The sequence below is a fragment of the Lathamus discolor genome, chromosome 1 (genome assembly GCF_037157495.1).
Source record: "Lathamus discolor isolate bLatDis1 chromosome 1, bLatDis1.hap1, whole genome shotgun sequence".
NCBI lineage: Eukaryota > Metazoa > Chordata > Aves > Psittaciformes > Psittacidae > Lathamus > Lathamus discolor.
The window spans coordinates 128,041,138-128,185,316 of NC_088884.1; the positions used below are offsets into that span (position 1 = coordinate 128,041,138).

Here is a 144,179-nt window from a genome sequence, read left to right on the forward strand (position 1 = left end):
TTGGTTTAGTTCTGTACCCAGCAAGGTTTTCACATTTTAACAAGTTCTAACTTCAAAAATATTTTAATTTTGAATAGATTGTTCTATGAAAATGGCTCTTCCCATACAACTTTAAAAAAAAATATAAAAAAATCTTACCTCTTTTTGGAGTTGTAGATGCTGATTTTGCATTCTTTTTAATAAAGAAAAGTGCTGACAATATTTTATGCAGAGATCATGTCAATCCATACCAGACTGGCAGACGTCCTTTCATGTCTCCACTAGAATATAAATTGTATTACTTTTATTCCCTCAAAGTATTTTTGAATACACATACATTATTGATCAAGATAACTGAATGACTATAGGAAAGAGTAAAGTGCATTATTTAATTATTAAGTTATTAATCATTATTTAGTTATTATAGGATAATATAAAATAATATAAATAGAAAATATTATATTTTATATTATTATTACTATCATTATTTAGTTTTATTATTAAAGTGAATTATTTAGTTTTAAATTATAAAATATAGCCTGTAATACTAAATAAAAAGCATAGTTGGTGTTTCCACTTTCATACTAATAACCTTCAGTGGACATTATTTTACATAATTATTTAAGAATACTAACAAGTAATAAAATAGAAGGTATGTTGGAGTGTGAGTTGTTGCTGTCCTTTAAACAAAGTCTTTATACTTGGGCAGTCACAGAATCATAGAATGATTACGATTGTGACCTCAAGGATCATCTAGTTCTAAAACCCCTGCCGCAGGCAGAGACACCTTCCACGAGACCAGGTTGTTCAAAGCCCCATGCAACCTAGTCTTGAATACTGCCAGCAATGGGGCAGCCATGGCTTCTCTGGGCAACCTGTTCCAGTACCTCACCACCCTAATAGTAAAGAACTTCTTCCTAATAGCTAATCTAAATCTACCCTCTTCTAGTTTAAAGCCATTCCTCGTTGTCCTGTCATGACCTGCCCTTGCAAAAAGTCACTCTCCAGAGTTCCTGTGGGCCCCCTTTAGGTACTGGAAGGGTGCTATAAGGTCTTCCCTGAGCCTTCTCTTCTCCAGGCTGAACACAGACCAACTCAGCCTGTTTCCATAGGACAGGTGCTCCAGCCCTCGAAGCATCTTTGTGGCCTCCTCAGGACTTGCTCCAATAGGTCCACATCCTTCTTTTGTTGGGGGTCCAAGCGCTGAATGCAGTCATGTACAGACTCTCCAAGGTTTTCATTAGTCTTTAATTGTACTTGCTTTGCTAGTTGCAGTCTAGAGACAGAAATATCACTGGGTCATGAAACACTAAGTATAACTCTGTAAAATGACATGTAAAACAGCTATGAGAAAATGCTGTAGTCTTCCTTTCATAAAAGTGCTTTCTCTTAATTGTCTTTCCCCCCTTTTAAGAACCCTGACAGTAAAGCTGCATTGCTGTTCCTTTCTTTAGGCAGAAGATTAAACATTCTCACAATTATATAATACAATTTCCATTTTATTTTAAACATACTTTGCAAGATATAAAAATATTGATCACAGTGAGCTTTAACAATTGTTACTGCTATAAACAGAAATGCTGCACAATGGTTTTAGTGGAAATAAATTATATAGTCATTATCTCTTAAAAAAAAAATCACGAGAAGAAGAACCTAGGCTGTTTGGTCATTGGCAGAAAATAAGTCCTTATTGAGTTCTTTACAAAACATGAACCCCAGTTATTTTCTACGTTTGCTTTCCACATCTTGAGAAAAGCATAATGAGTCTGTCTCTGAAAGTCCCACAGGGTCTCTGGTGCACATTTAATTCCAAATATTAGCAAAGTTTCTGTTGTTCTTTTGTTCTAGTGGAAAAATGTACACCAAAATAGCGAGTAGTGCTCTCTTCACTAATTCATAAGTGGTCTTTTCCAGTATGTGGGTACACAGCGGCACACTTCTTCACTAAAATAAAATCCAGCATCACAGCGTTTCGTTCGGACTGTACACGGTGGTCTGTAACAACTAAAGACATTAACAAAAAAAAAAAGTGGGCATTAATATAACATGATCATTTATATCAGCCTGGAGTAGAAATCTGTGTGCATTTAGATTGCAATTGATCAATGGGAGATTTAATTCCTACAAATACTTTTAACTTCTGTTTATGTTTTTGCAACTACTTTTAATTGGACTATTCACAAAATCAGTGTAAGAATACTGAATGCTATTGAAGAGAAATGCAACAGATACTCATGTCTATTTTTAACATATTGCCAGATTCTGGTCATGTTCTAGTCTTCAGTGGTTTTATTAATTTTGAAAATGCAGCAATAATTTTCTGTACTCAAAGTAGCTTGTTATGACCTATTGCATGCTGCCAGTCTGAGGTGGCAATCCAGAATCAGATAACTAAATCTACCATCTTCTTACCCAGGACTGTTTCTCATCGTATTCACTAATGCAATAAGCCTGAGAAAGCTTTGTCTACATATGTTATGCTGTGATTTGAGTCTTGAAAATGAGAACATCCTTTCAAGTTGCAAACTCCTATAGCCATTAAGTCCATTGAAAATATATCTACACTTCATACTGCATTTATGCGCACGCTGAAGTAAGATCAGAGTCTGAGTTTTTATGATAAATCTTAAAGGTAAGAACAGAAATAGTCACTCTTTGATTAAAATAAGTTTAACAGAAATAGAGTGTTAAACCACAAGTCACATCTACCTAAAAAGCAGCAGAATTTTTCTTTGCAGATTCCTTGATGGAAAAATAGAACTTACACAAAGAAAATATCTGTGGTTGTCCCTGAACTCTTCCTTTTCCTAGTTTATTTTTCTATTAAAACAAGAACTTGACCTAGAATAACCTTAAAATAACAATGCCTAAATACTTTCTGGTGCATAATGAAGACAAAGTACAAGTCTGGTGTGTTTTTTCAGATGCTGGCAATGAGTCAAAAGACAAAAGTATACGTTTTGAATTTCAACACAGTTATACTTACAACTCTGTGCCTGTTTGTGGAACCCTGATATTATGATCTATTACTTTAATTTATACTTACTTCAGTTCAAAGCACTACAGTATTACTATGTTAAGGCAATATCACTATCCTTTTAGGTAATTCTTGTTTCAGGCTTGTGGCTACTCCTATTATTGTTGCAGGTAAGTTAGTATGCTGTGTGCTTGTTTTGGATCCCAAGTTACTACTTTGCAATAATTTGTTTATGATATGAGGTCTGGATTAGAGTTATATTAATTCATGCCAGCTAGTTTCAACCAATAAAGCTGGCTATGAGAAAAACAATAAGGAATGAGGAAGACTGCAAACATGACATTTATTAACTAGTCACATCTTGCTCAGTGTTTTCAATGTCGTTAATCATAGATTAGTTAAACAGTCTGGTCTCTATAACTAAGGGAGTAACATTTTGTGCCACAATACAGATATCTGAGATCAGTGTAACAGCTCATTGGAATCTCTCACAGCCCCACTGATATTTTGGCCAATGAAGTTGGAAACAGTGGTAAAAAGCAACAGAAATGTTTGCAAAAGCATCTAATACTCTGAGCAAATGGGCAGCCAGCAGTAGGTCTGTTCTGGGATAAAGGTACTCCACAGAGATGCAATAGATGAAACTCACTTGCCTTTTTGCCTGCCTCTGCCATGAAAGTTAGACTATTTCATGTACTGAATGACTATAAAATTAAACAAGAAAAAATAAAAGAAAAAGGCAAAACCAAATTCTTCGATCCACCTGACATGTTGAACAAAATGAAAAGCAGTCACGGAATCATTAAATATTAGGAGTTCACTCTGCTTGGAATGTGACTCCTGGTGAACTGTGAACTTGAATTTAACTCAGTTGAGAGTGCTACAAAGCATCTCTCCCATGTGAGTTGGTGTCTGGCAGCAGTCAAGGTCGGGTTACTGCACTCTTATCCTTATTTGGGACATTTGAACAGAGCAAGAAAGCTCCTCTCCTCCCCTAAAATGCTTTGCAGCTGGGGTGCCTAGTTATCTGGCCCTGCCAAAACTGACCAAAATAAATTTTTGAGGTGATAGCACAGGGTGAATAGCAGCAGAGTCATTGTAACTACATAAATGTGGTTTCCTTAGGAAACTGCTGAACAATAGGCCAGGTCTTTCAAAAGATTTGGGCTCAATGTTGTTTACAGAGTGCTTTCATGTGAAAGATGTCTGTTTTGATGCGGATAATCTGAGCATGCTGGAACTAAGAGAGATAGATGCTCAGTCAATAGGTATAGTGCTGGGTGAGTCAGCAGCAACTTTGTGACCAGTATTAGGGATTTTTGCTACCAAATGCCTCAGTTTATCAGTTTGGTCAGTTTAACAACTCCACAGATGAAACTGAAGTAGAAATGCTACTTTTAGGGGTGATGACAGTCTGATCATCTTAAAAGCCAGTATGCTTTATGATGGGGCTTTTTGTTTGTGGGGATTTTTTTGGGGGTGGAGGGGACGTGTATGTTGTGTTGGGGTTTTTCTTCCTATCCTGTGTTTTATAAATGACTGTATTCCTTTCCTCTGGAGCAGGGTATAACATTAGAGGCACAGACATTTTAGGTACAGCATATAAATACTTCAAAACCATAGCGTATGATACTTCAAAACCAGGACCTACAAGAACTACTCTGCATGGCGAGCTGCCTGGCGTACGGATACAGGAATCTGCTCACGTCTGGGTCTCGGGCATCTTGCACAAAGTTACAGAGTGGTGCCTCCATTTACATGGTCTCTTAACAGTAAGAGATCTTTCTTACAATGGCAAACAGGATGTTGCTGGGGCTTTATTCCTTTTAGAGAAAGCTTGTGGTGGACAGAGCGAGAATGTGATAAACCTATGCTAAGAAGGAGTAAAGACTGCATCCTCTGTTTCGCTTTGCAGTACCAGCATCTATAGGGCTATTGGTTGTGGAGCTATGGAGTAACACCATATACAGATCTTTCTTTCTCCACACTAAGATGAAATGCTTGGAAAAGAGAAACAGCTAAAGGCATCCTATATCACACTGTCCTTGGAAGTAAGAAAGAAATTGAAACTCCTTATCATGTTCAACTACACCACCACAGAGAAAAGCTGGGCTCAATTCCCTCCTTCAAATACTAAGCCTTTAAATCAAGACAGGTGGTATAAGATATTTATTAAGATGTTTCTTAGCTTTTCTAAATGCCTGACTTTTCCTCATGTGAATGTTCTCTTAAAATGTGCGTAGCACTGCTGGAACTGCACAATAGAGCAGTGCTATAAGGCTATGCAACATCTAAAGCTCTTGTGATCAGGTAGTTTCCTTTTCCTCTACAAACAGAAAATCAAAATAAAAACTGAATGATAGAGAAGAAATTTCTTATGTTTCTAAGAACTATTCTATTTCACTCAAAAGGCCAAGCATAGCAGAACAGGTAATGACAGTTATTACTAATATATTTCCTATTTCCCCAGGTGTCATTCCTAATATTAGACATTTTTTCCTTATTCAGGATGAACTGATCTGTATATACATGACTATATATATTATTATATATTTATGCCATCTAATTACATATTATATTAAAAATACATAAGGTTTATTATCGATAAGCAACAAATTACCACAGACATTTAGATGTCCAAATTTGGTATTTTCCATTTCCAGTGCTTGAACATTTCTGAAATTATTTGCCATTAATTTAAATATATTTAATAATTCTCATATATTAAAAAATAAGTGATCTTTCTGTTCCAAATTGCCTTGTGTTTTAACAAATTCACTTTATAGGAAAATTTTCCTCTCAAAATATACAAATTATAAATAATGGTTTGTTTCTCAGAACCTAAAGACATTCACATTTTTATATAGACTGTTACTGCTATGGGTGTGCTCTGGTGACATATATAGAGTTTTCTTTCTGACCAAATCTCATTTTAAATGATGAATATGGGCAGCCTGTTTTATAGTCACGTATGTCTGTAAGACTGTTTATGCACTCTTAAATCTTTAGTATTAGTTTAATGAAATGATGCAAAAAATTTAGGAAGTGAAAATGAAGTAATCACTTGAATCCTAATTAGGAATATTTGATGCATTTGAATTGCAATATTCAATTCTTGATAAAAAACAGTGTGAGATTTTAAGTAGCATAAAAAAAACAGGGAGCTTGAACTCACAGTCGATTTTCATCAAAAGAAAAAACATAAAACACATGAAGTAGCAAGATTACAAGAAACTAAATGTTCTTTAAAATACTTACTCTGCCTAGTAGTTTCCTCTTAGAGATGATAAAAATCATAGAAGGTAAAACTGAATTGAAGAGAGGCTTACTGTTTACTTCAGACTAAAAATCAATTCAACAAGATGGCTAATAACACAAACCAAATTTTTATACCTTAAACACAGTGAAAGGGCTGAGACTTGAATTTTTACCTGCATGTCTGGTGATGGAACCTTTTTCCTTTTAAGAAGCATTTATTGGGAGATTCTATACATTCACAGATGCATTTTGCAGGATTTAGTGGCTGATGTTTAGGGCAGGTCTTTTTACATACACACTGACATTTATCTTCATCAAATTCCTTGTTGGGCCCACAGGAAGTGGGGAGAAGTTTGTTTTTGCACATGCATTGACAGGACGATCTATCTAATTCTTTGTGAGGTCCACAGCTTGAGGGTCGCACGCCTCCTTTGCAGACACATTGACAGGTTTCTTCATCCAGCTCTTTGTTTGGCCCACAAATATGGAATGCTTCGGATGGGTCTAGAAATACGGCAGAGAAGTTACAGAATTATCATAATTTTGTGTTTACCCATTCACCTATTCTAAGTGAAGAAATGACAGCAAATCCATAACTTTTAAGGTGTTTTAAGAACAGGTATACGTCAAAAGACAGGCAACTACAAATAATCGTATTGACAAAGATTCAACTCTTAATATTTTTAATTTCTTTTTTAAGTAAATCAAAACATGGAACTACATTTAAACACTGAAGCAAAACTGCTTACCAGAATCTCCAAGATGGGAAGAGAAACCAAAATCATGCTGTGCCAAACATCTGCAAACTTGATTATTCCAAATATGATTTTTTGGACAGGTCTTGTTTGCCACATGACACCTGTGGAATGAAATATACTTTTGCTTTACTACCATAAGAACTTGAGAAAAAAAAAAAATGGAACCCAAACAATTTTAGGTGTTGACTGCTTTTGTTTCCCTCCATTACAAAAATCTTTCTAAGAGCTTCAGCTCATTCATAATCTTATCTTTAACTCCTCTCAAATCTGTTACGAATTAATGTTTTCTCCATGACAGGAATCTTCAACTATGTGTTGAAGATACCTTCTCACATTTCAAGTTTTTGCTCTAACTTCTAGAAGCTGATATTTGTACTTTCCAAATATAGTTTGGAAACAGTAATGTAAGTCTTATATAGAAAATAGAGAAGTATAAAAAAATATTTGCATACCAATTTCTGTACAGGTGGAAACAGGCCTAATTTTCTATGTTGTTTTTTGAAGTACAAAAACATTTTCACCCATACAGATGTCAAAAGAAAACTGGTAATAGTTTCCGAATGAATGCTAAACTGATTTCTAAATCCTGGACAGCTTTCTTGAATCTAAAGATTTGGACTTCAGCAGTGATGCCTCTTCATATTTAACAGTCAGTGCTCTTTACCTGCTAGAGTTTTGAGTCCAACATAATGGTATCATAGAAAGCATAAAATCCTAGCAGCAGCTGGTGTCTTTTTAAAGGATGACTGAACTTAGCTGGTAGGTATACCACAGGTAGGATATTTATATGTATTATCTTCCTTTACTTGCAATTTCTTTATCGCCACAGGTCACATTATAACTTTTAACAAGTCAGGCCTAATGTCATGCATCCAGGCTGTGTTATTTTTTCGTTGTTTCTGTAGTATTCCAACAGTTTTCATCTGTTAAGGCAGCACATACGTTACACATTTGAAGCACTTTTCATTCCCCTGAGCACCATTACTCAAGCATTCAAAAATGCAGGTGCTGGGACATTCTTCCATACTCATCATTCAAACATACCGCTCCCCTTCATCATATTAAACTACTCTGCTTGTAAAGACTGCTGTAGTTTAACATCACCCTGCATCACCTCATGTTTTATCAAGCTGGTGTTCCCTGATTTCATTCCTCTAATGATCTCACTCTTGCTCCCTCACTTGGCACATGCCCTTTTGTCTGCCTCCTGATTCTGCTTGGAAAATAGGGATAATTTACAGACACATTATTGTATTCTCTTCTAGGAAACAACAAATCATTCACACCTGGAGCAGCCTGGCTCTAGCTGGAAGTACAAAAAAAACCCCAAACCACTAAGCACACATGAACCCATGAGAACACACTATTGATACAAACCCTAAGTTACCAAAACTTGAAGAGAATGATATGTATTCCAGCATCAGGGTTGGAGACATACAGCAAAAGAAAGTGCAAATGTTTGTTTACAAATTCTACTCTGGCTGCTAGTACAGAAAATGACTGGGGGATACGGCTGAAATGTTAAAATGACTTACTGTAACATTTCAGAAAGTTCATGAAGGCTAAAAAAAAAAAAAATCAGAAAAAATACAAGAGGCAAAACCACTTTACAGGTAATTTCACTACCTCTTCCCAAATCGTTGTCAACTCAACTAAAGCATGCTAACTTGTTACCCGTCAGTGTCAGCACAGACAATGTGTAAGAGCAGGAAACGTGTACAGTATACATCCAAACCACAACTAAAATATGCTTATTAGCTCTGTAAGCACCTACCTACAATCAATGGGGAAAAAAAATGTCATTATAGAAACTTGATCCTCTGCTCCCCCTGCCAAAATTGCTAAACTTCTAAAATAGTGACAATTTTCTCAGTTGCACATCTTGATGACATTGTATGTGAACAGAGAAGAGTACAATTTAAGACACCATTAATCCAGGAGGTATTCTGAAACACTGGTTAACATGACCTGACATGCCTCAGCTCTGCAAGCACGCAGAAGTAACTACTACTTTTTAGAAGGAAAAGAAAGAAAAAAGTGGGAGAATAGGCAAAGACTTAGACATAATTCGCAGGATAAAGTTGTGCAGAAAATATATTTTATACAAAAAATGATTGACTATTTGTTTTCTATCTTACATGTCATGTCACTCTTCTTTTTAACATGTGCCTGTGCATTGTGGCATAATCCAGCCATGAATTCTTATTAGATCTCAAGTGTTACAATGCTAAAAGCAGAGATTATACTCTTAGGCTTTTCTTCTCAGTAATACATAAGGAAGTCATTAATATATTTTGTTAAAAAGAGCACGTACATAAATACATGCACACATGCAGATCTGCCACTGTGACAAGAAAGTACATATCCAAGAACAGGCTTTACAACAGTTTCACCAGCATTCAAACTTATAAATAAAAATCTTAAGGAAAAATAAGAAGCTGAAAAGAAATTGAGAACTTTAGTACAAATTAAAAAACCCCGGTGGGGATTCTGAAAAGCATCCAGGCACCCACCAAGAACATGCAAGTATCTTTCCTATCTAGAAGCACTTAGTTTGGGGTTTTGGTGGGGCTTTTTTTGGTGGGTTTTTTGTTTTGTTTCATTGGTTTTTTGTTTGTTTGTTTGTTTTGTTGTTTTGGTTTTTTTTCTATTTTATTGTAGAGAGCCATAGATTTTAAACTTAAAGACAGTACTTAACAGTAGAGAAGGCCTATATATACTCTGATCTAGTACTACTTTGTCTTATCTTTGTTGGAGCATAATTCCTTACTTACAGGACAGTCGATTGTGAGTGCTGGTCAGAGTCTTTTACCTGTACTCTTACTTCCCTCTAACTACAGGTAGCTGTTTCCCATCTAGAATAAACTCTTGTACTGGTAATTACAATTGCTCTTAACCTGGAAGCATTTAGAAGCTGCCAGCAGTCAGCATAATTTAACTTTATTATTGACTCTTGAGTTTTGGTTGTATTTTTTTTTAAATAATCTGTTAATTATGCAATAATTAAACTATTACTAGATTTCTTTTCTAATATTTTTCTAATTTACTGTTTATGATCCACATTTTGACGAACAAATTCAGTAATTTGAATCCAAATAGAATATAATCTGTTTAGCTACAACATGTCAGAAAACATCCAGATCTTAACTGAATGAAAACAGGGAAAACAAGGTAGCTTACATCTGTGGGCATTTTGCACTATTCACTTACGTTATTAAAAATGTCTAAACTTAATTTCAGTTCAGCTTCTAGTCATTGATTCTTGCATAAAGCAGCTGTTTTTCTGTTAAATTTTTTTTTGCCTCCTAAATATTTGTGCATCATAAAATCATCACTCAGTCCTCTAAAATGAAGGGAAGGAGCTCTTCAAGTGTTTCAATAACACTTGCTTCATTGCCAGATTTCTTTTCAAATTCAAAATCACTAAAAAAATCAGTATGTTAATTGTGTGAAGTGTCAATTAACCCTTTATTTTCCCTTTCTATTCTGTTTTCACCTCTGGCATATAAAGATGTCCAAAAAGACTTGTAGATAAAGATTCTGTAAAAACAGGCCTTTTTTTTTTTTTTTTTTTTTTTACTTAACAGCATTTGAAATGGGAAAATACAGTGAAGAGAGAAATGTTTAAACCTCATTTGCAAAAGGAAGTATTTTTAGTTTTTCTTGATTATTTGTTTTTTTAAAGAAGTTGTTTTTATTCATGATTCCTTTAAGCCTCAATTGCGTTTTAGCTCTTTCTATGAAAAAACTCCCACAAACATTATTTTTCATTTTTAAATCACTTAGCCCAGTTTATCTACTGGGTAAAAAGGTAACGTTATTTTAGTACACTCTTCATGTAAAACAGTATTAGGTCCTTTGAAAAATGCATTCTGCTCCTACTAATGTGTAATTCACATAGAAAGTTCATCTATCTTAATTGTGAAAGCTTCCAGCAATATTTTATATCTAATTATATAGGCTTGCTCATAATATGAAAAGAAAGACAAGTCTCATACTTACTGAGTTTGTGTTGCTGGCAAGGAACGTCTTATGATGGAATGAACTTGTCTGTAAACATCCAACTTCGACATGCATCGGCAGGACGTGTGATTGGCAAAGCTGACGGTTACAGGTTTGGGGCCATGAGAAAGAGGCACTGTGATCTCAAATAACTACAAAAGGGAAAGAAAAGAACTTTTTTTTATACATCAGTAACAGTACAGCTAAAAATAACATAAGGACATACAGAAAAAGCTATAAGGAATTTAGGTTTAGGGTTTTGTTATCTACCATCATTCTGTGGCATATTCAGTTATGCCGCTAAATAATCATTATGTGTAAAATGAATACTCTAGCTATGGTATGGCAATTAACACTTTTAGGGTTAAAGCCTATTACGTATCTGCTATAGAATTGCCTACTATAACATTTAAGCTAAAAGAAGAAAATGTACTAAAATCTCATTTCTCTAGAGGAAATGCCTTCAAATTGGCAGTCTTTCCAAAAATCTAAAACTTAACATTTGGAAAGTGCTTCAAAAAGTTGGAAAACAAGAATAACTTTAAAAGGCGGTAAGCTAAAACCTAATACATCAGTTGCACAATCACAAAAGCTTGTGTAAAACAGCAATATATTGGACTTAGATCAAAATATTTTTGGATGAACAAGTTCTGAACTGCAGCATACTGTACTTCTGACTTACCGGTGTTTCTATCGATGCAAATTTTATGGTTACCCTAACAGAATTTATATTGAACTTTTTTTTTCCCCCAAGATATTAAGAAATATCCACTACTAATAAAATAATCATGTATATGAATGAATAAAATCCTAATTCTATGGTAAATGTAATTCGACTGGTGGAAGAGGACAACTTCAACAATATCTTGTAGAAAAACTGAACATGTGATAACAGACAAACAATGAGACTCATTTCAGTATTCAATTTGGGACATCTACTTTATCAAGTTAGGAAGGTTTCATTGTACGACTCAGTAGTCTCCTGAAAAGTTAGTTACAGGAAATAGTTTATGCCTTTTAGGTGTTTAGTCACTTCTCATATATATATTTGAGAATATTTCTGCATCCTCTGGTGACTTTACTACCTTTATAAACATGGCTATTAGATATTATTCCAGTTTCTAGGGAGCTATTATGAAAAGAGTTTTTCTCATTAGAGGGACTTCTAGCCAAACAGGAACACTGGGACTCTTGCACCAGCAGCAAAATAAGTAAATCTTCTTGAAATTTTGGTCTTGAGTCATTAATAAGGTAAGAGCACAAGTCCATATCTATTAGTACCAATAAATGAATGCTTAATTATCACCAGACATACCTCCAGGGTTTTCACTAAGTTCAACACGGACTTCAGGGGACTTTCTAATTGAGTTTTCATCATAACGCTTTTTGGCTTCAAACCTGATACTGGCTCCTTTACCCTTATCTATTATAAATATTCCTTTAAATTAATCACAAAATGCACTCATACCAAGATGCTTAATACAAGAAAAGCCATAATCATAACACAAAACTATCATTTTCATATTAAAGTTATATGAAAAAAGCTTTATGAACTTACTAATTGATTTGAAAATTATCCACCTATTTGAAGGCCATCATGGATTTTATTATAATGCACAAACTAGGAAATTGTAGAGGAGGATGGTGGTGGTGTAGATGAACACAGAAAGGACCATGTTTGTGAAAAAAAGGTCTCACTTCTGCATATAGCATATATTTGAAAAAATATATGCTGTGTTCTTTGGGTATCTTTAATCAGATGACAAAACTTACCTACATATACAAGGTTTGTATCTTGTTTAAACAAGTTGTGCTTTCAGGACAGTACAACTGTTGAGACCTCTGAAAATCTAGACAGCTAAGAATCTACAGATGCAACAGCCTTTACTATATTAAATATCTCATAAGAAAATGTATCCTTAAAAGACATGTATGAATTGTGGGATAGAACAGAGAGTATGGACTTAATTAGAATATTACACATGTAAAGTGAATTTTGTTTGCTCTCTTATGACAGTATGAACTTTCTTTTCAGAAGCTGAAGTAAAAACCCACTACAGGGAGAACTGATAAAACTTAGAAAGTGAATATAAGCATGATTCTTCAGCTCCCTGCCAGCCTAACTGTGCTCCTGTTTGGCTTTAGGAGCGCGCTGAGAGAAATTTCTATAACACACATACGAACTGCGAGTATAAATGACAGTGACCATGAATTACTTTAATCTACATTTATCCTTCAATTTAAACTGCAACAGGTATCAGTTTAGAGAGTAATATTACTAACAGCTATTCCCATGAGCACTTTAATGGTGCAATGCAAAACAAGCCTAGCTAAAGAGTGCAAAGGTAGACTAGCTTCCTTGACCTCATGGAATTACCTTGAGTTTGTTCAACTAAAGTCTCTTATTTTACATCACCCAATAGTAGCTACTATTTATATAAAGTAAAAAAACTTAAATCAGCCATTTACATTAGAGACTATAACATAATATAATTATATCAGGTATTACATTTCTAGTCCTCACTTTTGGAAAGTGCTTAAGTGATACATGAACTAGCATTTTGAAAAAATATATAAACCAGCCCTATCTTCATTACTAGAAATGTTGGAAGTGAAATAATAGGATTGGAATTGTTGATTTGTCCTTCCTACACTTTTGTCTGCACATGCTATTAGGATACTATATTCTGACACATACTGAAAAAGGAGATATTTATTCTTCTCTTCTGATACTGAAAATATATCAAGATGAGACTTCACAAGAAACTAATTCTTGAAAAGTAGTTTGTTACAGTAAATATATTTAATACTCAGAATAATTCAGTTTAAATAATCTATGGCATTTTAAAATAAGATCCATTCTACAGAAAATCTATATTATGCTCTCAGCTGTGTTGTGCTCCCTAAATCCAATGAAGCTATTTAAGTGTAAGTGAATCAACTCTCAAAATACATAAGCTGGGTTTGCATTATCACCTTAATAAATCATTTCAAATTAGGCAAGATTAGACCTTGTGTAATGCTTTCTGTTTTTGCCAATATCTTGAATTTATTTCTTGCTCATCTTTCTCATCCAACAGAACAATAAGCTCAACACCCGTTGTCACTACAGGGCATGTCTCGCAACATATAACAGCTAAATGTCAACATCTAGAAAGGATATTTCTATGAGAAGGGCACCATAACATTTATGTAGGAAAGGCTGGTTCTTGACTCCCTTCTTTTCTGGCATTATTGCTGGCTGTGGGTACCATTGTTTGTTGCCACACTACCCCATATGGGTTCCTCTTCTCGGACAGAAGATAGCTTGTATTTCTGCCTGATCCCTCATTCAGTAAAAGATTTGTTTCAACCGTATTCTTAGGGGACTGAATCTTATCTTCTCTCCCAACTTCAAATGATAGTAAAAATCTGACTAATTCATACTACAGGCAATGGAGAAAAGACATTTCATTCAGGTCTGTTCTTCAGAGACCAATGCCTGAAGACAGACATTCAGGAATAAAGACTGCAAAGAACGAGCTTCAGTTGCCAAAAGAACATGAGATCTGACAGGAGTAGGGATTAGGGCAGTTTTTTCAAAGGGGAGAGCTTTCATTGCTTGCAGTTTTCAGAAAAATGTTAGTAATTGTAGTACATTGTGAGTGTTGCCAGAGTTAGAAGCAAACTCAAAAGCTAGAAAAAAAAAAACTAGACTCAACTTGCTTACGCAGTCTTGTACGTTTGTGCTACCAACACTGCATTACCATGAATGCAGTGGGAATCAAGTGCTGAAGAAATGTGTAAGTAAAAGGTATCATATATAACAAATAAACCAAACTCCATAACCCAAGAAAACAAAACCGCAAAATCATAGTCAAAGCTCAATCCTAACCTTTTCCATAGAAGCTAATATCATACACACAAATCGGTAACATGCTGTTAATGCGTACCACATACTAATGGAAGCTCTATGTAACTGAAGAACAGTTGAAAGCCATACACAGTTAATGCATTTCAGAAGACCCTAACACATACCATTAAGCTAGTCTAAGGCTGTTTTGTCACAGAAAGCCAGATGGCAGGTCTTTTCTACAGTCTTTTCCACCATATCTAACATTTCTCTTCAATGTACTGTGTTCAACCCTCATCTCCTTAGGTCTTCACCCAATGATTCTCCATGCTAACCTCCCCTCATTTCATCCCAACCCAATTTTCCCTTTCAGCCAGCACATGAAACTTGACTTCCCTTTCCTCTTTCTGGGTTCCTTAGCATAATTTTTAGCATTCTTTCACACACACATCTTGTCCCAGCTACTTTTGGATGAACCAGATTCCTTCCTTCTCCAAAAGATAAAGGAGAGTGTATCAATGACATGCGCTCCATGGAAGATGGGATTTAGGTGCCTAGATCTGAAACTGCATCAGATTTTTGTTGAGCTCCAAGTTACAAAGTCTTCTACTTAAAAATAAACCTGACTCTCCCAACAATTCCATTTGCCTCCCTAAGTCTTTTAACGCTTAAAAGTATACAGATTGTCTGAAAGATAACAAAGTACACATTCCTCATAGAAAACCCTCAAGTATTATATTCTTTACCTAAAATGAGAAAACATCAAAGATTTTTAATATAAAAAAAAAAAATCACAATTTCTGTTTTACCAATAAAGCCATACACACTTCTTTCTCACTCTGGCCTAAGAAAATGCAGAACCACAAATTTTTCTGTAGTTGTAAAGAAAAAAAAAACACATCAAGCTGCATCTGGCAGTGAAAATTTCACTCCCTCTTGTTAATGAACAGCAAAATTAGGCTGAGAATGACAAGAGAGTTTATAATGGAGTATGTTGGATAACCTCAGTATTATGTTACTTAAACTAGAATTGTTTATCATGGAACAAGATTACCTGAGGCTATAGAATCATTTGGGTTGGAAGGAACTTTCAAAGCTCATCTAGTCCAACCCCCCTGCAATGAGCAGGGACATCTTCAACCAGATCAGGTTGCTCAGAACCACATCCAGATGGGCTCAGAATGCTTCCAGTTATGGCATATCCGCCACCTCTCTGCGCAACCTGTGCCAGTATTCTACCACCTTCATTGTAAAGAAATTTTTCCTCACATCCAGTTTGAATCTCCTCTCTGATATTGGTCATTATATTGATACGTCTCTGGTAAAGGAAACATGATGTTCTTGGTGTTAATAATTGAGCTTCCTTATAATAGTCCCCATCTTTATGTCATGAAAAAATGCAAGTCTTTCTTACAGTAAATGGCTTAAATATAAATTGTGTGCTAAACCCATGACAGTCATTGGTACTCTACGGATTTAAAAACAAAATCAAACAAAAGTTTTGGTTATAGGACAATATTTTAAATTATTTGTTAAGGATATATAATTCCCGTAGTTCCCACTGACTTTATATCTGTCTAGCCAAACTTGAAACGTTCATTTTCAAATATGCAGGAAGGTAATTTCTCTTCATGCACTTGGATTACATAATCTGCAATAAAATGTATTTTAGGCTTAATCCTTAACCTTTGTTCCACTGCACCAGCCAAAATTAAAAGGCAGCTTATCCTACAGACCTAAACATCAGCTTCTTGTACTTGTACTTTCTGCCCCCCAGTACAGACAGGTATGTTATTAAAGAACTTTTCTGACTAATACAAAGGTAAGTGAATAAGCACACCACTTTTACAACTATGCATGCAACTACAAGCAATTTTTTCCCTGGATTTTCATTCTTTTACCATCAGGTTTTTTAAATCCTTGAAGATCAGTACATATCAGGTAAGAAGCGCAGCAAGAGGATACTAGGCAAAGGTGAGTCCTAATTGCTCTACCCAACCAGACTTGGTCTTTGGCACTGCACAACCTGCAATTACTGTGATGCCATGTGTACCAGGGTCCCCCCTTTTTCCCAACTTTGTTATTTGTTCAGCCATCCTATCAGAAGTGTCCAGGCCAGAGATGTGTGGTCCCACAGACCACCCCTGTAGTAGGCTCTTTTCTGTTCTCGTGCTGTCAGCCAGTTACAGAGCTGGAGTGGAGAAAAGCAACAAGTGTGGGACCATAGCTGGGTCTACAATCTATAGCTCAGCATGATTTTAAGCTTAAAAAAACCCCAAGCCCCCAAAACACAAAAATAGCAAACAGCTTGACCAAAAGCACTATCAGAATTTCTTTTGAAAAAAAAAAAATTCCCATGCACTCCTCCACACTGATCCTTATAAAGGCATGTATTTTTGATTCACTGCACTGACAGCTCCTTCTTCAGACTAGAAGGACTACATGCCATACTTTCTAAAAAAAACCCCAAAAACCCACAACAAACCCCTGTTAATTTCTATATGAAGTATTTATTTGCTTCAGTGGCTAATTTTTCAACACTATCATCATAAGTGCCAATATCCATTGTATCAGCACACATAAATTTATTATGAACTCTGACTTCTGAAATACAAAACAATCAAAACTGTTATTTTCCATAGCAGGATAAGGAAAGCCTGTAATTCCAGATACTTTTCAAATACAGGATTTGTGTATTATTTTTTCCCAGATTTACATTAGCTACACTATATTCTTCTGATGGACTGTGGTTTAATTTGGTAAGTTTCCCTTAAACTGATTGACTCCCAGTTTCCATCACTTGTGATCTTTGCACTTCCTAAAGTGTCAGTAAGGCTGGCCAAACATGATGAGTGTAACAGAGCACAATGTGTCTAGAGAAGTTTTTAAGTTAAGGATGTAAGACTGTTCGATTTCAAAACTCTAAATATTTCTACACTGGAAAGAATGAAAATGAGCTATTTGAAAAATAGTAAATCATCATTTATTTTACCATCTAACTTCCTTGACAAAACAGTATTTCAAGGCTTATGTGTAACCTATTCAAGGCAACAGGTAACCTATTCGATACAATACATTTCATATCTGATTAATATGCTTAATTAGTATACTCACTTTACTCTTTTTATATTTGAACCACTTTTCAAAATATTTTTTTGCAAAAAAAAAAAATTTAACAAAAAGCATTTGGAAATTATACTGACGCATCTCCCACTATTAATAGTGCCTACTATATCAATCATTACAATCCTAAATCTAACATAGAAAAATGCATGCATAAATGGTAAAGTTCAGAACAACTGAAAATTCTTGTGACATATGCATCTCCAAATCATGTAAAGGAACTCCACATACATATCAAATGTATCATATGGAAAACCATTTCAAGCTGTTAACTTGTTTCCCGTGAGAAAAGCTCCTCTAAATCTATTTTCAAATTACTTTGAAACATGTTTTCCCTTAAGGAACTATTACTGTAAACACGAAAAAGGAAGATTTAGGGCCTTTATATCATATGATCTGAAAGAAGTCAAAAAACTGTCTATCCTGCCAGCCAAGAGGAAGAATGGAAGGAGACACCTCTCTGCCATCTGCTTACTGCTTCAATGTATAAGCAAGTACCTATATGCGTGGCATAAAAAAGTGCAACTGGATAGGATGTTGCTCCACCAGGCAGCTCCTATCTTTGTAACTGCTGTTGAATTGCTCATGTCATGGAAATGGAGAATAACTGTTTGATTAATAAGAGGAAAAACCAACACAATCACACCATGAAAACAAAATCCAAAAAAACACTTTCCCATCAGACCTTTACTAGAGAAGCCACCACTTACAAAGTTGGGCTACTGCAGTGTCACAGATAAAGGAAAAGTTCTACTGCATTTTATGCATTAGCCTAGGGGATCAAATGTTTTCATATTCCTCGTACCACATCTCTAATTAAGAAATTTTCTCATGTCTAAATCATAATTGTATAAACACCCCTTTGCAAATACAGAAACAGTTTTTTGTGGGAAAAATGGTATTAAAAGCAAAGCAGAACACTGTTCCATTTTTCTCTTAATAAAGTTAAGTAGCTAGAAAGGAGGAACAGAGCCTGAACTGGAGAACTACTGACCTCTCTCTGGACCACCACAGTGTTCCACAAGCCAATCTGGGAACATCTGACCTAGTCCATTCTCTTGGCAATCAATGATTTGCTTCCCATAAAAATAATTTCTATGCTTAGCTCTTTTCAATTATTTTTTATTAAAGCTGATATCAACTTCCTTTAGTTTTTAATGTCTGGAACCAATGCTAGAGCTTGCCCTCACAGTAACACCTCCAGCTGAAAAGTTAATTTCCCATTAAGTACTTTTCTGCTGGGTGAACAGTATGAAGTTATCTTAGGGAGTTTATGCACCGTTAATAAAGCTTCAAAAATGGTGACTTACAAAAAGGCAGAAGATGGCTGGTTACTAACCATAAGTTCTCATTTCATTCAGGAAATAAAAGGAAAACAGTAGTGAAAATAGGTATGTAGGGTACCTGAATTCCATAGAAGGGTCTTGAATCCAATAATTTTTTCTTCCTAATTCTCATCTGATATAGGGGTAAGCTGTGGTCACATAACTTTAAAAATATTTGAGATGATGACAGATGAAGAGATATAACTATAGCTCTCTTCCTTTATTAAGGGTTTTTTTAAAACTGCATTCTGTCAAGGACCAGATAAAACTGGAAAGCAGAAGCAAGATAGAAAACTCAGAGATTAAAGTGCTTGCTTTTACGGAATCAGTTAAGAAAACAAAACAATGCTATTGCCTCTTTCTTCTTTTGAGTAATTCCTTTATCATTTTCCTTTCCAGAGTCTCTCAAATCTTTAACTACTCCTATATCATATCATCACCAATGACATAAAGATCTTAAAAAAGAAACTTAGCACTAAACATTTTTAACTAGGACAGAAAATCTACTAAATGTTTTCTGTATATACCCTTTTTCTAATTCCCTCTCAAGAAGGCTCAGAGCACTAAGAAGTTTAATGATAAAGGAATGACATTTCTATGGGCTACAATTTTAAAGTTGGCTATGCAAGTTGTGTGTCTTCCTTATAAATATGTACTGCATCTTCAGCTAGTTGAAAAAGGAAGCAAGATTTACACTAAAATTAGTTTTCTTCAAAGTATCAGAAAGATGAGATAAAAAGCAAAGAGCCACACCAACAAAAACACTACCAAGTACTGTAACAAAAGCAAAATACTCTATAAATCGTTTTGAAGCATAGCTATTCTTACATGATTTTTGAGAGAAAAATTGCAAAATAATTGTAACAATTGTTACAGCTACTTACATACTACATATATGTTACAGCATGTATGCTTTTCTTTTAAAGGCAGCTCACAGGCTCAGTGTACAACCTCTGCACACTCCTACCTCATCACTAGCCTTGAACTTGAAGACTAAAACCCACACATATACCTGAAGGAGATGGATTAAAACAAAACAAATAAGTAAATTACACTAATATTTCTTAATACAGTAAAATTCAGTTCCTAAAAGGCCTTATTTGCAACAGGTATCCTGTCTGCACATGTCCTGAAACAGTCTTTTTCTTCACTGATAAAATTACAGGCTAGTTTTAAAGAGTGCTTGCCTCATACATTAGGCAAATGGTAGATTAGAAAAAAAAGGGGAACGTCATATTTTTTCCCCTAAAAATAATAAATAGATATATATTTAGGGGGAAAGAGTGTTAAACACTTTCTTCCAGGAAGTAGTCTCTTCAGCTGTTTTTTCTATGGATTCTGGAATTGATTTTTTTCTTTTCTCACAATGGCAATAAGAAGGTTTAAAAAATGCATGACCATAAATGGATTTGCAAGGTGCACACAAATTGTAGTAAAAGTGAGAACTTACTGTCTTGCTGATGTAACTTGTGCTGATATTCATACACTGGAGTCCTTCACTATTGCAGCAACCTCCACATCTGTAGATGGATACACATGGGGGTTTAAAGAAGGTGTTTGTAGTTGCTCCAAACTCTTTTCCCACATCCACACACACTTCACGTGGCATGCACTGAGTTTTTCTCCATTCAGTATCAATACCTGCCAAGTTATAGGGAATTTCATGTGTTATAAAGTAACTGTTTAAAAACAATACTCTCCTGCAGTAAATTAGTAGGATTTTTTTTTAAGTGTAGAACCAGAATATGCACTGCTAGAGTCAGACCCTTTATTCAGTGAAATATACAACTCTTAATTTCTAGCTAATTTTTTTCTCCATAGGGACGTGACATACTGTCATGGAGCAGAAGGAAAGTGACAGAAAAGGCAACACAACAGAGTTGGGGAGAGCTTATGACATAGAAACATAGAAAGGTTTGAGTTGGAAGGGACCTTTAAAGGTCATCTAGTCCAACCCTCCTGCAGTGAGCAGGGACATTTTCAACTAGACCAGGTTGCTCAGAGCCCCATCCAGCCTGACCTTGAATGTTTCCAAGGATGGCATCCACAACTTCTCTGGGCAACCTGTTCCAGTGTCTTACCACCCTCACTGTAAAATATTTCTTCCTTATATCTCATCTAAATCTACCCTCTTTTAGTTTAAACCATTACTCCTTGTCCAACTGCAACACATCCTACTAAAAAGTCTGTCACCATCTTTCTTAGAAGCCCCCTTTATGTATTGAAAGGCCATAATAAGGTCATCCCGGAGCCTTCTCCAGGATGAACAAGCCCAGCTCTCTCTGTCTGTCTTCACAGGAGAGGTGCTCCAGTCCTCTGAGGAACTTTGTGGCCCTCCTCTGGACCTGCTCCAACAGGTCCAAGTCTTTCCATTGTTGGGGGCCCCAGACCTGAACATAGTAGTCCAGGTGGGGTCTTGAAGAGAGAAGTAGAGCGGGAGAATCATCTCCCTCGACCTGCTGGCCAGCAGCTAAAGCTGTACATACCCTTTCTTGTGTGCCTGGGCTGTTTTACCTTGACTGAAGACTAAAGAAGCACTGCACAGCTCTGCAAAATAATTTTTAACCAATCCCACACAGTACTTCCCTTGGATACTATATATTAGAAACAATAAATTTGATGCCAACGCACTTAATGTGAAATTCATTTGAATACATTTACTTTGTTTACTACAAGAGTACAATTTAAAGCAAAAGGTTACTATTCGGTAATTATACACACCATAAAATTTAATCTGAAAGGTGATATTTGTGCCCAGATTATTTACGTAACTTTGGGCAAACATTTTATATCATGTTATACAGCCTTTTATCAAATACAATCTTACATGAAACACCCGTTAGACTTGCAGCTGTACAGATCCCTTTGTTCTCTCCTGGAGTTAGTTCTTGGTAGGCTATTCAGCTAAAAAGGAAATTTCACCTAACATATAGCTTAAAGTCTCATTTCCAGCATCATGTCAAAAAATATACCTCCTGCTATAAATCCTGGGTTTCTCTGCTTGCAACTGCTTGCTTAAACTGTAAGCTTTTTCTGTTTTTTTCCAGGCCATCAGAAACACTTCAGACATATTTGTTTGAAAGCTGTTTTTTTCTGGTTTGAGCATAACATGACAACTACCCTTTTGTAACAGGAAAAAACTACAAGTGCATTATTTGGTGTCCTAAAGCAATAACATGCAAGAGAAGAAAGCTTTACCAGCTGTGATGTAATCACAGAAAATGAGCAGAAACTGTTCAATGAATCCAATTATTAGTGCCCTCTTTGCTTTATGCAAAATTATTACAGCCTCTACAAAGCCAGATTCACCCTTCTTGCAATGGATATACCAAAAATATGTCTGCAGAGAAATTTGTTACATTTTGGAAAGCTGATTGTATATTACAAACATGACATCAAATCAAACTGCTGAGGTTGGTTTACTGACAATGCTTAGCTTTAAAAGTATTTCTGGCACAACTAAGAAGCCTTCAGATTTTAATTCGTTGTGTGTTAGAACAGAGTTTGTGTCCTGTACTTACTTTTCAGGATGTCTGCATTATAGTGTGCTGCGGCAAATTTCAGGGAATCATCTGATCTTGTGTCAAAGCTGGAGTGTTCCCTGTTGTGTTGCCAACCTCCTTTCCTCAACTGACATTTAAACATTTTCCAGTACTCTGGGTAAAGTACTGTCATGAGTTCATCCACACTGGACACAGACCGCAATTGCTCTTCCAGGTCTTTGCTTGCATGAGCCTGTCAAAGTAACATGCAAGATTAATTACTTTCTCTGTGACACAAGGTTTGTTGGAAACTAGCCTGAAAAACACCTCCTATATCGTAAAATAAAAATGTGCTCAAAGGGGTCCTCATTATAAAAACTGCTTTTGTCAGTCAATGCCAACAGTACTACATTAGCAAATACTGCAATGTTTTGCTTCTGCCACTAATTCTTTATCGCATTTGTAATTCAAAATACCTTTGTGAGAAAACAGCTGCAGCATTAATGCATTTTTATCTTGGAAAGAAAAATTTTCATACTAAAATTGTGAATGCTTAAACTCCAAAATATTTAGATTATGTTTGTCATTTAATACTACATACTCTTGAAATAACACCAACTTTTTTGCTCATTTTCCTCTAATCCAAGAAAATCGAAACACCTAGAAATGCAAAAACAATTTAAAAAAAGGGAAGAAAATAATTCATGCTATTTTGTGCCTTTTTAGGGAAAATCTTACTAAACAAATTCTATTATAGAGCACTAATCCTGAAATCAGTGGAAGTCAAAGACTTTGGTACCTTTCAGAATCTGAACAGCATACTTCCTAACTCTTTAGGACTCTAAGCACTACATTCCTTAACTTGTTTTAACAGTAGCCTCAAATCCTGTAATCTCGCTTTCTTACTTGCTGGCTTTTACACAAACACTGCAGTTGCATCTTCCTAAAATACTACAACTCATATTTACATTCTAATTTGTCACTTACCTGGGAGATCCCTCTATCCTCCTAGATGAAACAACATCCAGCATCAAAAGACTGCTGTTATTCCCTGCCCACTCTTCTCATCCATGAATTGCTGACTTTCCAAAAGAAAGGGCAGTACAGAAAGAAAAGTATTGAAGAACTTTTAGCCACCTTCTCAGCCTACGTGGCCCTTAGATGGCAGTATGAGACACAAAATCACAGTGAAACATGTCCAGCAGCTGGTTGCAGACATAGTACAAAACTATTGCTTTGGTCCAGGAAACATTAAGCTGTTATAGTGTAAAACACATGTCTAAACCCAGGAATATGTAACTACAGAAACTGAAATTTCAGATTCCTCAGTAAACTCCACTACTAATAAAAAGACATTCAATTCAGTGATTTTGAACATTACATGAGCAACACAATCCGTTCCGAACTAGCTCACCTGAATCAAAACTGCTCCTTTTCTCATAAACAACTGAAAAGGTCTAAAATGGCTCCTGCTGTCACATTCACTTCCTTATCAGGTGTCAAATACAGGAGAGAAACCTTGGGGTAAGGCAGATTCACGGAACTCATTTCCATAAATACAGTTAAACAGAGAAGCCAAAGCTAACACAGATTTCAAAGTCATTTTATGTGTCCAAGAGTTAACAAGTTTGAGAAAATTCTCTCACTAAAGCCTCCCTAACCACAGTGTCATGACAAACTACTCTGTCCAGAGAGATTTCAACAGTCAAGCTATCAGTCTTGGAAACATGCTCATTCAGGACTTCATCTCTTTCCCTGCCTCCATAAGAAGGGCCATCTCTGATCCAAGCCACCCAGCAAGCAGTATCTTGGGGCCTTGCCTTCCGATTCACTGGCAACACAGAGCATCTCACTTCCCACCAGCCCTGCTCTCCTCTAAGGATGCCACACAGGCTCCCTATCAATGGGCCACAGACAAAAATCCAAGCTGAACAAACTACTAATTCGGCCACTGTCTGCTTGCTTTCATTTCTCTTGAGAGCTGAGAAGAGCAGGGTTTGAGCAGCCTCATTCCTGACAGAGTTTCCTGAGGGTGCTGCAGCACATACCTCAGGTAATAAGAATGAGGTCACTGTGCCAGTACACTAAATGCCAGTGTTGCAGCTGCATGTCTGCACATGATGGGAATATGAGTGGCACGTGAGGTCATGGCATGGAGACAGCACGTATATGCTCTCACAAGGCTTGATGCCAGTCCATTACGTACGGATGAAACCTTTAAAAGTCATCTGATGAATCCTTTAAAAGCCTCTGCCACCCACTGTAGATAAATATTGGCTATTACTATTTCAGATATTCAAAGTACAGGCCTAGATCATCAGAAAAATAAGTAACAAAAGTTAAAATCACTTCATTGATAAGAATCCAGGGTACAGAGCAGGAAAGAGGTTATATTTATTAGAAGTAACGTGTTGGTGAAATCCTTTTTGGTCGGGAAATCAAGTCATGTCTTTCCAGCTGGACAGAAAATTCGGTATCCACATATAAAATATGTATGACTAAAAGTCAAAACACAAAAGAATTAGTGGCTTTAACAGAGTATTGTATCAAATTCAACCAAGTATTGTTTTCAACTGCATTTCTTCCCGGATATCGCATGGGCCCAAGCACCCCGTGTCTACAAGATGAAGTGCTCACTCAATGTGAACAAAGGAAAACAATTTCTGGAGCAGACATATAAAATTACTGGGTATTTGGGTTTTGGTGGTTTTTTGGGTTTTTTTTTTTAGATTAATCATCACTATTGCATTCGAATTATTTTGTGCTTGGTTTAATAAAGCCACTTGCTTGTAACCATGGCTTCAATTAAAACTTACTGTGAAAAACCAACTTGATCGCTAGAGGGCTTTTGTTCTCTCCCCTCTTCTGATTTAGCAAGAAAGGGAGAAGGAAATCCATACATGTATAATAAATACAAGTCCTGCAGTGACCAGAGCTAGAAAGAAAAAAACAAATAAATAAAAGTTGATGTTTTCAATGTTTCCAGTATTACCTTGACACACAGATCAGTGACCTCTTCCCGAAATGTTCATTGTAAGTCTATGTATTTTAACTGTAGCAAAATTGCTGTCACCTGTGTCAAAATGTTTCATGGGCCATAAGTAAAGACCTTGTGGAGTGATTTAATTTTGTCTAACAGTCAAACTTTGACACAAACATCAAATAACATCTTAAGTTCTGATTGATTAGAAGAGTGTGTCCTGCATACAGTAAAAAAATCAGATCATTAAGGATTGCTAAAAAGAGTTTCTAGATTTTTAGGAGATGAATGCAACTGCTTCTGTAAGTGTAACAGTTGTCTGGCAACATTTTCATTTTGTGCTAATTCTGGTTAATGTGAAAAAAATACACCGACTCAGTCCCTACCTTTTATCCCAAATTCTTTGCTCTTTCTTAACTGTGCACTGGCTTTTAGTATAGGACACTGAAAAAAATAATTAAAACCTCAAAATGTTTTCCAGTGGAAATCCTGACACCTCCATAAAATTTATGACGACACCCATAAGTATGTGCTAGAAATCAGAGCTCTAAATTTTCACTTATCTTATGCAAGTCCAGATTAGTGAAGTTCAGAAAGAAATACAGTCTGTAGATGCAAGTTAATATCACTCTAATAAGCTGGTTATTCCCAAACATAATCTTAAATTAAAAAAAAAAAAAATAATTGTTCTATCATCTGAACATACTATAATGTTAACAAAGGTTGTGATAAGAGAAATTCTGCAATTTTTAGGACCAAAGTAAGCTTTTTGATGATCGTAGAATGGCTTGGGTTGGAAGGGTCCTTAAAGATCATCTAGTTCCAACCCCCTCACCACAGGCAGCGACACATTCCATTAGACCAGGCTGATTTCGATATCATCAGTTGCACTGCACTCCACATAAAATCCTAGACCACCTGCTCAAGGTTTTACTGGCAAGACATTCTGGGATCTATACATTGAGAAGGAAGCAGGAAATAGTGGCATCAGTGCCTGTAGAGGAAAGAGTTTTCTCTCCCATGTTTTCTACTTTCTTTGCTCTTTTAAGTCACTTAAGGGGTTGGGTTTTGTGCCTCCCTCCTTTACCCCCCCCCCCCTTTTTTTTTTTAACCACCACTCCTTTTGTAAGTGCTTATATCTGTCCTTTGGTTGGCCATTCTGCGTTTTGTTTTGGGGTTTTTTTTGTGTCATTTTCACAGATTATCAATGTCTTGCATGACCACCTGAAAATGCTAGAAGCTATATTCTGGAGAAAGATGTTTACTAAACCTTTGACTAGCCAATCTCTACAAAATTATAGATGATACTGAGCAAAATAACAACTTGAAAAGACAAGAATGAATGGAGAATACTGTAAAGACAAGCTTGATCATTTCACTTCTTCCACATTATTTCCCAAGGAAGAGGGGAAAATGACAAATACACATATAAATCAGGCAGTAAAGCTTGATGACAAGCATTCTCTCAGTATTATTTATTTAACATATGCTTTTATAGAATAAAATGTTCCTAATTTTTACAATGTGGCTTTCCATCACATATTATGTCCAGTTTTTCATAGCTTGAAAGGGGAGGGGCAGGATATTAAATAGGCTCTATATCCATAAAAAAAATAAAATCAAATCTTTAATAGATTTTCCATGCATTATTTGTCTCTCACATGTCCCCGGTGTCTGCCCCTATTATTAATAACAAAGGTTAGAACACTTAATATTTGGCAGCATGCTTGACACATAATTAATGGTGCAATGTGCTATAACAGTACTTTACGCATCTGCTCCGAATAAAGTTGTCAGCTCAATTCATTTTCAAGGATTTTGTTGACAATGCTTAATAGGAAAATGCTGTCTATACTCCCCTCCATTTTAATATACTTATATTCTTTATTTATTGACTGACTGGTATGCAGTAAAAATCAAGTGGTTAAATCCAAATGTTGAAACAATAAGCAAATGAAAATATTGCAAAAGAAAAATATGTATAAACATTTCACTTGCATAATATTTCTTGTAATTTTCCTGTATTTCAGAGCTAGGCTTTTTGGAAGCAGACACCAGTAAAAGAAGAAAATATTTTAATTACATATCTTAGCCAAAGTTAAGTATTAAATTAACCTTTTTTGTTCACCTATACAATCATGCCAAATAGTCTTATTTTTATCTCTTATGCATCAATTTGTCACTAGTAAAATTGAATGACTGCCTGCAGTTGCAACATTTTAAGTTACCCTTCAATATAGTTACAAAACAGTGCCTAACAGAAGTGAAGTGGTAAGTGAACATAATTTTTTAGTTCACATTACCTTAAATAAGCAGCAAGATCACTGCACTTACTTTGAATTAAATCAAAACATCATGAGAACAGCAGAGATTAGAACTGGTCTCTGCTCCAAAGACCTTACAAACCACATCAGACAAACATAAAAAGTAAGGATGAAAGTATAAAATAAATAAACCAGTCTGAACTATATTATGATTTAAGTGACCTCTTTTCATTCTGGCATTTTATATACCACGAATAACACCAGGAGAAAAGCCTCAAATAAATGGGCAATGAGGGGACTGTATAAAGCATATAGAAAGGAAAAATAAACAAGTTTGAGAAGACACTTGAAAGAGAATTTGCTAAAAAAGAAGAAAAAGACACAGGCTATAAGAGTAAGCTTAAGACTACAGATGTTTCAGTTCTATATTACGCATTTTTTTTTCTTTTGTCCAGAACATTTTTTGAGAGGGTGATGCATAAACTGCTAGAAAAATCAGCCTAGGATTATCTTATTTAGTATTGCTCTCCTATTTGGAAGCACAAGTATTTAAGCTGAGGTACGAAGTCTAAAATTTCCATATGAAGGGAAATTTTTTATGCAAGTCAGCATTTTCCAGGTAAAATTTAATCTAGATATTCTTAGAAAATGCAGAAAGATGTATCTAAGATTACAGATTTGCACAGAGGCACTTCTGTTCAGTCCTTCAATCAAACATTTAGCTGCTACTGGTTTTCTGAAACATGCTTCTTGCCTAGTGTTTATTCCTCAAGTACGTACATTCTTGAATTGTTCTCAGCCTTCCCTAATAAAATGCTGGTACTGTCATGCATTCAATGGTAATTACTTGCAAAAATACCTTTTTTTGATCTGATTTCCCTGGGACGCAGAGAAAAAAATAATTCTAGTTGCTTTCTAAAGCAACTCCATGCTCTGCTCCCTGGTTAATTTAGAAGCTTGTCTTAAATGGCCACTTCTCTCAGGTTCCTATGAATTTGGGTAATTAAGACACTGCTGTAGGTATCACAGTATCTCATGCAATTAGAGATGGTAATACCATAGTGCCATGACAGAAATCCACGCAGTCCAGACGTGTGCACATGTGTACAGAAACAGGAAAAGAAAAGGTGTCAAATACCATTCCTGACCATGATGGAAAGGAGTGTTGAGAAAGAGGCTTGGTGGCACCTTATCCAGGCTCTGAATATCCATGGCCTTTTTTGAAGTAATTTCGTAACTAGATAACAGTAACAGAAATGGCTTTGTTCTCATGCACTTCAGCCCGATCTTTGAAATTTGCATTGTTCCACAGCAGTAGTCTTCAACTTGTATTCATAAATCCCACACAGACCATTTCTAAGAATATGGCAAGTCAAAACTGCAAAGTAAAATAAAAAAATCAAGCCCGTTATCAATGGACTTGATTCACTATTCAGGAACTTGCACTAGATGAGCCCCTCAAATTACAGGTCAAAGGCTGCACAGCAGCTGTGGAAAGTTGTGGGATAACCATTTGGTAAGTGCAGCTACACATGGATTATTTAATTGAGACGAAGACTCATGCCAAAGCTTCCAGCTAGCATTAAGAGTAGATTGGGATTCAACAAGGATTTGGATTATTGCTGCTGAAAGGCTTCCAACTGATTAAATCTTGGAGATATCAGGCAGTGCAATCCGTATGAGATCTGTGTTATTTTCTTGGTCATCCACAGCTATGGTGATCAGTTGGTGATGAATGCAAGGATCACCATGCATGACCAGAAGAAAGGGGAAGCCATTTGTAAATCAAAACCATTTATAAGTAAAACACATTTGCAAAGTGAAATTAAATGACAACACTGTGATGACTGCTGGGTTATCAAAGTGGCTAACAGACACAGCAATCCACTGGAAAGAAGACAGCCAGCAGCACGAGAACTCCAGTGCCCTCTGCAAAACAGCCACCGCAGCTGGTGAAGTTCTTGTGCCAATTGTGTACATCCCAACTGTGAGGCATCTGGGGTGACGCCATATGGCAGTTCTGGAGAATTTGACACATTATAAAAACAATACGTTTGCTTTGAATACTTTTAAGTAACTTTTGACTAACATTGAGGAAAGTGAATCACGCAACTCTGAAAACTGAAGTACTTCAAAACAGAACTCCAATTAAAAATTGTGGTTATGAGAACTTACTCTCTCAGAAGATAAAACACCCAGTCAAGCAAAATTTTGTAATGGTTTGGATATTATTTTGTTCTGGTTTTATACCCTGAAACTTTTTGTTTTCCTTCCAACAGTCAGATGTGTCTCATTAAAATCAGTACACAAGAATAAATTACAAGGCCTTTATAAGAAAGTTGTTTGTTTTCAGTCTGTACTGAGCTTTCACTGGTATTATCATTATTCTTATTAACAACTGCCATTATCTTTGTCAGTAAAAGCAAACAAATACGGAGACAGTTTTTGAAGAAAACTATTATCCTGGTAATGTTGCAATTACCTGTCATCAGGTCAGCAGCTGTACCACAGGCAATGAGTATTAAAAACCTTCTCAGTATCAAGCAGAGATTTACTAAGCTTCTAAGCATGAAGATAAGGGACAGCCCTTTCATTTAATTTGAATGCTAGACCATTCTAAGACCCCACTTGAGCACAGTATGTAAGCTATGCAGATACGTCCTAGACCCTAATAAGTGAAAAGTAAGAGTTCTGGCCATGTATCAAGTGATGGGCTTCAAAAAGGCAGCAGATACAGTTTTCATGTAACATTTTCTATTCTACAGGTCAAAAGTACATACAAAAAGGTTTCACTAAAAGCTGGAATAAGAAACTGCACATTCTTAAGAACATTCCTGAGTTACGCTGAACACACAGGCTACAGCACGTGGTGTGTTCTCACTGTGATGAGTGTGTGTAGTTTTCAATTCAACACTCTTGTTTAGTCTTGAATTTCTAACAATGTAGCCATTTGTAGGACAGAAAGATTATATGAACATGTCACCTCTTAGCATTGTTGTATTTCTCTCACTAAGTAACTTTCCTTTTAACCAAGTTTTTAAAATCACTGTCTGAAGCCCTGAACAAATGTAATTAATATGTGGTCTAAATATTTAGCAACAGGTAACAGGATTTCTTGAATTACTTATACTTTTAAAATGGTTCTTAAATGATTTCATAGGCCATGAAACAAGACCAAGTGAATTTCAAAGAAAAAGTTGAACTTTATTCCCAAACAAACAACTTAATCTAATAGGATATGATTTCTGTTTTGTTAAAACAAGCCTTGCACAGTTTACAGATCTGTACAGAAATATTAATTAGAAGACCACCTACCTTGTCACATTGCCTGTTTCAACAAATATTCCAGCTCTAAACACAATACATTACTTAACACAATATGCTACTTAAAACTCAACAGAAAACTAAAGAATAATGAGGATGCTATAACACAGAAAAATGTTGGTTTTAAATTATTACAAACAAGTTTTGCATATATGTAAAAAAAAATAAATCACATAAAGTCTCCTAGAAACCTGGGCATTTCATTCTATTTTAGATTTTCTAAGTGTACACCATTAAAATTAGATTATTATCTATTTTATTTAGCATCACATTTCTTCAAGTCATTTTACACAAGTCACTAAAAGGTCTATTTGGTAGCTCAAAGTAACACACCAGAATAATGCATCATACAGCTAAGCCTTTGGTAACTAAGGTATTAAATTGTGAGATTTCATTAATGAAGAAAAAATCAGAAGCAGCTTTTATTTTTGTTGTCAATGCACTATACAAATATTTTATGTAAAGATTCTTTAGCAATGTAAGCAAAAGAAAGAGATCATCTGACTTTCAGTAGTCTGAGGTAGATACAGAATGCAAAGGACCTGCTACCTTCTGCCCACTTGTGCCCAGCCTGATAACTTGGGTCTGAAATTTGTTCAATCCTAAATTCTATGTGGACCATGCTTTGGATCACTACCTGTTACAGAGAGGATACACAGAAACAAAAATGTTTGTTCAGACATTGACCCTATAATACCTTTTTCCTTTTTGCTTTCCCTGATGAGTTAACTTCATTACAAACTATGACATAAAAGATCAGTAGTTCTGTGGAGCTGTCACATCCCTTATGGGAAATAAAAATAAAAAACAAAGGGGTTTGATCACAAGAAGAGAAGTAATGCTTCTGTATCACTGAAGGAGAAAGCTTATTGTACCATGTAAAACCTGACAGGTATTAAGAGATTTGTCAGCAAGGCATGAGAGATGGAGAAAGGCAAACGAATCCTTGAGAACAGCAAATCCAAAAAATAGATTGAGACTTGGTCAGAATTCCCTTTCATGCAAACAAAGCAGGAGAAATGTATGTTGCCCATTATTTTTGGCTTAAATTATTCTGAATAGTGTATTGTACTGTAATGTTACTTAAAAAGGGTCAGGGAACATCAGCAGTATTAAATTAGATCCTAATTTATACTGACAGGACACAGAGTAATCCAATGCTGAACACAGTATGCTATCAGAAGACTTTTTGAATGAGACTCGACTGCAGAATGAGGTTTTTGCAATACAAGATTTACAAAGTATGACCTGAGCTATCATCTTCCTCTGGATTCCTCTGGATAATACTGCATTTTGAAACCCATTATAGTTGCCATTAGTTGAGACTTGCCCTATACCACCATGCTGCATTCTTCTCTAGACCCAGAAACTAATGAAAAAGAAAATATGTATAGATATATATTTATAATACAGATATATATTAAAAGGAGGCATACAGAGAGAAGAAGAAAAAGAGGCTCTAGTTATTCAGAGTCTCTAGAAAGACAAAACGAAGATGTTTAAAGTTAAGCTAAGCTTATGAATAAACCTTATTGTTATATTGAAAAAATTACTCATATTAAGCTCCTTATTTGTTCTTAGAAGTAAACAATTGTTTTATGGAAAAAAAAATGTTTTGTGTCACTGTATTTTGCATTCAACTGGTCACAGTTTTGAACAGAAGAACTTTAAGTAAACAAACCAGGTATCAGGTATGTGAGCTGAAAATGGAAGTGAGGGAAGAAAGAGACAAGGAAGTAAAAGTTAGTTAATAGCAAGATAGTACAACCTCACACTCACTCTCAGGCTGAGATTTTCTTCAGAAGCAAAGGTACACTTCTCAAGATAATAGATTCTAATACAAAAGGAAGAAACAATTAAAGGGCTCTAGACTTTCTGAATAAAACAGATCTTGTTGCATTAGTCAGTTTCCTCAAAATAAAAGGTTCTAGAGTTTTGTTGAGATTTTAGCAAAAGAAAGTGTCAAAGAAGGAAAGTTTATGCAGAAGAGGAATTTCAAATTCTATAGCACTACCAGCAACCCTTAAGGAAGCACTTTTTCAAGCATATTCAACCACTTCCCAAAGTCAATCTACAGTGACTGTTTGTAATGGTTTGCACAAAATTAATGCAATAGAAGGATTCCTTTGCCTTTTTTCCAGCAGCTAATTGTGTGCACCATGAAGGACACACATGTCTGCAGGACTGCAGTCCTGGAAATTGGAATTTTGGACACACACTTGTTAATACCAAGAGCCCATTGTAGTCACTGAGGTTACCATTTACAGGACCAGACCATGAAACAATTTCTGTCTGTTCTTTGCACACGTTTCTAGCATTTCTTTTACTGAGAACTGCAATTTCCTCAAGGCTTTGAGACAGCAGCTCTTTTCAAACAAAGTAGATTCAGACACAAGGAACACATGTCCCATTAGAGTAACTGGCAGTGAGAATGACATTTCTGGTATGCTGAATTAGATTTTGTTTCAAAAGAAAGTGTTTTGTTTATTTTCAATTTTATTTGAACTAGGATCGTAAAGGAGGGGAAAAATGTAAATGAATGATCTTTAAGAACATTTTGTTTCATACTGAAATAGTTTTAAGACAATTTGGAGAGCAATTATTAACATAGCTTAATAAACACATATGGCAGATACTGTTACATCTTTTTATTAATTTATCTGGATGTTATTTCTGACATCCTACACAACAATCTCCCATACTGTCTTAAGTCTTTGAAAAGTCACATAAGAGTCACTCTAAATTACTAGGGACAAAACTACAACAGTATCTATTAAATTCCTGTTTTCCCTGAGAAGGAAAGGAACAAAGAATGCAGAGTTCTACTGTTCCAAAAGACTCAGATTTTAAAAGTGTACCCTTAATATGTCTCTCTGCAGTTCTTTGCATTTGGATCAATTAGAACTTTAGCTATGGCATAACTGTTTGGGTTTTTTTGGTTTTTTTTTTTTTTGTTTTTTTTTTCAAAGATGTAATTAGAATTGACTGTGCCTTTAAATGAATGTGCCCAGATGCTATGGGTACAGCTAATCACAGGCACAAAGGCCCAGTCAAGGTCAGGCTGCAAGTTTGTCTCTAATTGCCCAGTTATACATTCCTTGTTCACCCAAATCTTTTGCCGACTTGAGTAGGATTTTTGTTTAGTAAGGATTACAGGATTTTGCCTCCTAGCTTAAGTATTCCATCTATACATCACTGTGTGCAGTATGATTCAGTCCCTACAGTCACAATGTCTGTAGTTTTACTAGCCTGAAATATCATGTTGTGCTTTTTAATCTTTCACCCTCACAAAGCCTTAAAACTCAAACTCAGTTTCCTTCTGTTATGCTCAACTTTCTTTAGCTCTTCTATGGTCAAGATTATTGGAACTGTCACCTGGCAGCCAATGCGTGTCTCACTGCTGCTTCATTTTTCATTTTAAACATGCTAATTTGCTTTCAAAACCTACTGACCGAACTACCTTATTAGTCATTCTGCTAAAATACAAAGACAGTATTTTTCCTACTCTAAAGTCTTTCTCCTAAATCCTTGCTTACATTTCAGCTCCTTATTAAAGCAGTCTGATAATTTTTAGACGATCTTACCGATGCTCGTAATAGCTTTTGTTGACTTCTCTGAACATTTTTGCCTGTCACAGCACGTTTGTACAATTAATTCTCAATTCCAATTTTCTTTTCAGATGTTTACATCAGGTCGCCTGCAGTCCGTCCAGAGTTTACCCCCCAACATGTGTTGATAAAACATCTTTTCACCATTAGGCAAACAGTACAGTCTAGACAAAGTGCATGCTATCATTTTTTATCAGACCAGCTGTACGACTCAAAGGCAAGGGTGTTTCTACGTTGTCAGTTCAGGCCTGTTAGGTCTCTTCCTCATCCAAACTGGATGCATGAGGAAACCAAGACACAGCTGATGGGAGAATTCACTCAAGGGCCTACTTCTAACAGTGCAAATACAAATTGCCACAAGTTCATCTCCAGAAAGCCAACCGTATCTTGGGCTACATCCAAAGGAGGGTGGCCAGCAGGTCGAGGGAGGTAATTCTCCTCTACTCCACTCTCATGAGACCCCACCTGCAGTGCTGCATTCAGCTTTGGGGCCCCCAACACTGAAAAGATAAGGACATGTTGGAAAGGGTCCAGAGAAGGGCCACAAAACTGATCAGAGGGATGAAGCACCTCTCACATAAGGAAAGGCGTTGGGGTTGTTCGGACTGTAAAAAGAGAAGACTTCAGGGAGACCTTGTTGAGTTGTGGCCATTCAGCTCTTAAAAGAGGCCTATAAGAAAGATGGGGAAAGACTTTTTAGCAGGGCCTGTTGTGATATGGTGAGGTCTGATGGTTTTAAAACTAAAAAAGGGGAGAATCAGGCTAGATGTGAGGGAGAATTTTTTTGCAATAAGGGTGGTAGAATACTGGCACAGGTTGCCCAGAGAGGTGGTGGATATGCCATCCCTGGAGACATTCAAGGTCAGGCTGGATATAGTTCTGGGCAACCTGATCCAGTTGAAGATGTCCCAGCTCATTGCAGGGGGGTTGGACTAGATGAGCTTTGAAGGTCCTTTCCAAACCAAACGATTCTATGATCCTGCGTCCCAGCTGGTGTGACACCAACAGAGCCCTTCTGCCTCCTCCCAGAGCATGCAACTGGCACCTGCAGCATTACACCCCACAAACACCTTTCCAGGTGGCTGAAACACACCCTTTGACTATTTAAAAAACAAGTCATACTCAAAACCAACAACAAAACAGCCTCTGAACAAAAGAACCCTCCAAAACAACAAAAAAGTATTTATGCCTCAGATGTTACATAGGAGATAAGGGGACTCATTTAAACTGCTGTGCTCAAGTGTGTGGTCAGCCTGCTCTGGGCAGCATCAACAGGGGCTGGACCCATACTCAAGCAGCCTAGGGCCTAGAGTTTGGTCTCTACTACAGTCCACAAAGACCGCCTGGATATAATCTTTGCTTCCTTAGGAAATACCATGTACATTCTACCAAGATCAGTGGTCTTCAGCTTATGCTGGTGTTTGGGCAACATCAAATTTTCTGTTGGCCTCAGTTTTAACTATTCATTTCCGATTTTTAAGCAATAGATTAACTGTGCACCACAGTTAAAGAGTACTCAACTGAGAAGCTGTGAGTTAACAGACTGATTTTTGTCTTATGAGAGGTGAACACACTAACAAGTTTTTACTAGCAAAGCCTCTTTTCTGCACAACTGTGAATTATGGCATTTTAAAAGTATGGGAAGAAATATCGTAAACATATAACTATAAATATTTTCCATCCTCTGGTGTACATGCATTTCAGTATAATTTTATTGTCATTTGAACAAGATTTTTGGAGCAGTAGATGAAAGATGAAGAATTGGTTACATGAGAATCAGAAGCATTAACTGAAGTGACACACCAAGTATATTCGTTTAGTTAAAAAGTCAACACTTTGTTGCAAGCAACAGAGGATGTATAACTGCTTCCTTTTTGTAGTTTCTCTGATACCCCTATGTGAGGGATCAGAATACTATTTAACAGGGTTTGCTGTCAAGGTTACATTACATTCCCAGTATGTGTGAAATAGTTACTGTCAATCGACATACACAGCTGTATTTTCCATGCTCGAAAAGCATGTGCTAGTCAGGAGATTTTATCAGCTATTTACTTTAAACACCAAAAAGCACTTAACTCTAACTGATAAACAAGGGACGCAAAGTCAGTGCCATGTCTGGGACACTGCTACAGCGCTATAGTCAATAGGCACTGTCAGGTCTGGATCACATGCAAAGACAATTTTCTTTTGGGGGCTCAAGCAACAGTGTGGTTATCATAATCTAGTTGCCCTTGGCATATACAGTAGCCGTAGAGTACATAGCTGATTGCCATATAATGTTGTAATCAGTAGATGCTTGCTGGTTTTGCACGAGAACTTGTAAGTCTCTTTCAGTATCATGGTATTCAGTCACAACAAGTAAAGGAGGTTGGATCAGCTTCAAAGGCTAGACTGCTGTAATTTAAGTGAAAGATGAGTTATCTTGCTATTCCATCTGTAAGCAACATAGAGCAAACCCATGGAGGGCATGAATCTGAACTGGACAATCTAATTTTTGGAAGGTAACTAGCCCTGCCAAGTAAGTGCACATCCTTAAACTGAACTTAAACCTGTAGCTTTTATGTGAATTGAAATTCTTGTGTGACTTATTCTGACCTTCTTTCAGTAAAGCCTGCACTAAGCCATGGTAGTTTGTAGCCTAGAGACAGGACAGAAAATACTTTCTCGCTGAAGTATCCAGATATATCTTTTCCATTCTCAGCCTTTTTCAGATTTTAACAAATACTTGTCATTTAAGGATGGATCCCTGTTCTCTGCAACCATATGTGGTTGGCTTCCTGAGCTTAATCCCAGCATTCTCTCAGAACATTCCTTACATGAAATGCCTAAAACTCCTCTCAAAAGTCTTAAAGACCAAATGACACATGAATTAAAATCTCTCTGCAGTGCCTGTCTATGCAACAGTATCTGCACCTACTAATTCTGCCCTCAGACTCCAGTGCTGTCTAAGTCCGCATCTTAGGGCTAAACACACTTGCAAGTAGTTTTGGAAAGCACATGGACATTGCTGACATGAGCAGCAACATTTCATGATACTCTAAATTTACAAAATTAGTATTCAAACAGTAGCTGCAGGAAATACATGGGAAAGGGAGCGGTACTATAAATCTTCTGTTCCTACAGCTATGCCCAGTGGCAATAAAAAAGACCACACACACTAAAGCCCCATCTCAATTGTTTGAGATAGCCATTTCAGGCAAACATCACTGGCAAAAAGAATTACACCTATATATTAGTATGTCCAAACTTGAAGCAACAGAATTGCTGAGGAAAACAAAGGAAAAGCACTCTGTAACTGACCACACCAATAATCTTGATAAATGGCTTTCCATCTCCTAATAAATGTAAGGTAGAAGGTACCCTTGTTATCAAATCCCGAATGAGGAAGTACAGCATATTACAAAGATGTTGATTTGCTGTTATATTTAAAGTGATTGCCTAGGATTTATACTTAATCTGGTCTTCAGAAAGCACAAGCTATCCTAGACAGAAATAAATGGCAGAAAGCCCACATCTAGACAGAAAATAAAGCACATTATTATGAATAAATAATTTGCTTATGATCTTTGTCAAAGGAATGTTAAATAGACAATGCAGTAGAGTCAAATCCAGCAATAACATAAATGGTACAAATATAGTTATGCGCTTGTTGATAATTTCAGATTTATCACAGATATATTAATGAATCACATTTACATGATTTCAGATATATTAGTAGATCATATGGAAACCTTTTTTGTGTGTAAGGAACAGACAATATGTGGGAAGAATTAAAGAACTGGGAAATATAATTTTCATTAAAAATCTCCCAAATGTAGCAAAAATAGGTAAATGTAGCCTAAACCTGAAATTTGAGTGGCTATCGCTTGTTTTTATTCATGTACCTGACTACCTTACAAAAGGACATATTTTAAGAAAAAAAAAATATATATATATTTAGCTCCTCTGGAAAAAAAGGTGGCACAAAGACATAGATCTAAAAGCCAAACTTTTATGACATTGACACTGTTTTTAGCTTATACTAAAAGTCCAGATTCTGCAACTCATGTGGTTACAAAAAAAAAAAAAAAGTCTTTAAAATATAGTTAACACCTCCTGCATTTGAAGAACAGGTGTTCAGAATAGATTGAGAAAGCTAATACATAGAAAATTTCATCCTATGAAGAAGGTACTTTGCATTGAGAGACAGGTGAACTTCAGCAGAGACACAATTTACATAGACAAATTATAATTTCTCAACAAATGAAAAAAGAACCCTGATTTACATTGCTGGGGAGAGACTCTTCATTAGGGAGTGTAGTGATAGGACAAGGGGTAATGGGTTAAAACTTAAAACAGGGGAAGTTTAGATTGGATATAAGGAAGTTCTTTACTGTGAGGTTGGTGAGGCACTGGAATGGGTTGCCCAGGGAAATTGTGAATGCTCCATCCCTGGCAGTGTTCAAGGCCAGGCTGGACAGAGCTTTGGGTGAGATGGTTTAGTGGAAGGTGTCCCTGCCCATGGCAGGGGGGTTGGAACTAGATGATCTTAAGGTCCCTTCCAACCCTAACTATTCTATGATTCTATGAAATGACAAAAACTGGAGAAGCCTCCCATTCTGTCTACCATTGTTCCTGAGTGTGTGTTACAGGCTTCCTTCCAAGAAATCCCTCCTCCTACTCCTCGCCACGCTTCCCCTGGATCCTCAATTTTAACATCTATTTCTTTGGGATTTCATCTTCTTTCCTTCAATATTGACTTAAGAGTAGTATTTCACCTTCTGATCTCATCTCCTTGGATATCATCAGGGAAACCAGAGCTCCTATAACAATACTGAAAGGATTAAAAGCAGTAGAATAGTAGTCTCCTTATCAAGCCTAAACACAAAAACTGGAAACTGAAGAACAATAACTCAATTTTACAGCAGCATTCCAGGTTTTGACATTTTTTTGACATTTCTGACATCTGCATATTCCCCACTGGAATGTGGGGAATTAACTTGATAATTTCTAAAAATGGGAATGCATTTCTATGTGCCTCCTGACTTTCATTGCCAAATAATAGCTTGTGTAAACTGGTAACTTGAGCAAAATATTTAAGTTGTAAAAGCAAGGTGTATTTGTATGCTATAAACATACAGCATATTCCACTAAACTATTTTTGAGTTACACAAAAAGAAAGCAGGTTTGGGGCTGGTTTTTCTTCTTTTTCTCTTGTTTTGTTTGTTTGTTTAATGCTGGCTGGCACTGGATACTTGCTGTTCCTCCCAGAATGAAAGAATTATTTGGGCTGGAAAGGTACTCCAACAGCCATTTAGTCCAACATAGATCAAAGACACACAAAAAAAAAAAAAAATCTACAACCTCTCTACAACCTCTCTGGGAACCTTGTCCTGATGCGTAATCATTTCCCCCTCCTCCCTTTTTTGGTTTTATTCCTTCTTTCTTTTGGAAGCCTCCCCTCTTTCTACTTAGGATCACTTTCTCTTGTTCTAAGCCTGTGCACCTCACTGAAGAGCCAAGCTCCATCTTCCTAGTAACCTCAAGTTTTGGAAGACCACTATTAGGTCCCATACTTTCAGACTCTTCTCATAGGGCACGTGTTTCAGCACATCTCAGTGGCCCGCTGCTAGATGCAAACAAGTTTATCAACATCTCTACTGCAGAAGACAGCGTCAAAAGCCTTGCTGAAGTCAAGGTAGTTGAAATCAACTTCTCTGCCCTTATCCACAGATCTGGTAATTTCATCATCAATGGTAATCAGATTACGCAATAATGTTTTAGCCTTAGCATAACCATGCTGTCTCCAAAGGATCCGATTTAGCAGTTCTCAGAATAAAACTAAGTTTGCTCTATCAAAGGCCAGGATGTACTCTGCTACTTGCCTTCCTTACTCCCTTCAGGATGTTTGCTCTAATAATTAATGACTGCTAAAAGCCAAGGCTGCTACTGATTACTACCTCCTTAGCAAGGTCTTTAATTGGAAGAACAGTATCACCTAGGTATATTGCATCTATGCTCCAGTCCCTTGACAGTCTCCAGAAACCTCCTGGCTTGCTCACATGTGTTGCTCTTCCAGCAGGTGTCAGGGAGGCTAAAGTCTCCCCTAAGAACGAGGGGCTCCAAGTTGCTTAAATATGACTTTGTCCTCTTCCTCATACTAACCAGATGATGTGTTACACATGCTCACCATAATGTCACCCATACCAGCCCCTCCTCTGCTATTAATCCACAAACAACCCATCCACTCAAACTGCTTCTTTATGTAAAAGGAAATCCTTTCTTCCCTGCCTGTTTTCCTATATACATCCATCACTGTTTGGAACAACAATGCCTTAGTGATGTGTCTGCATGCAGAGCTCTGTCTCCTAATTGATTCCTAGGCTGCGTGCATCAGTGTGCACACAATTCTTCCCTGACAGTCTATAAACCAGAAGATTTATGTTTTGCTTTAGAGTTCTTCCTCAGATTTGACCATCTGCTGATAGTACTTTTCTGTCTGTCATCCAAATTTTGTATTCTTTTATCCCAACAGATTTTTTTTCCTTCTCTTTAAAATCAGTTTCTATCCCTCTCCACCCCAGTAGAAAACATTAATTAAAAAGTGCCTACAATCTAACAAAGTAGCAGTCTGCTTGTCAGCTATCACACTCTCAAATTAGCATTGCTACTTCTGGGAAAGCTGTGCTGTGGTAAATTAAAATGATTAAAAGATGTAGAAGTCTGTGCATTAGCACATTCAGTCAGTATCATCTATTCAGGCAATGGAAGGAAAGGCTATTAGCCAGCGAGGTTAAAATCTCTTATAACACAATGATTTTTAAAGACTGAAACTGCAAACATTAAATAGTATGTTGGATTGAGAGAACAGCCATGTAAGTGCAGTTATCCTGCACTGGTACTCCAACTACCTCAGTTAAAAGTTACCCTAGGGACATCTATCAATTGCAGTAATGAGATTGCCTAACTTCATTGTTTTGCATGGGATACACTCCCATGGGACACTGGCTCCCTAGCTGGGAGGTGCTGCTGACACTGGACAGACAGGAGGCCTTGCAGAGGGATCCAGATAGATTGGAGCATTGGGCAATGGGATGAAATTTAACAAGTCCAAATGCTGGATTCTGCAGCTAGGATGGAGTAACTCCTAGTTACTAGTATGAACTAGGAGAGGAGTGCCTGGAGAGCAGCTCTGCAGAAAGGGATCTGGGGGTGCTGGTTGATAGCAGGCTCAACGTGAGTCAGCAATGTACCCTGGCAGCCCAGAGGGCAAATCACATCCTGGGGTGCATCAAACACAGTTTAACCAGCCTGATAAAAGAGGTGATTATCCTGCTGTATTCAGCATTGGTGTGGCCTCACCCCGTGTGCATTTCTGGCTGCCGCTATTCAAGAAATATGTGATGGTCCTTAAATGTGCCCAGAGGTGGACAACAAAGCTGGTGAAAGGGCTGTGAGGAATGCATTTCTGGCTGCCGCTATTCAAGAAATATGTGATGGTCCTTAAATGTGCCCAGAGGTGGACAACAAAGCTGGTGAAAGGGCTGTGAGGAATGCCCTATGAGGAGCAACTGAGGACTTTGGATTTGTCTAGTTTGGAGAAAAAGAGGGTGAGGGGCAACCTCATTGCCCTCTACAGCTTCTTGAAGAGGGAGGGCGTGCTGATCGTTTCTCCATGGGATCCAGTGATGGAACATATGGGAATGGTTCAAAACTGTGCCAGGGGAGGTTTAGACTGGACATTAGAAAGTATTTCTTTACTGAGAGGATGGTCAAATGCTGAAATAGGCTTCCTAGAGAGGTGGTTGATGCCCCAAGCCTGTCATGGTTTAAGAGAGATTTGGACAATTTAATTTAATAATTTGTTTTACCTTTTGGTCAGGTAGTTGGACGAGATGATCACTGTAGGTCCCTTCTAACTAAATATTCTATTCTATTCTAGCATCTGGAAGTGAACAGTGTTATCCCTTTGAAGCTGAACTGCATGTTGAATAGGAAGTCTAAAGCACATTACAAGGAAGACGTTTTCTCAGGAAAGCTGACTGTGCTGCATTGGCACAGAAAAGCAGAAAGAGCAGCTGTTTAAACTCTTAAAAAGAGGCACATAACTGCTTGCAACACTTATGCTACCATAGTTCAGGGCTTAAGATATAAAGAGCAAATAGCAATAGAACCCAAAATGTGTCCTAAGCCAGAAAAATCAGCAGGGCCTCAGTTCTGCTGGGGATACTGCCCAGCAAGACATAGAAACACTGAGCAACAGTGAGGATCACCAGCCTCACATCCTGAACCACAATTCCAGTCCCTTGGCCAAGCCTGCAGAAGAATTCTAGATAATGCTGAGAAGAGTCAAACTGTGAGCTAGCATTTAGAAGAAATGTATGCTGTTTCTCTTCCAGCAAGTCAATTGACTAATGATAATATTCGCTTAGTGAGTGGAGGTCACTAAAAATCCAAGATGTTATTGACCCCTACAGTTAGCTCAGAGAACCCCACAGTGTTAGTGCTGACTACTGAATTTAAAAACACAGCAGACAACTCCTACTGATTATTGTTATAATATTGTAAAAATTACAGATCACTCATGGCTCCTCATAAACACAATACTCTTAATCCAGATTTTCAGTTGTCCAGACTTAATACTTAACACTTTCTTTTTTTACAACTAAATCAAAGAGCTAATCCCCAAGATGAAAGGAAAATGATATACACATCACTAGGGATGGAGTACAGATTAGGCAGTATTTAATATCTGTTTTTGAAACAAAGCTATTGTGAAAGACAAACACTGTCTGGTGATAATATTTACAAACTCTTAAGCAGGACCTGAGCATAATTTCCTATATATTGCTTGGTTAGAGAAACTTTTATTAGAATCTAGATCATAGCACAGAAAAAACAAAGATGCAGGACCAGAATATGCTATGTTCCCTGTTAGTCCATGAAGCACTTTTTCAAAATTCAGACAAAAGCAGATTGTATAACATTGTAACAGCCCTGGACTAAAATCAGAATTATTTCTACAGATAAATTCTGCTTGGTTGTAAACTATGGAAAGAAAAGACAGCCTAATCCCTTTGATAGAAGTGACCATAAATTAAAAATCCCATTCAAAAATAAACTTGAAGGTGCAGTTCTGTCTTTACAGCTGTTGCAACTGCAGCTACACTGATTTTAGTGGAGTTCAGACTGCTTACAGCAGCTGAAGATCTGGTCTTCCAATTTAAATTCTGTCTTGACTTTGAGTAATTCTGTTGAGGTCACTAGAACAGGGTTACTCAGGACATAAATTTGCCCCAAGGGCTTTTGTTGCCCAAGCTATATTTATATTACATTAATGTATAAACAGAAAATGCCTAACAAGTTCCAGTAAAGCAATTCATGTAATTAGTTTGTAACTTGTGCTTAGGTCTCTCAGGGGTTACTGGGGGTCAAATTAAGGAAATGTATTTCTGAAAAGCACAAGTCCCGAAATAATAAGGCTTCGGCTTACATTTCAAAGCAGTAGCACCTCTATGACTTCTAATGATATTTTTTTGAAAGTAAATGGATTAAAATGATAGAATAAAATACATTTGAAATGGTGGAATAACATATTAAAAGGCAAATAGGAGGTTTGTGTGTTTTCACAAATTCAAAATGCTTTATTTAATTTCTGCTTAAGCTTCAGAACATGAGAAGAAGTAAAGCTTTTTCATATATTCTAAAATAGAAAAAACAATTCACATGCAAAGAAAAAAGCAAGTATTGTATGTTTTGTAAAATCTATAACCTATCCTAGTTTGGAGTTGAAAATTCAGTAAACTCGCATCATATGAAGTACATACAAATTAGCAGGATTGGGGCCTAGAAATGAAACACCACTGGAACACAGCAAGCTGGTTTAAGGGAACTGATGCCACTTGTCATACACATGAACAGAGTAGCCATGTCTTCTTTTACAAGTAACAGTACGGTTTCATTTTAAAAAGACGAAAATTATGTAAACTGACGGCTGAGAAACAGTGCAAGACATGACTTTTGAGAATGCTAGTGAGGAAAATTATCTATTATTAACTAAACCTGTCTGAGAACCCTAAAGAGCCACTAAAATATAATTAAAATAAATTACCAAAGGTCACCATGTACCAGTTGTTCATTTGGGTAACTATAAAGGCAGATAGCAGCCGCTGATAACTCATTTATTGAATTTATTAACAGGCTGCAGGAATGTGCTTGTTGCATTACCTGACTATGCATATTGAGCAAGTGTTTTATTTCAACTTCACTTCCTTCCATCTTATACAGTCCACAACCATTTGCACTGCGCAAACACATAACACGATTTTTTTTTTTGATCTTGTTACGTTACACATGACTTTCATCAACACACCTACCAGTTACAGAAACCTGAAAGGAAATAGTAAGGAAATGCAATCTCCTTAAGACCTAAATGGGACAGATAAGCCATAACTTTCAGACAACTACTTGCACCATTGTAGTTCACTATATTTATATGTTAGTACATCAATCCTCTGGATTTTTTTCATAATAAATATGTAAATCTCTTTTTTCACAGTTGCTGACAAAGGAGGAATTTTGAAAGTGGAGATCAAAAGGAATAAAAGTCAAATCTGTATGAGTACGGTTAACATTACAAAAACATGATGCTTCCATATATGGCTAGAATACCAACTGATATGGGCAACCACAAACACATCAACTTTAATGGAGAAAGACAGAAATATATTTCTGAAAAAGGGGCAGAAATGGAAAAGTGTTTTTTACATAGTTCATGAAGGATAGCAAACCCTGATAATACAAAGGTATTTGTGATGCTGTTTCCCAGTTGCATTATACTCTTATATCACAAGGTTTCTAATTTGTGTGGATATAGATCTAACATGTAACTAAATAAAAGGTCATTTGAATTAAAAAGGAATTCAAACAAGTCAGTTCACACTGAAATAAAAGGCGATATTACTGTTTCTGATTTATGGGGGAGGAACAGCTGGCACTTATTATGTCTATGTACTACATCAATCACCAGCAACACATAAATTCTGATAAGTCTACCTTATGTCCCTATAAATACAAAGCTGTTTTTCCTTTCCTAGAGCAGACTGTTAGCTTATGTAAAATGGCACAGCTCTAAATCCAGCCCTCTATCTTCTCATCTGTTCAAATGGTTTACCAGGCACAGATTTATCTCGTTTAGCTTTTACAGATGTTTCATGTTGTGGTGGTTTTTTCATTGTTTTTTGCTTGTTTGTCTTTTGTTTTGGTTTCGTTTGGTTTTGTTTGTTTGGGGTTTTTGTTTGTTTGCGTGTGTGTGTGTTTTGTTTTGAATCAGGTGATTGAGTTCTGCACAGAAACCTCTTACAGCACCGGTATCAGCAAGCCCTGCTGGTTTTGGTCAAAGTTATAATTACAGTAGATGCCAATTAGTGCATCATTATATATACTACAGCACATGCTGTATAAAGAGATAACTACTACTGCAACTGGAGAGTGACAAGAATGAAAAGAAGGTATGGACATTAACCACAGAAAGTTGAGTAGGATGTAGCCTCCCACAGTCCAACCCAATGTACAGGACATCAGTATTGGGAAACAAATGTGCTTTAACTTTCCAATCTGCTGAGGAAATAACAAAGCAGAACAGATTGTCCAGCAAATTTCTGTTACGTACTTATCACAATTTTCAGCACAGAAGATAGAGAAAACCACTGAAAAGCAAACATTTCTAAATTTGACTGAAACTACTTGGGAGAACTTAGCCAAGAATGCGAAGAAGGAAAAAGAATTTTCAATTTAATAGTCCATTGACCTTCAAAAGAAAGCTGATCTTCTACCTAATTGAGGAGCAGCTTATTGACAGATTGCACTGAGAAGACAGATTTATATTATTTAATCTTTACTTTTTTTCTGAAAGGTTAGTTGCAATCAGGCAGCTGACACGATCAACACAGTGACAAAGAGCTCCAACTAAAATGGGGAAACCATTCTTCTGTACGTTAGGAAAAGAAAATAAAATCAAATTACTTCATCTAGTTTTCCCTAAGATACTTTTAATTTTGACAGAAGGAACAACAGAACTATTAGTTGCTACCTTTGAGAAGGATAACCAATCTGGAAGACTGGTGGTTTCAGGAACTTGGAAAAGAAAACCAGAGCTCTTCTCCCAGGCTCAAATCCAACTGCACAAACACGAGCAAATGATAAACAAACAAGCTGTTTGCAAGTTCTTGGGGAGTGGAAAAAGAAGAATCCTTATCCCCTACCCTGCAAGAGACTGTAAACCTCTAATACAGCCACGTATAACGCACAAATCATGTCAGATGAGTCTCATTATATTTTCCTGTTACAACAGGGAAATGGTTTACTCTGGTAAGGAAGCAGCGATAGGGATCAGATGAGTTAGGATAAACCCTCTGCATGGTAATAAGCAGTATTCTTTTCACATGGGAAGAGCCACACTTTCTTCCTGCAAACCCACAGCCCAGCCCAACCCCAATGACCCCTGTACCCTTCTTCCCAAGTTTGTACCATCCCTGCATGCAAATACAGACACCAGTCAGACCCAAACAGCTTCTGCTGCTAGAAAGATCACACATACTTTTAAACATAATATTTCTGCAGCATAATAAAAAACCTGCTATAGCTGCACATCAAATATTTGTATAACAGTTTCCCTCCATCCATGTATGATTTTGTAAGGTCCTGTGGCCAAAGTGACCCACTAAAAGATACTGATAAACAAACTTGGCCCTTTCTCCAATGTGCTGCACTGATTAAAGACTACAAGAAACAGAAACAGTTGTCATGGAGCTGCACTTCCTCTTACAATTATTAGTAAGAAAAAACGTGTCATTTTTTTCTGTCAGTTCAGATGCCTGACCCCTGTTTTCTTGGAAAGCCTGTGGCCTCAGTGTTCATTACAAGCCTCATCTTGTCCACTCTGTAGTTTATTTTGACTTTGGTAAGACTTTTTCCTTGATATTCTAAGATGCAGGAAATATGATCTAGAGGAAGTTACTACAAAGAGGGAAGTAAAACTGTTGGAAAACTGTACCCTACAGTGTTTATCAATGGTTCACTGCCAAAGTGAACCCAGCTGTACTCTTGGTGCTGTGCTGTTTAACATATTTGCTCTGGATTTGGATGGCAGAAGAGGGAAATGCTTGCAAAATATGCAGCTGACTGCTGTGTGATATGTTGTAGAAACTTTGGAGGACATGATCAGAATTCACAATGAACATGGTTGATAATAGAAATAATCGAAAAAAAATCAAGACGAGATTTTGTCACGACACTTCTACTCTTCAGGATCTTTTAAGTTCTGTCGCTCAAGCAGGAATACTCAAGCGGAGAAACACAAATTGAAGAGGTTTCAACTTTGTAGCAGCTCTCCAGAAAAGCCATCTGAGTCACAAGCTAAACACAAGTTAACAACTACAAAGCACAAACTGAAGAGACCACTGTTTAGTCTGAAGAAGAGCTTGAGAAGAGTAAAGGGCTAAATTAAAGAAGGAGGAAATAAGCCACTTCCCATACCCACATTATCCAGGGCAAACAGTAATGGACTTAGATTTACAGCACACTGGATGTCAAGAAAAAGAGTTGTGTTGAATAATCTCTTTTTCTACAGATCTATACAAGTATATAAGCAAAGTCCCCTATTTATCTCATAACAGTTTTCTCTTTACTGCCCCATACAAAGACCTACCACGGGTTTTTTTTTTTGTTTGCTTTTAATCTAGACACTGTCTTACTCTTCTGCCAGTCTTATGGCAAAACTGTACCACTACAGATGAAGTCACAGAAAGCAATCAAGGCAAATTTCTCTAACGGATATAGATGAGTATAGCTTACTAAAAATTGTTATAAATATTCCAAAGTCTATGCAACAAAATAAGGACATGTTTATGCAAAATTTCTTTTATACTGAGGCTTCAGGTAGATTCACTGGACCAAATACTATTTCAAAATTCATGTGGACAGCTCTTTATGGGCTCTGCATGTGAGCTCATTTCCACGAAAAAGTGTCCTTGTGCATAATTAATTATATCTGTTACAAGAAAAGTAGAGTTGCTTTAAAAAAGCACAAGAAATAATCCAACAAACTGATTTTTCATTAAATGTGCTGGGATATAACCAGCCAACAAAATATCTTTCTGAAAATGTATAAAGTCGTTCCAAACAAAATGACTTTCCATTCTAGCTGCACTATGCAGACATTCAGCAGAAGCCAATTCTTTGTGTAAGAAACACTTGTATAGTTGGCTTGATTTATTGACCCACTACAAAACTATGAAGTTCTTTAGAAGGAGAAAAAAAAATGTAGTCCTGTAACAATAAATTCATAATATACGGACCTCAACACCAACACTTCTACCTAGGCTTCACAAACATAACACTGGCGAGCATTCTTAAATTAAAGCTTAGCATTTAGAATGATGACAGTTTACTCAGTAGCTAACAAGAAATTATGGCATCATTTTAATGATTATTTTGCCATTTTGTTTACTAGAATATTTTATGATCGGGTATCCTTACAGTGAAGTAACGGGGAAAAAAAAAAGTATTTCATTAGTAAAATACAAAGTAAATTGTAGTACAAATTAATATAAATTAATAACTTGCTTTAACATAAAGTGATATAGTTTAGGACACACAAAAACAGAAACCGCACCTCTTTCTCTTTAAAACAAACCCCCCAAAAGCTGGTATGTTACTCTAAACAATGCAGAGGTTCACAAACCACACTTGGACAAGGAAAGCTTCTAATTGAAAAGACACCATCATTCAAGAAAAAAAAAAAAAAAACACAACAAAACAAAACCAGACTATACAAATGCAGAATCTTGGTCCAACTGTCACTGAAATCAATGATGAAATATCCACCAGTTTCTGTGGATGATAAACCAAATGTATACACAAGTAATGCCCGCATCTATAGAACGAGATTTGAGACACAGTAAGCATGAGTACTGCTTTCATGACTTACCATCCTCCAAAATCCTTCCTATTAATTATACAGAAAGTGCTCTGAAGTGGAAGATGTAAGAAGAGGAAATAACATGAGAGGTATTAACCAAATTTATTCAGTTTTGCTGCCATTTGCAATAATTCATACAGCCAAGTCCACAGTCATCTCTTCAAGAAAGTTTACAGGAGCACTTAAAAGGAGTCTTTGCTACAGACCTTCTTTGTTTAAATAAGCCCATAATGTAGTGATAATTGGTATTTACATTTACCATTTGTGAGTGACTATAATCTGTTTCCTACATATCATCACTGTAAGGAAAAAAAACATAAGCAAAACCAAATTAACCACTTGGAGTAAGATGGATGAGAATTCTTAAAAATGAATTATTAGTAATCTGAAAACAGCCAGACTGCTAATTTTAGATTGCTCATAATCATGAGGACATCAGTGGGAACACTTTCGGAAGCAGTCCAATTGTATTTCAAGAGTTGAAAAGTGAATCAAACATGAAACTAAATGCTGCATTTAAATAAGATGCTTTTTTAAAGCTATGATTTTCTAATCAGCAAAAGTGTTCTAAAGTTATAATAAATTATATGGGTATGAATTAATCTAATCAAAACATACTCAGCATCACATTATGGCTTTAATTTGAAAGAGGAATCCTGAAATCAAGTCAGTCTATTTGAGTTGCATAACAATTTAAAGTAAGACTAAGAGTAAGCATCTTTCATAATAATTATGTCATAAAAACCTGTAATATTTGGCTTTCCAGAAAGAATTCTCCCCTATAATAGACACTAGCACTGCAGCTCTAGCTGAGGTTCCATTCATATAACTGAGCTCGAATGTTTTGCTGTTTTAAAATACTTAATTTTAGGGAGAATAAAACAGAAAATTACTATTGGTCCCACTTTTAATACAATTAAAGTTTAATTTAAAGCACTTGCTAAAAAATAATACACACTCTTAAGCACATAATTTTAAATGAACTCTGAAACAGCTCCATATTGAATCTTAACTCTAGCTAATTTCTAAATAAATTAAATCTCCAAAGACTAACCTTATTCTCTGCATGTGAGAAATTCCACTGCTGAAAGTGACCCCTCATGGCTTTGGTCTAGACAGAAAAATAAGTAAATTTTAAACCTACTGATCAATGACCATATTTTCATCTTGATGTTAGACCATAAATTTCTTGGGTAAATAAGGTTACAGTGAAGTGGATAGGGATACACACAGAACTGCTAAATGGGCATAAAAGCAAAACTGATCTCCTGTCTCTCTCTCTGTTTGAACTTTAATCCCTTTGAAGCAGGGTTCTGCCCTTGCCACTACACGATGTACAGTAACATAAGATGAATCACATTGAAAGGCCTAAGTAATGCCAAACAATGTTAATAATTATTGCTACATGAGCACTAATGCATACAACAAAAATCTCACTAACATGCACAGCTTTACAGCCATGCCAGACACAATGTGGTAAGAAGAAAAATACAAACAGAAGCCTTCAACAGTAACAAAGTTTCAATATTTGCCAGGACACAATGTTTACACATTCTAACTGTTCTCCCTTCAAGGTGTATACTCTAATAGCCGATCAACATGTATTTACCTTACTATTCACTGCACTCATAAAAACCTAACTCAGTAAGTTTTGACTGAGCAGAAAATAGAGCTTTGTTAATAAGTAAACAAATTTGAGTCAACTAAAATGTGTGACTTGTATCACTGGTTTGTGGACATTTGCTTGGCACACATACTAAGTTTTAAACTCCTTCCTGATATTACTGGTTTGATTTTGGAACAGCTGGAACTTGTCACATAACTCATGATATGGTATGACTGAGATTGCAGTGGTGATCAGCTCTCAGAAGACTTAAGCTTCCAAAGACGGGGTTGTTTTTTTTTTTTTTTTTCAAATAATGTAGATATCAAAATTTTTTAAGGACATAAAATGCAGTTGGATCAGAAAAGCCTATATCCAAAAAGAATAGTGATCAAAAGAGACATAAATCTGATACACTAAAACTGGCTTTACAAAACACTAAGGCTAAACAGAAGGTTGCATTGGATACAGTATGATAAGTCCATGCAGCTCTGTTGTATCCCTGTGTACCCAGTTCTCAGGATGTCATCTAGCTCTGTAGATGATATCTGTTTGGACTGCTGTTTGAAGAAACAACAGAAGAAACCACAAAGATTGCAAAGACAAATAGTTAATTTTCAGTGAGAGGTTGAAAACAGCTTGACAGTATTCATAAAGTAGCAAAGAAAATAAAGGATCATAGAAAGAGGTTTCAGGAGGGAATGAAATCTGGAACAATAGAGAAAAGGAACATGGCTTCATAGCAAAATAGTATTTTGGACTACTACAGCTCCAGCTGGGGAAGAACTTACATTTCAGCAATAATTTAGAAGAAGAGAAATCTTGGTTGCCCTCCAAAGCTCTCTAAACAGTAGTGGTGAAAAACTGAAGCAGAGAAATGCACGTATAATAGTGTCTGCAAGAAACTATACAGTTGGAGTTAGGCAAACAGATGCTTAAGGTAGTGGATGCCTAGGGTGTCTGAAAGTCCTGCTCTCAGAGATGAGAGGTACATCAAGGCAAGATACAGTGATCAGCCTATCTTGATTAAGAGAAGCCCATGCAGATTCACCATAATGAAATCCAAGCACAGCACACCCATGAGTACTGGATTCCTAAACAAACTCCAAAGCCCTGCAAACCCAAACAAAAAAACAGACCCAAGACATGAACCTAAAAGGCCAGTATTTTTAAAACTGCCTTGAATATAAAAAATAAAGGAAATAAACTTGACCTTCATTAACACAAAAGAGACTTTGTAACAAGTTGAAAAAACAAACAAATTAACAAACACACACACAAAAACCCCACCTCAAAAATGAAACAACAAACGAACCCCAACACATGCGTTCCATTTAACTTTAGGCACAAAGTAATCTCAGGTTTCTCAATTCCTCAGGCAATGCTGAGAGAAGAGAACCTCCAGGGGCTAATTTAGGATTTTCATGGATTAAATTGTTCTCTGAAGTTGCTCTGTCTCCCAGATCCCCCTCAGAACAACTCTGGGTGACTAAGTTTTTAATACCGCACTCATTTAAATGTCTATACATACTGAATGGTGTTCAAAACACAGCTCAGTTAACGAGAACAACTAAGTCCTCAGATAGTAATAATATTCCTTTGCTCAGAATTTTGCAAATCACTGATTTTGCAAAGATTCCTGCATTTCTTTAGGCCATGGATAAAAACTTGGTATCACTTTATGTCATTTTATACTGCCTTTTAGAACTAACAGATATCAAAAATAAATCAAGTAGCTTACCATATGTTCACATATCCCTATACAGTAGCCTAATAAAATTAATGAACTTCAACTGACTCTTAAAAGTCATGGCAAAAGATTTTTTTGGCAGCATTTTTTAATTTTTATATGATCTTGAAGTAGACACTTTAGTCCCACTATAATAACTATACACACACACTAAGACTAACGCAAAGCCTACTAAACCCATTGTTAGGTCTCTCACTAACTTCAGAAACTCTGAATTAGATCTTGAATTTCACTGCTACCAACAGAGAGCTCATGATCCTCATGTATAGGGTCATCAGGTCAAGAAAATTCAACTACAGAAGTATAACCAGTAAACTGAAAGCTGGGATACATATCTCGAAAGCCAGTAGCGAGACCCTTTAATTAAGAAAGCCTGGCATTGTCTTCACTGTACCTACATTGCATGATACATCGAATCACAACATTAATTTCCAATTCAAACAAAAAATGTAAAGGCATAGCTTCTGACGATGCATGAGTTAACAACAAATCGGCTACCTAGTGAACTAACACTGAAGTGACTGTTGCCACATGGAACTAAGCATAGATAAAATCCTTGCAAGAGATTTTATGCAGGCTTTCCCAGAGATCCACCCTAACCCAGCTACATGCCTAGAAATAGCCCATTATTATCTTAAACAGGAGGCCATAGAATCATAAAATAGTTAGGGTTGGAAAAGACCTAAAAGATCATCTAGTTCCAACCCCCCTGCCATGGGCAGGGACACCTCACAGTAAACCACGTCACCCAAGGCTCTGTCCAACCCAGCCTTGAACACAGCCAGGGATGGAGCATTCACAACTTCCTTGGGCAACTCATTCCAGTGCCTCACCATCCTTACAGTAAAGAACTTCTTCTTACAACCAACCTGAACTTCCCATGTTTAAGTTTGAACCCATTATCCCTTGTCCTGTCACCACAGTCCCTGATGAAGATAGGCTGAGGAAGTTGGGGCTGTTCAGCCTGGAGAAGAGAAGGCTGCATGGAGACCTCATAGCAGCCTTCCAGCACCTGAAGGGGGCCTATAGGGATGCTGGGGAGGGACTCTTCATTAGGGACTGTAGTGACAGGACAAGGGGTAACGGGTTAAAACTTAAAGAGGGGAAGTTTAAATTGGATATAAGGAGGAAAATTCTTTCCTGTTAGGGTGGTGAGGCACTGGAATGGGTTGCCCAGGGAGGTGGTGAGTGCTACATTCCTGGCGGTGTTCAAGGCCAGGTTGGATGAAGCCTTGTGTGGGATGGTTTAGTGTGAGGTGTCCCTGCCCATGGCAGGGGGGGTGGAACTAGATGATCTTGAGGTCCTTTCCAACCCTAACTATTCTCTGATTCTATGAAGAGTCCCTCCCCAGCATCCCTACAGGCCCCTTTCAGGTACTGGAAGGCTGCTATGAGGTCTCCACGCAGCCTTCTCTTCTCCGGGCTGAACAGCCACAATTTTCCCAGCCTGTCTTTATATGGGAGGTGCTCCAGTCCGCTGATCATCCTCGTGGCCCTCCTCTGGACTTGTTCCAACAGTTCCATGTCCTTTGTATGTTGAGGACACCAGAACTGCACACAATAGTCCAGGTGAGGTCTCACAAGAGCAGAGTAGAGGGGCAGGATCACCTCCTTCGACCTGCTGGTCACGCTCCTTTTGATGCAGCCCCGGATACGGTTGGCTTTCTGGGCTGAGAGTGCACACTGAAGCCGGCTCACGTTAAGTTTCTCATCGACCAGCACCCCCAAGTCCTTCTCCGCAGGGCTGCTCTGAATCTCTTCTTTGCCCAATCTGTAGCTGTGCCTGGGATTGCTCCGACCCAGGTCTAGGACCTTGCACTTGTCATGGTTGAACTTCATAAGGTTGGCATCAGCCCACCTCACAAGCGTGTCGAGGTTCCTCTGGATGGCATCTCTTCCCTCCAGAGTATCAACCAAACCACACAGCTTGGTGTCATTGGCAAACTCGCTGAGAGCACACTCAATCCCACTGTCCATGTCACCGACAAAGATGCTGAACAAGACCGGTCCCAACATCGACCCCTGAGGGGCATCACTCATTACTGGTCTCCATCTGGACACTGAGCCACTGACCATAATTCTTTGCACACAGCCATCCAGCCAGTTCTTTATCCAGAGTGGTCCATCTGTCAAACTGATGTCTTTCCAATTTAGAGATAAGAATGTCGTGTGGGACAGTGTGGGTCAAGCACAGACGTCTCGAGAAATTCAAAACTGCAACTGCTTTCTAATCCTCCCTTTCCCACTGTGATCCTTAACCAAACAGCTGGTTGTTGAAAATTACAGGTGCAAAATAAAGACAGTATCAGTGAGTCTTTACTTTTTGTAGCAATAATATGGATTTATATATAAACATAAACTCACACACTGAAAAATGCAGAATCAGTTTTGGGGTTTGTGGGGGATTTCTCCCCTGAAAAAGAAGATAATTACAGCAACCTTCACTACTGTGCCCATGTACTTCTCCTCCAAGACTAGCTTCTTATGTGGTTCAAGTCCCTGGCTGGTGACCACTGCTTCCCAAATAGGAATTAGTCTGACCTGGTGTGCCCTCTGTACATGACACTTCAGCCACATTCACAGGCTGGGAAGGGGACTCAATGGCTGAAAGAAGCATTTTCTTGAGCAGAAGTGTTTTATATGAAGCACTACAGGTTTTCCAAGTAGAGCCTTCAGTGAGGGAATGAAAGGAGGAGGACAAATGCCCAAAGAACTTCCATGTCATAGCTACTGCGGCCTGAAATTTCAAAGCACTTCTAATTTACTCGGCAGGCTGCTTCATGTTACAGGGGCTTAAAGCTGACCTTTTAAAGGTGACCCTGAGCCCATCTACACTTTATGCTTCTCAGAAGACAAAAAATAAAAATCCATTCTAATGGATTTTTTTCTGACCTACAATAGGAACCATCTGAGGCACACCAAAGATGCATCTAACACTTTTATCACACGCCATACAAACCAGCACATTTACCTGAGTGACAAAATAAGCTGGAGTTGTGTGTCCTAACCATGCTCAGTACCCTCAGCTACGACATTTCACCATACTTAACTATGCTTGCTTACCAATCTGAAAAAACAGCATGTCCCCACTGTTATTTGGGACTCACGAAGGAGGGTCACCAAGTCAAACCTCCCCATGCTCTGAAGGTATTTCACAGAGCCTAACAAGCTTGAGTTCTGTGCAAGGTGCAACAGGTGCTTCCATCTACACAATACACTTAGTGGAGGTGATAAATGACCACTTTTTATCTATGGGTTAGTGTCCTGAATGCTTGCCTAGGAAACAGGGATCCGCTACTCCACAAGTTGGAAATTAGCCAGCAAGTATTACCAAAGGGCCAGTTCAGCACACTGACTTGCTTTGCTCTAGGCTGCTACCCAGGGTGTCAGTGCCTCAAGGTTAGCTATGGATACCCCAGGTCTGGTCCTGCTAGCTCACAGCATCTTGCCCTTGGCGGCTTGTTGCTCTTTTTCTGCCTTTGCTGTGACTGAAAGATCAGACCCTTGGTCTTTTATCCAAAAGTATAACCAAGAGTAAAGGCTTAAGATTTGCGCTGGGGATGTCAGTTACATATTTTGTCTCTTTCCATATGTGGATCTGCACGTAAGTCAGCAAACTGGGACAAAAACGTGGATAGTGTTCTGTTTTCACATTAGTACAAGCCCAGAGACTTACATTTATCTGGGATATACAACTGAGTAAATAAAAGAACATAAGCCAAAATAACTCTTAGATTCAACTTCTTTAGTTTATGATTCTTAAACTCCTTAACAAATTAGAATAGTCACATATTTTTGATATGCAAAGTGAATTCCAGGTTGCTTAGCATGCTTAGTTCAGGAAAAGTGGTGTGTTTAATTCTAAAATAAACTATCTTTGTTGCCTGAGTACGCTGCTCAAAAGCTTATTTTTTCTTCTGTTAACAACACTGCCAAATCTTAATTTTCATCTTCAGAGTTTTTACTGTTTTACTTAAAACTCCTGGAGGCAATCAAAATTCAAACTTTTGCATATGCTTCTATAAAAAATACAGCAATGACAGAAAAACTTCTAAAAAAATGTAGTATTTCCTCCAAAGCCAGAAAGTTCATTTGGACTGAGGTCCCCAAAATTACTGGCTGGATTTGGCTCACTAGAATAATTCCTGCTGCATGTAGCTACGGCTTCCTCCCTCCTGTCCTCTTTTTCAGATACTTCTAGACACAGTTAAAGGCAAGCTGCAGCTGCATGAATTATTCGCACAGTTTATCCCCATCATAATGTTTACATAAAGATCACAGCTCTTCTCTCGTCACTTAAATAGAAATGGGCATGCCATGATGATATCTGCTCTGGTTTACCGATGTATGATGGATGAATGTCTGTTAACATAATAGCAAAATACTTGAGAGAACAAGTAAGGACATGAAGAACATGTAAGAGGCAGCATGCAATCTCTGATCATGTAATGGGATATACAGCCAATACAATGAAGAGACGTCTGTATGTTACTCACTGATGAGCTTGTCTTGGGATGAAGTAATGTTTGGATACGTAACATAGACTAGTATCAGCTGATTTGACAGGAAATAACTGCATTTTGTTCTTGTATCATTATACCTCATTAATTCCCCATGTTTTCTCATATCACGCACTAGCGAGATCACCCAACCTCAAAATGAAAAGAGGATCTGACAAGCAGACAGTCAAAGATGAAAAGTACAACCTACAATGCTAAACTTCCGTTTCTGTATGAGCTGTAAAACACATGTGAAATTATGAATGGCAATACCCAGATGACTATAACAGCATTTCTTACAAAAAAAAAGAACTGGCTGAAATAAAAAGAAACAATCAAATAACAGATTTAAATAAAGGGCGGTGAGGTGGTACATGAGGAGTTCCACCCCCCAAGACTCAACTACACAGTGCAACTCAAACTCATTGCTGTGGAAGACTGTGGAGCCAAGAGCTATAAACAGCCATAGCAAAGGAATTCGACAAAGCTGGAGTGGGTGAGTATATAACCAGATAATTACTTCAGCGGACTGGAGTTACCCTGGCTCAGTGCTAAGCTACTGCCTGACAGAAGCCAAAATATAAAACTGACAAAACCCATCTCTCCACTTCACACGCAGTCCTTCACTGTTCACAACACAACCAGATGAAATGCTAACCCAGACAGACTTCAGCATGGTACTTCTAATTCTTTTTTTGTACTTGTTGTCAGACTGAAGAGGATTTTGGCACACCATACTATATGCGCCTGTACAAAGGTATGCTGCTTGAAGAGTCAGGTACAGCAAAGGAAGATCATCTACTTCAGCCTCCTGCGTGGAATGGCCATTTTCATCTACGCATCCCAGCACTGAATTGAATGTCTTGGAAACAGCAAGGCTCTATCTGAGAACACCTAGATGACCAGAATGAATGCTAAAGTCATAATTTCTCTTGACAGTCTATTCATGTGCAATTCTTTAAGACTCTTTTTTGTTATACATTTTTCCCCCTACCCAATTTTTTTAGCACAGGTTTATCTGTACACATCAAAATTGGAGACAGTAGCTGTCTTAGTGCATACACACAGAAGAGGGGAGACAGGTACATATCTGCTATAACTCACTGTTGCTCCCATCTACACGTGCAAGGTTCTTTTGATCCTGCCTCAGTGACAACAGGCTAATGAAGAATCAAATAGAAATGTATTTGCTATGGTTCTTAAATCTTTTAGTTCTACTTTCCATTACCTAGTCTTTATATAACAAGCATATTCAATCTGAAATACTAGAAGACAAATCAGTTTTGTTTCAAGTATCATGAGTTTAAAGTCTCATGATTTTTCACATTTGAGACTGACAGTGTTTTACAGAGTGAAAAAAGTTTTTGCATGTGATGCAGCAGATAGCAGTGACATAGAAAGTACTTCTGCAACAGCAATATATGTTTATTTATAGCTCTCCCTATCTTTATAGGTTGTCATTTTATAGGCCATATAAACACTTGCAGTTTATTACTCCGACCGTTCAGACTGGTATAACTGTTGAACTGTTCTTCAAGTAAAGTTTGCAAACTTTCAAGAAGACATTCACTCTTTTGCTTTGTTTCTGCCAACGCTCATTGCCAGCCACAAACGTGAGGCCTGTCAAGGTCAGGATTATCATGCTGAAAAATTAAAGCACTCCACTGTAAGGGTTTGAAATAAGAAGTTTAATTGCTCAATTTCCATTTTCCTTTCTAATGAAATTAAACAGCATTTTGCCACAAAAAAATGCCATAGGCAATGGATTCATTAGCACTGCAACAGAGGTCGCTCAGTGTATCTACAGGTACCTTTGCGAACAGTCACATTTAGTTATGGAACAAGTTATAATCACATATGTACTTCAGTCCATGCAGATCAGAGAACAAAGACCTGAAAAACTACTTAAAGGTATCAAATTAACACAAGGAAGCTCAAGTCAATTAGTTCTGTCTCCTGTGTATCTTTATCTGATGTGGACAAACAGCAGGCTGAGTTGAGCTAACTTTGGTTCCTCCTGTTTAAAATACTGTATTGCACAGTGTACCACTTCATAGTATAGAAGTTGACAGAGTGGACACTGATTTTTGACCATTTAGTGAGTCAGGCTGCTAACAATTGGTAAAGTGTTTCTAAACAAAGACATGATTTTGGCTTTAAAATATGTTTCTTCTAAAGAAAAACAGTTCTCCTGATAACATGTATTTGCTGCAATCTACTATACTAGATTTCAATAGTATACTTACAAATGAGCATACAGACTTAAAACCTGATGTCTATGACATATTAATAAACATAGGAAGTGAATATCCTGGGGTCTTAACATATACCTAATCACGATATTCTCAAGACCGCACAAGTACAATAAACAGCTCCTGAGAAACAGCTTATCAGTCTCCAGTTAAGAGTCTCTCCTCCACATTTATCAGAATTGGTAAGAAAGTTTTAGGCACTGTGTAGAAATAGGCAGTTCACAAAAAAAAAAATAAAATAAAAAAAATAAAATTGAAAATAAATATCTATTTTTAAGACCATTTCCATTTTAATTTTTTTTCCCTTGTGAGTCTATGCTTTTTAACTGTAACTGACTTACTGGAAACCAAATGATAAAATTAGAAGAGATTATTTAACTGAAGAAAAATATTAGCAACTTTACATGAGCTACAGCAGAACTGTTAACTGACAATTTTAAGTACACATTAAATATCTGAAAAAAAAAATACATATTTAAAAGGATCTGTGTATATGTAGACACAGACACATTGTGTGTGTGCACGTTATACATACAAGGGTGGGAACAGTATCGTTATATTCTATAGTTAGACCTAAATTAAGCAACAGCATCCTGATACAGAACAATACATTAAAATAAAACTGTACGACCTCAGGAAATCCCATACTATAATTATCTCTCCTTTAATTCCACTATTCAGTACTGGCACTGAACGGGAATCAAGACAACAGCTGGTATTAGGCATCAGATACATTGATCTAATACACAATTAAAAAATACATATATATTTTAGACTCTCACTGTAGAATATGTTATATAGTGTTCCTATTAATCCCAGTTTCTTGCTACATATTGCTGAAGCTGTAGGAGTAATTGGGACAGTAGTTCCCATCGCTTCCCAGCTGCTGCCACATTTCCTTATCCCTTTCACCTTTTCCTTCAGCCACTTACTATTTATAACTCAGCACCAACAAAAAGGATTTAAACATTAAGCAAAGCTTCAGTACTTCAGCAACCTTTCAAGCTTGGTCTGAGGAGAACAGCTTCATATACTTAAGTAAAATCCTTCAGCAATTTCAGCAAAGAGAACATAGAAAACACTGAATGCAACTGAAAAGAGTTGCTGTAGCTATACAAGATAAATGTGCACATACACACTTATTTCATTTAATCCCCCCCCCACCCCCAACCAGAATATCCACTTAAAAGTGATAACTTCTTAAACGTGAAATTTCTTAAGAAACCATGAAAGCATGGATGATGAGGTCATGTCATGTATTCCTTGTAAGTGCCTGTCTCTGTCTTTTAGTTACAACAGGAGTCCAGGCAGCGTGACTCAGTTGCTTAACCTTCGAGAGTGAGATAAAGCCAATCAATAACCACAGGTGTCTTCCAAAGAATTACTGTCTCCTTCAAGGCATTTTCTGCTCTAAGGTTATTTTTCCATAGGACCTTGCAAACTGAGAGGCCAACACGCCCTCGAAGCTGACCTGACTGTGATTTGAAGTTACTGATCAGTAAGTGTTCCAGACTACTACCAAAAAAGCTCATCCACCTCTGCTCTTTCTACTCCCACCTGCTTATCCCTGCCCTCCCACAAGCCCTTGGTCTCCAGTGCAGATACAAGCATATTTGAAGCCAAGAGGTAAACCAGACTGAAAAAGTGGTCCAGCCAAGTACTCCTTAACCCACACACCTTCACCCCACCACAAGCTGCCATTCACATCACATTCCTGACTCAGTTCCCCCATACTCCTATTGGCACCCAGGAGGGGACAGTGCAGGGCACAAATAAGCAAGTGGGCAATGGGAACACTGTTTGGGCTAGTGCCACCAAACTACACAGGTATAAGCAGTTAACTTCAGCTGAAACTGCTCCATCTTTTCTACTTCTAAGACTAACTTTCTAACTGTATTTAAAAGTTTTGACAGACTTTATTTAACCTGAAGCTTGACTTTTCCACTGGGACACTGTCCTAATGCTGGTTTCTTGTCCACATTAAAAGAACTGACATCTTAAACTGACAGAAGTATGATCTGGAGTGGTAGAGAAAGGAAAAGCAGAGGGTGCCTCAGGGCCATCACATTGCTCAGAGAAGCTGTGGATGCCCCACCCCTGGCAGTGTTCAAAGGCCAGGCTGGAAGGGGCTTGGAGCAACCTGGTCTAGTGGAAGGAGTCCCTGCCCATTGCAGGGGGTTGGAACTGGATGAGCTTTAAGGTCCCTTTCAACCCAAACCATTCCATGAGTCTATGCTCCCTGCAGGGGCTCAATAATACTTGCTGTGCAGGTATAGGTCTGGTCTGCAGCAGGTCATGAAGTGACAGCCATAACATTTTTCCTTCATGGACTCTCAGTGATGCCAGAGCAGACAGCTAAAAAGGGTGAGTGGAAGGGAAAAGAAAGCAGAAAAGGGCTTAGTCCACCCCGAGAAGAAAAGAAAGGACACAGAGAGGGAACAGAGCCAGAGTCTGCAGCTGAAACCTGGATCTTGAAGAAGAGAGTGGGAGAAGCAGGAAAGGAAAGCTAGATCTGAAGCCAGAGAGGGACCTGGCCTGGCACAGTATTTGCTATGCAGAGACAAAGAGCCAAAGGAACCAGAGCTGTGACAGCCTGGTGCAGCCTCGTTGCCATTTATTCACATGAGAAAGGACAACTAACAGTTAGGATGATGGATAAGGTGAAGGTGGATACCAAATCTTTCCACAGTCTGATGAAGAGGAGAAGCAGGTAATAGAGAAAGCAGCAAGGAACTAGAGATGCATTCAAAACCCAGGAGCTGCTCAAGAACACAGGTGAGAGACACCTAAAGGCACAGCCTGCTACCCTGCTCAGGTACTTCAGTATTTACACAATGCTGCCTTGAATGGGAAATAACACCTAAAGGTCTTAAGACACAGGCACAGTTTTACCATCCAAGTCCGGAGGACAGTCTTTAGTGGGCGCAGGCCTGTGTGACCAGTTTCCCAAAGCATCAGGAGTGCTGCTTTTCCCCTTATCTGCTCCTCGCTGTCACCCCATGCTCCAGCTGGCCCTATCCTCCTTATTTAACCTGTTCTTCCCCCTGACTGAATAGGGTGTGGTATGGAGAGGTGGTAAGCAGCACCAGACTAAGTGCTTCCATGCTTAACCTATAAGAAAACTGATCCAGCTGAGGAGATGGAAGCCCATTCCAACACCTTTCAGTGTATTTTTTCTTTCAATTTCCTAGGCTTTGAAGCCAATATTGCAGTCCAGCCAAAGCATTTCCATTTCGGAGTATAAGGACACTGGTTGCAAAATGATTTTGACTTTATGAAAGGACATGGGAAAATAATTGGTAAACAGTGGATAAAAGTAGCTCACCTGAAATTCAACCACCTTAATGACTACCAAAATGAATGTTTATTAATTCCATTTTTCTTTTAAAATTGCTACTCAGCTATCAGTTCAAGTTTTAGAAGATAAACAACTAATTACATATCTCAGAATTTCCATTTACTTTAAATTCCTCAACTCTGTACTAACTCCTAAAGTGAAAGGGAAATTCCCATTCTAATGGAACCAGTTAGCTAACAAACAACCTGCTCTGGCTCAGAATAAGCTTACTTTTTAACAGCTTCCTCATTAGGCAGTTGAAAAGCTAAAATATATACATAGTTTGATTATAAAAACGTAAGGTTTTTCAGACTTTCACACATCTTCTTGTAAGGTAGGGACTGTATGAAAATGTATATAACAAGGATTTTGAAGAATTAATTGTGCATGTTATTTATGGAAGGAAATAATAAAATCAAAGCTATATACAGTTTTCACTGAATATGCAGAATAGCAGCAGAATTCAATACGTTAGTGCAAACATGGAATAAATATTTTGAGAAAAAAATTATGATTATCCAGAAGAACTTCAGTTTTATTCATTGTATCACTTGTAAGATAATATCTCTATGATAATAATAAGGATCTGAACATATATGCCTCAGTGGGACCCTTAGCAAGATGCACAAATTCCTCAGATCAGCACATGGTACTTCATTAGTAAGGCAGAGGAAGGACGCCCCAACACCACGCAGAAGGAACAATGAATGCAAGGAGATAAAAACCAAACCAAACCAAAGCCTATTCAAACCCCAGATGACTTTTTTTTTTTTTTTCAAGAGAAGATAGAAATTTCTCAGGAAGGAAACACAGAATATCTACCGAAGCTCAAATTATATAATCCTTATTTCAAGAGCTTCCCTTAATTCCATTGTCTTCTTCCTCCTCCTGAAGAGGAGAAAAAGAATTTAAGGGAAATATGTGACCCAACTGTTTAGGCCCCAACTCCACCACCTTCCTCTAAATATTCTGGCAACTCTTCCCATTTTCTATGAAGTAGGGCACTAAGAACAGTACCCTATACTTGGCACTGCACTTCACCAAGTGGCATTTGGAATATGGAATTCCTACAAACAGATCCATAATAAGGATTCCAGGTACCATAAGCATTTCAAAAGAGCTACAGATTTTGATTCTGACCTATAGGTAAAATACTGCCCAAAGCTGGCAAGGCCACACACAGACAGCTACTGAAATGACACCAAGCTTGTAATAAGGGTTTAAAGATGAAAATCAAATCAGCTTCTTAATGAAGGGAATGCAGAATATCTGACATTGGACCCAGTCCCTGTGTCTGGCCAAAACCCCACACATTCATATTTGATCGAAATATAGTATGAAAAAATTAAATGACACATTTATGTTTCTTCTTTAGTTTGGTCTTTGAAAATTTCAGGACGTATGTCTCATTTGCCAAAATAAACAACATATTTTATTTTCTGAGTGCTAAAAACAATCTTTTGTGCCTGAGTAACACAGAAGATACAAAGAGAGAAGTAGAGAATATTAACTATACAGGAAGTCTTTAGAGATACTGCAGGTTGCAAATTCAGGAAGCTCCACTGCGCCCAAACTGGCACTGTGTTAGTATGAAGTAGTTCAGTATCTCCTAACTGCTGGTGGTGTCTTCAGTATGAAACTAGACAAATCCACGTAACAAGATGTCCATAAACAAGATACTGAAGGGAATCGGCAGAGGCATGTCTTCTAATATACTCAGCCCACCAACTGTGGATGTTAGGAGAGTATGAGGGATTCAGAAAGCAATTAAGCCCAAATGTTCATCTTAAAAAGAATAGCATGTGCTGCTGAGACTGAGAAGGGCCAAACGCCTTTTCTTATATATTTCTTATATTCTTACATACTTTAGGTTAGGCTTGATGTGTACCTAAAAATTTGCAAGCATGGGTAGGTTCCTGATAAATTTGCTTAGTCATATGCACCTAGTTAGGGCATATAACCTCACAAATCTTGCCTGACAGTAACACATTACTGTTAACAGGTATCAACAGCCTTTGCAAGATCTCTGGCATATTTCACAATATACTTTGAAAGCACATCTCATTTCTTAAAAACCAAAAATCCTTAAGGACGTTAAACCAGGACAGCTCCTGGTTTATAACTCAGCTAGTCCCATTAAATCTCTCACTGTGCACATGTGGCAGGCAGAAAAACACATTCAAAGCATAACGAACACATAGGTTATATAATTATGCATAGTTTTGAAACACGCCCCTAAAAATACCTTTTATGTGAATTTTGAGGAAGCAGTAATAACTATGAAATGCCTCCCCCCATCCAGTTTTTTAGCATACACACACGCAGTTCTTTGAAAGAGGCATTTCTAATCATACTTCTGCCTGACATGTTACAAAATGCTCTCCAGTTGAGACACACTTTAAAACTAAATAAGTTTAATTATTAGGAAAGAGAACAAAACATTATACCCCTACACAGATCCTGTGTGCACTCCTGGCTCTCCCCTTTGCTCTGCAGGCTTAAAGAGAATTAAGAAAGGTATGAAGTCAGAAGATCAAAGGTAAGGAACAGCTTCATTACAAACACCAAGCTATGTAAGTGAAGGACCTTTAGCCTGAAAAGGAATAATGGAGAGCGGGACTGTCCTGGGTTTATGCGACAGGGACTTAATGAAATCAGAAGTGGCATGAACAGAACTGCTCTCTGTCTCGTCCAGCACAAGGACTGGGGAAGTTTCTTACATAGTTAACAGGTGTCAGGCTCAAGACAAGCAGAAGGAATGGTTCTTTGAGTTTTGTGGCTTGTTTTTAAAATTTACTATTATATATATATAAAACAGAAGATCCACTCAATGCCAAACTTCTTGATACAGAAAGGTGTTGATGTCAAAAGCTTCTGTGGGCTCAATAAGCACTTGGAGAGCACATAGGATACAAGTCAACTAAAGGAGATACAATAAAACAAAATAATCCCCCCCCTTCCCTCAATCATTTAAGGCAAGGAAGTCCACAAGCTGCCCTGCTGCCAACAGTCCGTAAGCATGTACTGATACTTTCCATTTCTTTGCTCAGAAGGAGGTTGTCAAGTAGGTCCTGTAATTTCGCAGCGCCTTGGCTAGTAAGGGCATAAATAAAAACAAAAGGCCAGCAAAAAAAAAAAAAACAAGAGGTACTGGAAGAGCCACAAGAGCGGCTGTAGCCAGGTGCATGTTGCCATGGTTGCCCTTTCACTATGAAAAACATGATGAGCCTGGGCACCCTGTAAACATTTGATGCCCGGTGTTGGGTTTTCCAGCCTAAGTCCCCAGCTGACCAAGGAAGGAGCAGCAGGTCCACGCTTCTACACCAGGGCTTCTCATGAACGTGGTCTGTGGGACGCAAAGGTGAAGAAACTACACAAGTGGCGTATGACTCTTCCACGCTGCTTCCGTGAAATGGTTTGGGGACAAATCAGCTGGATTTTGCACAAACAGCTCCCCACAGGGGGACCGAGCAGTGAGGCTTACAGGACAGAGGATAAAAAAAAGAAACTTTTGGTGGCCAGGATTCAGTGGGCATTGTCTTCTCATAAGAAGAGACATAGAATCATTGAATAGTTAGGGCTGGAAAGGACCTTAAAATCATCTAGTTCCAACCCCCCTGCCATGGGCAGGGACACCTCACACTAAACCATGTCACTCAAGGCTCTGTCCAGCCTGGCCTTGAACACTGCCAGGGATGGAGCATTCACAGCTTCCCTGGGCAACCCATTCCAGTGCCTCACCACCCTCACAGTAAAGGGCAGCCTTCACCTGGAAGGAACTAGGGAAAAGGGGGTGTGAGGCGGAAGGTGTGATAGATTGCTCCTCATGATGTGCCATGCATGAGGTTTCAAACATCACTTTCCAAGTCATCCATGGGCACATCAGTGGGGCCCACTGCACACATTTAGTAGCTGCACAGGAGGGGCTGTCCAACAAGACTGCCTGTGTTGAATACTGTTGGAAGCAGCATCTATGGCTATCCAGGCATCTTCTCTGACCAGGTACAGCCATTCTTCTATTCTTATATGACTTCAATACTTAAAAGAAATACCATAAGCAAACTAATCATGGAGTAAAGCAGCAATTTACAGGCTCAAAGGAAAAATATAGGTCATCCATCTGTCATAAGAAATGAGGATTTGAAAATTTCATTAGTTTTCTGAAACTGTTAAGATATTCTAAGAGTTTCATTAATACAAAGAGCCTTTTCATGTTATTAATCCAGATTAGCAATGACTGTTGAGTTTGCCTAATTCTTTAGTTCCACCCAATGCAATAGAACAGCCTATTTCTTCCTTCCTTTGAAGCATGGTCCTGCCCTCTGAAAATCTTCCACTGCTCCTTCCCCTACTTCCTGCTCCAAGACCACGACTCAGTGTACCTTTACTGCCTTATCAGCCTGTCCAGAGATATTTCAGAACAGAAAGGACTCAGAAGTCCTCTACAGCTCTTTACTCCTTTCATTAGTTTCTAGTGATCTGATCACCTGTTGGCCCAGCTGCCTGGAGTTAAAAAAAGAAGCAGGGTTTTCATTAATCTTAAAGATCCTCCTCATTTTCACAGTTGACTGAAAATAAAAGCTTTTTGTCCCCCACAAATCACTTCCCACACCTTTTAGTTGTATGAGTGCCTTTACTCTCACTTGAGCACTACGTTCTTGGAGGAAACTGCAGCTGCAGAGACAACCTTTTATCAGCCAATTTCACCACTCTAAGGCAGCCTGATCTCAGTCTGAGTCCAGACAGGTCGAACAACCTCCCTCTGCAGACATAGTGAATTACCTCCTAAGGGGAGCCCGGACAATCTCATATGCCCAATACTATGAACACTGCATCCCTAGCACGGAAAAGAAATTTCACTGAGGCAGCCAGGAGTTGCCCAGCTGCTGGGCTCTGCTGAGACACAAGAGGAGACCAGACCTTTCCAAACAGAGTGTTCAAAACCAGTATGCTCTCATGGTGCACCTGGGAACACAAGGCAGAAGGCACAAACTCAGCATCACTAGCACCCTAGCAAGTGAACCCGGAGGCCCTCAGAGAACTTGATTTTGCGCCTAACCTCTTGCCTTCTGCTGCCTGGTAGTTTAGATGAAGCTTCTGTGAAAGGGCACGAAACTGCAGAGGAGACAGGCCAATACCTACCATATTCAGTCATGTCAGAGGGATACTTAGCAATTGTTAATGTTCTCCTGAAAGCTGTGCTCTGTGGCCTGCACAACAGGGTTCTTGGTATTTTTAAATGAACCACCATTTTACTCTTCTCTAGCCAGCCAGAAACACACCCAACTAGAAAGACAAAATAATTATCCATCTCTATCTTCCCTTCTAGAAAAAACACTTCATGTTTACTGAATCTACCTACTGTGAATCAACAGTGCAAGCCAGCTGATTATTAACAGGATTGTCTCGCTTCCTCCAAATCCCAGAATATTTCAATATTAATTATATAAAGGAAATAAGATTTCAACATCCATTTGATGCAAGGATTTTTTAAATTTTAACATGCGTACCTTGACACACATGAATAAAATGAAAGGAAGTAAATGGCCACATTTGTGCCACTGTAGCCCTGTTACGCAAGATTTGCTGGGAGCAGGAGGGGTGAAGAGGAAGTCATAGGCTCTATTTTAATTTGGAAACATCTGTCCCTAGGCAAGCAACAAACGTCAACAAGGCACCACCTCACAAGTATATTTCTTAGTTTCCTTAGACAATTAATTACACTGCTAATATAACCATAAGTAGCAATCCTATAAAAAAAGACAGTCTCCATCAAGGGTCTTGGTACTATTACATGTACAGGCAAAGTATGTTTCTGTGTATCTGTGGCCAGTTACAAATACTTGTGACTGGAATGAGTGAATTTACATACTTTTCCTTTTCTACATCATTTTTAAGAAGAAATAGTAGGACCAGTATTCTCTGCGTAATGGTGAGCCTGCAAACAAGCAGAGAGTTTATCCTCAGCAGTACATCAAATAACAATCGGTTTAGAGGAACAAAACCCTAACGCGTTCTTTGACTTCCAGTGAAACCCACTGTCATTGTATCCTCCAAACAAAGACTACAATATAGCTAAAATATACCAACTACTACTGGTCTGGGGTATTTTCCTTTTTCCTTTAGTTATTAGAAGGTATTTTTCCTGTGTTTTCTCCTCCTCTGCCAAAGAATACTATTCCTCGGTTACTTCTATGTAGGATCAAAAACATCTTACAAAAACATTTGTTCACTCCACTGGCAATTGCAGTCTCTAAATAACTGTAAGGAGTTATAGCCATCTTAGACAAGCCAGGAAATATCAAAAGAAAAACCAAATTACTACACAGCTACAGGGACTGATTTACAGTTATTACAATGGGAGAAAAGAAGAATAAATAACCTACAGTTTAGCTGTTTCCTAGCTAAAGTCTGAAATGCAACAGAAGGGGGGAAAATACAGTAACATAAATACTAAGTCATCGGAAAAAACTTATGGTGACAGATAAACACAAAACAAGAAAAAGAAGCTAAGAAATTCATATACAATAGTAATTTAACAAAGAATTCCCATGGTCTGCCTAAGCTATCAATGTTTTAAATTAAAATTCTGTTGCAATTAATGCAGCCATCAGTGTCTTTGAAGCAGACACACATACATGGAGAGGCACTTGGTATTACATATTACTCAGGTTAGAAGCAAGGCAGAATTAGGAAAAAAGAAGTTACTGAATGCTTACAACAGATAATGAAAACGATCATACCTATCCTACCCACTAAACAAAATTTAATACCCTGCCAAACAGAACTGTTAAGGAGCAACTTGGACTTCGAAAGAGCCTACAACTTCCAAACAACAATCTGGCTTGGAATTTCTTATAATTCATTCTACAGAGAGCTGTACCATGTTTTTTTACATTAAACAGGATATTAAACTTGATAGGATACCAGTCTGACTTCAGTTGGATTCCCTTTGTCACCAGCATTTTGTTTTAATGAATCATTGACCACATTCAAAAAAGCAGCAGCTGAACACAAGGTTCTAGACAGGCTTACTATCCTGGATGCAGCATATCAATGGAGAGGATTACTGCCATCATCCTCAGCTACAACAGCTTAAAAAACAAGTCCTGGTTTGTTTTTACTAAAATAAATGGGAACACACACTTGAAGAACATGCAAGAGTTTAAACACATGCTGAACCTAAAAATAATATTTTTGATGGGATAGAATATTCAGAAACATTAATCCGGTCGGATGTTTCTGAATGTCTTCAAACAGCAGTTAGTTAAAGTGATCCCCACAGCTTTTTTAGAACCTTCAGAAGTGCAGTTGTTTGTCAGCAGCAATCCCATCAAGTCCCTCACAGGCACACAAATGTGCTTACACAAGATGCCCAGGAATGCACATAACTACACCAAGAACTAGGAAGTGCCATAAGCTCTTAGGGCAAGCCAAGTACAATACTAGCACACAAAGGCTAGGCCAAGGTTTAATAAATTATGTTTGCAGAAGTATTGCTTAATCTTCATAATAGATCCTATTATGATACTTTTGTTCATCCCATTGTAAGCGATACAAATCATGCTTCTAAAAAAAGACAGCATCTCTCTGTGTGTGCGTGTCTGAAAAAGAAAATGGCTATACACACATGAAAAGGAAAGCTGTAGCAGACAAAACAGCAACAGCAGAAAAAATAACATTCTCCCCTCCGCTCAATTTAGCACTGCTTGAGTACTGTGAGTGAGGTTTATGTTATGGTTTCAGAGCAGAAAATGTAGCCTCATCTCTCACCAGCACATGTAACATTACAACACAGAGTAAGGCACACTTCATAAACTTAAGAGATGGCCACAGAACTGATGGGTTTGAGATTACAACAGTGACAGAAAGGAGCCCAAAAGGACACTGCTTTTCCTCACACTCCCACACCAACAGCATTTAAATTCCATTAGCCATTAACAAGCGGCATTTTATGTTTAGGTCAGATATAAAGTAATTTTAAAATATTAATAATAAAAAGGTAGCTCACAGCTGAGGTAGCATCCAAGACAAATGGAGCTCAAGGCAATGCACCTATTTTCACTGCAAAAAGAAAATCATGGAATCGCACCACAGACTGTTCTGTACTTCCCTCCCATGTAGACAGTGTATACTCACCACACATTCCCAATTCAAAACTACCTAAATAACAACAGCCAGAGACTAAACACATTATAAGAGTTATTACAATATTCACAGACAGTACAAGAAACTAAAGCTACAAGTCATTGGTGTCATACTGCCGCTCACCCTCTCTTTGCTGCAGCCGCTTGGAGCATCCATGATGGGCAGATGGTCCCATCCAAACTGCAGGAACACTGGGGACAAGAGGGCTGATTTCCCTGGTCCCAGCTGAGACAGAAAGACACCTGAAGTACTCGGTTGTCTTCTGCAGTGGGCCACCCAGAGGGACAGAGGGATCAGGGCCACCCTGCCTCCTGCCCTGCTGGGGAGTGGCTGCAAAGGAGGGGTTCAGCTCATGTGGGCAAACCCCCATGCTGCAGGAAAACCCAAAGAAGTGGTTTGCAGGTAGGATCCATTCCCATCCCAGTGAGCAGACAGTTCAGCTGAAAAGTATTAGTCTGGACCCCATAAGCTTGTTAAATAATGAACTTTACCCCTAGGCTGAAAAAAAAAATAAGGGGGAGGCAGTGTTGCACAGGCTTAGCAGTGCCCACTTGCTGCAGAATATGCCCTTGCAAGAGGTGTATATGGGGAACTGCTACTATTTTTATCTGTAATGCTTCCAGGTTGCTCCAAATATCTAAGATAAGATTAATGCATAACATTTGCCTGCATAAAACCACAATACCCTTACTTTCTGCCCAGCTTTTACTCCTCTGTTGGAGGACCCTCAACTTCATTCACTTTTTAAAGTGTTTCTAAAGCTGAAGTTCTTAAAATAGGAGCAAAGAGAAATAAATAGAATGTGTGAAAAGTTGACCCAAAAGGCTGTATGACCTGCACTTAAGCATCAGTTTAATATGCAGCAGTATGCATATGGGTGGAAAGTAAAAATAGAGGAAGCATAACATCTACGAACACAAACTCAAGTGACTACACATTTCACACTTAAGTTAATAAAGTTCAAATGGATGACGATATAATCATATTTTCTTTGAAACAATTACTTACAGTTTACTTATTTAATCCTTTCATAATTACTTCAGACATTCATCACAGGAACAAATAATGTGCAGTACTCACTCACTCAAACAGTTCCAGCAAAAGCAACAGACTCATAACTAAAGGCTTCCAACATGACTAAGTCTGCTTGGATCCAAAGTCATTCCCCCCTCTCTCTACTACTCACCAGTAGTCAGGCACAAAAACATTTTTCTGTTAACGTAATCGCTTAACACATGCTATCCCACTCACTTCCCAGTCTCTTGACCTTTCCTCCTTCAGTTTGCTGACAGTTCCCCTTTTTCCAGGGAGCACTTACACTTCCACACAATGCACTACAGTAGCAACTCCCCAAAACCTTGAGGTTTCTTCAAGAAACAGAGTGACTGTCACAACACACACAGGGGAACATACAGCATCCCTAAGGAGAGCATCTTCAGTATCGCCTGTTTCACCTCAGCAATTTAGATGTACAAAATATGCACCACGCTGCAATTTGGATTCTTTCTACCTTTAAAACATAAGCTATTCTGAGGCTTTACAGTTCAAACACCTGTTTCACTCAGTAAATAACTGACTTGCAGTCATGGGCTGGCAAGAGTTGAGGTATTTTTACCCTTCACTAAGTTCTGCATTTTTTTTTAAAGTAGTCTAAGTGGTAAAAGCAACCAGATGAATTGATTTTGTATTCCTATTTTTAAGTACTTGATAAAGATTTAAGCAACATGATCACTGATACCATATTAGCATTCAGAATACTGCAATGGTAAGCATTCAACTGTAATTAAAAATTTTAAGAGACACTGCAGTATACTCAGTAACCTTTTCCACACAGAATACTGTTTGAAAAGCAGGAACTCCATGAGCAACATGAGGTCTGCAACAGTTCGAATACCTGAAATAGGCACAGGTAATGTACGCGATCAAAACTTGACTCCCTGCATAGTTACAGTAAAAATTCTATTCAGTAAAACAAACAGCACAGGGGTATGGTGGGGAAAAATCAGAATATCAGCTTAACTTTTAATTCACACACTTCCCTGCCCCATACTGAAATGAATAATGAATGAGCTGGGTCATGATCACTTTCAGTAACTATGTCAGAAATCTTCAAATCAACGAGATGAAGGCAAGAGCTGTTAAAAGCTCAGACATCAAAGATCTTCCTAGTAATGCCACATGCTTATACAACCGCATACCATGCATCATTTTTATGCATCAGCATACCGGGAATTGAAACCACAAGTACCAAAGGTACTTGACTGCCACATTACGAAATTTCCTATGCAAACAAAAATTAACACAGGATTTTAAGTATTTGTGCCTGAAATCTGAGAATTTAAGCCCAGCCTTCCGCTGCGCCTGGGCAAAACGAGAAGCTTCATACTCGAGTGTCACCTTACACCTCCCGTCACCTCTGTCATGCAGCAGCAACTCATCCGAAGTGTCAGTAACTTCAAGAGGCTTTTCAACAAACAGAAAGTCTCGGCTGTTCTGGCCACCGTCCCCCCACGCCTCCCTCGCCGCTTCGCCCCGTGCACAGCTGCTGCTTGGAGCGTTTCTCAGCCCTCCCGCCCGCTCTCCCAGGCTCTGCCCGGCCCAGCCCGCAGCAGGACCCCGCAGCGGGAACCCAGAGCCTCGCCCGTGCCGCGGCAGCCCGGGTGCACCCGCGGCCCGGCTGCTGGGACCAGCTGGAGCCGGCGGGCCGCTGCCCTGCCCGGGCTCCGCCACAGCCCGCTCCCCGCAGGCGGCTCCCCACGGCTGCAGGAGCGGAGCCTACGGGCTGCCTCTACCCATCAGGTGCTTCGCGTTTCTTTGTGAACGCGGCGGTTCCCCACGCAGCTTTCCTTCCAGCAACCCTGAAAATCTTGACAATATAGTATTTTTTCTCCTTAAATAAATCCTTCCCTCACTTCTAAAGGACCCTTTCCTTAAAAAGGCTTCTCCCAAATATTTTCGTCAGTGGCCTTTCCACGCCGTCCGTTCGAAGGCACATGTCCCGAGGGCATCTGTCGCTGGGGCACAGGCTTACCTTCGGCTCCCCGGCGTCGGGCTCCTCCTCGTAGTTCCCGTGGCCGGACTCGTAGGCGGCGGCAGCGGCGGGCTGCCGCGGCCCCAGCAGCACGGCGCCGGCAGCGAGGCAGCAGCCCAGGGAGAGAACCTCCAGCAAGTGCATTGTGCAAAGATGGCAGGGCGGGCGCGGAGCGGGGCTGCGGAGTACTTGGAGGAATGCAGGCGAAATTATGAGGCTCCTTCTCTTCCTCTCCCTCCCTCCCTCCCCTCGCAATATCCAAGGCAGTAAAATCCGTGGGATGGAGAAGATGCGGTAGCAGCAGCTCCTAGACGCCTGCAGGGGAGTTCCCAACTTTCCCAGCCGCTTTGCAAATTCTCACCAAAGTTATCCGGAGTTTGCCAGGTAAAAAACCCACCAGGAAACCGGACATCCGAGGCTGCGCTCACTCGGGAGCAGGGGAGGTGGAAAGAGCAGAGGGGAGGAGGAGGAGGAGGGAGGGAGAGACAGAGCGCGACCGAGGGGCAGCGCGGGACCGAACAGCCAGTCGCACCCAGCGAGTTCCCCTCGCTCTGGGCCGGGCCGGGGGTCTCGGAAAGGCTCCGCTCCGCTCCGCCCGCCGCGGAGGTCTGCCCGGACGGCTGTCAGCGGCAGCGCGCCCGGGGGGTGCGCGGCGCCTGGGGCTGCGCGGCGGCGGCGGCGGCCACGCATGGCGAAAGCGCCCTCTGCCTGCTCCTCTGCGCGGCGGGAGGGGGCCGGCGGCGGCCGCACTCCAACTCCTCCTCCTCCTCCTCCTCCTCCTGCTGCTGCTGCCGCCTGGCGCCCCGGGGAGCGGATCCCCCGCACCGCGGGCAAAAAGCTGCCCGGTGCGCGTCGCCGCGTCAAATAGAAAGGGAGGCGGGCAGGCCCTCAACGCCCCGCACGGCCCGGGCTCAGGCGGACACGCAGAGTCGGGCTGGTCATGCCCCGAGCCTTGGCCCCGCGAGGATGCATCCCGCTGTAGGTCCCAGCCCCGAGGGGAAAGCAAAGCGCCCGCTTGCTTCATTTCGGCAGATGCGGTTGGGTAAAATGCACACAGAGGAAGCATGCGAGAAAATCTCTGTTAATCCTAGTCAGGTACTTGTTAAGCAGTACTCCCCTTCACTTGAGGGAGTTTTGGCTGGGGAGAAAAAGATTTTGCCATGCTGGAAACAGAGTAACTCAAGAGTACCATATTTGTTTATAAACTTCCTACCAGTGCCATCTCGGAGCTATCTTTGAACAGAAGTTACACCCCATTCAGAGCCCTAAATAAAGCAGAGAGCAGACACCATGCTCCAGTTACACTGTGATTAAAAGGAAAAAAACAAAACCAACAAAAAGTCAAGCAGTAAACCCAAAAGGGATTGAACATTGCTGACAAAGTATCCCACTGCAGCCTGCTCAAATCTCAGCCACGCAAAAGGAAAATGTTATATTCCCTGTACTATTATTACTGCTCAATGTGATCAGGATTATTGAATCTTGGGTAAATATTTGGAAAGCTTTTCAAACTGTTCTGCATCACTTTTACATATCTTGTGGTACTGAGACTGTGTGGGAACAAATTGTGGGGGCAGACCCCTGACTGCCTTGGCTGGATGCTAGCAGTCTGCTCATGGTACACTGCTCTTATTCTTTGGGAATTCCATTACGTAACTGTTCAGGGAACAACATTCTGGGGGTTATGCATAAAGGTGTTTCTAGCAGGCCTCTGGGTACCTCCTGTTCTTTTTGATTTATCTCTTACCGTTTCCAAGATGGTATTTCACCTTGCTGCTACAATACATTATTTTGATGCTAGGAAGTAATCACCGCATTTGCAATCAGAATGAAATCTGAAGTTTTAGTAGAGATGCATTTTAAGTTTTTATAGTTGCTAGAAAGTTATGAAAGCGCTAACAGTTTTTTAACATCTTCACAACATAGTAAAGCCATGAAGCAAAGACAGTGGTAGAAGTTAAGCAGACCAGCTATGAAGATATGATAGTGTACATAAATTAAGAAGCCTATTGTTCTTCGGTGGACCCTTAGAGTGCTGTGGATCAAAACATAGGATTAAAGCCTAAAGAGAGCATAGGCCAGGATGCAAAACCCATCTAAATAGAAATACAGCATTACTGAGTTTAAACACGTTAAAACCTCTCAGTACATCACAGACTGTAAAAAGCAAATACTTTTGCAGCAGATTAATAAAATCTGCCTGACAAACCATGCACAGATAATAGCTCAATAACTGAGTGCCGTGCAAAGAGTGCCCCATAACTAAATCACAAACCAGGACGAAACATACCACTCCTGCTGTGCCATCATAATCAGCTGGCTTCGTTATTTATTTCCCTAGTTCCACAGCATTTGCATTCTGTCCCTTTCCTCCCTCGATCCATAGAACATCCATCACAGGATCAAAAGCTTTTATACAAGACAGCATTTCCACCAACTGCTCTGTATAGCAAGTTTAAAGTGTCATAACTGAAAGCTAGTAATCACAGTCATAGCACCTCAAGTCACAGTCTAACCATAAGGTTTTTAAAATAAATTGCTTAAAATCTATGATACTTTATATCTTCTGTTTGCAAACAAGTATTCCAATGGCTCTGGGACATTAAGGTTTTCCTCAATTCAGGCTGTATTTCTTTCCATCCTGTAAAGATGGATTATTTAAAGGCTTACTGATTTAAAATATTTTCTCCTTTCCTCACCTCCTAATAATTAATATTCCTCCTCTTGTTTTCAAATTAAGCAGAAATCTGTCTAGAGAATTAAAGTTCTAAGTGGCAGTCAGTACACTGACAGTGAACTGACCTTACAAGCACAAAAGGCACAAGAGATATCCCTTATAGTGAAGAAATACAGGTCTAGGTCTTACTCTGTTATGTTTCAATGGCAGTGACAGCTACTATTGAGAAACAAAGGAAGCTTTTTATAATCAGATGTAAGATTCATTCAAATAAATTCACTTGATGTTGTTATAAAATTGCATTAAAAAAATCCAGAGCCCATTCTGTTGTTCAAGTTGGTGTAATATACATCTGTCAAGCACATTCCTCTTCTAAGTTTAGACATACCAGGTATATTCCTTTCTGATAAATTCTCTGTATCCATTCTGAAATGTGGATGGGTTTCAACACCTGTTTCCTATCTCCATTCATCAGCAGTACAAAAAGTCAGAGAGGAATCAGTATAAGAAATGCGAACTGAGGCTGGGAAATAGAAGTGTCAACAGCAGCAAGAAGAGTCAGTAGGATGCTACCGTAATTTGATCTACTCGTTGATGGTACAATTAAATGATAATGCCAAATGTTTTCTTTACACAGCATGTTATTTACATTCTCCTTATATTCTGTGTGTTTGATTCAAATCAATCTCCTTTGCACTCTGCTCTTAAACAGACATATACAAGCATATATAGACATACGTAAGCAAGAGTTAAAATCAGTTAGCATGGTTTGCTAATTGCAAACAAGCCATGTTTGTTTCAGCACACATCCGCTTACTGGTGAGTTTCAATGGAATTTATATTTAATGTAAATGTCAAAGGTAGAAAACATTGTTCCCTAAGTGCAGCAACTCAAAAGACTATGGAAGTGCCATTCTGGAGTCATTCCAAAAGATGAAGGCACTATAGTAAGCTTCAGTCCTTAGTTCCTCTACAGATAGGACTCCCGTATATTTCCTCTCATGCTTAAAAGCATGGGAAAAAAAATCCGGATATTGATCAGTGTCTGAGATATCAAAGTCTTATGTAAATAGTGTAAACGAGCCTGATATGTATGGGGAAAAGAAACTGACAAGGCATTTCAGATTCACTGCCAAACTACTAGAACAGCTGTTCACTAAAACACTTTCTGCCAACTGAGTCTTTCAATCCCAAGTTTTATTACACATTTCTTATCATATTGCTTATGTACTTGGAGGAACCAGTTCTATGGAAGGGAAGACTTAGCTACTGAGAAAAAAAAGATAGTGCAGTGGATTTCAGGCTGTAGTCCACTTCCCAAACCCCTTTCTTTATATAAAACATATATGATTTAGTGGGAACATTTAGGAGTACCGCAGGTTTACTGATTACATGCATAATGGCCTTCCTCATTCCTCACAAGCAGATTTAAAAACATACCTTTTTTTTAATGGGCCCTCATGTAGTATTTCCTTATAAGATCCTAGAAAAGAATCAGCATTGTGGCTTGAAGATCATCAAAAGTAACTGAAATGTTTTCCTTGACTTTGATCAGACATCCTCACCGTAAAACTTAACCCATGGGAAATGGCTCTGCACCAAATCTCCAGCTAGGAATCCTGAAATTTAGCTTTACCCATTTATCTTCTCTAAAAATATTGTTAGGATGAATAACTTTAATGCAATGAGAAAGACATCGCTGCTGCAAAAACATTGTCTGCAATGCTTGACCTAGCAACCTGCACTTTATTACCTAGAAAATTCTTTTCCACTTGGTATAAAAGTTCATCCCTCTTGAAAATTAACTAACAAGAACCCTTAGTTTTCAGCCTTTAACACTGGTTGATATTTGGGGATTACAGGATTATTGGGGTTTCTTTGTTCTCAGGGCTTTTCTTTCTAAACTTAAAATCAAGACTACTTGCATCTAACATTAGAACTTGCTATAATAAGGGGTTAACATGATTCAAAAATGGACAACACAAGGCAGTATCTCCAGAAAAGTGTTTGAATTACTCAAAGCAAATTACAGATCTCTAAAGCTGCCCTAAATTTAGAATGGAGAAAGCTCTGGCACATATTTAATTCAGCTGTCTTACATTAGACTCTCTACTATCGTTTTTCTTCCATCTTGTGATGCAAAGTCTCAAACAAGAGAATACTGATGTAACATCCTGTAAATTAAGTAATTTCTCCACTTAGTGATGTTCATTGTTATAACCTCTGACTATAAACAATGACTGATTGTAAATTTATGCTGCCTCTTAACTGAAAGCTATGCACATCTAAACTGTGTATAACTGAAGCAATGTCACTATATAAACAAATTCAGATTTAACAAAACATACAAACACAAACCGCTATCATGGTATGTACCTTCAAACTATCATTTGAATGAACTTTGGTCGATTCAGGAGCGCTTTGAAAGGTGATGCCCAAAACTGAAAAAAAAAAAAAAAAAAAAGAAAAAATAAAAGAGTACTTCAAAACTGACCTGTGTTGTACAGAATGAAATGGAGCAGAACAAAACACCCCAACCCATTCTTCCGTATGTACCTTCCCATGCAATACTTGCCTTTTAGGCAGTCACATTTAGCTTGCAATCAGCTGTAACTCTTGGATGTTTCTTGAGGATTTTCTATCCAGCCAGCTATTCCCTTTCCTGCAGTTGTAGATCTGTAGATCTGTCTCCTCCTTTTTTCTAGTAATTTCTTGATTTTATGAAAATTACTTCCAATTTTAAGCCTACCTGTCTGTGCTGTCCTTGATAGCTCGATCTCATCTGTAAACGTAACAAAGTAAAGGTGTATTCAACCTATGCTGCCCTTGATTCCTTGTCAGAATTGTTAGTGACCTGTTGCAAGGTTTGGCTGAAGGTTGAAACTTTCCTCCTGAGATACTGGTTCAGACTGCAGGGTTTGCTGCAGCCCATCTTGCTGATTCAGAAACCAAAACTGCCAAAATGTGGGGACATTCAGATCTGAGGTTCTTGCTTAGGCCCATCTTTATTTTTCACATAGTTGAAAACAGGTGAAGATTAATCTAAAAATTATGGAATTGAGAGGTTTGTGGCTTGGGTTGCGTTTTGGTTTTGGTTGTTCTTTTCTTTTCTTGATACACCAGGTACTGAACTTCTGCAATTTGCTGTTATGAGAAGTTGGAAACAGAAAACTGCGAGGTTTAAAATGGATCAGGCAAATTAAAGAGGATCGGGGGAAAATTAAAAAAGGTAGGAGCAGAGGAGTACGAACTCTGCATGCCTAATTCAACTAATGCAGATGCTGCAAAAAGTGTGAAGGAAATGGACTGCAGGAGCAGACAGTCTTGTGTACTCTCCCATAAATAGCATGTTCAATTGCAACTGCTGAAGACAGAAAACTAGATAGACAGTCTAGACAGACGGTTTGTTGGAGCCAATACAGGTCCAAACCACAAAGTAAATGTGTTCTTGTCTTTTAGTCTCATGTTCAGACCATGTACACTTAGTCATAAAAACAATACTTATTTTTTACACATCATTATTGCACCAGAAGTCAGTCCGAACAGGTAGTGTTGGAAGAAAGTACACAGGAAATCCAATCTGTAAAATATTCTTTATAATCCACAATGAAATTAATAAAGAGTGCTATTCTATCACCATTCAAACTAGATTAAATCATTCCACCTTAGAAAAAACTTCATGTACCTGCTTTTTGGATGCACATGGTAAAGCAGCAGATTTTTAATTTTTTTAATTAATTTTTTTTCAAACCAAACGGTAAGACAAAGCAAAACAAAAAAACCTATGTACCAATTTTCGGTCAGGAAGTTATCATTGCTAATAGTTTTAATTGGCACCATGCTTAACTTGGTTACTAAGAAGAGTTTTGTTTTCTACTAAACAATTGCTTAATAAAACCCATAACATGTTCCCTTCAGAATTTGTATGTTTTGTGCAGAATCAAGAGTGTTATTGTTGCTATCATGCCTGAAGATACATCCTGGGCACAAAACTAGAAGGATGAGGACCTACCATCTGTAAGAATTCAAAATGCAATCCCCCCCCCAAAAAAAAAAAATGGGAGGGGGGAATGACCAATGACACAACAGCAAAGAATTAAAGAACAAAAAGGTGCATTGATATGCAGATTGCCCCAGAGCCCGCAAGCAACAACTTCCCTCAGTGTCTAGCCAGGAAATTTCATTTTCCTAAGCACTCAACACTGGGTGACACAGATCCTAGTTCCCTGTGGTACAGTGAAAGCCATACTAATTTCCTCCTTTATCATTAATGAAATTATGTAATAACAGACATTCTTAGAGCAGCTCTTGACTGTTTCTTCCTTTCAGCACAGCCTGTTAATCTTCCTCCTTTAGCCAGTCTCTTGACTTTCAACACTCCAGGCTAGACTAGGCAGCTGATACATGCAACATGGAACCAGCTCATCACTCGGCAAAGCAGCCTTCAGTACAGCACAGCCCATCAGTCGTCTTTCTGGTTGCTTATCTCTTTGTAACTTGAATTTAAGCAGCTACTACTGATCTAAAAAGCGGGTAGCATGCTGGGCCTAAGCTATTTTTAAAATTCCTATCCCATCACAAACCTACAGCTATACTCCACAGGGACACTTCAACTAATCTGTCCCAGCAAAAAACTCTTAAGTGCAAAGGCTAGAGCAACAGACCATTTTCAGTAGCAGGTTCCAGCTGTGGAACTCAACCTAATCTTTTCTATTGATAATGAATATAAGCCTGAGTGTATTCAAAACTAAAAACAACCCCAGCTTCTTAGTAAGACTCCCTGTAGTGATGGCATCTTCCCAGGGTAGCCAACTGATCCGGACAGAGAAGGAAGAGGTAGAGAAACAAGAATTTAAAATAAAAAAGCTAAAATTTGCAGACATTATATATATATATATATATATATATATATATATATATAAAAGGGGGGGGAAACAAAAAAAAAGAGGTAGTTTCAAAATATGGATTATAACATTAAAATAATTTTCCGAGGTGCACAGAATTCACCTTTGCTTATCTTTCCTACTTTATAATTATGAATGGTCAAAACCCCAGCTTTGTCATTAACATTTGTTGGAGCCAGATTTTCTTTTTCCTCCCTAGTAACCCTAGCAGTTTAGTCCCTGTATGACTACTCACAGCTCTTTCACCTGAAAAGGATAGAGAAAGACCTGATCATACTTCCATCTTATTTTTCTGGTCCTTTAAGATAGGACCAGTCAGGAGCAGCCCCTGTACTGCAGAAGGACTGAGTGATGAGGAGCACACTGGTGCTGGGTTCTGATCTCCCCACCTGCAGAGGTACAGAGGACATCGTACTGTTGGAGAATCTGGTGAAGCTCACTGTGCTCAAACTACACGATGCTGCTGCTGCATGCTACAAAGATAGCCACAGATGAGGTTTTAAAAACACGATTATGTTTTATGCTTACAAGGGATTGCAGATAGACAGCTGCACATCATACATTTTGCTCTTGGGTTACTCTTAGTAGGTCTCTAATCTCTTGTAATGAAAATAGATGTATAGTGCAGGATCTCTAGAGTTCTAGTATTCTAGCTGCTAAAATTAAAATAGTCCAAAGAAATGTGTTTCCACATAGTTGTGACGTGAGCATTACATTCACCTGATAGGACAATGTTTCTAGCCCACAGTTTTGCACTGAAATCTTCAAAGCATCCGGAGAGAATTAGGAACAATTATTAATTGTAGTAATACCCTTTTAAATTTTAATAGGCTTCTGCAATCACTCATAAAATCTGATTTTGTAAGTGAATTTTCATTTTCTTGCTCTTCTCCAACTGTGTCAATGATCTATAAAAAAAGAGAAGACTATTTCACTGAGATGGGGATATATTTATGTAGTGATATTAATAGCAAAGCTGTTAATATTCATCGGAGGTCTTGAAAAATCATTTGAGTTTTCAAACTACAGAGGGAAACTGTATTCCCTTTTTTCCAAACAGAGCTTCAAAGTCTAGATGTTTCAGTACAGTAGCTTCAAAGTTTTTTCTGCTTATTTATTGTGTGACAGATTGTTTAGTTAAAGAGTGTAACAGATGCCTTGTTAAATAATAATGCTGAGTGCCAGTAGGAATATACCAACTTCTTGAGTTCAGTCTACTCTCAGTCTAGGTCAAAAAGAGCTGGCTCTAAACTCAGTGAGTTTTCAGAAGCTTACTGTAAATATACAATATCAAAGTTCATAATTAAGAAGGCTCATTTCATCAGTCAGCTTCATGTTTGCACAGCAGTAGGAGTAATTATAACACTACTCATTCTTTCAGGTTGGCTTGAACACTTGACATTAAACTCTTCCCCCCCCCCCCCCCACCTCCGAAGATGCAAAGCCAAACCATTTGATTTTAACAAAACAGAGCAGTCCATTTGACATTTCAAAGCACATTTAACTACTTCCTTTCTTTAAGAGAGATAGTTTCTTAAAAATAGAAATTTATAGGCTACTTCTACTGATTTTTACCATGCAAGGATAAAAAAAATTCTGCTTGACATTTTCTTCACTTCATCAGTTGAGCTGTATTTGTTCCAGCCGTCACAATACACTGAAATCCCAAATTTCATGCAAATGCCACACTGCCTCAAGCTCACTGTTGCCTTTATATTGTTCTTACATCATGCCAGCATTCACCAATTCACATGGGACCAAAGAATGTGAAATCCAAACGGAGAATTACAATTGTTTTCAACAGCAGTCGTGTGGGCAGACATTCAGTAGAACTGCACCCAAAAAGAGTAAAACAAACAAGATGATCTTGTCTCCCTTTTGTCATCCCAGAATTACAGTTCTGTTCTAAAGCAAAGTATCTGGTTGTCCATTACAGTCAATTAATAGACCCCTTCTGAAGGGCAACTCATTCTCCATTTCTTGGGTACTTACTTTAGGATATCCACTCAAATATGTTTCCACTCTGTTAGTAATACTGAGAGACTACATGGTAACTTTGAGATCCCTAAAATTACAGAAGGCTCATGCCGAGAATCCACATTGGAAAATCTGTCCTTGGGGAGCCCCAGTGCCTTAACAGGCTGTCCAGGAAATACAGGAGGAAAGGGGGCCAGGAATTAAAGCAAGGTAAGTAATTAAATCCATTAAATTAGTCTCCAACTTGGCAATTGGACTGTCAAAACAGAGCAAAGGCAATAGTGGCATACTTGATAAAATGAGTGTTTGACTGCTGATTTTGCACTTTTATTTTAGATTTCTGTCTTACTCATTCTTTTCTGCTCTTTATTGAACAAAAAATGAAAGGTATAATAGATCTCAGTGTCAGGAAGATAAACTTGCAGGTGCAAATCAAAGTTTTGCATTTTTTTAGACATTTGTAATACTTACAAATTGTACTTTTATCAGCTATTTTTACTAAGTCTGTGAAGCTTAGAAACAAGTTCCGAGTATTCTACTTTTCGTAATCAGTCACTACAGAGACTGAGAATAAAGTATTATTTACAGCAGTAGAAGAAAGATTTGTTTTTTAAAAAATACTCAGGAAACAGTTTAAAACAAATTTATCTGAACAAAAATTACATTAGGAAAGCAAAATTTCACTGAATGTCAAATATACTATATAGTGCATAGTTTTTTTCCATCGCCATCTTTTGTAGTACACTGTGGTGCCTTGAGTTAGTATAAAGAATTATAGAGCCAGTCTAACTGTATGATTTCTTTTCTAGCTATACAATATTCACACTCTACTAGCAACCACAATATGCTCAATAATAAGACATTAAAATTATTACTGCACTTTTTGTGAATTTTGCATAGTTAGATCTCTTATAGTCAGGGACATTATCCACAGAGGGATCCAAGTCATGCATAGAAAGGGAACAAACAGACTGCAGTATCTGCAGTAACCTTCTTTTTCTTAAAATTTCCCATTTTCTGATGTTACCTTACTTAGTCTTTTTTAAAGACTAGTATGCAGTCGAAGGCAACCTCTCAAAGAACAGAAGGAACAGAACAGAGACATGATTCTTTTTTCTTGGATCTGGCCATTGGGTAAGTGCAGTTTGTCCTTTGCTTCACAGCTGGGGGAGTTCTGTACAAGTGTCCATGAAGGAGAAGGCAGCATCAAGTCCTATAGCTGTTGAGTTTAGAGCCAACCAGACTGGTTTTGGTGGCAGTTGGTTTATTTTTCCCCTCCAAAGACTATACATCAAAAGGTTCTAAATTTACACCCTTACTCCCCAAAAATTGAGATGCTACTGCCAACCCTTCACCCCCCAGCTCTTCTGCAGCCATTCCTGTAAACTCTGAAAACTAAAAAAAAATTGGTTATTTCTAGTTAAAGAACCTCTCTTATAAAAGACTACTTTGTGAGAAGAAATTACTAACAATGTTGGTGATGTGACTAATGCATTATATGTAGGTCCAGCTGACTCCCTCATGGCTCCTTTAGTGTTTCAGGAATAACACAGTAAAAATATTCTGGTTAGCAAAATGATCAGATACTGCTCAATAAATAAAGGTTACTGTTTTAGCAAGGAAGAAGAAACCATGTTTATAGGTTCTTTTTTTTCCCTTTTTGTCACAAGAGCATGTCATCTTTCTTTCCTTTTTCTTGCACCACAGCTACAAACCTTTAGTCATAACTTCATTAGGATTTTCATCTAATGTGGTAAACTGCCTTGCTGTATGGTAATAAATACCTAAGTAAGGTATTTATTTATTTTGTGATTTGGGAGAAATTTCTATAGACCTACCGTTTTATAGAGGACATTAACTCCTGGAATTGATTAAGACATAACATACACAAAACATATCCTAAGCCTGCCTAGGTAACAAAGTGGGCAGAAGTGTTTTACAAGCCTGATTTTACTGTAGGTAAAAATACATTTACCAAAACCTTACAGAAAACCTCTTAGATAATATCATGGATGAACAACACAGCTAATCTTAAGTGTTGAAAATCTAAGAAAATTTTATTTTTTCCTATTTCAGACAAAATTTAGAATACTGTTCTGCCCCCAACAAAAACGAGAGAAGGGAAAAAAAAGCATCTCAGATCAAAAACAAACAAACCAAACCCAACCAATCAGCCAACTAGGAGCTATGAAGCCATAGTTTGCTCCCTGAAACCACCACAGAACTGCTTGAGGAGGTGAGAAACAGGAAGCATTCTACCCACAAATATAAAGTCTTCTAAGTTGGAAATATAGATACTTGAGACAAAGTGCATTCCCATATATCTGTCTCATAGCAAAGGAATTCCTTTTATTCAAAAACCAGCTCTGATCACCACTGATTCTGGTCCAGTTGTACATGACTGAGTATATACCCAGATAAGCTTTTTGAAGCTGTGGAATGGTGTTTTCAATAAGAGTCTCAGAATTTCACAAACTAGTGGAGAAGTACACAATTTTGTTTCTCATATAGAGCTATGGTAGTTTCTTACACTCTGCATGTATTATGGGATGTTTTTTTCAGCAAAGCAGATATGAAAAACTCCCTACAAGTTGACCCCTGCCTTCTGTTGGAACTAAATTTATGGTTATGATTTAAACAGTGCTGTTTTTCCTTTGTATATCTCACAAGCATGAAATAAATGGAAAGAAGACATCTGTGTTCCAGGCATTCTTTCATGTACAGCTAAATATCAATTATTTTATATAAGTAGTCTGATTTTCAGAAGTATCAGATTGTATGAGAGCTACTAAGTTTAGTTTCTTTGAATGCAACACTTGTTTTCTCCAACATTTGAGACTCAGCTTAGAAAATTCTGGCCAATGTCACTATACGCATTCTCATTGCAAACAGTAAATGTCTACCTGTGGATGAGGAGATTTTATACTTGAACAATTTAACTTTCTTGTGCAATAAATGCAAACTGGTCAACTGAATTAGTAGCAGAGTTGAAAGAGAGCACCAACTGAGATACAACTTCCACGAGATCTATTCTTTGGAGGCCTTGTTTTTAAATCTCTGTTTAGAGCACTCATGGTGTCTTACAACGTAATGAACATGTAAGACATTACGGTGGAATTATTTCTTCTGAATTTTGCTGGTCTGCCACACAATAAATTTCACAGCTGTGGTGGTAGTATTTTTTTTTTTTTAATGATACCATATATGTAGCCTTCATCTTTGCATAATAAAGTAAAAAGTAGCACATAACCTTCTTTTTGCATTAACTACAGAGGCTTATGCTTGATTTTTATTAAAACAAGACAGAGAGAATTGTTATTTACCTTTTTTGCCATCTGACGTAGTAATCCTAGGAAGTTGCAGACTATACATTATGACATTCATTATGTATTCTTACTTCAAAGAAGAAAAATATTGCATGAAGTAACATATCCTATTAATCACAGAGATTTGAATCCATCTAATCTTTCTCTATAATTTTGTCTGGAAATCTATTATAATGTCAAATCCTATTAGTGAAGCCTTAACTACTCAATATATGCAACACAAATTCTTGCATGAGAATTGATTTAACAGAGCTATAAGACAATAAAAGGGCAGCAGAACCTGTGACCTCTGCTCTCCAATTCAGTAACATGAAGAAAAAGCGAATTCACTGGGAGCTGTCAACTCTGAAACATCTCAGTTCAACATGATTTCACCAAAAATCAAATGGAAAAGGCTAATCTTGTTTTCTAGACACTTAATTTTCCCAGGCAGATTTGCCCCTTGGTTTGTCCAAATGTGTCTTAAACGGAATGTCTTATTCTGAAGTGTCCTTTTTTTTTTTTTTTCCCTTCTAGTACAACAGGCACAATAGCTCTGAATACATCAGTGTCACAGTTTTTGTTTCCAAAGATTAGGCAGAAGGCCACAAGACATTCTCTGAAAAGTAGAAAGCATGTCGCTAACACTCTTACAGCACACTTATACTTTAAGAAAATATTTACTTATACTTGTATATAGGAAATTTTCAGCTTGTTATCTTCCCATACTTGTAATCATCCTGTACGGGTAGAAAGAAACAAACCTTTATTAGATCTGCTGCGGTCTATAAGATCTTTTTCCTTTTCTTAAATAAAAGATTGACAAGAGTGGAGTTTAACTAATATCTGGTGCTTTGTACATTAAAGGCATCCTGCTGTTCATTCATATGCATGCTAGCAGAATAGTTAAAATTAACAAAACGTGTAGCCATGTTACTTAAGATGGGCTACCTATAGAAAAAAAAAATGTAGCTACAAAGAGTCTACAAATATGGGATTAATAAGGTATTTTCCCCTTTAGGCATCTGATATTTAACTCTGAAAGCACTGTTTTGTTCTTCTCTAAAGATTTGCTTTATCCATTCCCATGATTTTTCCCATTTCTCTTCTGCAACATTTTATTTTCAATTCAAAGACCAACATGTTAAAGTAAGAATCTATGTTGTACTTAATTAGCAGAAAAATTTACCATGTTTTTAATCTATGAATTTGACTCAAGTAACAGTGTTATAAAAGTTCCACTTCAGACACAATTTAGAGCCTTGTGTTCATTACTTACTTAGGGAAAACAAACAAACAAATGAGAAAAAACACCAAACCTGGTATTCCAATGCTAGCGAAATCCAAAGTTTACTAAAAATCAATAACAAAATTTTTCACCTTCTGTAGTGAGAAAGTTTCAGCCCTAGTTTTTTGTATTTTAGGCAGAACAGTGCATGGTGAAGAAATCTATACTTTGTTTTCCAAATGCGTTGATCTTGGCAAAATTGATAGCAACATAGCTCCAGCATTTTGTGTTGCAAAACCAATCTCTAATTCTCCATTAAGTTCAGTTGTGTATTGAAAGTAAGGGGAAGTGGTCCTTTTCAACTTGGCATACTCAGTAACGTATCTTTCTATTTCTTCATTACATAAGAATGAAAATGTAATTTAAAGACAAGATGAGGCTTACAGTGATTTGATTCTGTCATTACAAAAATACTTGCTTTTCCAATTAAAAATTAGTACTTATTTTGAATAGAAGAAAGCAAGCCCAGAATCGAAGCATGTAATACTGTTTTAACAAACAGAAATACTCCTTTTTCAACTGTGGTAGCTTACAGGTGTGCACATTCAGAAAGAGAAGACAAGGCTTAAGTGGGGTTTTAGGTCTTATCTTGCAACACTGAAGATGAATAGTGATAACAAATACTATATAATAGGGAAAATTGGCTATAAACCCAGACTTTTTCTCTCCAGATACCCGGCACTTAATAGGCTAAGATTTTATTTTTTTCTCCCCTGTTAAAATAAATGTAATAATTCCTATTTGAGCCCAATACAATTACAAATTTGTAAAGTTGATTTAGCAGGGTTTTTAAGCCATAAAAGTTCATCTGAAGCAGGGAATTCATAGCAGCCTCTGTAAAAGCTCAAACAATACAGCTAGAGATGACTACCAGGAAACCTACAGCAAGCCACTACAGAGGATGATCCAAAAACCAAACCTACATATCACCAAGTTTCTTTTCTGTGGTATCGCATAAAATGTTATCTTTATCTGAAACATCAGTTCTTATATAATTGAGTTTAATCTTTCACGCATTTCTATCGGTAAGTTCTGTTACATGACAAAGCATGTAGTTAAGTACAAGCTGGGAAAGATGAGAGACTAATTTTCAGGGGTAACGAACAGCGCACCACCTTAGTCTGCAATCTTAAGGTCCAAAAGTTTGTAAGGTTGTATTTTTAGTTGTAAGACTGCATATTAAGTCATTTTAGTGCTTCTACCAGACAGAGAAAAACTGTGAAGTGTGTAATTTCGCATTGCCAAGAAAATGTAATCCTATCTGAGAATTGTTTTGTGTTGATTCTGAAACTGAATTCTCCAGAATTAATTTGGATTTGGGACAAAATCTTTCTGGCCATGAAAACAGGGAAAATGCAAGGAAGAAACAAACAAACAAAAGTATTAGGCAGAATAAAGTAAAAGAACTAGTAAACTAGTAAAAAATAAATGTTATATAATCAACTCATCTTGCTTTTTGCCACAGTATTTTAACGTAACTTACTAAGGAATGAGAACTAAGCAAGCAAGAGAGGAGAGGAGAACAACAGTAATTAACTCAGACAACATGTATCAAATTAGATGACATGTAGCAGACACTACTGGAATTTTCTTTCTATTTTCTTTTAATAAAAAGTGAATATGAAATACATTGTTGTGCAAACTAGGTAACTATGAAAACTACCTAAAATGTCAATGAAGGAAAACATTAAGGACCTCAAAGAACCCAAGCACATATTTTTAAAAGATGCAAAAGCGTGTTTGATGCAATGTGTTAGTAATTTAAAAAGTTGCTGATCAAATCGCTATATAATTGCCTTCATAGATAATATAGCCTGAATAGGCTAGGTAACAAATGCTTAAGTATTCTTGTTTCATTCATACCACCAAACAGTCACTGACTGCCATCCCAGCCTAACATCCAGAATACACAACAGGCTGCATCACTCACAAAGAGAGACTTTCTTTTGCAATAATAACCTGTTCGACCCAGAAGTGATTGAGAAGTAATAAACACCAAACCCATGCAACCTTTTTCAGACAGCTTTATCCTCAAAGTACTCTTTCTTTTTCAGAGGTAAGACATTCATTTCCAGAGGTAAATTCTGACATAATGTACAAATTTCCTACTTTCTGTTTTCCTATTAGGTTCCCTCAAGTATTTCAGAAATAGATGCGTCTTGTATGTTGAGTAAAAATACTGGGGAGAATGTGTCTAGTCTGCTGTCTTGACCCTGACAGCGATCAACAGCAAGTGCTTGAGGAAGATGAAGACAAGCCCATAGCTGTATTTCCCCAGAATATTTTCTAGACCTCAGCAAGATGCAGCTCAAAAGCTTCTTGAGCAGAAATGTTATCTTTTTTAATATAACAGTTCTTTAAATAATTTTTCTTTCCAGGAATCTGAACTGTCACCCTATGACATCATGTAAATGCTCACTATCCATAACACCATGTGGCAGCTTAGTAATATGTTGTGTGAAGAACCATCTTCCTTGGTTTGCTCTGAATATCACTGGTTTTATTTGATGCCTCTCATTTTTATGGTGGAACTGAAATAAATCCCTATCCACATTCTCCTCTACACTTTTGATTTTGTAAACCTCCTTTTGTACACCCTTTAGTTTTCTTTGTTTCCACCACACACTTCCAAGGGTTCCTAGCTAGTATGCTTCTTTTTATGCAGAAGACAGTCTTCTACATTCGGGTATCTTTGCCACCCTCCTCTAACCCCATTTTTATCTGCAACTGAAATGAAGAAAAAAGGATTACATACAGTTCTTGTGTGTTTGTTGTGGGTTTAAATCATCTTAGAGGTTTGTTTTTTTTTCAATTCGTAATCATTCATAACACTGATTTCTTTCTTTATTACTAATCATTAAGGAATATTCCTTATATGGTTACAAAATTTGCTTCCAAAATCTAAATAAACAAAACAAAATTCTTTCACATTGCATACAGCTTTTTATGCTAAGCCTATGGCTCAATGTAAATTACAGATGCTATACTTGACTTTAGAATTTAAAAGTAAAGATTCAGTGGTGTTTTAAGAAAAGTGCCCTCACTAAGAGGTAATTTTAGTGTTTTCAGGATGGCATTCTAATCCTGCAAAGACTCATTCTCCTCAAGTCCTATCTAACTCGTACAGACCATTCAGAAACTTGTTATGAACGCAAGCTTCTTAATAAAGACACACTAATATCTGAGGTCTCCGCTCTGGATAAGAAAAGATCCAAAACTGCACTGAAACACCTGAAGGGGCTATCAGTACCATTTCTGCTAGAATATGATCCAATGCTATTTTTCCTGTCTTTTTTTCCTGTTACCCCACTGGACTGAAACCATTTTGCTGTGTAATGGACAATAGTATTATATTAAATTCAAATTTTATATTATTTATATATAAATGTACAGTATTATATTCAACCCCTGTAAGAACCAAGGCAAGAAAAATACACTTGAAGCAGCAACTTCACCTTCTGTAAGGGCTGAAGGTGATGTACTTACTAGTCAGCCTGTCAGAGGCAGTTTTTCCTGATGAGCAACTGACAGTGACATCTGTCACAGTCATTTAACTGACGATCATTTCTGGAAAATTACATTCATGTACATGCAAGATAAAATATTCCGTTGGGTTTGTGGTTAACATGTCATTTGCTGCTGCCAGCTCTCATAAGATTTATGGTTTTCAGTTTACAGTCTCTATTATACCATAAAACCTTAACTGAAAATCTTAACTGACCAAGGAAGATGCAGTCTTGTTGCAAGCCTAATGTTGCCTTTATTTTAGGCATTTGCCTCAGAAAGTTTAAAACAAATGAAAAACTAATGGAAGTTAAAAAATTAGAATGCTTTAGCTAGCAGAAATGTAAAACAACCAACTAAAGCAAGTATGAATGAAAATAGATCATCTACTTGTAACTAGTGAGCGTGACACTCACTAAAACAAATCATCGCTGCAAGTCTTCTAGTTAAATTTATATGCTCTTTTTGAGGACAGTTCTAGGTTACAAATTTCAAGGTAACATATTCTTGCATACTGTGTTATGCTGGTCTGATCAGATTTAAATTTGGGAAAATACAACTTTCTTTTTATTCCTTCTCCCCTCCCACTCCTAACAAAGCTTACTAGAAAAACAGAGTATTTACTCAATAGTACTATTTGCCTTTTTCTTTTTTCCTCTTAATCAGACGACCTTGCTGTCATAGCTGACAAAGTACAAAACGTGTAGCAAGGATCTGAAAGGCATATTTCCTCTTTCTGAAGGTATAGTTATGAACATGCAATATTTACTAGTACTTTGTGGCATCAAAATACTCAACAAGAGAGGCTATAAAACAGAAAATATTTGTTACTGCTTAAGCCCGCACCACTCAAACTTGTAAGTAATATGTACTTAGGAATTTCAGTATACATTTAATTGCATTAATCTTAAAAATTCTGTTCATTTCAGATAAGAGCTCTATCTATATTAATTACCAAGCTGCCAGTTGCGACTTCCTGTGCTTGCCACCTTCCTGCTTCTTTTTCAGCTGCCTAGTACGGAATATATAATGGACATGCAGTTTAAATGACATAAATGGGTCTGTATGCACTGATGAACTAGTACGTTAATTTGTTCAAGTGAGTAGTAAACAACAAGCAGGTGATAAGCCTCATTTCTGCAACTTTACTTCTCGGTTATTATTTGAAGTACCTCTGAGCCCTACCTAACAAGAGGAGTTCTGAAGTAAATATTAAAACTGTGAACTTTCTAGAAGTGGAACATAATAAAAAACAACAGTCAAAAGCTTGTACTGCCTTTTTGGAATCCTAAAATTCACATTTACAGTCCTCTTTCTGCAAATGCAGAAAAAAACCCCAAACATTAATGTTTCTTCTAGCTGAACATCTCATGGTATTTTCCAGATTCTAATGGGAAAAAAAGTGTGAAGTGAAAGACTCCACTGTACTGAGGAGAGTGATAATTTGTCATTTGAATGAAGACAGGACAGAAAAGCTAAAAGAATCCACACTGTCAATGCAAGAAGTGCTAAATGAAGTATAAGAGCATAATGAGGAAAAACACAATTGATGAAGCACAGACTTCTCACCCCCTCTGGTATTTCTGTTTTCTAATTCTAAGAGTCTCTGGGATAACAGAGAGAGAACTGAAAATAGGAAAAAACATTTTCAAATCACTATCATGAGATGATTTATTATATATAAATCATTAGCAATTATTTTTAAAAGTGATGGTAATATCATTAAGGAGCAGGCAGTTAGCAAAAAAAAAAAAAAAGTTAGCTCGCAGTTAATGAAGTTCAGTGTACTAGAAGCCTCCAAAAGAAAAAGATGTTGTAAGGGTCTGTTGCACACAGTCTAACCCAAAGATTAGAGTGATTTATTGCTTAAGCATCTATGATATATAGGGTAAGGGAATTATCAGGACATTCAATTTAGGTTATATATGATAAAAACCTGTAGAGTAAATCATTAGGATTTCTACAAACCCTAGATAATTTCCAAATACAAACAGAATCAGGTCCAACATACAATCTTTTCAGGAGGCTGCAGATTAAACATTGAGTCAGAAACTGGTTACCTAGGGACCTGCAAATATGGCCTGTTTATATTATGGATGAACAGAGGACATTTCCAAGCAACACCCACTCACTCATTCTCATATATCACCTACACAGTACATCAAAAGGACCAAATGTTCAGTGATCTTGGTATAATGAGCCAAAGTTAGTGGCAGGCTAGTAGTACTGCTCCCAAGAGACACAAGTGTTTATTTGCTATGTGGGCCTGCGAACTCGGGTCATATTCCTAGTCTTAAAATGACAAATAGCATTACAACTATGGGTATCTTTCAAAGTGAAAAGAAGCCCACATGGTCAACAGACTACTTGACTTTCTTTAAAACTAAATGGTAATTTAAAGTCATCACTGACCTGTAAGTCCCCATCCCTTCAAGGAAAATTAATAGTGGGATCTAATCTATGAAGGAGTAAGAGCTATGTATAAAAGAGATAAAACATTTCCAGCTATAGCAATTAAAGTTAGGCTGTGACAATCAGTAAATGCAAGCATGCCACGTCTGCCTCAGAATTACAATTAACTGGGTTATCTTAAGTAACCTACATTTCATCTTACATTTTCCATGTAAGAGTACACTAATGTCTACAGTTAAAGTGTGCCAAGCTATGCAAAGAAGATGTGGTTAGAAAAGCACATTATGTTGCAGTTTATCAGTGGCTTTCTGTATCAACAGCAACATATGGATATAACTAAAACAAATAAAAAAGTAAAATGAATAATTTACCAACTGTTATATAGAAATGTATCCTAGTTTTTCCTTCTATCTAGGTTTCTTAGCTGTCATCCTACCTTTAGTCTTTAGTTAGCATATAACAAAAGCTTAAATGGGACAGAGACCTTTTAAAACACCATAAAAACATGTATTCAACATCACTGTTTGCAGCTGTTTAACCACATCAAAACCAAGAAGAGATATTTAGTTTAATGAGATTAATGAAAATATTTTTCTGAAGTTTACCTGAGGTAACTGGAGCAAAAGTAGAAACTGGGTTTGTTTAGTCTCAATAAGAGAACGCTCAGAGGGTGTGTGTGTGTGTGTACCTTATTGCTCTCTACAGCTACCTGAATGGAGGATGGAGTGAAGATGTGGCTGGTCTCTTCTCCCAAGTAATGAGTGATAGGATGAGAGGTAACTATCTAACCTGCTCCAAGCAAGGTTTTGACTGGATATTAGGAAAAAATTCTTCACTGAAAGGGTAAACAGGCACTGGAACAGGCTGCACAAAGGAAGTGGTGGAATCACCATCCCTGGAACTGTTCCAAAAATGTGCAGATAAGGCCCTTAGTGACATGGCTTAGGGGTGGACTTAGCAGTCCTGGGGTAACAGCTGGACTTGATGAACTTAAAGGTCTTTTCCAGCCTAGTTGATTCTATGATTAATAAAGAATTTACAACAAGGTACAGTCATGACTTACATGTATTTGCTTTATATTGACTACTGCTAATTCATTTACAGCCACATTCAATAACAATGCTTTTTCTTTCTACCCCAACCCAGCCCTTGAGAAGAAGATATAGAAGCTTTAATAGTCAAAACATGATTTTCTTTAGTCCCTCTTTCTATAAGAAAAGGCTGAAAAAAAAAAAAAAAAAAAGGAAGTGTTTGGAAAGTTTGACAAGGATGTAGCTCAGAGATTAAGTCCACATAAAAACTTAAATCAAAAAATCAAATCATTGGTGTATACGCTAAGTAAGCATGTAACTGGAGCAACGGAGACACTCCGTTTCTGCAGAATACCCATTAAACACCAAGTTTAGATGACTTTTTCTAGAATTGCTACACAATCACTGATGTAAACTCTTATCCTGATTACACTTCACCATGACTTGCCTACTGTATATCCTGATGTTTCAGCTGTACACAGTGAAAGAGACCAACACAGCTGCATATAGGAAGCTTTTTGGTGGGGTAGTGTTAAGGAGAGGTTTTCTGCTCAGAGTCAAAAATAAGTTTGTACCACAATCAACTGACAGATAAAGAGCCTTGTTCTCCCCATTAACCCACCATTTGCTAGCTCCACAACAAAATCTGTTTTTTACTTGTAAGACCCTATTTTGCTACCAGCCTCCGTTCATCAGTAGTGACAAGAACAAAGTACAAATTGGAGACCTAGGGAGATTTGACTGGCCATCTTCAGAATTATTTTGCCTAATACGGATTTAGGCTATATTTTTCTAACAGGACTCTTAGTAGCATAACAGTATTCTACCAAAAAAGAAAAAAAGGAATGTTATGAGAACTAATGGAGCCCCGAGGCAAAGGAGAGATTCAACTCACTGTAAAAATCTTATTTCCAAGAACCTTGAGAAGCCATCATACGTTGGTTAGCACACTTTAGAGTTAAAATGTTGCTTAGATCACACTCAAGGTTGTGAAGGAGACTGCACTGAAATCCGTTTGTGTTCAAATTTTTAGCATATTTTTGGATTAATTTTCCTTATCAACTGATCCAGCAGCTGCAGTGACATATTCCAGATCATTTGTCAAAATCCTGTCTTGCATCTGAGAGATACCTGAAGTTAACTAAACTAAGTTCTTTTCTAAGGTGACATATGCAAGTTATTTATATATTCTTCATTATTGTAAACAGAGATTTTATGGAATGTAGGAAAAAGTAGCAAGGCTAATTACCAAAAGTTGCACAAGTCATTTAAACCGTGAGGGTAAATATTATCTGTAAAATCACAATTTAGGCTACTGCTTACACAGTAACCTAAAGCAACAAATTATTAGGCAAGTGTATCATTCACTCCCGAGAGCTTGATTGTGACAGTGAATGTATTTTTCATTCACACTCTGGGAGGCCAAGCAGTCCCTGCAAGGGACATTTTTGAAGGAATTTTAAAAACAATTACCGTTAGGAGAAGAGTCACATAAAGCTGCAGGGGCACCGCTCAGGCATATTCAAAAGGTTTTGAAGTGGCTAAACTTTATGTACACACAGGGATAAACATTTCTTGCTTCTGGGTCACAGGCGATCAAGACCTTTGACCTTCAAGCTATAGATCTCTTATGCAGGCAAATTACTTACACTGCAATACTTCATAAACAACAGAAGCCCTAAGTGTCCCACCAGGCATTACAAATAGGGTGGGGTTACCATTTGCGACAGATTTGATTTGGATGGAAATGAGCCTACCTGGGAAGTCTGCTTAATCCTTTTAAATAAAGCCTGATCAATGACATGATGATTTAGCTTTAGAATTTGAGATAATGATGCTGCTTTGTTGTTTTAGAGACTTAGCTGGTATAAGTCAGAAGAAACATTCAATTTTATTTTTTTTATTGAGATATTGCACAGCAGATGAAAAGGGAATGACATCAGCTCTCCATCTGTAAGTTGACAGTGATTCTTCTTTTAGCTGAATTCAGTATTTCACACCTTTCCCCTTATATGGCCATAAATATATGCTTAAAATCTGATGTGAAACAGAAGAAAAATGCAAATTAGAATAGCAGCTTCTCTAGGTATGACCAATTTGCATTGCCACCAAGTTCTGTAGCATCTTAGTTCTACATATGCAGTAGCCTAAAATAAGAAAACTTAAAATTTAAGCGGCAACTAGAAGCCTGCCCTTTCATCAGAAGAAAGGAATAGTTGCTCTAATTATTTGACTTTTCTACAGCTAATAACATATTTCAGTAGATGATAAAGTGAGAAATGGGATGGCTCTTGTTGGAATCATTCCCTCTCATCTTTTAAGTTGCATTCTCTCTCATTTATTTCTCATTCAATTTAGCGTCCTTAGGAACCACCCTAAATCATAAATAATAGATCTGTCAATATCCAGGACTTCACATTCAGAGGGATAAATAGAAAGAAGTGTCAGTACAACTGCCTGTGATTCAGTAGCACTTCACTCAGAGTGAGCTAGGGTTTTCTTTAAGAAGAAAAAAATAATCTCCCTTTTCTCCTGCTATTTTAATGTTCAGGATGTGTTTCAGGCTGTTAGAACACTAACAATAAACAAACATTAAAGTATGCTCCAGCCATATTAAGCACAAATACATATGTAGAGCTGTGGTCATTTACTCCAGATGCAAAAGTCACAAGATTTCTCTTTCCCCCTTAGGAAAGTAACCAGTTACCAAATACAGCCTATATTTTGAAGTGTTTTTCTGGAGCTGAAGAAGCTCATAAAACAGTGATGAAAATTTTAGTGGGAGAAAAACAAGGGAGCAGAATTAAAAAATAAAATTAAAAAAAAAAAAAAAAAAAGAATCTGAAAAAGAATCTGGTGAATGGGGAACTCATTTGGGAGTTGGGAGACTTTCCCCCCTGCCAAGGTTTAGGCAACAGTAACCATGTTTCTTCATCAGGTGGGTAATAAAGTTAGACACTTCATATTTTACTCAATTTTACTCAAAGTTTAGCACTGATACTTTGAAAAGACCACTCTAAATATCTTAATATCATAATAGCATTAACAAGATGGTCTTTAATGCATAGGTTTCATAAACAAGTTTTTCCTGTCAATTTAGAATAAAGGGTTTTTTCTCTCTATGTCAGGTGCTTAGAGTTGTTTATTTAAAAACTGGCAATTTGTAAAAGGAGAAAAAAAGGAAGAGCCTATTGAATAGGTACAGGTAATTGAATTCTAGCAGCAGAGTGGCAGACCTTGTTTATATTAGTCTTTCTAAATCTGAATTGTCATTGAAAATCATTAGGTAACTTTTACAGCTCTGTCTAATGTAGCAGTTTTGAGTGCCCGGTACTGTTTGGTTCATATTCTAGTATACAGTTCAGCTATTAAGATGTTCTATAATTTGGTTACTTATCTTCTCTTAAAGGAAATCCACATTGCTGCTTGAATTGTGACTTAATATTCATTCCATATGCCTAAGTAAGAGAGGAAGAACTTGTTCATGCATTTGATGACATTTATAAAGCTCTTTGAAAATAGTACCACATTTATCCTCAGCCTTTTAGGTAAAAAATCTTCCCACCTTATTTCACATAAAACCTTTTCACCTCCAAGATCTTATGGCGATAACCTTTAGGACCTGAACAGTACATACAAACATAGCCGTGTCTGTAGGCATGGAAATTAATAGCTTTTTCATTGGTATCTTTTTTTTTTTTTTTTTTAACTTAAAGATGGAGCACTTTTGAAACAATGTGAGCTACTAATACGAAGTAAGACATGATCACTACCTAGCAGGAGCCTACTAACTCAGCTAGCATACCAGGCTTCAGCAATATTTTGAGCTTTAAAGTTCTTAACTTTTTTGAACACTAATTTAACTTTGTGACATTCAGAGCCATTAGTTCCCACGCTATTAGATTTCTTAGTGTGAAGTGATATCTGCTTTCTGAGTATGTCCTTTCATTTCATGCACGTTACATTAAGGTCAACAGCATTTTGCTAAAAATGAAATTTATACAGATGTAGCAAAATTAGACACTGCAATAAGTATCGTAGTCCTAAAGAGTATTGCTCCTTTAGATAAATGTAGGTTGTAGAAAGAGTTATTTAGTGTATTTTGTAGTTCATTTTTAGAGCCTAAATACTTGTAAGCTCCTATATTATGTCAAGGAAATGTCACTGTAAAAATTGTGTTAATAACATCTCTGAAATAAACTATTCCAACAGAAATACAATACTTATGAGCAAGAAATATCTTGAAGAGTATGAACTTCCCACTCCCCAAAACTGTCTCTCAGTTTTTGGTTTTCCTGACGTATAAGGAAAAATTCTTCACTGTGAGGGTGGTGAGGCACTGGAACAGGTTTCCCAGAGAGGCTGTGGCTGCCCCATCCCTGGAAGTGTTCAAAGCCAGGCTGGATGGGTTTTGAGAAACCTGGTCTAGTGGAAGGTGTCCCTCCCTGTGACTGGTGAGTTTGGAGCTAGATGATCTCCAAGGTCCCTTCCAACCCAAAGCATTCTATGATTAAACACTTTAAGTGATTCCAAGCTCTTTTAAGAGATATGAGTTTTCAAATGCATTTCCTAACCCATTTACTTCAGTTGTCTATTCACTAGCCACATTATATTCTACATCTGTTATCCATGTTGTCCAAATTTATCTTTCTGTGGTTTGCCTCTTTATTAAATACTGAAGGGAGATGTGTGCTTATCTAAAGCATTTGGTCTTCAGTCTCCCTCCCTGGTGAAGGGACTCCCTTTTCCTTGCTGACTGCCTTGCAGTCGCAGACCACAGAATTGGGAAGACAACTGGGTTTAGACAAAGTAAATGATGCTTGCACATTGACATCCTGCTGCAAAGACCATAAAAATTTAGCATAGTGTCAATTTTTATGTACATCTGGATCTGCTAAAGACTTATGGCACACATGATGCTTCTGCACAAGAACAGGATAGCCACCGTGGCCTTCTGACCGCTAGGCAATTTATTACACTACTGAATATGAAACACAAAACCTTACACACTGGCAAATCTTACACTCTTCTTGCAAGTAAGACTTTTGATAGGTCTAAACTCTATACAATTTCACAGTGTTATTATCTTCGTTACTAAGACTTAAACAGACTTTGACATTTTAATACATGACTTAAACACAGGTGTGCTTTACATGATGTACTAGCACATTGTGGTATGTAAGGATGGCACACATGAGTACCAACAGAGTATCAGATAAATAGAACCCGAATCTTAAGTCTTTTGCTTCTAGATGAACATCCTCTGAAGTATTTTTAAATAAATAAAATGAGCACCTATAAGGACAACACACAAGTAACAATTAAAGAGGAACAGTGTATTCCAAAATGAACTGAAACAGAGCTATCTCCTTCACCAAGAAGTCCGATCAATTAAGGAGTATCAATTTTCCTTGCTAGCTCTCAAGTTTCCCACACATTCACCCAGCTATATTGTCTATGTATAACTTTTGCAGAAGTTTCAGTACAAGAGTTACTATCAATTCTTACTAAAGTGTTTGGCTTTTTTAGCATATTGGACTTCCTTAAAGAGATATTTTTTTAAGATTCAGAAACAAGATTCCTTTAACACTAAGTCTACCCCTCCTTAGTGTAAATGCAAATACATTTGGACTGTTTTGGTGTCTTTTTTTGTTTAGTGGTTTGGCCAAGCTTTTGCGTGCACATAATCACCTCAGACTGTTAGGCTGCATAGGTTTAATAATTAATAGCAGAGTGTCTGACAAAATAAGAGATTACATTTTGTTATTTTGTGATCTCTTCCACTGAGCTTTTCCAGAAACCAGGAATAGCTACTTATAAGAAATTTGGCTGCACAAAAGAAAATTAAATAAATAAATAAATAAAAATCACACATCAAAGACAAAAAAGCCAAACAATTAGCTGCTTAACAACCATAGCACTGTTTGTTAATTAGATACTAACCAGCCAGATCCGCAGATGGGTGTGGGGAGAGGTAAATCAAACTGCTACTTTCAGTGTATCCTTTCCCTATGTTTAAACCTTAGTTGCTTGCCATTAAGGAGAAAAAAAGTGAAATTACAAATTATAAACTAGTGCATTTTACACATTTAAAGTTGTATTTTTCATAGTATGGTTTGCATTAATTTGTCCAAATCCACTGAGCAGGGAACAATGCAATAATTACTCAGGCATTCAGGGCCCACATTTCTAATAAGAGTAGAAAACATGGTAACAAACTAAAAATAGTTATCAACAATCTCAAAGAAAAAAAACCCAAACACCTTCCTAATGACTGCTTTTCCACTCTGAGAAGAAAAAAGGGACACTTTTCACAGGAAGATCTTATTTCATTTAATTTTTTCTCTTCACTTACTCCATTAGTTTTCCTCCAGTTACTGACTGTTAACTGAGGCATAGTTTCTTTCATTTGTTCACCCAGCTTCTGCCACTTAAAAAAAACCCAACCCACTAACTAAAACTAATTGGAGTACTTAAATTGCATTAGAAAACATCTGCTACACCTATTCAAAATTCTCTTAAAAGGAAAGTACTATCAAAGTACTACGATTGCCTGCTTTTTTGACCCAATCACTGACTCCCAAAAGTTTAACACGGCTTTTCACAGTTCCAGAAATTGCCCCAGATCTCATCCTATCTGCCTCCTAATTCCAGAAATATACTCACTAATTAAAGAGCTATCACAAAGAAGGGAAAAATTGCTTTGAAAGTCTCTAGATGGCACATGTTTAAAACAGTATTCCAAATTAAAAATCATATTTCTGTAGGAACAACCACTGTTAGTAAATTATGATGTAGTGGTGGACATCAGAAAAATAGGAACTTGCATTCACTGAGGTGATTTCAGTGACAGCTGACTAGCTAAAACATTATTATATGTAGTATATAATATATAATGAAATAAACATATATATGTAATAAACTTAAGAAGAGAAAATACAGGACAAACTAAAATGGTGCATTTGTCTTAACATCAAGAGCTATACTAATTTTGATTGCAAATTGTCAGTGTATAATTTATATGTTCACTCTTGTTTCTGTAATGTAAAACTAGATCAACATTACTTCTTCAGTAACTCATATAATTCTTTTTCGTGTAAGTGTATAATTTCACATAATATTCCTTGTTCATGACCTTAACTTTACTTTTTCATCCATTTCTCTATTTCATGTAGTTCCCCTACTCCCACACCTAAAGGTTCTAAGAAGTAAACAAAGCACTTATGTAAGAAAAACAAATACTTATCAAAGTACCAAACACCACAAAACTTACTCCTACCCTTTACCAATGGGTATAATAAAATCAGGGCCTAAAAGCACATGCATACATGAGGAAGTGCTTCATCAAAATCCTATGGACCAATTCCTTTTAACCTTTTCTAAACTCCTTTCCCCATTAAATACAGCAGTTTTGTTCATTAGAAGAAATATTATCAACATTAATTTATCACATTAACTCATATTACCCTTATAATTAAACCTCAGCTTTTTTAAGTTTAGAAGAATCTAAACCACATTAAGAACATTTTGATATTCATCCAATTACTAGATCAAACACCTTTTGGAAAAGGAAAAAAAAAAAATAAAACAACTGTCCAAAATTCTTTTTTATTCCAAAGTTGAATCCATATTTTCTGGCAAAATTTTAATTGAAAAATTATACAAATATAAACCATTTCTGGCACCAAAATTCTTTCTACAAAGTGTTGACTCACTCTTCACATTAGCTTTCACCACATTATTTTTCTAGAATACCAAAACACTGAAGCCTTAAAAATAAAAATTAATAAATAGATCCATAAGCCCAATTCCTCTGCAACTACTATAAAGAAATAAGAGCTATGATTCCAAAGCACATTTAAAGAGAAACACCTACTAAAATTTACAAGCACCTCTTTACTTCACTCCCACCTATTCCCTACAGTTTGTTATGTAGCTGCACCTTCACAGTAATGCAAAAGGCAGTAAATTTTAGCTAAATACTGACATAAGGCCCTGTTAAACGACACTGTTTTTCAGGAAATATATATCCACCTATGTGACTACTGTGTTAGAGATAAACCAACAACAGCTTTTATGCAAAGTAACCCTTTAATCTAGGCCTAGAAGAATATTATTAAATCCTAACACAGAAGCAGACTGTAAGAAACAAAAAGAATCCACAACATACCCATCAAAGCTTCTGTAGAAGAGATCTCTAGACAAGTAACTAATAAATGGATATCAGAACCAACCAAAATAGTCAAGACTCTAGAAGCATGCTGATCACACTACACAGCAGTACTTCATCAGCACACAAGAATTAAGTGTCAATACCTGAATCTTCTCCCAGCTGCTGAGGATAAACCCTGATTGACTGAGAGAGGAGATCAGATTAAGGACAGCTGGTTCTTAGAGTCCTACTAGAATAGAGTGAAGCTGATGATCTTGCATTGAAATAGGAGGTTGGCTTGTATTGCTTACTAAGGCTACTGTTTCTTTTTATTAATCTAAAGGAGTATAAGGACTTTTTGCACTGTTTGATGATGGGGATTTTCCTAACAGAAATATCTGCGAAAAAATTGTGAGAGAAAAGAGGATTAAGATATTATTCTGTAGCTATTGCTTTGATTCATTTTATCTTTTTAATTTTTTTTTTCATAATAGCAATGCTGTCCAGTTTAATTAATTTACTTCAAGCATATGAAGGATGCTACAGCTCTAATGGACCCACTCTTGACAACTGTGGAAAGAAAAGTAGGTAGAATATTTACATAGGTATGAATAGCCATTTCTACAAGAGCCACCTCACAAATCAGTATGGGGCTCAGAGATGAGCCCTCTTTGTTTACTGAGGCCATGCAGAATCCAGTTTCCACTGAGATTAAATACCTTATATCAATGTTTATGTGGTTTCACTGGGTCTCTTATTTCTCAAATGGTACAAATGGCTTTGCAAGGCAGACAGCAAATGCTTTACAACCTCCTCCTCCCCTGAAACTGAGCAAAGTATTCTTTTTTTATTTTGCTGAGTTCAACTATTTCTGAATTGCCGATTTAGTTTTTAATAGCAGTTTCAAAGCATTGCACTTAATTGCAAAAACAAAAACATCCCACTTCCAATTTCCATAATGCGGTAGAAGTGCTTCTCATGCTGTGTTTACCTCTCAAACGCATTTCAGGATGATGGCAGCTGTAATACCTAGTGGGCCACAAGCACTATTGCACTGGGTTTTGCTTAAAAAGACATTTAAGCACATACATAGCTTTACAAATGTTCTAGTTTATTTGTCTTACTGGGTATGTTTCTGAGCTTACAAATGCACTCACACCTAGGAACTTTGTTGGACTGGAGCCTGGCTGTTGCTAAATATGGCTGTCCTACAGTAACACTAATATTTCCAGCTCAAAACTATATGCTTGCATATCTTGACTGTCAGCTTTTCATTGTTAAATAAAAATAATGTACTTTGCAGTGCTTCTTTCCTATATTATCCTCAGGTTCAGAGACTTGTCATATTATCAAAAAATACCTATAGAAGCTTTTTGTAAATTATTAGTACATTTCAAAGACATTAAAAATTCACTTTGTCATCTAGTTAAATCACTTACGAGAGGGCTACAGAACTGTTTCATCACTCTTGCAATAAAGCCCAGGATGTTTTATTTAAAGAAAGAAAGAGAATGGAGAAATTCTATTTGCCAATGGTCACCAATACTAATTTTTAATGAGTTTCCTTTAGCAACACTTGTATCTGCAGGTATGTAGACATGATAAGTGCATATATAAAGAGACTGTGAATCTCCTTCACTCTTGACAGAGAAGTGTATGTTTATTTATTATATTTATTTATTGTGTATGTGTGTGTATATATATATATATAATTACACGCATCAACCAACCATCCAAAATAAATGAGACTGACACCTATAGATAAGTTTTGCTTTACCTTCACCTTTTGTATATGACTCATGGATGGCAATGTTTTTAATTATAAAGCCAGATTTCCCAAAGAGTGGTTAAGTCAAAAAAAAAAAAAAGAGAGAGAGATGCATAAAACAACTGTAATAATCTATTTAAAGATGCGTGCAGCCTGAGCAAGCTGATCAAGATTTATACTGAAAAACAGCAATTCTAGGTGCCCCATCATTTTTCAGAAGTTCACTTATTATCTGTTTAGTGTTACAATGGGGTAGGAAATTACACTGTCTAATGACCTTAACTGTCTTAATTTGGAAAGTAAGCTTAAAGTTTTCAGCCAGGCAGACACGAATATGCTGTACAACATTTAAAAAACCCAGGAGCTCAATCTTATGACTTCAAGGCAGAGTTAAAGTTTCACAATAATGTCATTGTTATTGTGAAACACCACCAAAAAGAGAAAAAAAGACTTTGAGGTTCTTATAGGAAATACTTGGGCTAACTCTGTAGGAATTGATGTGGTGCAAATTAGAGATGTGAGGCCAAGTAATGAAGGGAGCAGAGTCACTGTCTTTGCCCCAGTCGTTACGTCCCCTGTTAATTAGCTGCTCAGTTTTGAGTAGCACAAAAGTTTCTGCACAGCTTTCCTTCCTGCAAAGTTAACACAGATTTAAGACACAGGACAATTAAAAGCTTGGTCAATACTTTATACATCTTATTTTACATAAGTGACATCCGCAGAACTTTTATGGAATATATATTTTGGGGTTTCTTATTTTGATTTTTCCACCTGTTCTTTTTTTTTTTTTTTCTTGAAACTGTGGTCCTTTTTAAGCACTGTTTTTTCTGATGGTTATTTTTCACTTTTCATTAGAAGAAAATAAAAATTATTCAGAGTACACCACCTTTCTTCTTCCATGGAAAGAACTTCAGCCTTGTGCAGCCAACAAGAAAACTGGGAACTTATTGAAGAATCAAGACAAAAATCAGCTGACTTAAACTCATCAGTAACATATAAATATTTTGAGGTTATCTTTCTCAGGGTAGTTACCTTGTGCTGTTATGTGTCTGTTAGTAATGAATATATCATACTGGTATTTTTCTTTTAACCTTTACGTATCCAATATATAAACATTGATATTTTCCCTTATCTGTTTCCTTATCTGTGCAGAGTAATTGCAGATTATTCTGCAATTAATTATAAAATTCTAATAAGAAATATTCCTTGTTTGCCTTTATCTGTTAAAGAGAGTCAGGCGGTGATAATGAAGACATATTTAATAATATTTCTGTAAGATATGTCCAAATGATATTAAAGTGAAAAGCACTCAAAATTGTCTTTCCTGTGTAATCCTGTATTTTCATATATTACTATGTTAAAACTACAATGCGACCTCTTTTGTTTTTATTTCTTATAGGAAAGTCATACCAGGGAATTAAGACCAGTCTACAAAGGGCATTTAGGCATATTTATGTTAGCACCAATAAAAAAAATCTGTCATTGCTTTTTACTTAATCGGACTCTTACTTGATTGGACTTCTATCTTTAGCATGCCTGGCAAGCATCAGTGGTCTCCTCAGTACCAATCTTTAGTTAAGATCACTAAGTGTGTACTTTTTCAGCCCCTAAGAAATCTTGGTTTATAATTTTTCATGTATATTTCAACATATTCTTGAGATCTTTTGACAAATAACATAATACAAATTGTACCTCTTTCACTTGAGAAAGGACCTCAGTGGCACCTCTTATTTTTAGTGTTTCATTCTGAAAGTAGTGATTTTGTATTATTATATACCTCTTAGGACTATAGAAATAACTTAAGGTTCCAAAAGGGAGAATATGCTGACAGTCACTTGTACCAATAATCTCCTTACTTTCTCTGTGATTTTAGTTCTTACAAAGGAGCTGAAAACCACTTTTTATTTGGAAAAGTTTTTTAGTAAATAAATTGCTGCGTGTCTACGTTTAGATATCACTGCATTTTCCTTAGTTGAATGAGAGTTAGAATAAAAACCTCAGGAACTTCTGTCTGTTTCAGTTTGCAAATGATCCTGATGCAGGTTAAAAACAACCACAAAAATGCCCCAAACAAAAAGCAAATAGATGAACCCTAAACTCGTGTAAATATTTGCCAGTTTCTTTGGGAAATGTGAATTTTACCTAAATTTCAGTTAGATGAAGAGATCTGATATTTGATCTGTAGGAAAGATAAAATCATAGAATCCTAGAATAGTTAGGGCTGGAAAGGACCTTAACACCATCTAGGTCCAACCCCCCTGACATGGGTAGGGACACATCACACTAAACCATGTTACCCAAGGCTCTGTCCAGCCTGGCCTTGAAGGTCTCAAATACCTTGTTATAAAATCTCTGAACTGTACCTACAACTACTGCTTTGGGCACCTAAGAAATCAATTTCTCTATGGAAGTTTACTGTTCAAATACATTTTATTTCTTGTTTGCTGGGGCAGGCATACTAGCAATATCATAGACCTTACAGGGATTTACCTTCTGTACTGGCATAACTAGGAAAAGAGACATCTCAGCTGTACAGGACAGATATTCATCTCCTCCCCTTTTCTCAGCATAAACCCAGGTATCATAGCTGTTTCCAAAGCTGTTCAGAGTCTCCCTTGTTAAATGTTACCATCTTATGCAAACATAAAAAATCTATGGTATTTTTATCCCTGTGAAGCATCATATGTGCTGAATGCAGCCCAAATGACAGTGTGAGGAAAGAGTGCCTCCAGGGGGGTGCTGAATGTGTGTAAACACATACTCGATTTTCCTCATAGCACCTGCCCAAATCCTGTTGCTGATATGTCAAAGTGGTGAAAAACATTTGACAACGTAGCTCTCCAGTAAGTCTCACTTCTTAATCTTAAGTAGTAGGAAAAGTTCTCTTTCTTTTCATAAATGATTCTGGACTCAAGAGAAATGTTCTTCATGCTTCTTTAAAGTGACCAGCAAACGTATCTGGTTTTCAGGTTCTTCTATCCAATCTATAATTCAAAGGATAATAAAAATATTCAGTGTCTGCCATAGGTCAAAATCAGCTTTCCTGGGGACACAGACTCCTTCAGCTCTCTTCAGAACCTTGTTATAAATGTTTCCTGTCTTCTACCCACACAGCAAGTGCAGCTCCTAATGAAGCTATGAAATGGATGTGGTTTTAATGTAAAATTTGCACTTCTAACCACTTACCCTACCCCCCAGAAAGAGTTTCTATTTTATAAGGGTATTTGGTAGTAACTTCTAGGGAAAAACAAATTCTTCTTTATTTTCTTCTTCTTCTAATAGCTGTTTGAAAATGTGATGGCTCAATTTTATTTTAATGTGAGCAGTGCTTTCTGTATATAGCTCTTTTATGTATATCTCTGTATATAGCTCTTGTTGCACCAGGAGTCTATCAGATATCTTGGAAACATGACTTGCAAGGACTGCAAAAACCCGTGATTATCTAGGCTGATGAGGAGAAATGCAACGGTAGGCATTGAAAAAGTATTCACATGTAAAAGAGGAACAGAGTAATATATACTGAAAACAGGAAAGAGAGATTTGCATTTGTCATTAGAAGATTCCAATGGCAGGTTATATTAGGCACTGAAATAGGTTGTAATATGGAGATATATGATGTATCTCCTTGGAAATGGTTAACGCTAGACAAGCATCGGTCAGGAATTATGTAGGTCTTGCTGACCCTGCTTGTGGACAGCGTTTGAGCCTAGTGAGCTTTTAAGATCTGTTGCTTCTGTACTTGCTACCCTCCTCTGTTTTCAGCAAGTTGGATAAACACATTAAATTCTTCAGCTTAGTCAGCTAACATAAAAATAAAACCAATTTCCGAATATTCTCTATATTCCCTAAAATTCTTAGCTTTTTACTCTTTCATGTATCCATTCATAGATTTTATTTAAGATTGGTTTCTTTCTGTACCATATATTTTTCACGTTATATGTGCTCTGCAGTAACAAATCTTTCAGGGAAAGAAAAAAAAACATGGGCAGAAAGATAATCACGGAAGATTCAGTGAAAACTTCTACTCAGTGAATGCAAACTATCAAACCCAAGCTATTCAACTAGTATATTCATAGCATTGTATTATTTTGTCTACTCTGAGTTAGACAACTGTACTCTTTGCTGAGTCTCCTTGGAGGTGAACTTTGCCTACACATGACAAAACCTGAGCTTTAGATTGACCTAACCACATGATGCATAATCTGTAAGCATTTCTGAAGCAATGCCTATAGGAACACTGCTTTTCATTCAGTGATTTTCCAAGGGAGATTAGTGTTCTTATATGCCAAGCACAATAAATAGGTTTTCTTATTAGCAACATGTTAGAGAGTATGTATACATTTCTTGATGGAATAAGGCTGCGAAACAAGACCTGACTGTTGCTCAGTTAAGATAAACTCTCTGACATTCAAATTAAAACAAATCAACTCAAACAGTCAATCACAGCCCAGAAGAATGACTAGGAGCATGAAGAAACCTTTGTATTGGAAATTACCAACATAGAGCATAACTGTCTTCCAGAGAGATGATAAAAAAGGGCATGGTATTTTTATGAATGACAGACTTTTTCTTTCCCATTCTCCATCTGATATACAATTTTATTATGATATGAAGCTGTAAAATACTTAAATATTCAAGTTAATAACAACAATAGACAGTCCTGTCTTACAAAGATAGGGAAATGATAAATACCAGGGTGACGCAAAACACTGTTGTGCAAGAGATGTAAATTTAATCGGATTAAAAGAATTCACTTATAAATACAGCTTTTGATCAATGAAAGACATGTTTGGTAGTGCTGATAAAAAAGAGTTGTCCACTATTGATGAGAGTTTTTTGTCGTGTATTAACACCACTTTTTTATTACGAGTGCTTGCTCTTGTTAAAATAAGAGTGAAATATTACCCCCATATCCCCTGTGTTCACTTTAGTGTGCCATGGGCATGTTTTGAACTTTCATAATGTATGCAAAATTTTTATAATACTATGCACACCACTATTGCAGCACATTTATAACAATACTATTTAGAACTATGGGCTCAGTGGCTAAATATATTTTATAATTCTGCCAAGAATACTGGCAACATTAATCATCATTCCTTCTTCTAATTTTCCTATGGGAGGAGGCAAAAAATCCATGCTGAGGACTCACATGAACCATCTGGGCAAGTTCCCATCTTTTTCTCTTCTTATGAGGAAATTTTCTCTTATTGTGAAGATGGAAGTTGACTAGAAGCCCTGTAGAGTCTTATGTATTATAAAATCAATTTTAATCATGAATCTAGATTTTCAAAGAATACCATTTTTTTATTACATTGAGTCAATCTTTGCCTAGAAAATTTAACTCAGGTGTCGAGGTGTATATTTTTCTTTGCTCTGTTGCGAATAATAATTTGCCTTTGAAATACAATTCTATTTAACCAAAAACATTTTTTAATTTGAAACTGGAATAGCTGAATACCTTACAACTTAAAGAAGCATTTTGGCATGGGATGGTATTCCTTCGGCTATCTATTTGACAGACAAAAGAATTTGTCAGGGACCTAACAGCCTCTAGGAATGCTCTCTTCCTAGACAGTGCTTTACCTGTCAAAAGTAAAAGGCCAAAAACTGCTTTGGGAACTTTTTTCAATCTCTTCTGTTGAATTTCTTCCAACCTGAGAAAATAACTAAGCAAATTGTAATAACATTTAACACACAAACGCTTCAGAGTAGTTTTTAGAACTGTAAATTAATAATTTAACTCAGGAAATTACCACACACATTTTGCCTCCAGCATCTTATTCTCTCCCTTGCTCTTTTCACATTCTCCCTCAAGTCATGTTGATGCATTTATTTTGAGAGTAAAGCTATAAACTGGATCACTGAAAAAGTTCTGGCTAACAACAACAACTAAAGACTATTATAAAGGAGGTTAATTAGAGAAATAAAAAAATACGATTTTATGTATATTTGAGTGATTCTGCATTAACTTCAGGAAAACAAAAAACACTTTTAGCAGGTAAACACATTTTCCTAAAATGGAGAGATACTTCTTAAAAAAGCCTACAGAACTGGAATGGTAATGGCACTATATTTTTCCCCTTCAAGCTTCTGATAGGGCATGCAAGAAGTATTCAGTATTTACATCAGGAAGTATTAAGAGTCATATAGTACACAGATGTCTGTGTTAAACTTAGGTTATTTTTTTCAGGCAGAAACCAGGTAGAAGCATGATTTGACATTCACTATTGAATGATTCATAAAGCTAGAAAAATCAACATCAGAGAAAACAATAGGAGCCAGACATACTGAATTACAGTCCTCTTGTTCTCTGGCTAGCTTTAAGGGGATGAAGATCCTTAGAACAGTGTATTGCAACATAGGAGAGGAAACACAGATTTATGACTTTTCTTTGACTGTCTCACAGTTCTTAATACTGTTACAGATTTATTTCAGGTCTTCTGTTGTACAGTGATGTTTCTTCATATGGCCTGACTAACTGCGTAGCTTGACTGCTTTCTTTTGGGACTGCATGGCTCAGAAGGTCATGGGTGTTTTGTGCTTGGCTAAATCTTAAATTGCTAATGTCAGTGAGGATGAAGGGAATAACTGCAGCTGGCATGCCTTCCTTGTATATGTTTTCAGGCAGGATCCTTCTATACATTCCATAAATGCTTTCAAAATCGGTTCCCATTAAACAAACCAGCATGTGCTTAGGGATTTCAGTAGTCGGCTAGAAGTAATTTTCTTCCAATCAAGTCAGTTTTAAAAGGGTATGTGTTTTCTCTATTATAAACACGCTGTTATGCTTTGGAAGACAAAGCCTTAGTTTTCCTCTCCCCACTGCTCCCTCCCCTTCTTGAGTATACCCCCTGCTCCGGAATGCGAGACTTTTTATTCATGTCTTCTTTCATTCCAAAGTTTTCAGAGTCATGCCATATTGGTGGGAACAGTGAAATCAGGCAGCGTATCATAACTTTCACTTAACAACCACAGCTCAAAAGGAGACAAAGATACAGAGTGCAGGACCATGTTTCTTGGAACCAGGGAGTGTTAAAAAGCAAAGCCTTTCTCCCCTCTTGCTACAGTAAGTTCGTATTGTAAAATAAAAAAGAAAGTATGAGATAATGAGTAGAATAATTAATAACATAATGAATAGAATAAAAGCATGTTACATTATACTGCTTAAACAGTTAAATTTTATTTTGGTATAAACAAAATTATTGTAATACAACAAATTTTATTTTTCTTCAACAAAAATTTACATGGACTTGCTGCAGAACTGCCATTTCTAAAAGTATCTAAGTGAAAAAAAAAAGAAGGGAAGAATGATAGTTTAGGAACTGACTTATTGCAGCCACAGAACGTGAAGGAAAACTCAGGAAGATTGAATTTTTTATTATTCTTTTTTTTTAAATCTTCATAAGCTGTTTTTTATTTTTCACAATTTTCTGATTTGGATGAGAACCACGACACTCCCGGAACACGTATCTATTTTGAGTTGTAGTGTACGCCATAATATGCCCCAGCAGGAAGATGTAAACAGCGATTAAGAGAGGGACTGTTGAATAGAGGATATGAAGTAACAGTTTATTTATGTTCCAGATCACAGTAACTTACTCTTTGTTTCACATTTAGTAGCACTAATGATACCTCTTACTAGTGCGGTGCACTGCCAAGAGCTGGAGGCCAATGCATTATTTGAGAGTTCAAGGACAAACTACAGAGTATAGTGCATTTGGGGACCAAGCTTTATTGCCCATTAAAAGGCTGTTAAGCAGCATCAGAAGAGTGAAGATTTTTTATGTACGTGTGCATTGCCTGAGGTTAAATTTCAGTCTAAAAGGAACTTCTTTTTATTTCAAGTAGAATGTACATATACTTTTATTGAAAAAACTATATCGTATTGGATAGGGTGGGAAAGATTTTCATACCTATTCCAGATTATCATTTTATAGTACTTTTTTTTGCAAGGTTCTTTTTTAAATTTTTATTTATAGCTTTGAGGCTGATAATTTTGAATTTAACAGATTATTTCCATTTTGTTTAGAACAAAAAGTTACCTAAGCAAGAATCAGTGACAAAACATCAGTAACAAAACATGTGTTGACAACTACAACTAAAATTCATACTTCTACAGGCATATTTAGGGGTGGGGTGGGGGTGGGGTGTTCTTTCTACCATGCAGTTTCAATTGGTGAAGGATTCTTTACAGCCTGTTCTAAACCACTTTGCTGTTATTAACTTTAAGAGTCACTACAACCGTCTGGGGATAAAAGTAACTATTCAAGTGCAAGGTCATTAGGAAAACCTGGAATTTCCAAGTTAGTTATTATGCCTCTTGTTAGGAAAGGTATCTTTAAAAATCTGTTTCAAGAGCCATGACATCTTATGCGCTGCAGCCCAAAACCCTCTTACCAAATTTGGTTTGGTACATAAGTGGCAATTATCTCTGCTCCTAATGACAGGTGCAGAAAATGTCTGATTTAACTGAGCAGTTGCTAGCATATGGTAACACCTCATCTAGCTCTCAAAAGAAACTGTGACTAGAAGACAATATTCATGAATCCTCCTTAGTTACTCAGCTGTCACCCAGTCAGTTACTAGTTTAAGGAATACCCTCATCTTCCTCTTAGTAACCAGCTTCCTCTCCACAAACCGTATGGGTGAACACTTAAAGGAGTGATTGTATTTTTTCCTTTCTGCACACTAGACAAAGGTCTTTACCTAACACTTCTCTAAAGAACACAGCAATACAAGTGGCTGACATAAACATTCTCCTTGCTAGTAGATGCAAAATGGTGAAAGAAAAAAATATATAGAAAATTATTCCAAAGTACTAGTAGGTTTTTGTAGATCTTATCAATTGCTATAGCACTACTCTGAATAAACAGATGTTCTTTGACTTTTGAAATCCAGAGTTGGATCTTATTTTCAAAATTCCTTGACAAACTCCTTGAGAGAATAAGCACTGTTTCTACAGGTGAAAGGTTTATAAAACTAATTAACCTTGCAGCCGAGTGAAAAATAGAATCCAATGCATCCAAACCCAAGTTATTGTATATCAAGATCTGAACTGGGCTAAGTGCCTATTTTTATTATTATCCTCTGCCAGTAAATAGCACATTATTAACAGTTATCTAAGCATCTCATGACTGGTCAGTTGAAAGTTGTAGTGTACTACTAACATAAGGAAAAACCCTGGAAAAAGTAACAAAATCTGATACATTTTATAAGATAGTAAGTTATGAGTCTCTTTCACAGACACCCCCTTGTCGTGGGGAAAGAGCTTGCATGCCCTTGTGAGGTTGGGAGCAATGCTGGGGGTGGCTTATGCCTCCAGTAGGGTCTTCCATGCCAGACAGGTCTCAACTGAAGGGTCAGACAAAGCGTGTCCATGGGCAGGATGGGCTCACTAGCCTTCGGGCAACCATCCTAGGAGAAGGACAACTCGAACTTCAAACCCGGGCAGATGGAGATCGTACAGCCCTGTAAGGCCATCCATCTAAGAGAAGGATACTCTAATCAAACCTATGACCTGAGGACTTTGCTGTCACGGTCCAAGCTAGCTAGGCCCTGGCAGATAAACCGCAGTTGTAAAGGTTGGGGCCAGTTCTGTGCACGCTGTGCCTCACCTAATACACCCACTGCGCAGGCCCGAAGGGTTTACCCACACTTGCAAAGCCCTGTAGCGACAGGTGAGGGACAAAATGACAGGTGATAAGGGGCACTGGAAGTCGCAGACCCAACCCTGCATGCAGGCAGTTCAGGACATTGGGCGCTCCATAACACCGTTGTCTCGTTTGAGAGCTCACGCAGAATTAGTCTCGAGGAGAAACGACAACACAGAAAGAATCGTGCCCTGCCTATACCACCCAAGGAGACCTTTCACTGTGCTTCTTGCAACCAGATTTGCCTACCCCACATTGGCCTTTTTAGTCATCAGTGCGCTTGTAGTAAGCATGGGTAAAGCCCTTCCCAAATCTTTGTTTGTGAAGTCAAGCCATGATGATGGTGAAGTTATGAGTGTATTATTAGGAATAAATAGACACATAAAATAACCTATTGCTTAATGTTAGTGCTTCTCTTTGTGTACCATATCACTTAGACCTCCAGTATTGATTCAAACTGAACTGACTCCTTTGGGTTGTATCATTCAGATGTGTTTGAGCTAATCATTCTTCACTGGTAGGGAATGAGAGGAATCACGATGGATGGGGAGTATTTGGTTTTAGTTCTGATAACCAAAATTGAATCCAACTGGCAGAATGTTGTTTCTGACATTTTTCATGAAATCTGCATGGCTGTAGATGGAGGTTATAATGATTCGCTTGACAAAAGAAAAAGCAGACATACTGTCTATCTTGAAGATCTTACTACAGATAGCTCAAAAATACTGATCAATAAAGCAGTTCTCCTTTACCAAAGAAACTTTTCAGTGAAAATGATGACCTACAAAACCCGTAGTTGAAAGCAATAAAATAATAACAAACTTACATGTTAGGTAATCCTATGAAGGGTTAAATCTATATGGAGGACAACCCTATTACTGTTAAGGAGGACTCAAAGAAAAAAAAATAATTGAGAATTCATGTGAAACTGTAAGAATCAGGAAGCTATTCCAAATAAAGGAACAGCCTTCAGTAGGGCCCTAAGCAAAAAGTAAAGTGTGTGAAAAAGGGACAGAAAGAAAACTGGTTGATGAAAGGAAGATAACAAGGAAGCACTATTGTGAACAAGAACAGAGTTACATACAGTTGAAACATGGAGAGACCCTTAGAGGTAAGAACTGAGTGCTCAAAGAAGAAAACAAGTCAATGTTGAAAGTTAATCAGAATGTGAGTCTTAAATGTGAATATAATTCAAGCTGTTGCTGCCTCAGTGAACTAGAGATGACGAAGGCAGAAATAGGATAGTCTAGATGATTAGTGACTAACAGTCACAGTCAATACATGTATAAAATACAGCATATTTTTAGCACCTATTCCTATATTTTTATTTAAGGATGCTCCTGACAGCTGTCCCCATTTAAGGATCTACAGCTAACTTGTTCTTTAAAAGTTCATGCCACATCCCTGCTTACCAACAGATCACCTCTGCTGTGTCCATATGAAACTCTGACTGAGCTGTCCTTAAGGATATTGGCTATACAGTCCTACTAGCAGTCACACTATGAGATTTTATTAAGCATTGTCCTGTTTCAGAGGACTTGCCTGCCTTGGCTTGTCAGTATTTGTACTGACATTGTGCCTAGGGATGTACTAATGAGCTACTACTAACACCCTAAATTAGACACTGATGAAGAACACATGCTGAATTTGGCTAACGTTTATCTTTTTTGATGCTCTTGAAAGGCACAATCATTTTTCCTGATGTAAAACTACCAATCTTATAGATTGTGCTATGAAGTTACACTCATTTCCTTTCTTAAGATTTTTTATATCATATTTATTTTTATATCATAAAAAAATCATACTGCCATGATGTGCAGTATGTATTTAAAATCTAAATATTCCCCAAATCAAGTGGAAGAAAAGTGAACAAATGCAATTATGACAAAGTTAACTTCCTTCTGACTTCCTCTTGGTTATCATGAATACAGATGTATTTTTAAGAATACAGTCAGCTGTGTCCAGCTGTTTGTCAGGACACATCATTAGCAGATTCATTACATCAATGAAAAAATGTATCTGGGTGGTTTTCTTTTCATTTTTTAAAGGGTTTTGTACACAAAATAGGTAAAAAAATAATAAGTGTTAAAGAACGTTTTTATATTGTACAAAATGTAAACATAAAAGAGTACTATGCTACTTAAAACAAATATAAAACAATTAAAAATAAAACATTTGGTGTTTTCTTAGACTCCTGCAAAAAATGAAGTTTCCTTTTTTTCTGATTTATTCTCTGCATTCACACAGACTTAACAGGCATCTCTCTGAAAGTATTTTTGGCTAGATAAAAGAGTTTTACAGCTCTGGGGAAAATAACCTTACTGTTGCTCTTAACTATCCCCTTGATACTTTCATAAAAATGTTAGACCAAACAGAATCTCTCCAGGAAATTCCTAAACTCTAACCTTTCAGGGTCAGGGAATGCAGCAGACAGTTTGTTGTCTTGAACAGTGACCTCAGTGCAGTCCTACTCCAAACAAACTTTTAGATGCTATCTATGTATTATCTCAGGGGAATTCAGTGATAGCCCTTAGAGATCAACAGTAGCACTTTTTGTACCACTTTCTTCACTTTCTACAAAGAATGAGGAAATGACTCTTGAATCCACTAAGTTTCAAGCATGTTGTAATTATTGATTCTCTTAGAATAGCACTAGTTATGCAAAACCTCTATGGTGGAAAAGATTTTGGGTAAGCTAAAATGTGCAATGTTTCAGGTTTTATTACGTGAATAATTCTGAAGCCAAAGCAGTAGTTTTAAGAGAGTCCCTTTCTTATTTCATATAAGCCATTATAAGATAGAATTTACCTCAGTATTCTCAAATGAAATACACATTAGAAAGCCTTGCAGAAATAACTGGATTTGTTCTTTTATAGAAATAAACTTCTATGGAATAGTGCCCAGTTTGACATTTTTTGAGAGTTCAAATTCTGCCCACCAAAACTTATATATTACTTATTATTCATTAACATACAAATTACGTAAAAGAAAGTTTTACCCATATATTTATCATTCTAAATTAAAAAAATAATAATAATAAAAAAGGATCCTGAGTAAGCTTAATACATAGAGGGAATTATTAGGTAGTTTGTCAAATACACTAACCCAATCAAACTAATAGCTATTGTTTAGATGAAATTATATCGTACCATAAATTGTAAGGTTCCACAATAATGAATTATTCCTTCAGTATAATTGAGTTTTCAGTCAACAAAAAAAAGTTGCTTTAAAGATCCTTCTCTGAATTCTTGGGGCTTCTCAGGACAGGACACATTCCAAACTTTGATCAGTCTCTTCTAGAAAAACTACTTAGTGATATTTCTTGCTATTTTACCCACTAGTTTCTCCCAGTAGGCAAAAACTTAAAGATCTCTGTACTGCTCCAGCTGTGAAAGCACATCTGTCAGTTCAAATTAGATAGACCGCTTCCTATAGTCAAGGGGCAGACTAATGCCATTAACCTTCAAGCTTTACAAGAACTTTTTGGTGTTCAGTTTTCAAATGCAATACATAGCAACTGCTTGTGAAGATGATAAATGCCACAGAGTCAACAAAGTGCATAGTATTACTTGTGAGGGACTTCAGGCAACATTGTTTATTTTTTTTTTTTTAGGTTTTCATGGTACTTCTAGTGCTCATCTAAAATTTTTAAAGTATGCATTTACCAAGTGGTAGGTTTTTAAGAATACATTTTTGTGGTTTACTGTAATCAGGAACCACAGACTAGATGTAAGCAGTATTCAGATGAACAAGAGAAATCTCTATGACTCTCTAAACTTTGCAGTGTTTGTTTGTAGTAGTAGAAAAAAATATGTATGTCTTTGTGGCATTCTTACCTTGATAGCCAGATAGCAGGAACTGGGAATCAAAATGACCTTTTCCCCCTCCCCATTATAAGCTCTGTGCCTGTGCCTGAAACATCCTGAACATGATAGGAACAGCCTGAATTATCTGGGTAGCAAGCAAACTTGCAATTAGTAACTGCTGCACAGTACTAAACAAGATTATTGTGCTTTCCTGTGCCACTGACACTTTAATAAAGCTGCAGACCCTTTGTATCCATCATTTATACACCTGCATATCCTCATTAAGAGATCATGTCTTAACAACCACAGCATACAAGATGCTTGTCACTGTCACATACAGCATAGCTCTCATGACGAAGGTGGTTTGTGGTGTTGGGTTTTTTTTAAATATGTGTGTGAGCTAATGCTGAGTGGAGATAGAAATCTACAAATTAACTACTCGAAAGAAGCTAAATGCTTGCTCTGGAGCCAAGAGGGGAATGTATAACCATAAGCATAGGTAAGTTTAGTAAAGCTGGAGTTTATGTATGATGTTACCATGTGGAAAAGAATAGAGCAGTAAAATGGAGAGATTTAATAAGTATTGCAGCCACCCTTTCTCTAAAATAATAAGAATGTATGGAAGTTTCAAAATAAATGAATTGATTATATACATACTTCTTTATTGAAATGCAGTTTTCACCTAAGTTGGATGTAATAAATCATGACAAAAAACGAGCTCAGTTTTTAAAGGAGCTGATGCACTTCTGCGAAGTGCGAAGGACACAATCCGCATTCCCACTGCCTCCTATGGGTATTTAAGGACATTCAAGTATTTGACTGTGACCTGAATGAAAGAAGTGTGGCAGACAGCTTAACTGGGAACAGTAGAAAAATTTTCCTCAGGAAAAAACACCAAGATGTATCAGTGAATATAATAATATACTTTTTTGCCTTTATGAACCAGACATACAGTTCAGTCTGTGGCGTGTCCTTCATTACTCAAAATACCTTTTCAGACAATGTCTCTGATGGAAGAATGCAGATTCCCACGCTGATAATGAAGTATTATTGATCTGCTTTACCTGCCAGATTAGTTCACTTGTCAACAGCATAGCTATGCTTTACTGGAGGTCGTTAGTTATCAGCACAAGGTAAGTGAGCATTTGCTGAACAGTATTAGTAGTGAAAGGAGAGGAAAAACACAGCAGCATAAATACTGCTTCATGCTAAAGATAACATGAATCAAAATACTGTGATTAATTTTTTTTCTCAAGCCTTTAAGAAATGTATAATAAAAAAATGCCAATATTTCCAAGTTAGATTTTGTCAACAGCTGATGAAATTCTTATATTTTTATCTTAAGACTGCTGCAGAATTTTCTTTCTCTCCACCTTTAAACTTCTCATTGATGAGCACACCACGTGTTTTGTAGAATAAACTTAAAGATATCCATAACAATTTGATAAAGCATTGTCACTGGAGCCTGAAGAGACAGTTTGGATCTAGCAAGAATCATGAAATCTCACTTCTTTTCAAGATGCAACACAAACCCATTTTTTATTTGTAGTTTCTACCAATATTCTCTATAAGTATGTGAGTGCAAAACTCAAGTCTGTGATTAATCCATTATCTTGCACTATTTTCTGCTGCGGTCCCTACACTCCCATTATCCATAGGAGAATTTCTTGTCCACAGTGGTCAGTTTAAGGCAAATGGAGAAAACCAGATAGATAACAGAACTAGGGATCAGTTTTAGCCATACTATCTTGCTGCCTATAGCTGAAGACCTTTACCAGTAGGCTAGAAGGCCTGCTCACTTTCTGGTATTCCCTCTGAGATAGTCAAATTATTTATTTCCACCCCACCCCCAGTAACAGAATAATTTAAATATGTGGGATGGAAAGTGTACTTTTCATAACTTCTATGTAGGACAGAGATTGAAAGTCTGAAAGAACTAAGTTTCAGTTTTCTCAGTCAAAATAATGTATTGAATCTGGGTCTTTCTTATCTTAGTATAAAATCAGAAGTGAGAGGGCACCACTATCACCTCTTCTAGACAGGTTTTGAAAGGAAGGATACAGGCAGCTATCTGAAGAGTAGGATTTCAGCTGTGAAGTTTGAATGAGAGGAGGCGCATCTCTGCAACACTGAGAAAAACACCTAAATATAGGATGAGGGTTTGAATTAAACCACATTCCTGTTTTCAGGACTATGTTAGGCCAGCAGAAAGTGGCTCTCTAGTCCAAGTGTTGTTGATTATTTTTCTGCACTGTATAGGAACTGTGGGGGCAATGAAGCAGGTTAGGCACAGTGCTGCTCAGCACTGTAACATCAAGCTTGTTTGGTGGTGTGGGTTTTGTTTCGGTTTGGTTTTATTGTTTGGTTTTGTTTGGTTTGTTTTTTTTTGTGCGTGCGGTTTTTGTGGGGGTTTTTTTTGTTGTTGTTTTGTTTTGTTTTATTTTTTTTAAATCTAGCCTTAAACTCCATTCTAAATATTACACAGGAAAACTCATAGAACCAGAGTTCTACAGAGTTGCATGTGTATCTGCCAAGTCCCAGTTCCCTGCCATAACCACAAGACCAGCGCTCCTAATGAGAAGCTACAACAGACATGAGTCACTGTGGTTGTGGTTCTGCAAAGTAACATTTTACCTTCCAGTTTAATAATTATACTTATGTTAATTTGTACTTTTGAATAACGGTTTGTATTTGGCTTATGACTTTTCCCTTGTACTGTTGGTTTCAAAGACACTGCTTATAGCGCAGTATTTTGAAAGGAAAATATTTCTTATAAATTGTATATAGTGCACCTGGAAATAAAGCGGTTTCTCACACTTGCTATGTTAACATTTAAACTTTGTTATTATGACATTTCAGAAATGTTACTAATATTATATAAAGCACTTACATGTGAGCAGACTTTCAAGAGAATAATATTTTTTTTAAATCTTTCTAAATAAATGCTGAACATTCTTGGCATTCATAAATTTTGCCTAGATGAAATGACTTCTAAAGGCTAAATCTCACAAGTTAGACAAGCAGTTATCAGTAACCTGACATTAATCCATGTTCTGTCGTTCATTTACTGATGCTGACAATTATGGCCTATAGTTTCTAATTTTTCTTACTACTTTAAAGATGGCAGGTTTTCCAAATATAAAACACAGAGAATTTTCCTAGGTGCTCATCTATTAGTACCATGTAAATACCACTAAAAGTCCCCACTGAAACAAGGAAACAGAGCTGAAGTTTTTGATCAGTTAAATATTTGGACAGCTCAGTTGAACACTAAAAGTCTACGTTTACCACGTCAGTACGCAGTGGTATCTGAAATAATAAAAGGGTAAAAGGCGTTATCTTAAACCACAATGTGGTAAATGTTGGGAAAGTGGACAGCCGACCACTAGGCACTTTTAGCATGATAGAAACAGAGCTGGGTTTACTCCATACTAAAAATATAGTCCGACTTAATTGAGTTTGCCTGTAAGCAAACATCTCTAATTCTCTCACTAACCAAAGCTGGAATTTTTATGTGTCTCTTACATATTATCACTAATCTTTAACAGAATGTCTTTACAGCTACATAATCTACAAGAAGTGCCAGAGAACCCTGTCCTTTTGCCCTTTTATTTATAGCTGATAGCTTTAGAATCATTACTGACTAACAACACTAAAACCTGTGGTAGGTCAAACTGATACAAGGGTATTCTGGTTCCTCTTTAAAAACAATTTACAGATTACCCTTAAATCCCCCATAATTTCTTTTAGTAAAGGCCACACTGAACCTCAGGACAAATGAAACATGGCGAATGTGTTCAGCAGGGTTTAGAAACACACCCAAGAACTTGCTACTCAAATGATGTTTCAGGCTACAAATACACGTGGGATTTTTTCAAGAAGGAAATCCCAAAGACTCCTTAAAGAGAACTAGTTTCGATTTGGTTAGAACCTACCCCCAGTAAAAAAAATATTCTGTTCATTTCAGAAATATTTTGCAGTTCTAATCTGAACAGGGCTCTGATGTACTATGCAATCTGTAGAAATAAAGTGCACTTTATGTACTTAGAGTAATTTTACTACCCTGAGTGAAAGAACAGACATTTTAGTAGTAACCTAATGCACACAATAAAACCCCAAATACTTCATACTATGTAAGTGGGTTTACTGAAGTTGTTCTGTGTTCAGTGCCCTTTTCTTTTGTTTGCTCTTCCCTAATGTTCATATCATATGACAATGAAAGAGGTTATTTATACACTAGACTACAAAATTTTATTTAGATTGTGTTATGCTTTTATATCATACTAAGAATAAAAACAGAGTAGACTGTTCACTGCTAAGTGAATCCTAAACCACCCCAGAATACCAAAGGCCAGCATCACACAAAACCAACTAACAAATTCAAACCCCACACATTGCAAGTGCCTTCAGATGCTTTTTTTTTTTTTCTCTAGCATGGGCTCAAGCAAGTAGTGCATTTTACAGTTCATTATGTTATGTGTTATATTCAATATATGCAGTAGGTATGCTGAACTGTGGTAACAGAAAACTAAGCAACCAGTAACATACTCCAAGTTGAATTCAAGCTTTGCTAAAAATAATGTACATACTTCAGCATGTTTTGGCTGTACACCAAACATAAAACAATTTCTACTAGACTATTATTTGTCGAATTAGTTCTGTTATCCAGCTACAGATTTATTTTCTTTAAATGTAAGTTTACATATTTTCTTTCATGTAATGACATTATATGTCATATAGTATAAAGATACTGAATATGAGATAGCATCACTTGGTATTATGTAATGTTCTAAACTTTACAGTTTCATAAAAGGGTAGGAAAAGATTTGTTATAGCAGACTAACTCTATAAAGGTAGCACAGAGCTGAATGGAAGCCTTTTGTATTCAAGATGAATCACATGCATTTATATATTAATATATAATGCCATTGTTTCATTCACATACCATATAAATTATTGACACTACATATATATAGGAAAATGAACTATAAATTTCATAAAGTATATGATATATATGATATAGAGTATATGGAATACTCTATATAGTTTACAGTATATAGAATAAAGAAAAAAGTATATATATATATGTGTGTGTGTGTATATATATATATATATATATATATGTTGTTCCAAGCCTGTTGATGCGAATAGTCCCAAGATGAAGCTTTCTTATATAAGCTTTATTCAAAGTCTTAGGTAAGCAAGGCATGAATGGTGCTTAGAGATTCCTAGGGTCAACAGATGAAAGAAAAGGCAGATTTCATGATCAGAAGAATTCTTCAATATTGGCTTCAATATGGGCTCCAACCAATTAATATCAGAATAAATCCCAACCATAACTGACATTTTCTAACTTTTATGTTAGTCAAAATATGAGGAGAAATATTTAACACAGGCTATATCCCACGTATATTTTAGCTTTTTAAGCAGAGAAAGCAAAAATTATTTAAACTACTAGGCGGCAGGGAAGACCTGAAACCAAATACAAGTATCTTTACACTCAACAAAAATAAATACATTAAAAACCAAATAAAACCAGAAACTGGACAAGAAAAGTAGTTTTTTTCCTTTCCTGGGTACATAATGAGTTCTATCAAACAGAATGAGAAACAGAATCATTCAAAATCCTGCCTTTCCTAATGCTGAGTGACTAGCCGGCTGTGCTGACGTGAATTCTCTCAGGTTGAAGACATAGTAAACTCATCTTGCAGTCACAGGTCAGCCTGGTGAGCTAAGTTAATCAATCACAATAAAGCTTACTGTTGCATATGTTCAAAATAACATTATGAGTCTTCAGAGATGATGCAGCACCTAATATAAGTAGCGAGATGTAGATGTGACTGGACTAATATATAGAGTATCTACAAATTTAGTCTTAAAACAAATAGGAAGCACTTCTGCCCCTACACTCCAGCCTTCATTTGGTTTAAAATGTTGGTGCCCAAAAAACCCTAGGTGATTGTCCCTCTTCACCAGTCAGGACTGGTCACAGGTGCCTCTTTTTTCTTTTCTTGCATCAGCTCAAGTTCTCATTTTCTCTTCTCCCAGTTATTGCTATTGCTCTGAAAGGAGTAATTTCTACTAATGCGCATGCAGTCCTAGATTATTTATTTCTTCTGGTGCTTGAGGAAAACTAGCCAGTCGTGTGCTTTCTGGTGAAAAGTTGCACAGGCTGGTTACTTACATGTTTATTTGGAGGCATAGTTCTTGTCCTAGTTGTGTCTTTTGCTGTTGAATGGCCCTGAAGAAAGTCATTATTGCCATGGTCTTGTGTTCTGTAACCTGTAAAACTGGCACCTACCAGTAAGATAGTTTGTGCTGTGTAGGTGGACAGACACAGAGAAGACCTTGAAATTAATAACATAGTAAAGAAAAGCTTAACAAATGAACTTTACCATAATTAGGAGACACTATGTCAAGGTGCAGACTGATGACTGGCAACCTGCAGACTAGGGAAGAAAGTGCTCAGTTCGTGCTATGAATATTATCGCAGCTGTGGGATATTTTTGCTGGAAACATTATTTCAGGTTTTATAGGAAGTTTCACCTGAAGAGAACATCAGAAAAATGGGAATATGAAATCCCACTAACTCGGTGTGACCTCTGCTGGCCAGAGTTCTACTTCAGCAGAAAGCAAATGTGCAACTCAAATGTAAATTTCTAAAGACCTGTAAAACTGGGCACATTTAGCTCGGAATAAGGGTTAATTAATATTTGTTATACATTTCAGACTTCAGCTGATAATTTCTCACACTTGTTGTTTTAGAGTATGAGAAAAATGTTAGTAAAATAGAAAACAAAATCTAACCTGGAAAAGTTCATGTTTTTAAATAGAGTATGTTCAACAAGTAAATGTAATATTTTTAAACTATATTCAAAATCATAAATTTAGTAAATCACCATGAAGATTGTAGCAAGTTATGGTCACACTAAATAAATGATTAAATAGAACTACTAAGTTTTTAATTGTCAGTAAATAAAAATATGTCATTTAGATAATGAGCCCTTTCTGCTGTACTGAAGTATATATCCTATGCTTTTACTGCAGTTACATTATACACAATAAATGATTGCCCATTCCTTTGTTTATTTAAATCTGTGTAGTTTTAAGATCTTCTTAAACTTTTTGGAGCTGTGAATAACCGTGTCAAATCACTTCACAGGGAAATGAAATGCATTGTTAAGAATTTATTTTTAGTAAATAATAGACAAATAAAGGTAATTGTGCCTCGTTGTCACTCAGTATTTACTATTTCAGTTGATAAGTACACATCAGGTCCTGGCAAAAAGCTACAGGTATGTTTTAACTACATATAACAAAGAAAATTGCTTTGACATCTACAATTGCAATCAAACAGGCCAAATGCATGAAAACTTATGGACTTTCAGTCCTCTTTCTTGCATTTAATACTAATTGGTGAAAGAAGAGCAAACAGAGAAAGAAATTACTGTAGTGAGGTCTGTAGCTTCAGTCTCATTATGAGGAGTTGTATTAATTACTGAAGAATAAAATGTCATTTTGGGCTAGATTCACAGAAGAGTTAAAAAAAAGCTCACAAATGACCTAGCTGTGTATTTAAGATTTTTTTGGTTGAACTTTACTCCAAAACTTCAGTCCCAGGCTCTGATCCTGAGGGCACTTAATATCACTGAATTTGTAAGCTTCTGTGAGTGAAGATAACTATGCAGAGAGAAATTCAGGGTTTTACACACCTAGAAATGTCAGAAATCTAATTGAGCAAGCCATCGATTAAGAGGTGAGAAAGCAGATCAGTAAACTTGCAGTAAATTCTCATTTGCCTAATGGGTGTCTAAAAAGGCGGTTTGTGAATGTGTTTTGACTGCAATGCTAAGTCTCTGATGTGTAATCTCACGGAGTTTTTGAGCATTAGGCACAACTGCCATCTTCTATGGGAAAAGCTCAGGCTTACCTAAGTGCAAGATTCTGGTTTCTCATCTAAAGAGGCACCTAAATTATTGACAGGGTAAGAGGGAGATGTCTTCTAACCTTTGCATGTCTAAATGTGCAGTGTGCAGTGCCTTGTGGTTATTAATTTTGCATATCAGAAGCAATACCATTGTGCTGGAAATAGCTTGGCACCTGGCTTAATTAACCTGGATTTTCATTACAATGCTGGTGAAGTACAGCACTGAAATGAATATCCTCCTTCAGGAATCAGTCTGCATCTGAGACAGAATCCTCTCAAGAGTCACAGCTCGGCCTCAGCCAGTAATGGAGTGGTCTTTGGTGCTCCTTTTCTATCTTACATAGTCATTCATTCAGTCATTCAGTGCATGTGATATACTGAGTCCTACTATGGTATCTACATGAGCATGGGAAGTTATGATTCTGATATACACTGGCACACCAGAGCCAGTTTCCTATAGGTAACAGAAAACAAAACACAAGCACTCAAAGTTTAGGACATGCAAGGAAACAGCAAATTAAGGCATTTGAAGAGTGTACAGCGGCTGTTAGCATATGATAAAGCCTATGCTGTCTCTCTTTGCTATTATTGATAGTCACAGTAGCTAGATTAAGCTAGATAGAGTGTCTTCCCAACTTCATCAAACTATCTACCTGTAGTTTTTCACCCAATTCTGCATCATTAAGAAAGGTTGGATGTGTAACTCAGATTCAATAACAGCTGGGTATTTTGACAGTAAAAGATGCAATGCTTAAACTTCTGTGGGTCTAGTCCTAGCTCTACAACTGTGTTATTGATGCACTGAGTGTGTACCATTGAATACTCCAAGCCACATGTAGGTGCAAAAAATCAGTGTTTAGTAACGAGATCCATTTCAGCAATTTCAAGAGAGTTACCTACTAGTGACTTGTTAGTCACAGATACCTACTCTCTAAATACTTCTTGGTTACAGCTCATTCTGCATTATCATCTTGACAAAAATTAACTAATAAAAAATATTAAGAAATTAAAATTTTGGTAATTTAAATGAATGTGTTCTACTATGTAACTACAATACAGAAAGGAAAACATGAGCCTACAGCCAACTGATGTTTGCAGTACAGCACCTAATAGGGTTAAACTTTTTGTAGTGGAATTTTAAAGAAAGAGATAATCTTTCCCTTTAAAGTTGTCTTGGAACACAGAGACATTAATCTCATACTTATGGTATCCAACAGCTTGGTCCTTGGTAGTAGTTAATAAGACTTACTTTCAGTTGCTGATAAAATTAGCTTAGTCATGGTTTCCAACTAATGTGTCTCAAGTACATGTCTGCATAATTATTTTGGTTGAGGTTATGCAAATCACAGCACTCAAAAATAATTACTATTTTGTAGCATGATACCAACTATAACATCTTTCTACTGTTTGACAAATAAAACCACTAATCAATCCAACCATTCTTCCAAAGAGGAGATGATAGGCTGATACTCCGAAAACTGACAATGCAACATCCTTGCATTCCACATCCACAAAAGAGCAGCCTATGATGTATCTTATGGTGTCATAATGTTAGATAAGCAAACAAGAGTTGTTTGGTTCAACTGTTTAGAAAATCTTATCCTTTGTCTTACCACTGTTTATGACAGAGATGCATTTATCAGGTATAATGAAACAGTGACATTGATGAACACCCTAAATCAGCAAACATTAGAGCAGTTGCATGTGCTGAGCACGTCAATATAAATTAATCAAATGAGATAATTTTGTATGTTCAAAATAATTCCCTAGCTAACAGATAACAAAACATTTAACCTAGTGTAGATATTTAAGAGTTCATATAGCATTTTACAATGTGGAATTAAAATATTCACATTTAATAATAAATATTCACATAAAATCCACATTTAAAATTAAAAGAATCAGGGTGTTCTTATGAATTTACAGTTGTCTGGTATCGCGAAGAAGAAAGTCAATCAAAACATCATTAATGAATTTTATTATTTAAAAATATAATCAAATCAAGTTGCAATTCAAACATTGCTGTGATATTGCATATTCCCTTGCTACTAGGACTGTACTGGCATTTTGTCTGCAGTACTTAATTATTTTCATGAAGTGCACATCCTTTACTGGTAGGACCCCATCCATTAAAAGTAAAGACACTAGCAACCTCTCTCTTTATGCACAGTTCCTTAAAAATAGGCAAAATTAATAGAGTGACTATGAAATCCAGACCTACATTTTCCTTTCACTTTTTAATACAGGTTGTGATAAAGCTTTTTTATAAATCACTGCCTTCATTGTCTCTTCGCTGCAAGGCCACCACATTTTCATGAATAACATATAACCGAGCATAGAGAAAGGTGCTTTAAAAATATATTATCAGTACTCCTTTAGTTTCACTTTTGGAACTATCTGTAATACAGATTCTATCTAACTATCAAGCCTCTCCCATACCAATGAGTGCAATGTTTCATGTCAGCGTTACACAAAGTTTGAACTCCTAACAACAACAGCTCTGACTTTTCAAACATCTTTCAGAATCTGAACTTCATGTTCCTGCTTGAAAACATAAGTAATGTGAACAAATATCTTCCTATTCTGTGGGGACTGGGATTTATGATAAAAGAAAAACAGGCACTAGAAGCAATGTGTGCTCCTCGCATAAAAAGGAAACAGTCAGCTAAACCAGTGTAGTGATGGAAAACAGAGTGGCCTTTGATAGATGTGTAAGGACATATTTCTTCATCATGAGAAAAGGAAACATTCTGGAGTTGTAGAAAGATCTGTAAGCTCTAGCACTAAAATTTGTTTCAGCTCACTACACATCAGGAATGCAGTGTACTAATAAACTGCAAAAAGAGATGGAGGAATGAAAGGAAAAAACAAGGTCTAAGTTTTCTTCCAAAAGATATGAACTAATTTCGTTTAAACCTCTCAGACTGTTAGTGCTAAAAAATGTCCTACTATTTTACCAAGACCCCCAAAGCAGTATAAGGATTATTATTTATGTAACTTAAAGGCCATGGAATATTAATCAATGTAAAACTTTCTATAATTTCAGCCTTGTGATTTATCTCCAGAGAATATCTAATTCCTCAGAGTTACTTAGGTAACTAAATCCTATCTAGCCACATAATCCCCCTTTTGACAATGTGCTTAAATATCTTAGCCTTTTATTGAGGACATAAGCTATGTACATCACTTTACTGTTGTTGATGAGTACTTCCTATGTGAAGTATTTTTCTATTATGTAAACTTAAAGGAAGCTTCCACTTTCTTAGCACTTAACAACTACCTTTTCTCTTGAGAGTATTCAGAAAACATGACTGTTTCAGAAAGTTAAACATTTGATTTCAACATCAAATGGGTAAAATGAAAAGGTAAAAAAGTCAAAGCTAACCACTGTTCATCCTTTCGAAATACAGATACCTTAAGGCAATGACACTTAAATCCTTACGACTGCCAAATTAAGTTTATAGCATGTAAGATCAAAGCATGTTCAAACTTGACACTGTTGAATTAAAATTGTTCTTCAAAATAATTCCTTTCCTCAGATTTACGGCAGCTTGAACACGGCCATTGTATAAGATTAGTTACTTCTCTACATTTTTGTCAATTTAAGGAGATGTAATGAAAAATATCTACTGTGACTACAGTTTGCTTGGCACAAACAGTAAAAACTGTAAGAACTGCTCAGATGGTGAATTGTGATAGGGCTATTTTCATTGAGGCTATAATTCAAAAGAATGTATTCCCACTGGTACTTGATACTTGATTCTGTATCTATGATAAGCTGATCTAAGGAATGTCCTGAGATCATCTACTGTGACTTTGGATCAGCTGCACTACTTTGCAATTCTAGGGATTGAGTATTTTCTGCTCAAAATGTTGCTATGAAGTAAGCATATTCTCCTGAATCTGACCTGTTTCTATTTTATATTTAGAGACTGCTTTTCGATAAACTTTGCATAACTAACACAGTTGTTTAATATACTCAGTAATTTGATGACATATCATTTCTTGGACCTCTAGATCTCATTATAGTCTGTGCTTTTAGGATAATGATTATATATTACACTTACCATAAATTTTAAATTTAACTTTGTAGGAAGAGAACAATTTATCTGAGTAAGAAAGGATATTTGGGCTAACAAAAAATTAAAATACAGACTGAAGCTGCATGATTTATGAAACTTTCCATGTTCTTATCTACATGAATACTCCCTAGATTTTTCTTGTTGTTTATGAAAGACTAGCCAAAATTTCAACACGTAGAAAAAAACCAAAAAACAGCTACGTAGGTCAAGCTCTACTCTCAGCTATAACAAAGCAATCCAAATTTCACTAGATGAAGTCACAGTTAAAAAAAGGGAAAGGAGAACCTAAATTATTACTTCCAGATAAGGAAGTTCCTGGAAATTATTCCCTTAAATCTTAGCGATGGAAACATCACCTCTTCCTATTGTAAGACAGAACCACTGTTAGAAAAATTATCTGGCCTGGTTTAACACCAGCCATGTCAGCCACATCTTTTCAGCTCAAAAACATTCTGCAGTTTGGAGACTCCAAAATGCTGTGCTACTGCCTCAAACTCAAATGTTGTGTTAAATGAGTAAGAATGCACGGTATTTCAGTGATTCCTTTTCACTGTATACCTCATTTTCTACTCCTCAGCTAGCAGAATTTTCTTGAAAGAAATCAAGCATTTTCTGTAATTTTAGGTCATGTACATGGAGACAAATAGATCAAATAGAATGTTGCATAGGGTAAAATTTCATCTCAGGCTTGATTTTTAACACTGCAGATGAAAGCTTTAATTTAGCAATCTGATACACAATCAGTTAAGTCAGCTGATAGATTTTGTTCATCTCAATGGGTTACTCATAAGAATCTGGATCTGGACAAAATTTATGAAGACCATTACTTTACTGAAAGTGAAATGGCTATTAGTGTGTTGAATCTGAGTTTTACATTAGTTATATGATGAATAGCCCACACAATTAGCCACCAGCCTGTTGGGAAATCTGTCTAAGAAACTGATTTAATGTCTCTCATGTTATTTACAAAGGGTTGGCCACTTCATACTTTGCATGACATGTACACACATATAAAATAAAACATGTCTGAAAGTCAGGCTCAGTAAACAAATTCACAAAATAGATTTCATACACTCAGAAAAGTGCCTTGAACAAATGCCATTATTATTGAAGACTGCTGAGATTTTTAACTACTTTCGAAAGTATCAGCCACAACAGGCAGGATATTTTTGGAGATATTGAAAATGATCAAACACTTTAATTACTTCCTATATCTGCTATTTTTTTCTCTCAAAACACTTTAGTGACTGAGTGCATTGCCTTTTGGCTTTTATTCAGAAGCTAGAAATGATCCAGAAGTTTATTTATAAAATTTGACAGCTTGTCTCCTTACGACCTATGAAAAGACTGGATTTGGCAAAATGATCTGAAGAATTAGCTTTCCCTAGATAAACAACAAGATGCCTGCCACATAAGAAAATCCTCCTGGGAAAACGGATTTTCTTTAACCAAAAGTTAGAATAATTCTGTTATGACTAGCATAAAATAACCCAGTTCAAAGTATCTGTTAAAGCAGGAGCAAGTACACACTCCTTTTTAGCTGTCTTTGCACAGTATGTGATTTGATGTCTAAAGAGAACTTTTTCAACTGGAATAAAATCTTGATTGACACTAAGTGTTCCTATGTGCAGTAGAAACTGTGTACTCATAATTTTTGATGAGTATTTCCTCAAAGGACTAACTTCTGAAAGCAGTATTTTCTTAATAAAAAAAAAACAACCCACCAACTCAAAACAACACAGAGCTTTTCAAGAGCTGCATGCTTAAAATGAATCATAGAATCATAGAATAGTTAGGGTTGGAGAGGACCTTAAGACCATCTAGTTCCAACCCCCCTGACATGGGCAGGGACACCTCACACTAAACCATCTCACTCAAGGCTATGTTCAACCTGGCCTTGAACACCGCAAGGGATGAAGCATTCACAACTTCCCTGGGCAACCCATTCCAGTGCCTCACCATCCTTACAGTAAAAAATTTCTTCCTTATATCCAATCTAAACTTCCCCTGTTTAAGTTTGAACCCATTACCCCTTGTCCTACCACTACAGTCCCTAATGAAGAGTCCCTCCCCAGCATCCCTATAGGCCCCCTTCAGGTACTGGAAGGCTGCTATGAGGTCTCCACGCAGCCTTCTCTTCTCCAGGCTGAACAGACCCAACTTCCTCAGCCTGTCTTCATACAGGAGGTGCTTCAGCCCCTGATCATCCTCGTGGCCCTCCTCTGGACTTGTTCCAGCAGCTCCATGTCCTTTTTATGTTGAGGACAGCAGAACTGCACACAATACTCCAGGTGAGGTCTTACAAGAGCAGAGTAGAGGGCCAGGATCACTTCCTTCAACCTGCTGGTCACGCTCCTTTTGATGCAGCCGAGGATACGGTTGGCTGTCTGGGCTGCGAGCGCACACTGCTGGCTCATGTTCATTTTCTCATCGACCAGCACCCCCGAGTCCTTCTCTGCAGGGCTGCTCTGAATCTCTTCTCTGCCCAGTCTGTAGCTGTGCCTGGGATTGCTCCAACCCAGGTGTAGGATGTTGCACTTGGCATGGTTAAACTTCATAAGGTTGGCATCAGCCCATCTTACAAGCGTGTCAAGGTCCCTCTGGATGGCATCCCTTCCCTCCAGCATATCAACCGAACCAAACAGCTTGGTGTCATCGGCAGACTCGCTGAGGGAGCACTCAATCCCACTGTCCATGTCACTGATAAAGATGTTGAACAAGACTGGTCCCAACACTGATCCCTGAGGGACACCACTCACTACTGTTCTGCAGCTGGACATTGAGCCATTGACCACAACTCTTTGTGTGTGACGTCAACTGCTCTACCCCTGTCCATCAGTTCTGTAGCTCCATCATAGAAGGTCACCAAATTGGTCAGGCAGGATTTCCCCTTAGTGAAGCCTTGCTGGCTGTCACCAAGCACCTTGTTGTTTTTCATGTGCCTTAGCATGTTTTTTTCAGGAGAATGTGCTCCAAGATTTTGCCAGGCACAGAGGTGAGACTGACTGGTCTGTAATTCCCTGGGTCATCCGTTTTCCCTTTCTTGAAAATGGGGGTTATATTTCCCTTTTTCCAGTCGTCGGGAACTTCACCAGACTGCCATGATTTTTCAAATATGATGGCCAGTTGCTTAGCAACTTCATTCGCCAGCTCCTTCAGGACCTGCGGGTGGATTTCATCAGGTCCCATGGACTTGTGCATTTTCAGGTTCTTAAGATGGTCTCGAACCAGATCCTCTCCTACAGTGGGCACAAGGTCTTCATTCTCACAGTCCCTGTGTTTGCCTTCCAAGACTTGGGTGGTGTGGTCAGGGCATTTGTCAGTGAAGACTGAGGAAAAGAAGTCATTCAGAACCTCAGCCTTCTTCAAATGCAGGGTAGCCAGCTCTCCCGATAGCTTCTGGAGAGGGCCCATGTTGTCCCTAGACTGTCTTTTATTTGCAATGTACCTACAGAATCCCTTCCTGTTATCTCTCACATCCCTAGCCAAGTTTAATTCTAACTGGGTCTTAGCTTTCCTAACCTGGTCCCTAGCTTCCCAGACAACATCCCTGTACTCTACCCAGGCTGCCTGTCTTTGCTTCCACCTTTTATAAGCCTCTTTTTTCCTTCAAATTTTCCTCAGCAGCTCCTTATCCATCCAAGGAGGTCTCCTGGCCCTCCTGCTGCACTTCCTTCTAGTCAGGATGCAACACTCCTAAGCTTGTAGCAGGTGATCCTCGAATATCAACCAACAATCTTGGGCCCCCCTGCCCTCCAGGGCTATATCCCATGGAACCTTACTAAGCAGGTTCCTGAAGAGGCCAAAGTCTACTCTCTTGGAGTCCAGGGCAGTGAGCTTGCTGCACGCTCTTCTCACTGTCCTGTGGATCTCGAACTCAATTATCTCGTGATCGCTGTGTCCAAGGCTGCCCTGGAGCATCACATTTCCAACCAGCTCTTCCCTGTTGGTGAACACATGGTCAAGCATGGCACCTCTCTTCGTCAGCTCCTCTATTACTTGCAGAAGGAAGTTGTCTTCCACACTATCGAGGAACCTCCTGGATTGCTTGTGACAGGCCGTAGAGTTGCTCCAACAGATATCAAGGTGGTTGAAGTCCCCCATGACAACAAGGGCCTGCGAGCGTGAGGCCGTTCCTATCTGTCTGTAAAGCGCTTCATCCACAGAGTCCTCTTGATCAGACCGTCTGTAAGAGATCCCCACAATAACATCTCCCATAAATGACCGTTTCAGTTTAAGAATTTACTGATAAATGTTGAATATTCTGCTAGTGTTACTTTGTTATTTAGATAAATAGTATACGTCAATTAAATATGTTAAGATCATGAGAAAAAACTGAATGCTACTGTAGTAGATTTCATACTGCCCATAACTCTCGTGTCACTAAGCCATAGCTGCTGATATAAGACAACATCCCAGTTTCCCTAAATTGTGAATCTTCTATGACACGTCTGTCAGAAAATTCAGATATGAGGAATAATTTCCCATGTGCTAGGCATTCCAAGATGACAGTGGTGCATTCAGTGAGGCAGACTAGTATTCTTTATATGATAAAAAGTATATAAGCTTAATTCTATACTTGATTAATCTATGAAAATAAACAATAAAATAATACTTCACATACATCTTACTTTTTAAACTAAAGACTGTAGAGATTTTAAAGTGTCTAAGAACATTCAGTTTAAATTTTATATTTAGCATAATGCAGTTGATTTTTAATGGTGTCAATATCGTTATTGTTTAGAAAATATTTTCTTTTTTTTACTTTAATAAAGGACTAATAGTATTTATTTGTGGAAATGAAAACTGATTTAGTCTACATATCAGTAATTCCTACATTCAATATATTTTATCCAAAATAAAGATGACAATCAACTTTTCTAAGACTTTCAAGAGTGCTTTGTAAAGACTCGAATGTGTCTTTATTCTGACCCATAAAAAGACTGGATTTGACAATATGATCTGAAGAATCAGTTTTCTCTAAGAACAAGATGCTTGCTACCTAAGAAAATCCTCCTGGGAGGATGATTTTCTTTAAGCAAAAGTTTAATAATTCCTGCATAGTACAATGACTCAGTTTAAGGTATCTTGAAACTGAAGCAACTACACAGTTCTTCTAGTCTTTTTCAGGTTTTGATATAGTATGAAAAAACGGATATGCATAAACACATACCTTTCAAAACTTTTTCATCCAATAGCCCAATTCAATTCTTATGCTAACTTCTACTATATCAGATGGAGATAGAGAGTCTAAGTCTAGATTTCTAAACCATCACTGAAATTCTTAAGGTTACAGTATTTTTGGGATGTTTTTAAGATGTTTTGATAGCTACACATTTTGAAAGCCCTAGTGGCACTGCTACTGGCAGTTCTTGCCAAGCATTCAGTGGGAAGTTGGCATTTACTTTTTTTCCCAAGGCCGTATAAATGTCTGGTTGTTTACATTGCTGTTATCTCAGGAAATAGGCTGGAGTGTCTTTCTGTAGTAAGGGCACCATTGTTCATGTGCCCTTACTGGCATTAGAGAAATTACAATAATGATGGACTACAACTTATGTGTTACTTAGGGGTTAGAATCATCAAATCATAGAATGGTTAGGGTTGGAAAGGGCTTTAAGATCATCTAGTTCCAAACCCTAGGACTTCTTAGGACTGACAGTTCAGCTGTCAGTGTTCTTACAATTCTGTATCTGACCAAGCTTAAACATTCGAAGGATGGGATTTGTATCACTTTGCCCAATGTCCATTTTATAATAGTGATGAAGTCAAGATCTAGCAACAGCGCAAAGCCTGTGCAATTAGTTGTAGTTAAAGGGGTTTTTAAAAACTGGGGAATTTCTTTTGACACCAAATAACATTGTTCGTATTTCATATATATTTAACTTTGGGGTGGAGAAGTTGAATTAGAAAAAGAAACAAATACAGCCTCTTGAGAACAGATTTTTCCTTTAAATTATATTTTTGTATCACATGAAAATATTTTGTTTTCTAACAGGACATTTGTTATTTTTGTTAAATAGAAAAGCACAAGAAAAATGTAGAAGCATCTGTGATTGGAACATTTCTCACAGAACAACTGATGCTATTTCTAGTGGAGAAAATTGACAAAACACAATTACATTTGGAATTTATATATTTTTAAATAGGTTTTAATTTTTTTTTCCCATTTTCTTCACTTCACATGAGGGTTTACAGTCTAAATTCAATAAATAAAACTTGTGTTAGCACTTGGCATGTTCCAAAGTTTTTTTATCTCATTTCCTGCTTTTAATTTCAAACAAACTTCTGCAGTAATAGTCTTTGGCAGCATTTTGAAGCAGCACATTTGCTTCTGCAAACACTAATTGGAAGATTTTGTGGATAAAAACCACAGTAAACAGTTGATAATCTCAATTAATGTCAAGTATTTGCTGTAAAATTGTTTCCAGAGATATTTTGGTGTCAACATGTTTCTTCCTGGATGGTTGCTTTACCTAGAATACTGTTTTTATGTGAAAGCAAGGCTAAAAACACAGAGAACATCAGAGAACAGCCATGTGTAGGCACATTTTTCAGTCACTGTGATAATCAATGTGTATTTTCTAAATAAAAAAATCATCAGTTTAGAGAAAATACAACTAAATTAGAAATGGAAAAAAATTCCTTTTCCAAAGGTACCTGAATCTGGAACAGAGCTGCTCAGATTAGCCCACATATCTCCTCTTTATTTGTGGTTTAGTAATAAAAATTCAGCTGAAATGATTTTTTTAATTATCTATCTCTAGCAAACATGATTGAATCATTGTAATGTGTGGCACAATATTAAACATTATGTCCATGTTCTTTGTAACAATGTGATATATGAAATGTTTTGGAACAATTCTTGTATCCTATACAATAACAAATTATAAGGCTGAAACGATGTCTTGATGTTAATGCAAAAGATGACAATGCCTTTGTTAAAAAAAAAAAAAGTTTAAATTTTAAATGTAGCATCACATGAAACTCCAGATGCCTGATTTGCTCTACACATTGTCCTCCTTTGGACAATGCAAATGCATGTTTTACATTTTTCCATTGAAGGATGGTTTTTCCATTCCACTTTGGGAAACACTTGTAGGAGCCAGGCATCAGAAGTCAGCAAATTATTTTAAACTAGATAGTACTGCCTTAAACACAGCTCTACTTACGTCTAAATATCTGAATATTTAGTAATTTCAAATAAGACAAGAGTCCTTTCCTATAGTCTAGCCTGCTTCCATGCTCCTTCCAAAGCACCAGTTGTTTCTAAAATAAGATCTTTTCAAGGACATCTAAATAATTTCCTGTCACATCCATATCTGACTCTTACCAGTACACCAGTATGGAATTCAGTTATCAGCTGGGAAATGCAGACATACTAAACTTCAGCCTCTGCTAGGAGGTATTCTGCATGTTGTTAGAATGGGACAGTACCAGAAATGACATAAACCTTAATGGCAGAAATATGAAGCACTGAAGTTATTCACTCGGCATGACATTTTTAATGAAATATTTTCTTTCTGTCTGGGTAGTAAACGCAAAGCCAGATTTTTTCAGTACTTCAGCCAGTGTTACAGGATCTTCCTTTACAGAGTTTGGGAGACATTCTAGACATAATTCTTTCCTAAACAGAAAATCTTTTCACAACACAGTTCTCTTCAGATATTTTTATCTCCAGTGATTACTGGTAAAATCCAGAAGAGGCGGCACTGCCTGTAAGCTGTTCTGAGAAGCTGTTTTGGTTTTTAACTCTCCTGAAGGAAGAAGGGTGAGTTAGAGAGGAAAGTCATGAGATGGAAGGAAGCTCATATACAGATTGAACCTTGCTAAAAGTAACATTTCAGTGGGCTTAAACTCTGCTATGTGTCAGGAAAATCTTGTCTTATGTGTGGTTGTCTGTACCTCTGGAACCCTTGTTCAGAACAGCTCCAGAATGTGCTTTATTTTTTACAGTAGGGAATATTCCTGACATCACTACAGGTACACAGCCTGTTTTTTTATTACTACTCTAACACCAAAGCTAAAAAAAAAAAAAAAAACAAACCAAAAACTAAAAAATAAAGGCAAAAATTGAAATGCAAATTGTGTGAATGGGAAGAAAATAAACAGATTAACAACACATACCATTTTTATAAAACAGTGTTTCAGCTTTCCTGATTAACATTAAACTGCTATCACAGCAGAGAGAGCATCAAAGAGAAATATTTTCAGACAGAGAGAGTGGCATATGGAGGGAGACTGAAAGAACACTGAAGTTATTGAAGGAAAAACTCACACAAAATTCTTTAAAGCTGACATTATTCACTTTGTAAAACTGTGGTCTGTAAAAGGTGCTAAGATTTTATACTGCCACTATGGTGTTGAGAATAGTAGGCACCTCTGTTTAGGCATCCAAATCAGTTTCACGGTATTTTAACCAATATTATTTAAAAAGGAGTAACTTTTGAAGACACAATTACCGTCTTTTCAATATTTGTCAAGAGAGACATCCATTAAGACACACCTCAGTTCCTGTACTATAAGGAACTAGCTAATGGCTTTGGATCTATTATCATTGTTCATCTTGCTTTCTGGGTGCTCACATTCACTTACTAATTCACCATGTCTATTTTCAGACTTGATTTAAGATACCCGATTCTCAAAACAGACAGATATGAATCTGAATATTTTCATGTGAAGTTATTCAAAGGTGCTTATACAGCTGCCCACTAATTTTGATGCAGATAGCTATCTCAGAATTAGATGCATTAAGAGGGATCATAAAAAATGTGTTCATGAGCAACCCCTTAAAATGATGTAGCCATTTAAGATGCAGTCCTAAACCTGTACACTCCTTTCCTAGGAGCAGGGCAATAAATTCCAGTTTTCTTTGTTTGTACAGACAGAAAGAGAACCTAAACCAGAATGAATAAGCAGAAACTTACAGCTCTTTTGTAAAAAATAGCCCAGTTAAACTACTCAGGACGTAGCTTGAAATCCACTCTTTACCTAATTTGACACAGGAATTTCAGCTTCAGTCATTTATCCCCAGTAAGTGTCTTTACTGTAAGACTTTCAAGGTGTTCTGGACTGACAATATGACTAAAAGTAAAAATAGTTGACCAATACTTGGAGCAATTTTATTCTAATCTGTTTTCATATTTGTGGTCAGAACATGTCTGCAAAATTGAGCCTACTGAAGAAGAAGGTGCTTAGGCTGGGAGTCCTCCTTTGGGACTCAGCTTCAGCTAAGATAACAGAAGGCTGGAATCAGAACTGATGTGAACACAAACTCATAGGCTGAACTTGAAATGCAGAGAATGTACCTGTCTTTGGAGAAAGGTGGCAGTTAGTGATAACAGTGTTGCCTAAATGGGCAGCCAAGTGCCTAAAGTGGTGTATATTATCACTAAAGTCCTTTTGAGGAATAAAATCCAGCTATACATCTATTTCCAGGTATCTTCTAACCTAAACACTGTTTCGTGGCAGTTTTATTTTGGTCATATTTTGACTTTATCTGTTCTTTTCTCAGGCACAGTATTTGTTCTAGTAAACTCTGATAACAAGAGGTCAGCTGAGTTGTTTATGTAACTTCTATTTCTGTCTTATTCATGTTCCAACACTACCATTACACTTTGCAATACTTGAGCACAGGATTATGAATTCTTGGTTTCTGGCATTTCTCTTGAGCTTCTGACAGTAAGAAGAAAATCAAGTAGAGAGTCTGGAGGAAGTCAACAGTTTACAACTTCTTATTATTTTAACAATAATAGCACTGCGGTTTTGCTCAGATTAACATGTCACCATCAATCTAAAATGCAACCCCTTCCAGGCAACCCTCACCAAGTAAGTCAGGAAATGAAAAAAACCCAAACCATATTTATATAGACATATGTGCATTTTTGCAATCTTCAGCAAAGTAATTGAAAGGCAATGGAATGGACCTGCGACTGCTCATTACAGCTGTCTTATTGTTCTTTGCACTCACTCATTTATAGAATGTCTGGTGCTAATTTGACTATGGCTAATATTTTAAAACAACCTGTCAGGTTTACATAAGGATCCCATGACGGTAAATATCTGGCCATTTCGTCATCTTTATTGTACTCATTCTCCCAAACATATCTTTTAAGTAGGTATCATTATTAATCCCTTTTATAAAATTCAGAATTTAGAGATTGCATACACAAAGACAAGGGACTTTCAAGCTGTAGGCACTGCAACATTTGGCTTTTAAAATCCCATGCAAACACTGAAGCCATTAATTAACAAGTTCATTTTGTATCCTTAAATATAGCCTAGGAAGAATTAGAATGGAATTCAGAACAGCTAGGGTGTTGAGCAGATGTCATCTAAGGTATGGATAAGTAAGCTATACTCATTGAATAGCCTCTGTTCTGTTAGAAGTTGCTTTTTTATCACCAGAACAAGGTCTATAATTTCAGACCAGCCTCATGGTGAATGCTTCAGTCACAGTATTTTCTGCATGTACTCTAAGACAAGTGGAAAAGTTTCTCTGTGCACATCTTAATTATCCTGGTCATAAGCAATTTGATCTCCTTGTGTACTGAAATTCATAGGCACTTAATTGAATGATTCCAGAAACACAAAAGACAAATATTGACATATTTATGCTATGATGCACTTTACTGTACATTGCAAATAGCAGTGCCATCTGCATTTGAATTTTTTGCATTTTCTGTACCAGGCTGGCAATAGTTTTAATGGGGAGTGGGTTGGGGACTTAGGATTTTGTGGAGTTTGCAGTACTTTGTCAAAGAAGTATGGCACTGAGATACACCATGGAATACAGCTTATGTCCCTTTTCACAGCTGTAAGTGGCGCTGGTGTCGTAAAGTGTGACTGAGACTACTTGAATGACTCTGCAGACATACTAACTAGGTCCTGGTAATCTTCAACTTCCGTCTATATCCCAAGCCAGCGAATATCACAGATGGACCCTGTGGGCAAGTCCTACCCAACTCTGCAGACTAAGGCAGGGGAACACTTTCAAAACCTACAGAAGAAAGATCCTTAAGAAATCCTGGGTCTAGTTTTGGATACATTAAAGTTTTAGTGTCTACTGGACCTTCTGCAACATATTCAGTTCTCCTCTCTACTTTCCTTATGTCTTTCTTTTTCTTCCTCACAATGACTGATAACAGTCTTTTTACATATCACTGATCAGCATTGAATTTCTTGATATAAAAATGTTGAACTGGAGCTCATATAAGCACAGATGTGATTAATACTACAAAAGTTGTCATTATATTCTTCTGGGAAAATGCTCTGCAGGCCTGGTCTTCAAAACAGAAGAACTTAAAATAATGTGTGTGTGTTTGTGTGTGTGTGTGTTTAAAAAACAACATAAAGTCTTCATAAATTATTAGTAGAAATGTGCATTAAAAACATTCTTACATGATTACTCTAGGTTCCTATTTCTTTGCTATACTATCTCAACACTTGGTAGAGAAGAAAAAGTTCTAAAAAATGATAACATTTCACCAAGGCTTGCAGTGACAGGATAAGGGTCAACTGCTTAAAACTCAAAGTGGTTAGATTTAGATTGAATATAAGAAAAAAATATTTTATGATTGGAGTGGTGAGAGCTCTGTTGCCCAGAGAAGCTGTGGATGTCCCATCCCTGGCAGTGTTCAAGGCTAGGCTGGATGGGGCTTTGAGCAACTTGGTCTAGTGGAAGGTGTCCCTGCCCATGGCAGGGGGGTTGGAACCCTCTTCAACATAAAAAGTTCTTCCAACCCAAACCATTCTATGATTCTATAATTCTTAGAGGATGAATAATGACTGATATTTACTATAGAATTATGATGCAGTAACTAAAAGAAAGGACTAAACAAAACAAACAAAATGAGAGAACAAACCTAATAATGTAACTGTGAAGCTCCTTCCTGCAGGATGTTGCTGAGAATTCACACAATTTCAGAAAGCAGTCAGACTTACTGGATTATTAAGCACAAGCAGACCAGCACAACCTCATTAAATCTCCGAGATGCAGTCTGCTGCAGGGCACAGAAATATTCTTGTAAGGTACCAGATTGTTCTCCTATTGATTCTAGACATGTATTGCTAGCTATTGTCAGACAAAGATAAGTGGGTTAGGTGGAATTTTGTTTGGTCTGGTCTGGTATAGCCATATCAAAATACTGATACTAATGAATTTGGGGCAGTAATAGCTCGTTGTAAGACAATATCATTGTCTTTTTTATAAACTGGGATCTGAAGTAAAAGAATTTTCAGCCTCATCCAATACCAATTCTGGACCTAATTCTGTAGGTTAACAGACGTAAACAAGTTACATTTAATCACAGGCTTTATGACACTCGACCCAGATCTCACAGCAAATCCACAGTAGACATCTCCTTAGTCTGTGTCCTTCAACAATAGCTTTAACAACTTAATTGACTGCCTTTCTCATATTGCACATTTTGCAGTTAGGCAGAGATGAAGGCCTTTTAAATGCATATAAAGCCAACTTGTTTTCATTTTTTTCAAAAAACAGAGACTAATTAAATATCCTCAGCTCCTGCAGTGGGAAAACAGTTATTCTAATTTTAATGCAAATATTTTTAATGTTAAACATATTTTAAATTACCAGATATTTCCTCAATTTACTAGCTATGTTTGCATAAAGTCTGAGAATGCGTGGTCTCATTTACTAGCAAGTGCACTGGAATGACACAACAGATTTTCAAATTCTGAGGTTTATGTGAAAAAAAAAATGAAACTCAGTGAACCCGGAAAGGAATAAAGCCACAGATTTCACAACTTTACTACACACAATACATCAGAAATTCTAACAAGAAGTTAGAAACATCTCTCAGTGTTAGAACTGTGACTCACTTCTGCAATAGATGCTTGGTAACAGTATGACTTGGTATGAACTGAAAAAAAACCCAACACAAAATGTGGCTTTTCACTCCAGACAACATGAAAGTCGTAGAGCAAGACTGAAGGGAAAAGGCTGGCGAGAAGTATTTTGGCTGGAACTTCTAAAACGGAACCTTCCTTCATCTGTACTTCACATCGAAAGCCTTGTATTCATGCTTGGCTTTGTTTCTAGTTGGATGTGAAACAGTTTACAAAGCTATTTTCTCTCAAAAACAAATGAGATTTCATTAGGGGCAAAGAGGCAAAGAAAGATTCATCTGGCTGTTTGCCTGATTAGCTGTGTGGAATACACTGGTCATGTTATTCTTACATTT

At 37.2% G+C, this 144,179-nt stretch overlaps 1 protein-coding gene and 1 long non-coding RNA gene across 7 annotated transcripts; one reads left to right on the top strand and one right to left on the bottom strand.

The window, feature by feature from the left end:
* Positions 1–1,208: 1,208 nt before the first annotated feature.
* VEGFC (vascular endothelial growth factor C) lies at positions 1,209–103,778 on the bottom strand. 6 transcript variants are annotated; one of them, XM_065694980.1, is made up of 8 exons: positions 74,492–74,841; positions 50,926–50,982; positions 22,776–22,989; positions 20,705–20,895; positions 10,975–11,126; positions 6,964–7,073; positions 6,388–6,718; positions 1,209–1,983 (listed from the first exon to the last, which is right to left on the bottom strand). In XM_065694980.1, the coding sequence occupies exons 1-8, from the start codon at positions 74,633–74,635 to the stop codon at positions 1,869–1,871; spliced, it is 1,314 nt and encodes a 437-aa protein (XP_065551052.1). In that variant the 5' UTR covers positions 74,636–74,841; the 3' UTR covers positions 1,209–1,868. The 6 variants fall into 6 exon arrangements, with proteins under 6 accessions (XP_065551052.1, XP_065551070.1, XP_065551099.1 ...); XM_065694998.1 differs by lacking the exon at positions 74,492–74,841 and adding an exon at positions 71,584–71,588; XM_065695027.1 differs by lacking the exons at positions 50,926–50,982; positions 74,492–74,841 and adding an exon at positions 103,760–103,778.
* A 302-nt stretch (positions 103,779–104,080) lies between these two features.
* Positions 104,081–106,788, top strand: LOC136007362 (uncharacterized). Its single transcript, XR_010609661.1, has 3 exons — positions 104,081–104,152; positions 104,236–104,325; positions 106,365–106,788. It is a non-coding gene; the product is annotated as an uncharacterized LOC136007362 (long non-coding RNA).
* Positions 106,789–144,179: the final 37,391 nt, after the last annotated feature.

What these genes read in the sequence shown, in the direction of transcription:
- VEGFC (XM_065694980.1), bottom strand. Translation starts at nt 74,635, where the DNA reads ATGCACTTGCTGGAGGTTCTCTCCCTGGGCTGCTGCCTCGCTGCCGGC. An exon ending in TAATGCAGACATCCTGAAAA is followed by an intron (nt 20,896 to 22,775) that starts GTAAGTACAGGA and finishes ATAACTTGGCAG; the next exon opens with GTATTGATACTGAATGGAGA. An exon ending in TTGCCAGCAACACAAACTCA is followed by an intron (nt 7,074 to 10,974) that starts GTAAGTATGAGA and finishes TTCATTCCACAG; the next exon opens with GTGTCATGTGGCAAACAAGA.